Below are 126,874 nucleotides of genomic sequence, written 5' to 3'. Positions count from 1 at the left end.
GTGCAGCAGACCTCTCCTGTCTCTGCCTGCTGCTCCCCTCAGCAGTGCATTTTAGTCGATATGCCTGTTCTGTTCCCTGCTCTGTCTCTGGTGAATCCTTTCACCCCCCCACCCCACCCCCGCCCAGCACCTCTGGTCTGTGCTCCAGCTCTTGTATGCATAAAAATAAAATAAATCTTAAAAAAAAAAAAAAGCAACCTGAAAGAGCGTTTAGGGGATCTACAAGTACAAACTGATAAGAGGGAACACACCATTAGATGTCTATATGGCAGGGTCTCAGTCTCTTAAAAAAAATGACACTGGCAAGTGGATATCTATCTGCAAAAGAATAAAATTGGACCCCTTGTTTACACCATGTGCAAAAATTAATCCAAAATGGATCATAGACCTCATGAAGTGCAAGAACTGAAGCTACAAATCTCTAAGAAAACAGGGGTAAGTATTTAAGACTTTGGATTAGGCAAAAGTTTTCTTAGGTATGACACCAAAAGCATACAATTGATAAATTAGACTTAATTCAAACAAAACTTTGTTTTTCAAAGGACACATCAAAAAAGTAAATACTACCTACAGATTGAGAACAAATATTTGCAAATCATATGTTAGATAAGAAACTTGTATCTAGAATATATAGAGAACTCTTACACCTCAATAATAAAAAGACCTAACTCAATAGTTTACTTTTGCTACTTTATGTATATAGTCCTCCACAATTTACCATTTCTTCTGTCTTTGCTATTGCAAAGAATGCAGTGAGAAATGTTCTCTGGAATGTATAGGCAGTGAGAATATATATATATATTATATTATTTACATAGCACATGCTCATGGTTACTTTTTAAGAAAAGACAAAGAGTTATTTAAAGGTTGTACCCATTAGTTTTCCCATAGCATTGGATGAGTATTTCAGTTGTTTTATGTCTGTGCCAAAGCTTGGTATTGTTCAATCTCCAAATTTTTGCTTATTCAATGAGTGTGAACTAGTATTTCATTGTTTTAATTTGATTTCCCTGACTACTAATGAGGTGAACATCTAATCATATTTCCTTTAAAGTAAACTATCTGTTCTGGATAATAACTTTTTTGGTTATATGAGTTGCAACTTTTTTTTCCTAGAGGCTTGTTCTTTTACTTTTTTTTTTTTTGGATGGTGTATTTTGATTTACAGACTTTCTTAATAATAAAGTCAAGTTTATCAAATTTTCCTTCAGTGTTTGTGTTTTTTGTGTCTTATTTAAGAAATCCTTCTTACTTGAAGTTCATATTTTCTTCTCATAATTTTATAATTTTGTTTTTTACATTTAATTCTTTAATCCAATGGGATTGTTTGTGTAGTGTGTGAGTTCGGGGTATAATTTCATTTTTTTCCTATATATATATATTTAGCAATTGGCAGGATTTCATTTATTGAGCAATATGTCCTTTTCCCACTCATCTGCAATGACTACCATGCCAGAAATCAGCTTTCTACATATTTGGCCCTCTATTGATCAATTGGTTGTCTGTTCCAGTACTAATACCACATTATTTCATAAGTCTAGCTACAAAATATGTCTTCATATCCACTAAGCCAAGGTCCTCTATCTTGTTCGTTTAAAGGAAACCTCCCTTATTTTGGCTATTCCATATACACTTTAGAATTAGTTTATCAAGTTTCAAGATAAGCTCTTTTGGAAATTTGATTAAAGTTGCACTGGAATCGGGTACAATCATGTTGAGGAACATTACAACTTGAATCAATTGAAAAGAGACTTTAGCAAAAAGGAACAACTCTGTCGGGATCCTGAAAAAGTCTTAGGAAGAGTCCCACATATCCTGGGGAATTTTTGCTCATTTCTTGTAGCTGCACTTACTCTGTTCCAGGAAAGGGGAGAGGAGGGAGAATGAACCAAAGTATTAAAAAATATGATAAGGGCCTCCCCGGTGGCGCAGCGGTTGAGCGCTGGGTTGCGAAGCTGCCCGCGATCTCTGCGGTGCCGGTTCGATCCCCGGCTGCTCCCCAGCCACCGGAGGAGGGTCCCACATGGCGCGCAGACCTCTCCTGCCGCCCGCTGCTCCCCTCAGCAGTGTACTTTGGTCCTTCTGCCTGCTCTGCTCCCCGCTCTGGCTCTGGTGAATTCTCTCACCCTCCCGCGCTTCTGACTGTACCCAGTGCATGTATAAACAAACAAACAATCAAATAAATAAATAAAATGCCTCTATAAAAAAAAATATGATAAAGGGTGGGTCTGCAGTGATTTTATTATCCACTATTTTCTGGGGACTTACTGAAGTGGAATTCAAAGTAGGGATTGGGGGGAAAGGCGAGGAGAAGCATGAAGGGAGTATAAATGCTGGAAGAAAAGAACTTAACTTTGCTGAAGGCTGAAATTACTGTTCCTTATGCTTGTTGGATTCTGAAGTTTGAGGAGAAGAATCCTGAAAGCAGAGAGAAGGCAGCATTTGAGCTGCGGGAGACAGCGAGGAGCTCCACAGTGGGCGTGGAGGGGGTAAAGCTGTGGCGGGAGGTCTGCGAATATTCTAGGCAAATGGAACCATCTACAGGAAACGAGACAGGAGTGATGGGTTTATAGGAGAAATTCATTTGGAGCAAGAGATGTAGCTGGAAATAATGAGCCGTGGCATGATCGTACAAGGCCACGAATATCAGGCAGAGGACTTTGGACTTCAACCTGGCACGACAGGGAAGGTTCTTGGTAAAAAAGAGGAGCTGAATCTAAAGTTTGCTTCAGGAAGATATGAAGATAACTGCGGCTGCCCCGTCTTTGGGAACCCCGTAACTGCGACGAGTTCCGTGGGGAAAAGCCGAGGGCTGCACCCTGACCTGCAGGGGGCGCCCGGTTGGACCGTACGCCCGCCCCGCCCATCCCCTCCCCTCCCCTCGCTGCCCGCAGCTGAAGCGGCGCGCTCGGAGCTCGGCTGTCTCCCCTGGACGCGCCCTGGGGCCTCCACAGCTCCGTCTGGACGCGCCTCTGTGCGTCACTTCCGCTCTCGTCCAGGCCAGAGCCGAGGCGGGGCACGCTCGGAACTTCTGCGCATGCGCCCCTCGGTTACGCTCAGCCGTTAAAGCGGAAAGGCCCGGTGGGCTTGTGTGTCTCCTCTAACACGTTTCTGAGCCCCCTACGGTTATCATTTCACCTTGCACGCACAGGTATTATGATTTAGCCCAAGCGATACAGGCAAACGGCCCGGAGGAGCTCGATTGTTCCCTGAGCTTAGTGGCGCCGAGCCTAGCACCACCTCCCTCGAGGTCTCAGTTAAGACCCGAGTCTTGCAATTTCCCTCCAACTGCTTGCATCAGTCTGTGGTCAAAATACCCATTTGGAAGGCCTGCTAAGCGTCCCCAGCCCGGGCTGCGATTGATATTTCCAGGGCTTGTTTACTTCTGGTCAAAGCAGGCTCGATTTGAAGGGGACCGTGGAGGTCACCAAGTCTAAACTCTTAACCCTGAGGTCCCCATGTAAGCAATTTTACGATTTTTATTTACACACTTCCGAAGATCACCAGTCTGGGGACAACTCTGGATTCTGTAGCTTTTTGGACATTTCCTTCATTCAACTTTCATTCCTTTAAAAAAATATTTGAGCACCCACTGCATACCAGATCCTGTAGGTCCCCAAGATACAATGATGACCTACAGTGGACGCATAAGAATGTTGACTGTGTGGAGTTTACACGTGTAACAAAATTAATTGGAGCCATGAGTTGTGGTAGTAAGAAACAAGCCAAGGGGTATAATAGAAACTTACAGGTGAGAATCAGAGTGATTAAAGAAGGCCTGTTGGAGGTGGTAACGTTTCTAGCTAGCCAAATGACTAGTTAGGACCAGAGTGAGTTCCAGTCTGCGGGAAAGAGGTTAGTGTTTTCCAGGCATAGGCTGAAGATCCGTGTGACTGGATCGGGGTGAACCAAGGCTGAGGATGGTGAGAAAAGAATGAGAATGCAAACAGGGGCCAGAATGCAGGCTTTGTAAATCATAGCAAGAAGTTCGAAAAGTATTCCAAGAGAAATGGAAAGCTAAGGAAGAGTTTGGGGCAGAGGCTTGATCTCCGTTGAATCGTTTAGAAACACACAAACCAGCTAATGTATCATAGTTTTTACATATCACAATCCTTTAGATATTTGAAATTGGCTGACATGTTTTTGTGAGAACTCTTGCCCCCAATTTCTGAGCAATGGTTCCTAAACTCTGGTTCTTTCTCGGAGGATTTATGGTTTTTGGAATACCATTCTGAACACTTTAAACTGTGAAGAATATAAACATGTAAACCATGTATCGAAGATGAGAGTCTCAAAGAGAGGCACTATTTAAACATTTCTTATCTATGTGATCCTGGTTATTGTTCTGGAGAATAGCAGGGTGCAATGTCAACTTAAACCCAGGTTACTTCTCTAAGCTGTCTTCTTATCTGTGAAATGAAAACAATAGGATTGCTATGAAGATTAAATAAGATTACGGTCAGAAAGTGCTTAATGGTAAAACCATGAGGCGCCAGCCACACCAAGCCACTTTCGTAAAGAAACAACTATATCGTTGGGAAGGAGGGACAATTTATAGCTAGTGCTCTGTTAGCATTCCAGATACGTTCACTAAGTTGCCTAGTCTGTGTCGAGCCCCCGGTGAAAAAAATCTGCCTTCTAGTTTATTACCTAGTTGAAAGGGCCAGCAGAGGCAGAATACCCAAAGGGGCGCGAGTAAAGTGCCCGGGGAGCTTGAACATTACAGAAGAGGGCTCAATTAATGTTCACTGGAGGTAAGTGGTTACTGGAGTTCCCATTTGGAGTTTGAAACATGAACATATTGAATCTTAATACACAACAACCAACGCCGCACCTAACACATTTCTTGATGTGGAGGAAAGAGTTGCTGGGAACAGTGCGATGGTTTCTACTCTTCGACAAATACCCAGCAGTGCGTTTCGCCGAGAAAAGGCACCTCTCTTTTGTCCAGTGTGTTTACTATACACTGCGCGCTCTGGGCAGCCCTTATCAGCATGTTCGGGAACAAAGTACACACAACACACCCCTTTCGGAAAAGAAAGGCCCCGGACTGGAAGCGAGGGGTGCGATCTCGCAGCCCAACCACACAATAGGGGGCAGCGCCGTCGCCCGCACCCCGCCCCGCACCCCGCAGGCCGCGCTCAGCCCTGCGCTCGACCTCTCGGGGCCCGCTCGCCCCTCCCCTGCGGCTCCCGGGGGCGCCGCCACCGCCCGGCGGGGCGCCCGCGCGCCCGCGCCCCCTCCCGCGGGGAGCCGGAAAACCCGGAGCCAGCGGCCCGGCCCGCCGGCGCATGCTCAGTGCGAGCGGGTCCAGCTCGCTAGTAGGAAGCTCCGGGTTGCACCGGCGGCGGCGGCACCTCGGGGCGGCCAGACCCCCGCGACGACCTCGGGCCCGCCCCTCCCCCGCTCGCCCCCGGCCCGGGCTCCGCTTCGCTCGGGGCCGCTCGCTTCCGGGGTCCTCGCCGCGCGGAGCGGGCGCCGCGGCCGGAGCGTCCCTCCCCAGCCCTCCCCCAGCCGCCGGCTCCGCCGCGGGGCCGGGCCGGGCCCCTGAGCGCAGCCCCGGCGGGCGGGCGGGCGGGCGGCGACCGCGGGCGGGGGCGGCCGGGGCGGCGCGGCGGGCCGGGGAGGGGGCCCGGCCCCGGGGCGGCGGTGCGGGATGCCGCCGCCTCCGGGCCGCGTCGGCTCTCCGCGGCGGGCGCCCGTGTCGGGTGGGTGGCCGGGCGCGGGCCTCGTCCCCCCGCCCCCCCTCCGGGGCTAGCCCGGCCGCGCGGCGCCCCGAGGGGGCCGGGCCGTCCGGCGGGGCCGCGGCCCCGATCCGCGCCGCGACTCGCCTTCCCGCGGCCCCCGGGCCCGGCCGCCGCCGCCCGCGCCGGGCCCCGAGGCGCCCGAGGGCACCATGCAGGCGCCGCCGCTGCCGTACGAGTTCTTCAGCGAGGAGAACGCGCCCAAGTGGCGGGGGCTGCTGGTGCCTGCCCTGAAAAAGGTGAGGAGCGCGCGGGACCCCGCTTTCCGGCGGTCACCCCGCGAGGGCGCCGCGCCGGGCCGGGCCGGGGAGGCGGGGCGCGCGCCGGGCGCTCTTTCTTCCCGGCCGCGCCGCGGCTCGGGAGGGCGCGGAGGGCTCCCCGCCGCGCGGCTCGGGGCCGACGTGCCCTCGGGGGGCGAGGCCGGGGGACCCCGGGGGGGCTTGTCGGGATCATCCACCCGCGGGGCGGCTCGTTCCTGCCCGGGGAGCCGGGGCGAGGTAGGAGGAGGCGCGCCCGGCGGAGGTCGGAGCAGGCCACGGCGCGCCGCCCTCGGGCGCCCCGGGGCTCGGCGGCCGCGGGTCCTCGGCGCCCGGGAGCTCGTGCAGGGGCCCGGGCGGGCTCCGGCCGCCGCGCGGGCTCGAGTGACCGCAGGGCGCGCTCGCCGCGGGAGCCCGGCCTGCTCTGTCCTCCTCGGGGATCGCTCTTTATTCCCGCGGATTCCCCCCATCCCCCGGGTGACTGGGGTGGAGGCACGTACCCCCGGGGGGGTTCAGATTTTTAGAGAGTCTGAGGATCCGGGTGCTGTCATTCTTTTTATTGATTTAGCATTTTTGACCTTTCTGTGTTTCTCGAATTTTGTCACATCGTTACGGACTGCACAAGCGCTGCTTGTAAGTGTTTTGGTGTCATTAGGGAATGTTGCTACTTTTAATGCAGAAGATACATTGTGACGTAATAAGTAACCAGTACTTTGGAAACTGGTGTGGTGGACTGCACCCTGAGAATTTTTTGTTTTCTTTTTACTTTTCAATATAGAGATTGTGTTCCTTAACAGGATTTCTACATCCCAGTTGCTTGGTGCGCCAAGAATTGCACGCTATCTGGTTAAAATATATTTTAACTCCTCCTGAGAGTTAAGATTATGGTGTACCTTTTGTTCCAAACGTTCATACTTTAAAAAATTATGTTATAAAGGTGTCTGATATTTCTCAGAGACCTGCAACTTTTACTTTCCCTTTTTGCCCTGGTCTTTTCCTCCCTCACTTAGCATCTTCCAGTAGAAACTGTTTGGTTAGAATTTATTTCTATATTTCAGATATGTTACTTTGCCCATCAAGTGTCTGACTAGTCACAAACATCTTTGTGATACTGTTTTCTAAGAAAATTGAAGAGATCCCATATACCTTATATACTTTGTTCATTAGAAATCCTGTCAGACTCTCATTCTTTTTACTTTTACTTTACCTGCAAACTTGACAGTTTGTAATAAAAAGGGGGAGTAGGAGAGCTCAGTTATGCTAGAAGCAGGTATCCTGACCTAGTGGGTGTGGGGTGGAAAGGCAACAAAAAGCACGTTGAAAACACATACAGATGAACTTGTAAAACTATCACTTTTGGATTGTATTACTTAGGGTTATTGTTTACTTTAGGGTTATCTCCCCTAACCCCAGGGATAACCTATTAATTGAAGATCCTATGAAGTAAAGGAAAGAAGATGGTAGAGTTGGCAAACCAAGTATAACCCCTCTTTGAAATCTGTCCATAGAAGCTTATTGTTGGGCTGTGACAGTGTTGTTTCATTTTTAATGTAACTAATTGCTGAATTTTCAGTTTAAGAGATAGGAAGGTTTCTCAATATTAGGGCTGGTAAGTTAAGTAAGGTAGTGAATTGCTAGAGCTGAATAAATGGCTGCCTTCTTTAGGCATGGTATGTATCTCTGATTTACCAGTCTCCACCAGTTCTCTTTGCTTATTTACATAAACCAACTTTGACTTTAAGCAGAGACACTCTTACATGACAGTAGAAATGATGGGAGGAGGTAGATGTATATACAATCTAGTCTATATGTAAAGTTCTTACAGTTCTCATTTAAAGTGCCCACTAATGATGATTCCAAGTTACTCAAGCAGGACTGAAAATGTGTTTCATATCTGTGTGTATCCTTAGTAGCTCAAACCCTACATTTTCACATGCCTGCTAGACATTTTATGTGGATACGTCCATATCTTGAACTCTTCCTTTAGGCTTACCGCATTATTTGCAGATGTGCCCAACTGCAGATGTCTTATCTTGTGTGATGCTCTTTGGACATGCTCTTCTCTTATGGGTTATCCTTTGTCTGGCCTTGTACCACTCATCCTTCTCAACCTCAGCTCTTTTCTCAAATCCTCAGGACTGTGTTGGATAATTTTTGTTTTCTTTTAGCAACTTACCCTAGCACTTAACAGTGAAGATACCATTTATTTGAGTATCAGCCCTCGCCCCACCTCTCCATTAGACTGTCTGATTCTTGAAAACAGGAATAATATTTTACTCTCGTTTTAGTCTACAAAATACATTTTGAATGAGTGGGTGAAGAATACCCAAATTAAAACCATCATCTCTTGGAGCCTCTCTGGTGGTGCAAGGAGTTAAATCTTAGCACTGTGAAGCTATCGCCAGTCACTGCAGCATGAGTTCAGTCCCAATCAGGGAGTTAACCTACATGGTGCAGCAGCTCTCTCCTGCTCTCCTGCTGCTCCCCTTAGCAGTGTATTTCAGCCTGTTCTGCTCCCCTCTTTGTTGCTGGTGAATCCTCTCACCTCTGGCACCTCTGGTCTACACCCCAGTTCTCATATGCATAAATATACAAATCTTTAAAACAAATCAATCATCATCTCCTCCTCCACCTACCATTGGAAAAAAAAATCCTCTTGATTAATGGTTTTATTATTTTATTGACTGATTCAAAGCTCTGGAGTCATTTCTGATTTCTGCCTGTATTACTGCCCATTCCTGGGCAGTCTGTAGTTTCATGACCCTTTGGCATGTTCTTTTAATCTGTCCTTGTCTATTTCAACTCAGAGTACTTTTTCCCAGGCTACTGTGATAACCTGAGTGTCACTGTCCCTCCCCTTTCCTTTATCTTTCACATTTCAGAAGTTAATCATGTTTTTCTGAATGTGTCATCCTCTTCTTGTTCAGAACTGTTGAGCTCTTTTGAGGACATAGGAGGAAGTGAGCAGTTTTAGCATGAATTATGGTGGTCAGTGATCAGGCTTCAACCTCCTTTTCTGACTGGATTGCCTACCATAATTTTCATATTCTTTATGCTTCAGCTAGACTGAACTGCTGCTTTTCCTGAACATGCCCAGATTGTCTCGCTGCATTTATCAGTCTAAGTCTTATCTTATTTATTGCGCAAACATATTATGCCTACTACAGACCATTGCCCTCAGCATCAAGGATGAAAAAGTAAATGACATCATATAGAAATAATGAAGTTAGAACATGATGGGAAGTATCAGGATGAGTATGGTGAAGTAATTGTTATAATAGAGAACTTTTTTATATGTTAAACTAAGGAGTTTCAATTTTATCTTGAGGGGATAGAAGTCATTGAGGAATTTTAAATAGGGGCGTAACATTAGGATTTAATTTTAGAAAATTCAAAGAGAATGGAAAGGAATGAGATGCTAGGAAAGGAGAAAAGTTTTAAAGTTAATTTAGTAGTTCAGCTAGGAGATGGTATGTATTTGAATTAAAGGTGCATTTGAACTGGGATGGAAAATGTGAGAATGAATTTTGAGAGCTGTTTAAAAGGCAGAATTGATAAAATGTAGGAATTTCCTGAGTGAAGAAAGTGGTAAGAGTTGGAAGAGTCTTAAATTTTATTCAAATGGGGCCTCCCTGGTGGCGCAGGCGGTTGAGCCCTGCACTGTGAAGCTGTCCACAGCCTCTGCAGTGTGGGTTCTATCCTGGCCTGCTGGCGAATCTCACATGGCGCAGCAGACCTCTCCTGTCTTGCCTGCTGTTCCCCTCAGCAGTGTATTTCGTCAGTCTGCCTGTTCTGTTCTTTACTCTGTCTCTGGTGGATCCTCTCACCCTCCCGTGCATCTGGCCAGTACCCCGGTTCTTGTATAAGTAAATCTTTAAAAAAATTTTTTTATTCAACTGCCTGTAATCAGGATGATGGAGGATGTAAGAGGAGAAGCCATATAAAATGAATTTTGGACATGTTGATTTAAAAGTTATTTTGGATTATCTAGGTGGACTTGTTGAACTGGCATTTGTTTGTTGGAATCTGGCAAAGCCGATTTGGGATTTCTAGGTGGGTAAGTAAAGCTGTAAGAGTAGATGAAGTCTATGTACATTATACATGAATGCTCATGGCAGCTCTGTTCAGCAAAATTTGGGAACAGCTCAAATGTCCATCAACAAGTGAATGAATAAACAAAATTGTGATATTGTGATGAAAAACTATTTAGTAGTAAAAAGAAATGAAGTATCATTGATATGCATGACAATATGACTGAATCACAAAATTAAGCTGAATGAAAAAAGCCAGATCTGAAAAAGAACATATACTGAAAAATTCTATTTATTTAAAATTTTAGAAAACGCAGCTAATCTACAGTGACAAAAAGCAGGTCAGTAGTTGGAGTTATTTGGGTTGGGGGTGGAGAGAGGGGTTATGCTCATTTGTCTTGATTGTGCTAATAGTTTCAGGAATAGATACATATGTCAAAATTTGTTAGGTTACACAGCTCATGTACAATTCATTTTATGTCAGTTGTACCTCAATGAAGGCGTGAAAAAAGGTAGATAAAGTCACCCACTGAAAATGATGAAGTAAGACTGAAATAGGGCTGGCATCAGAACTGGGGGAAGAGAGTGGGCAAAAGTATGAAGGGGGAGAACATGGGAAACAAATAATTAAAGGTGATTAAGAAGGAGTCAAGTAGAAAGAATAAGACCCTAGTGTCTGAGAAGCAGAGAAAGGAAGGCATTTCAAGAAAATTCATTAACTGTGCTAAACTACAGAAAAGTCAAAGAAGGTGTTTGAAAAGTGTTAGATTTGACAGCTAAAGGGTCACTTACGTCCAAGCAATTTCAATGTGAGGGTTGAAGATGGAAGAATATGGGAAAAGAATAGCAAGAGCTGGTGACTTCTTCAGATTTTTTCTAGAAGCTTGGAAATCAAGGGGGAAATGATAACTGCTGTGATAAGGAGGGGTTGGTAGGTTGCAGAAGATACTTTTGTTTTTTATTTGAAGGTGATAGAAACTTGTATATGTTAGGAGCCTTTTGACAAGATCTTGCAGAGAATGCTGGTGAAGATACTCAAGGAGGAGTTTAGTTTAGAAACACAAGCAATGGGATTTGCCTTTAACTGTTTGCAAGGTACTGTTTTAAATACCTCACTGTATTCTCTAATTTTCACAGAATGCTATTATTGCCTCCATTTTACAAGAGCAAGAGCTTAGATTTGGAAGGGTAATTTGGTTACAGAGTGCATTTTTAAATACTATGTTATGCTACCTCTGCAGGGGTGATGACATCCTTTCTTCTGAGATTGGAGGGAAAGAGATAAAGATGGGCTTGTAGTTTGGGGAGCAGAAGTGCATGCTGGGTAGCCTGTATTCGTGACGAAGTGAAGGGCAAGATCCTTTGTATAGGAGAGGAAAGAGAAAGAAAGAGTTTAAAGGAAAATAATGAAGTTTAGGAATTGCTGCTACAGAGTGGAGAAGAAACCAACCAGAAAGAAATTGCTGTGCCATGTTGAGCGTGGAGAACTTAAAATTGGAGTAGCATGCATTGGTCTGGCAGTTGTGATATTTTCATTTCCGGTAAATAGGCAAGATAGTTGGTTGCTGCTCGTTGTAGTAGAGACTAAGGGTAGGGATATTTCAGATGCTAGAGAGATTGTAAAGTTTTAAGAGAAGTCATGGGGATCTAAAGGAAGGCTGTGGAAGAGAAGGATGATGGGAACAGATAGGGGATTATGAGTAGTGATAATGGTAATTACATTTTGAAGCTTTAAGATTCCAGAGATGAAGAAAATGACAAAATTAGAAGCTCTGAAGTTGGTGTATTGAAAGATGGGTTGCATTTACGAATGATGATGAAGTTCTTAGGATTATGGTGTATACAATAGTGGAGAGAACTACTAATCCAGGAAAGGTGAGGAGGACCAGAAGTAACACCTGTAAATTGTTTTAATGAATTAATAATAAATGTGGAAGTCTCCATAATAATATGTAATAACAGCTATAGATGAAATAGGAAAAGCTTGCACTTCATTTTAGAATTTTCCTCTTGATGTTTTTTATCCACTATTCATCATGAAAATTTTTGAATATACAGAAAAATTGAAAGGATTTCACAGTAAATACTCATATACCCATCACCTACATTCAATAGTTGACTGAATACTCTGCTGAGGGGAGCAGTGGGTGAGACAGGAGAGGTCTGCTGCACCATGTGGGTTTCTCTCTGGTTGGCTGGGGATCGAACTCACGCTGCAGAGGCTGAGGATTGCGTCATAGTGTGTTGCTTAACCCCTTGCACCACCAGGAAGGCCCTACATTTCCTTTTTTTTTTTTTTTTTAGGTAAAATTTTTGCATAACACAAATATTAATTGTACCATTTAATGAGCCTTGACAAATTAATACAATCCAAGCCTCTACTGAAAAATGTAGAACTTAACCATCGCTCCTAAATTTCACTTATGTGCCTTCTCCGTCAGTCTTTGCTACCACCTCCCAGAAATAACCACTGTTGTAATCTTTTGTTATTCTGCCATAATCTCACCTGTTCTAGAACATTATATCAATAGAATCATGTAGTACTTTTGAGATTGTGTTTATCAAGAATTTAGTCCTTTTTTCCATTATAGGAATATGTCAAGATTTGTTTATCAGATGGATGGATACCTGGGATGTTTCCAGTTTGGGGCTATTCTGATGAAAGTCCCCATAAATGATTTGATACAATTCTTTTCGTAGACATGTTTTCATTTCTCTTGAGTAAACCCAGGAGAAATGGCTCATAGAGTAAGTATCGGTTTAAGTTTATAAAAAACTGCTAAACCTTTTCCCAAAATGGCGGTGCCAGCTTATAGTTCTGCCAATATTATGTGAAAGTTCCAGTTGTTGCCCATCCTTGCCAAAATATGGTGTTATTAACCTTTAATTTTAGTCATTGTGCTGGATATATAGTATCTTGTTGTGGTTTTAATTTGCATTATTTGATTACTAATGATAATAAACACTTTTTAAAAAAAGATCTATTTATACATGCATGCAAGACCTGGGGTGTAGGCCAGAGATGCTGGAGGGGTGGGGTGGGGTTGTGTTGAGAGGATTCACCAAAGACAGAGAGGGCAGCAGAACTGGCGGATCTACTGAAATACACTGCTGAGGGGAGCAGCAGGTAAGACAGGAGAGGTCTGCTGCACCATATGTGGGTTAGCACCCTGACAGGGGATCGAACTTGTGCTGCAGTGGCTGGTAATAGCTTGGTAATGCTGAGACTTAACCCCTTGCACCACCAAGGAGGCCCAGAAGTGACATTTTAAATGGAAGTGGATGTTAACTGTGTGAGGATGAAGGGGGTGTTCCAAAAATTTGTGGTGGCTCAGCATACTAGGAGTAACTGGAATGTGGGGCCAGATCTTTCAGTCAAATTGCATTTTATCTTGTGAGCACCAGGGAACCACAGGAGGGTTTTGAGAAGGGTATTGGCAATTAAATGGGAGTTTTGAAGGAGTCATTGTGTGCTTTGTAGAAATTGGATTAAATGGCAGGCAAGCAAGTTAGGAGACTTCCTGCAATTCCCAGAGTGATGATGGTCCTCGCTCTAGTGCATTAACTTTGGGAATAGAGAAAGGTGGAGAGATTTGAGAGGTAGGTTGATGGGTTGTATAGTGAGAGAGAGGATTCAAAGCTGATTCTGAGTAAGGAGTAATGAAAAGAAATACTGGAAGAGGAGCCTGTTAGGAGGGGAACTTAGAAACCATCAGTACTCTGGGGATGAGAAGGTGTGAGAGATTGTAATAGGAGGAATTTATACTTTGGGAGTAGCCAAGTATGGCAAGAATGAAAGGCATCTTTGTAGGACTGTCCTCATTAATTATAGGTAGGTTCAACTGCAGACTCTGATGATGTTTTTCGAAGTATATTTCAAATGCTGTCTCTACAAGGCCTTTCTCCTTGTCTACAAAGCCATTAGGTGGAATAAATCTTTTAATTTTTTTAGTAATTTATGCCTCAATTTTAGCACTTAATGACAGTCTGCACTTTAAAGTTTGTGTCAGTGGCTTTTCCCCTCTATTGGTCGTTACTTGAGGACATGAATGAGGTCCCACTCTTCTTTGTATTTTCTATAATATGTAGTATATTTCTCATGTATAGCAGGTGCTCAGTGCTTTCTTGTTGACTTTCTTGTGATTATGAGTCTGTCCCCTCAAGAATATACTCCTAGGGGCCTCCCAGGTGGCGCAGCGGTTGAGCGCTGGGTTGCTGAAGCTGCCCACGGCCTCTGTGGCGCCGGTTCGATCCCCAGCTGCTCCCAGGTCACCGGAGGAGGGTCCCACATGGCGCGCAGACCTCTCCTGCCGCCCGCTGCTCCCCTCAGCAGTGTACCTCAGTCCTTCTGCCTGCTCTGCTCCCAGCTCTGGCTCTGGTGAATTCTCTCATCCTCCCGTGCTTCTGACTGTACCCAGTGCATGTATAAACAAAACAAACAAATAAATAAATAAAACATGCCTCTATTTAAAAAAAAAAAAAAAAAAAAAAAAAGAATATACTCCTAATTTGTTGGTGGTTTTGTTCAGGTCTTTACCAGTCAGAATGCTTTGGAGTTGTCCTGTTCAGTGTATTCCACTCTAGAAGATAAGAAAGCAAATACTGGTTTTAGAAATAGTTCTTTTAAAACAGCTAAAAATTTTGAAAAGGGGAGAAGTAAATGTCAAAATGGGATTAAATTTGCAAGAAATTTATTAGGAGAAAAGTGTGTGAGGGAAAATGAGGAAGGAGTCAGGGAGAGTGAGATTGTGATGCAAGTCTGACTCCAAGTGAAGGAGAGGGGCTGTGGAAGGAACTCTGGCTGAATGCTCCTTACATTTGCAGTGCGTTCCTGAGGAAAGTTCACCAAGATCTCTGGAGGTTCTTGAGTGAAAGTTGGCCTCTACAGTTATTCCCCATCTCCTCGAAATAGACCTGCCTTAGTTTGCCTGCCGTACTTAGTGATTGACTGGCAAGAGCAGGGAGAAGCCTGGCCTCTGCCTCTGCTTATACACTGGTGGGTGCCAGAGTGGAGCAGCTGGGGCCGCAATCCTTCATGTTCTCTACAGAGCTCTGAGAGGCTCTTTCTCATCGCCAGCCAGTGTCTTCTCTATGGCTATAAATTCCCTGAGTTGGAATAACTGAATTATAGTTTTCCTCTACTTAAAGCGGTTCATTTGGTTTCCCCAAACCCTTACACATTAAAAGCAGATCAGAGTAAGTTCTAAAAGTCAAAGACTTCTCATTGATATTAATAGCACTCAGTTTGCTTGCTTTAATAGTTATAAAATAAAAGTTTGCATTTTATATTCAAGTTTAATACAACAATTACACCTTAAATGTGCATAACCACAAACAGAAAAGACATAAGAAAAAAATGCAAATGATGCCCTTATTGTTACTGTGTGAACTAGTGAATCACAAACATTTCAGGCACTTCAGCAGTATCCTAAGTAGTCTAAGCATTCAGCCATGAAGATGAATACTTTTTTGCATTTCTTTCTTGCTGGACTACCTCAGAATCAAACACAAATCAGTAGAAGAAATTGCACATAAACAAATTCTGGTATCCTCTCATTGGAATTGGGGATACGGTATACACTGGAGAGAAGTAATTTATAGTACTGATTTTATGGGGGCCTGAATTATTCAGATAATATTTTTAAATTGTAATGGGAAGATGATTTTGAAAAATAGTTTTAATGCTATTTTCCTGTGATTTTTTACTTGTTTGGTTTTATTTACTAAATCTGTTGAGAACTTACTGTATTGCAAGCCATATGGATATATAATTAAAAAATAAAAACATAACTGTTGTTTTTATAAAGTATATTCAGTGATATGAAAAAACTTAATCCATCCTTTGCATTAGAGCATCCCAGCTGCAAGTGGGATCAATCCGAATATATAGGAAACAATTTGGTTCAGGATTAAAAATAAATAATGAAACAAATAAGTCTAGATATTAGGAAAAAACAAGTCGAGCTTTTAATCATCAAACTTTTTGTAATAAGCAAACTTAAATTGCAGTTATTCTTTCATAATTCCTGAAACAAACTTCTCCCTTTCTCTACAGAAAAGTTCCATTTTCTATTTTACTTATAAACTATGTGCAAATAAATTGATTTTTTTCATATAGCACAGTAATTTGTAATGGGGTGCACTTACTGACAATTATACTCATAATTGTTTTAAGGGTTATGATAGGATTCTGATTTCCATTCATATATCTAATATGCCTTTCTCTTAATTTTTTTTTATTGTGGTAAATATATATGACATAAAATTACCCAGTTTATGATTCGTTGCCCTTACCATATTCACAGTGTTGTGCAACCAATCACCACTATTTCCAAATGTTTTCATCACCCCAAACAGAAACTCTGTACATATTAAGCAATAACTCCCTACTTCCTGCATCTCAGCCCCTGATAACCTTTAATTTACTTTCTGTGTGTGTGACTTTGCCTATTCTAGATACTGTGCATAAGTGGCATCACAATATTTGTCCTTTTGTGTCTGACTTCTTTCATTTAGCATAATGTCTTCAAGGTTCATCAGTATTGAACCATGTATCAGAATTTTATTCCATTTTAATGCTGACTAATAGTCCACTGTGTGTATATACCATATTTTGTGGTACATATTCATCTGTTGATGGGCCCTTGGGTTGTTTTCCTTATAATTGAAAGTGTACCTTTTGGTGTATTATTAGCTATTTTTGTACACATTTTGTGGTACATATTTATCTGTTGATGGACCCTTGGGTTGTTTCTACCTTCTGGCTATTCTGAATGCTAAAGTGAACATTGATGTGTAAGTATCTATTTGAGGCTTGTTTTTAATTCTTTCAAGTGTAATTGCTGGGTCATTTGGTAATGCTTTTGTTTTTTAAGGAACGGTTACAGTGTTTTCCACAGCAGCCAAACCACTTTATATTCCACAGCAGCCAAATCAGAGATACAGAGATGCGCTAAGGTTCCAGCCTCTCTATATACTCATCGACACTTTTTTTTTAAAATTGCCATATTAACCGGTGTGAAATGATATATTAACTGGTGTGAAATGATATCTCAGTGGGCTTTAGTTGGTATTTCCCCAACAATTAATACCGTTGAACTTTTTTTTTAAAATGTGCTTCTTGACCATTTGTATATCTTCCTTGGAGAAATGTCTATTCAAATCCATTGCCCATTTTTAAATTAGGTTGTTTATATTTTTGTTGTTGAATGCTAGGAGTTCATTATATATACTCTTGATATTAAATTAAACCCTTATTGGATATACAATTTGTAAATATTTTCTCTCATTCTAACCCAGTCAAAAAGTTGTCTGAAAAAGAAAGTTTCTTGATAATGTCCTTTGCACAAAGGTTTTAGAGTTTGATGAAGTTCGATTTGTCACTTTTTCTTTCATTGTGCTTTTGGTATCATATCTAAGAATTCATTGCCAATTCAAAGTCATGAAGTGCCTTATTTCTTTCAGGGGAGTTTATGGCTTTAGCTCTTATATTTAGGTCACTGATCTATTTTGGATTAGATTTTGTTTGGTGTGAGATATTGTTTCATTTTTTGTCATGTGGAAATCCAGTTTTTCAGCACTATTTGTTGAAGAGGTTGATCTATTCCCATCTTTCCCCATTGGATATGTTTAACTCCTTTGGCAGAAACCCAAAGGAGTAGATTGTGTAGATTGTGTTTTGAGTAGGGTTGATAACTTACAATAAAGTCTTCCTACCTTTGAACACAGGATGTTTTCCATTTATTTAGATCTTTTACTTTCTTTAGCAATATTTTATAAGGTGACCAGTCTTTCACCTCCTTGGTTAAATTTATTCCTAAATATTTTATTCATTTAGATTTTATTATTTAGTTATTAAATGAAATTACATTTCTGATTTCCTTTCTAGTTTGTACATTCCAGGTGTATAAAACACAACTACTTTTTGTGTGCTGATTTTGTTCTGTACTTTGTTGAATTTATTAACTCTGGTTACTGTCTTGTGGATTCTTTGGGATTATGTCATCTATGAATGGAAAGTGTTTTACTTCTTTCATTTCCTTTTTCTTGTCTGATTGCTCTGGCTAGAACTTACAGTACATTTTTCAATAGCAGTAATAAAAGTGTGCATCCTTGTCTTGTTCCTGATCTTAGGGGGAAAGCTTACAGTTTTTCCACCATTAAATATGTTATTAACTGTGGGTTTTTCATAGATACTCTTTAATTTATTGTGGAAATGAGCTTCTATTCCTAGTTTTCCGAGTGTTTTCATAATAAAAGGGTGGTGGATTCATCAAATGCCTTTTCTGGTTAATTGGGTAGTCATGTGTGTTTTTTCCCTTCATTTGATTAATTTGGTACATTACATTGATTCATTTTATGTTGAACTTGTGTGTTCTTGGGAAAGATCCCACTTGGTCAAGGTATATAATCCTTTTAATATGCTATTGGATTCACTTTACCAGTTTTTGTTAAGGATTTTTGTATCTACTGAAGAGATAGTAATTTGAAATTTTATTTGTGATGTCTATCTGCCTTTGGTATCAGAGAAATTGCTGGCTTCACAAAATGAATTAGGAAGTATTCCTTCCTCTTCTGCTTTTTTGGAAGAATTTGAGGGGATTGGTGTCAGTTCTTTGTATGTTTAGTAAAATTCACCCATGAATTCATCTGACGCCAGACTTTATTGGCAAGTTTTTATTACTCACTCTCTCACTACTTTTGTAGGTCTATTGAGATTTTTAATTTTTTAATTTAGTTTGGGTAATATGTATGTTCCTAGGAACTTGCCCATTTATTCCAGGTTACCTAGTTTGTTGGTGTATTTGTTCATAATATTCTCTGATAATCTTTTTTATTTCTGTAAGGTCAATTATAATGTCCCCACTTTCATTCTGATTTTAGTTATTTATGTATCTTATATTTTATACATTATGGAAGGTTTGCCAATTTTGATTTTTTCCCAAATAAGCAACTTTTGTTTACCTTGATACCCTCTATTGTTTGTGCTGTATTTATCACTAATGTAATTTTTCCTAGCTCTGAGTTTCATTTATTCTTTTAAAATACCTTGGCATGTAAAGTTAGGCTGTGGATTTGAGACCTTGTGTTTAACATAGGCATTTATAGCTATATGTTTTCCTCTGAGCACTGCCTTTACTCTATCTTCCCTTATGGTAAGATTTTATTCTATTTATTTTGTGTAGAAGAACTGGGTTGTAGGCCAGAGGTGCGGGGGTGAGAGGATTCACCAGAGTGAGGAGCAGAACAGGCAGATCTACTGAAATACACTGCTGAGGGGAACAGCAGGCAAAACGGGAGAGGTCTGCTCTGCTGTGTGAGTTAGCTCCCTGGCTGGGGATTGAACTCAGGCCATTGAGATGATAGTGCTGAGACTTAACCCAAAGGCCACCAGGAAGGTGTCAATTTCCTCCTTTTATTGGAGAGTTTAATCCAGTTAATTTTAAAGTAATGACTGATGGAAGGATTTTTGATGCTTTCCTGTATGTTTTTTCTGTAAGTCTTTCCCCCTCTAAGTTGATTCATTGTCGTAAACCATTTTGATTCCCTTCTCATCTCCTTTTGTCTGTAATTTTTAGATACTTTCCTTGTAGTTATCATGGGGATTACATTTAATACCCTAAATTTATAACAATCTAGTTTGAATTGAAATCCACTTAATTTCAGTAGCATACAAAAGTTCCCTTCCTGTTGGACTTAGTATCCCTTTATGTTGTCCTCACAAATTACACCTTTATACATTTTGTATTCAGTACCATGGATTTGTAATTATTTTTTATGTACTTGTCTGTTAAATTCTATATATAAGATATGAGTTACAGAGCAATATACAATAATGATAGCTCTTATATTTGCCAATATATTTACCTTTACTGGAGAGCTTAATTTCTTCATATGACTTAGAAGTTGCTGCTTAGTATTCTTTCATTCCAACCTGAAGGCCTATCTTTGGCATTTCTTGTAGGACAGGTCTAATGGTAATGAACTCCCTAAGTTTTTGTTTACCTGGGAACATCTTAATTTGTATCTCATTTTGATTCTGAATTCTTGCCAGATAAATTCTTGGTTGACACTTTATTTCTTTCACCACTTAAATATGCCATTCTCCTGTGTTCTGCCTCCATGGTTTCTAATGATAAATGAACTGCTAATCTTGTACTTCAGGAGTTGCCTCTGTCTTAGCTTTCAAGATTCTCTCTGTCTTTTGATGAAGACAGTTTGGTTTTAAAGTGGTTTGATGTCAGTCTATTGGAATTTATTTATCCTACTTAGATTTTGTTGAACCTTTTTTACATGTAGGTTTGTATATTCCCTCAAGTTGGAGGATTTTTTTCAGCCATTCTTTTTTTAAACACTATTTTGGTTTCTTTTTCTCTTTCTGAGACTCCCACAATACATGTTTTGGTGTGCTTGCTCTTATCCCACAGATCCTTTAAGTTCTGTTCACTTCTGTTGTTTTTTTTACTTCTTTGAACATATTCAAGTCAGTTGTTTTAAAGTTTTTATCTAGTTAGTCTGGTGCCTGGACTTCTTCAGGGACAGTTTCTGTCAATTAATTTTGTTCCTTTGATTGGGCCATACTTTCCTAATTTTTTGGTATGCTTTGTGATTATTATTTTATTTTCAGAATTTCTTCTATTTATTTTTTATTATATATTTTTTTCATTTTTGCAAGGAGACTAATTATAATAAAGTAAAAATAAAAATCAACAAGCTTTGTGATTATTTTTATTAAACCAGACATTTGAATATTGTAATGTGGTCATTCTTTAAATCATATTTTAACAGAGATTCCTTGTGCTCCAGGGACTTAAAAGCCAACCAAACAACAGAAAACCTCTCCCAAGTCTACAGATTGGCTCTGTGCTGGGGCACTCCAAAACACTGAAAATTGCCAGTGGGACATAACATTAACAATTATTGTAAAATCATTTGCTTCTGAGATTTGTCTATTGTGTTATGTAACAAAGAAAGTAATTTGTGTTTGATTCAAATTAACTGTTGGGACTCCCTAGTGGCATGAGGGGTTTAAGTCTCAGCACTATCAAGCTATCCGCAGCCACTGCAGCTCGAGTTTGATCCCCAGCCAGGAAGCTAACCTACATGGCACAGCAGCCCTCTCCTATCTTGCCCGCTGCTTCCCTAAGCAGTGTATTTCAGTACATCAACCTGTTCAGCTCTCTACTCTGTCTTTGGTGAATCCTCTTACCCCCACACCTCTGGCCTATACCCCAGTTCTTATATGCATAAATAAATAAAAAATAAATCTTAAAAAAAAGATAAAATAAAATTCATTGTCTTAGTATTTGGTTTTAAAAGTTCTTTGATAACAAGTAGTCCTTAATGAGAATAGGTGCTTTCAGAATCTGTTTCCCAGATTTCATTGGCAAATCCAATTAAATTTAATAGATATTTGTTGAAGCACTTCTACATTCAAAATCTTGTAATTGGCTTCATAGAAGAGTGAAGGAATGACTGAGTCAAATTTTGAATTCAGATAATTACTTTATGGTAATGTAATACTATGAAAAGACAATTTCAAAAACAGATATGATTCAAAGAGCTTGCATATTAAATATCTTAAAAAATATAATGCAGGGCTTCCCCGGTGGCGCAGTGCTTGAGCGCTGGGCTGCGGAGCTGCCCGCAGCCTCTGCAGCACTGGTTCGATTCCCAGCCGCCGGGCCAGGGTCCCACATGGCGCACAGGCTTTTCCTGGCGCGCGCGCGCTGCTCCCCTCAGCAGTGTACTTCGTCAGTCTGCCTGTTTTGCTCCCTGCTCTGGCTCTGGTGAATTCTCTTACCCTTCCATGCTTCTGACTGTACCCAGTGTTTGTATAAATAAGTAAATAAAAAATATATATAATGCATACAAATGTGTAAAATTTTAAAATCACAGGGGGAATGATTGAATTAGCTATACTATAGATATATTTTCATATATAAAATAACTTTAGGGACCTAAGGCAAGGGTAAGAGGAAGTTCTAAGCATGTGTAGACACATCTCTTACATTTCTTAAACATTTTCATTTTTTAAAGTAAAATTCTCTGAACTTCTTCTGAAAATACTTTAAATTAGCAAATATTTGGGGTTTTTTTTTTAAAGATTTATTCATTTTTTTTTTAAAAAGAGTTATTTATTTATTTATAAATAACGGCACTGGGTATAGTCAGAAGTGCAGGAGGGTGAGAGAATTCGCCAGAGCCAGAGCGGGGAGCAGAACAGGCAGATGGACCGAAGTACACTGCTGAGGGGAGCAGTGGGCTGCAGGAGAGGTCTGTCATGCCATGTGGGATTCTAGCAGGCCAGCGGGGATCGAACCCGCACTGCAGAGGCTGCGGATAGCTTCATAGCGCGGCGCTTAACCCGCTGTGCCACCAGGGAGGCCCCAGCAAATATTTGTTTATAAAATCACAAATACCCCAGGACAATTTACAGGTTATTTTATATTAGTTTATTTAGAGTGCCTTTCTCATTATTTGTAAACAGGAATCGCATTTGGCCATGAGAGATTGAGAGACTTACTGGGTGGCAAGGGGTACAATGGATAATTTAATCCCATGTTGTGTTTGTTGCTGGGAGCAAGGCTTTGTGGAGGTGAGCCATTTAGGACTGTTTGACAAAAGTAAGAGAAGATAGAAAATAAGGAGGAAGATAAGATATTGGTATAAAAGATATTTACATAGGACCTGCCCTGGTGGCCCAGCGGTTGAGCACTGGGCTGCGAGTCTGCCCGCAGCCTCTGCAGCGCTGGTTCATTCCGCGGCTGCTTGTGAGGGTCCCACCAAAAAAAAAAAAAAAAAGATATTTACATAGAAATTTTACCTTATATGTTGGCAAGGGAACATAATGTCCTTACTATTTTCTTTTGTCTTTTTTTTTGAAGTAGTGTTTCCTACTTTCCAATACTAGAATTTAGGCTGCTACTTTAATAAAAGCATGTTTACAGTATAATTCATTGAAAAAGACTTTTCTGAGATCCTGAGGATTTAATCTCCATTTATGACATTACTTCAATGAGAAAATGTGTTCTTAGAATCAAATAAATAGTACTCTCTAGGTTTAGCAATCAGTTTATGAGTTTGAGGTAATTTGAAAAGATAACTTGTATTAAGTCTTAACAAATTCATCAATGTTTACTAAGCCATAGTATCAAGTTCTTGAACTCATTTCAGCTTTATTTTGGTTATTTTTTCAAATATCCATTATATTTAAATTTTTTTCATTTAATTAATGTACTTTTTCAAGCGTGAATAATGACAAATGTAAAAACTTCTATATTTATATTTAAATTTTTAACTATAAGTTATTTTGATTTAATTTAGATCACGTGTTCACAAAATTCAAATTTGGAAAAGATATATAATAGCCATCTTTCATCCCAATCCTTGGCCACACTCTTCTTACATTCTACCCAGGGCCAACTGATTAACTTGTTTCTGATGTAGAGATTTTTCTATGATAAACTTGTGTGTGTGTGTGTGTTCTTTGTACACCCTCATCCTTCTCCTCCCCCCCTTTATAATGCATTTTAGCAAGCATAGCAGTTCTATAGTTGTATGATATTGTTTCCTTGTACTGTAGTTTAACTAGTCTTCTCGTGAAAAACTTTGAGATTATTTTGTCTTTTAAGTATTATTGTATTGAAAACTTTGTGTGTATATATATGTCTTATCTCATATGTGTGAAATATTCATTTCTTTTGCCTATTTTCTAATTAGAATTGTTTGTACTTTGACTGTTGAGAGAGGTCTTCATATATTGTAGATACTACTCCTTGGTTGGGTATGTGGTTGGAAAATATTTTGTTTCACTCCTTAGAATCTTTACATCCACTTTAAAGGGTCTTTCTCGAAACAAAAGTTTTAAATTTTGATGAAGTCCAGTTAGTCTTTTCCTTTTATGGTTTGGTGTCAAGTCTAAGTAGTCTTTAATTTTTCATGGATCCTGAAAATGTCCTTCTATATTTTTTCCTGAAAGCTTTATATTTCTACATTTACATTTAAGTCCATGATACATTTTGAATCATTTTTAGTGTAAGTTGTGAGACTTATGTTAAAGTTCATTTTCTTGCCTATGAATAAATATCTGGTTGTTCCAGCACCATATTTCAAATTCGTAATAAAAATATCTTACCAAGATTTGAATTCAATGGAATTTTCTTATGGCTGTATTTTAAGTTATCAGTGCTAAGTTAGTATTTACCAATTTATTGGGTCAAATTAGCATTTTACCTGAGGCATTTTAAAACTTTACAAGGTGGGATAAGTATGAGTAACCAGAAGTACTTTAAAATCTATGAGTCAGTTTTGTTTAGCTTTGCTTTTTAAGGAGCTTTGTCTTTTTTGTTTGTTTTTAAAGATTTATTTTTGCATACAAGAGCTGGGATGTAGGCCACAGGTGCAGGGGTGAGGGATGCAACAGAGACAGAGTGGGGAGCAGAACAGATGGATTGACTGAAATACACTACTGAGGGGAGCAGTGGGCAAAATAAGAGAGATCTGCTATGGCTTGTGGGTTGGCTCCCTGGCCACGGATCTAATTTGTGCTGCAGATTGCTTCATAGTGCTGAGACTTAACCCCTTGGACCACCAGGGAGGCCTTAGGAGCTTTGTTTTCTTTTGAGAGTCCTCTTAAAATATTGAGGTTGAACAACTCTGAAGTTGGCAAAATATATACATTAAAGTTCTCTTATTTATACCTTATTAATAATTTACTGTTATGGGCCTCTCGGGTGGTGCAAGGGGTTAAGCACCACACTATGAAGCAATTCGCAGCCTCTGCAGCACGAGTTCGATTCCCGGCCAACCAGAAAGCAACCCACATGGCGCAGAGACCTCTCCTGACTCGCCCGCTGCTCCCCTCAGCAGTGTACTTCGGTCATTCTGCCTGTTCTATTCCCCACTCTGTCTCTGGTGAATTCTCTCACTTCTCCCTGCCCCGCCCCCCACACCTCTGGCCTGTACCCGAGCTCTTGTATACATAAATAAATAAATCTTTAAAAAAAATACTGTTATTTATACCTTACTCTAGTAGATTTAATGTATAGAGTGAATTCTACTTTTAGAATGATTAAAGTACCAATATATTACAGAATTTATTTTATTCTCCTACCATTAAGTAACTCCTAATTTCTTCATGTCGTCACCACTATGGAACAAAAAAAATCATGTATAAACCAAAACAAAACATTTCTTCTGTGGTTTCATCCTTAGAATTTCAGTATAAAATGCTTTTAAGCAATTAATAGTACTGATCTGTTTTAAGTGGATGCTTTGTTACGGCAAAAATACTGTATTAAAAAGCGTAAAAGTTTCCAATGGTCAACATTTAATAGCCAATATTCTGGTTACTGTAAGCGTGTTCATAATGGTTTTTTAGTTTTCCTAAGAAAAGAATTAAAAGATGGAGACCTTCCTTGTTGCTTACTTTGGGGTGACTCCTGTTTCTTTTTTAAGTAGTAACAAACATCCAGTATTCAAATAATTAAAATAATACAGGGGAATACAAAATAAAGGTGAAAATTTCATTCTTCCATCCCATCCCTAGAATCCACATAACCTGTTCTTTTAGATTTGAGAATCTTTGTCCTTGTCAGTAATAAATTCTTCTCCCTTTTTTTTTTTTTAAGATTTATTTATTTATGCATATAAGAACTGGGGTCCAGAGGTGTGGAGGGTGAGCGGATTCACCAAAGATAGAGCGGGGAGCAGAACAGGCAGATTGACTGAAAACACTGATGAGGGAAGAAGCGGGCGAGACAGGAGAGGTCTGCTGTGCCATGTGGGTATCTCCCTGGCGGCTGGGGATCAAACTTGTGCTGCAGAGGCTGCAATAGCTTCATAGTGCTGTGCTTAACCCCTTGCGCCACCAGGGAGGCCCTCTTCTCGCTTTCTAAGATAGTAGTTGTTCTTAAAAACAACCTCAATGACAACAAAAAAACCATATAGCCAAAATATTAGCAGATCACACAAAATATTTTTTTAATTTCCTTTTTTGGGCTGAGAGTAAAATTAGGCTGCCTACTGTGAGTATATCTGGGAAAGCCCTCAGTTATGTGCAGCAGGTAATTAAAGCAAGAAATTAGTTGAGCATTTTATGGAGACATAATTAACTGTTTTTTAAAAGTACATTTTAAAATACATCCTTATATTCCTAATGTACATGTTTCTTTGTCAGAAGTTTGACATTTGGAACATATTTTGGTAATTTCTAAGCAAATATAGTTCATAAAGATTTAGGATGAGTGCCCAAGATGCTGTCAAGATTCATATAATGCTATATATAATAAAGTTGTTTTCTATATTTGCTAATTGTTCGGCATACTAATGAAACCGCTCTTGCAGTTAATATAGAGATGTATTTTTCTTTATATTTTCATGGTCTTAGTATGCAGTAAGTCCTCACTTAACATTTTTTGCAGTATATTGGAAACTGCCACTTTAAGTGAAATGACATATAATGAAACCAATTTTATTGCAGGTTAGTTGATAGAAGCAAGATTTTAAGTTACTAAGGCATATTTCTGGCCACAAAAATATCACGAAATTCCTAAATGAAGACCCAAAGCATATCTAGCATTAAACAATAATTAGTAGTCAATCATCCAATCCTTTTCCAATATGCTTATTCCACCTCAGGTTTGCAGCCTATCTGGAGTTCTGGACACAAGGCAGAAAACAACCCTGGATAGTACACCATTCCACTGAGGGTGCACTCACACAAATGCCCACACTCAGTCACACTGGGACAGTTTTGACATGCCAGTGAACCTAGTGTTCACATCTTTGGGATGTGGGAGGAAACTAGAGTACCTGAAAAAAACCCATGAAGACGTGAAGAGAAGGTAAACTAGTTACCCTGGCTGGGGATTGATTTTTTTCTTTTTCTCATGCTAGTTGTAAGAAACATTAGTTGAGAGTCTCCTATATTCACAGGCTTGTGCAACCATCACTATAGTCAATTATCAATCATTTTCATTGCATCAAGAAGAAATCCCATCTCTTTCAGTTTTCACCCCAAGACTCCCAGCCTGGGACAACAATTAATCTACTTCTTGTCTTTATTGATTTGTTTTCTATTCTGTATATAAATGAAAAAGTATAATAGAGGGATTTCTTGTGTGACTGAATTCTTTCACTTAGCAAAATGTTTTTAAGGCTTATCTATATTGTGGCATATATTAGTACTTCATTCCTTTTTATAGTCAAATAATAGTCTATTACATGGGTTTTTTTATACTATGAGTATTTGGATTATTTCCACCTTTTACTGTTAAGAATAATGATGTTACAAACATTTGTTTACAAGCTTTTATGTGTACATAATATTTTCATTTCTCTTGGAATGGAATTGTTGGTGCATATTGTAACTGTATTCAAGTTTTTGAGAAATAGCCAGGCTATATGAAAGTTTCAATTTCTTCATGTCTTCACCAACACTTGTTATTATTATTTTGATTCTAGTCATCCTAATAGGTATGAAGTGATACATCTCATTGTGATTTTTATTTCCATTTCCCTTGTAAGAAATTGTGTTGACATGCAATTTGCAGCAACTTGGATGGAGCTGGAAGGGATCATGCTCAGCGAAATAAGCCAAAAAGAAAAAGAAAAACACTGGATGGTCTTCACTCATAGCAGGAATCTAGAAAATCTAAATAAGGGACCAGGAAAAAGAATAACTATAAGAAAGAAAAAATCAAAATCAACAAACTATGAACCAGAGACACACTGTGGGAGGGGCCAGGATAAGGAGGGATTGGGGTCAAAATAAGGGGGTTGCAATTGTATGGGGAATATAAAAATAATACTGTGTTTAATGAAGAATGGATAAATTAAAGCTTATAAAAACTTAATTTTTAGTAAGTAAAAATGTTCAGTCTTTAAATGTTGTCATCATGGGTTAATCATTAATGTTGCCTCAGTTAACTTGAAGCTATCATGCTTAATCAGTTGTTCTCAAATTTTATTAAGTATCAGAATCACCAGAGGGCTTGTTAAAACATACTTTGTTGGGCCCCAGAGTTTCTTAGAATTTCAGAAGGTCCTGGTTGGAGGCATAAGAACTTAAATTTCTAGCAAGTGATGCTGATGCTGCTGGTTCCTGAACCTCTGGTTTAATAATTCCTAGGAACTGTCATAAAGTACCAGAGAAATACTGATAAGTAGGAGCTTCTATCCAATAAAAATAAAATTCAGGTTTACACTCTGTATTTCATACCTAATTTGCAAATGTCTGCATGAAATTTCTTCTAATAGTTATGTTAAGTAGGTCAATTGGTTTCTTTCAAAACTCCTACATAAAGTATACTTTTTTCTATAGTATTGTCTCCTTTCAGAACTTCATCAATATCATAAAATTTTTAAAAATCCAATAATGAAAGGACGTTAGATATTATCTTTACAGATTTTCCATTTCATTCCTCCATCCCCTCCTCCAGACCAAGATTAGTCAAATAAGTCACTTAGTCCAAAATCATATAGCTGATTAGTGGTAGGTTTAGTTCTTATTTGGATTTATTTCTAGTAATTGTTTGACAAAAAGTAAAAATTTATTTCAGTTAATTTATATTGACTTTAAGATCTCCTTGGTAACTTAGAGAAAAAGCTTAATAATAACTAAAATAACTTTATATTTGTTTCTGTTCTAGCCTGTATTTTATATATGCCAAAAAATATAAGAACTTAGCCTGAAAGATAATTATGTTTAATATAGCTGTCTTGTTTTTGTTTAGATTTTTTCCTCTCTCCCTCCCCCCCAATTACTGAAGTTAAATTGGCAAAGTATATAGCATATATTTAAGGTATGTAACATGTTTACATAATAAATATATGTATATAGAAATGACTGCAGTCAAGTCAATCAGCATATGCATCACCTCACAAAGTTATTTTTTGATGTGGCATATGAATACTTTAGATCTTGTCTTAGCAAATTTCAAATATGTGTACAATACGGTATTGACTATAATTATGACATTGTACATTAGCTTTCCGGAATTTATTCACCCTGCATATTTGAAACCTTGTACACTTTGTCCAACATCTCCCCTTATAGATATCTCCTCTCTTCTTAAAGTGTATAAACAAGAAGATAGATGTTAAAAATGTGTGTTAATCAGATATGGGGCAGATTTCTAGGAATAAACTCTTGTAAAATGAAGTACAATGTGCAAGTTAATTATTTCTTGGAATCATCTTTTACCTTTTAGAAAACTAGAGGGAGTGATGAGGAAGAAGCATGTAATAGTGAAAGTGTAAGCCTGCCTACTCCCTCTCACTCCCCCACACATTTTAAACTCCTTAGCCAAGACTGCTTAAGGGGAAAAACAGCCTTACTTTCACCAGTTTATATTATAGGCTAGTAGATGTTCACTTTAATAATTACAGAAACATTGGAATTTTTTTATTTAGTCCTTCATTTTAATAATTAAGCGTGGTTTTTTAAAAAATCTAAGTGAGATGATCTGTGTGTGTGTTTGTGTAGCCAAATATATGTTGCTCTTCATGAACGTGTAACTTCTCAGGCTCTGACTGTAAATGCATAAAAAATATTATTACACACTAAAAAATAGATTGTGACTTATAAAATTATTTCATAATTGCCCTTGGTCATCTCATGCTTGCACTTATGTATAACCAATGGCCTATTCTGTAATAGTGCTAAAATATTTTTTCTGCTTCACTCTTAAAACTCCCAATGCTTCTCTGTCTTTAAGCAGTGGCACAGCTCTATTTATATATTTATATATTTATATATTTATATATTTATTATTTATTTATAAAAGATTTCTTTGTTTTTACACAATAACTGAGGTATACAGGTCAGAGGCACGGGAGGGTGAGAGGATTCACCAGAGACAGAGTGGGAAGTAGAACAGGCAGATGGACTAAAGTACACACTGCTGAGGGGAGCAGCGGGCGGCAGGAGAAGTCTGCTGTGCAATGTGGGAATCTCCATGGCTGGCCGGGAATCGAACCCCTGCAGCAGAGACTGCAGACAGCTTCACAGCTCAGCGCTCCACCTGCTGCGCCACTGGGGAGGCCTCCACAACTCTATTTTATATCAATCTCAAATTTTGTGAAACTGGAATAATTTTTGGGGGGGAAGTAAGTCTTACTATGAAGGTGTCAGGGTTTGTGTGCTTTCACTTTTATATTTTTGCCTAGAGTAGGAATACTGAAGTGTTCATCTCAAGTAAATAAGTAATCAGTTTTCTCACCAACAAAATAGGTTTATTCAGAAACAATAACAAAAGGCAATTTGGAAAGTGCTGTCTCATGGTGAAACAAGAGTATAATTCCCCAGAAGAAAGAAAAGTTCTTTTATAGACCTTAGTGGGTTTGTTATAAATGGAAAAGTCCACTGGAGAAAACTAGAACTTGGAAGTGTCATTGAGTCTTGAGCAACTTGAGGGTTAGGAGTGCAAACCCCCCCTCAGTTAAAAATCTGCAGGGCCTCCCCGGTGGCGCAGCGGTTGAGCGCTGGGTTGCGAGGCTGCCCGCAGCCTCTGCAGCGTCGGTTCTTTCCCCGGCTGCTTCCCGGCCACCGGAGGAGGGTCCCACATGGCGCGCAGACCTCTCCTGCCGCCCGCTGCTCCCCTCAGCAGTGTACTTCGGTCCTTCTGCCTGCTCTGCTCCCCGCTCTGGCTCTGGTGAATTCTCTCACCCTTCCGCGCTTCTGACTGTACCCAGTGCTTGTATAAATAAAATAAATAAATCTTTAAAAAAAAAAAAATCTGCATATGCCTTTTGATTCCCCCCCAATTTACAGATAACCTGCTGTTGACTGGAAACTTTACTGATAAATGTTAATTAACACATATTTTATATGTTACATGTATTACATACTGTGTTCTACAATAAAGCAAGCTAGAGAAAAGTAAATGTTAAAATCAAAAGGAAGGAAAATATATTTACAGTTCTGTCCTGTACAATACCGTAAGTTAATATCTATTTATGAGAAAATCTGTATATAAAGTTGTCCATGCAGTTCAAATAGTGACTTTTTATTTGTTGGAATATGGCATTCATTCACTGGCTGAGCTGTTATTGGACAATGAGTAGCTTCCCCTTCTACCAAGCAGGCAGCCAAAGTAGCATCAGTGCTGGTCAGAGATGCAAGGCATGTCTCTTCTGGTTGGATTCTGTAGTGTGCTCTGAGTGTGCCTGAGCTCACACTTTCTTCTAACTTCTTGAGGTTTCTATATATTAATTTTGACATTAGAAATTCACTTATACCCCAGACTTGGGAAGGGGGTGTTGCTTCACTAATTGAAATATAAACTTTTGAATGTACCCTCAAAACTTTGGCACCTGAGAGCCTCGGGAACTTGCCTCTTCCTAACTCAACCTCTCATCTCTGAGTTGAGGCTTTTCTACTTGCCTAATCAGTAGTGTGTCTTTTTCCAAGGACAACTTTTTAGCCTTTTCAACTCCACCCATATTCTAGCCTTCCTGTAGTTTCTCAAGATCTTTAGATATTTTCAGGTGTCTGAGGCAATGGCGGAAACTTTCTGAAACTTTTGTAAGCAGTGAATTTGAGCATCTGGTTTAAAATAAGGTTTTTTACATTGTATTCTGTGTAATTTATGGGACGTGACTTTGCTGGCCTTCATGGTGCCTGAGGGAATGGATGGATGGACAGGAGGCAGGAGATAGCCCCTCATTTAAATTTTAACTAGGATAGCTTCACTTTTATTTGTATTATATATTGTGGTTCGGTGAGGTTTTTCTTGGGAGCTCCCCCTGCCCCTTAAGATTTTGAAAACTACTGGACTAACACGTTTATGGTTGGGGTTTTGGTGGAGGGAACGATATATATGGCTGACTAAATTATTTGTTAATTTTTTTTTTTTGTAGTTAACCTGACAATGACTTCTCCAAAATTATTAATGGTGATTGGGGATGCTAGTCTGGAGCATCTTAGATTGGTAGATGTAAGTTTGGATTCTTTATACTCTTAAAAATTTGAGGTTCAGGAAGAGAACTATAACATAGGTTACACCCATGGATTTATATTTTTGAAAATAAAACATTATAATTTGTTTAAAAATAAATTTATTGTTAACAATAACATTTTTATTGAAATAACTATATTTCCTCTAAAATTGAACATGCCAGTGTTCTAAAGTTTCACAAATTTCTTTAATATCTTGCTTAATAGAACAAATATGGATTCTCAAATCTACTACATTTAATCAGTTGTGATATGCTGTTGGACTGTATGAGGGAAATCCATTCTTATGCCATATACATTGTTGGAAAGGGAAAAGGTATTTTCAGATATTATAAATACTTTATAATTATAAAAACAGATATTATAAAAACAACTTTTTCAGATATTATAAATACTTTTCTTTGCTATCAGTTTCCACAAGTACTAGTTTCTTATTTGCAGCAAGGAATCTGAAACCATGGCCATGAACTTTTTGTTTCCTGATTTAAAATTAGCACCCTTGGGCCTCCCTGGTGGCCTAGGGTTTAAGTCTCAGAGCTATCATGGTTTGAGCCTGAGTTCAATCTCGGCCAGGGAGCTAATCCACATATGGTGCAGCAGACCTCTCCTGTCTCACCTGCTGCCCCCCTCAGCAGTATAGATACGCCTTCTCCCCACTGTCTCTGGTGACTCCTCTCACTCCCCACACCGCTAGCTTACACCCCAGTTCTTCTATGCAAAAATAAATAAAATCTTAAAAAAAAAAAAAATAGAAGTAGCACCCTTGTAAAAGTGCTCTAAAGGTCTTCTTGGTTTTACATCATTGTTGCTCTGTTGCACTCAGAGTCCAAGTCCTTAAGTGATCTGTCCTCCCGTATCTCTGATCTCATCTCCAAACTCTCTGCTGAATCTGCTGTAGTCACACTGAACTCCCTGCTATTTGTTCCTCTAAAAATTATGCTTTGTTGGGCTACTGCTACTATTCCTTCTGATTTGGCAAATATTGTGTTAAATGGTCTTAATTTAGTAAAAAACTACACACCTACTTTAGAATGTGAAAACAGGAATCTCTGAGTAAAATTACTTATAGTCAGCATTGTAGTCAGAAACATTTATTCACCACCTTTATGTCTGACTGATGCTGCCCTGTATTGGTGGAAATATAAGTGACACAAAGTCATTTGGATATCCAACACTTTGCTATAGAATCCATAAATATGGTTTCCCTTTGTAATAATACTAAAAATTATTTACTACTGTAGTTTCTAGGATCAACTAAATAGTGATATCAATTAAATAATGTTCACTTATATCAGGAAAAAAATGATAGAACTATAAAATCATTTTTTGGTAAGGCAGATGTTATTTAAATCTTGGTGATTAAATAAGCACTTGTCAGGAACATTCAACATTTTTCTTCAAAAGTACATTTTTGTTGCTTGCTGTACTTAATATTTTTTACTTTAAAAAGTATTTAAAACTACATTTTCAGGAAGCTACCTTTTCTGATGATATTTGATTGAATTCATTAGTTTATTGAGTGGTAGGTAGGTTGGTCAAGGATATAAATGCATCTCCTGCTCTCAAGAGAAGTTACAGAATTGTTATACTATTATATATTGCTTGAGTAGGAGCATATTGTAGAATTAGAAGCTCAAATAAAACAAGGCAAATTCTTACTAAGTCTTTCAGGCTGTATTTTTTTATTTTTTAAAGGTTTATTTATCTATGCATACAAGACCTGGAGTGTAGGCCAGAGGTGCAGGGGGTGAGAGGATTCATCAGAGACAGAGTGGGGAGCTGAACAGATGGACTGACTGAAATACACTGCTGAGGGGAGCAGCAGGCATGATAGGAGAGGTCTGCTGCGCCATGTGGTTAGCTCCCTGGCTGCGGATCGAACTCGTGCTGCAGTGGCTGCAAATAGCTTCATAGTGCTATGTCTTAACCCCTTGTGCCACGAGGAAGGCCCTTCTTTCAGACCCTATTCTCATTTAGAATAGCCTGGATAGGCTGGTGAGAGCTGCCCAGTCACTGTCCTGCCTCTTCGTGTTGGCTGTCTGGAGCCAGTACTGCTGTGAGTGGCTGCCAGGCATGGCGTTGGGTGCCAGGCATGGTTCTTGGTTTAGAGTGCCGAGTGTAAAGACAGCAGTACTACTGAGACTCTCAAGCAAACTGAAGCATGATGATGATCTCAGAGGGTTTTAGATGTCAGCCACAGCCTCCACCTCTACTTGCAGTGTCTGAGAGACAGGTTGCTTCTTAAGGAGGTTGCAGAACTTGAAGCTAGTTTACCTTAAATATGTAAAGTGCATTTTTTCCTGATCCAAACAAGCTTCATTACTTTCACCTCACAGTGACCCTGGATAAGGGTTACTACCAGCATGGACAATTTCAACTTGAAACTAAAGTTCCTGATGTGCACAAAATGGTGCTTCTCAAAGTGAAATAAATGCTTCACTAGGATCTGGCACCCCAGTATAACAGAGATAGGTGAAATGTATCTAAGTGTACTGAGAAAACTTTTGATTAGTGGCCCTGACTGGGGCTCCCACAAGGACATAACGCGACATTGTTTGTGAATTAAATTCTTTGCTTATCAATCCTTTGAATTCTGATGATCAACTGAATATTTAGGCTGCAGAACATCAATTGTGAGGAGGACTTCCACAATAAAATGGAAGACTACATGAAGCACTATGCCAGTTGACAGGAGGAGGACATTGCAGGGCCATGGACTTGGAAAGAAACAAACCCTGGGACCTAGGAATGACCAGGTGGTGGGTCCTCATCCTCACTTTTACTACTACAGGACAGGACTCTAAGCAAACACTTGGTGAGAAACAACAGTAACAGGATTTATTTACAAAAGGAGTGAGAAAAAGGGAGTGCTGACAGAAAGAGAAAATTCACAGACTGGCAAGCAGCCCGAAGTCATACCAGATAGTGTCCTACCCCAGATAGTTCCCCTGAGCAGAGACAGATGTCTAAGCTGAAGCCAAATGAGGCAAGCCAGTGACTTCTTCACAGACAACCCTCCTCACCAGCAATTTTATTGCCAAAGCCCCGGTAGCTAAATTGCCAAAAAGCCTCCACTCTGCCCCTCTTTCCATAACCTCTGTTCAGGGGCTGCAGTCCAAAAAGCTCTACCTTCTACCATCAAGTTGGCCATGAGCACCACCCACTAGGATTGAAATTGTTGTTCTTGTTCCTCTTACAGATGTGTTTTCCAAGTTTGTCTTCACCTTAAAGCAAGGGGGACCCCCTCCTCCTTAGTCCTCAAACTCTCAGTCCCACCTGGTCTTCCAAGTCTTATGACCATATTTGAGGAAGAAGACTGCCTATAGTAGATAGAGATTCCACATAAATGCAGCAAGCAAATGTGTTTGGGCTTCTAAAGAGTTGTCTTCTTACCTTAACATGTCTACTTCTTGAAACTTTACTGTTTAGATTGTTAATGAGATTCCTGATGAACGCAGAAGTGAGGCTAGAGTTTGTTTCTTCCCTATGCACAGACAAAATCAGTTCCCTCCACAAGTGATTTCTAATGATGTATCCAGTGTGGCTTGCAGATGGGGGATAACTGTCCCCCCAAACTGATTGGATGCGGATTGCCTTAGCTTCTTCCAGGAATATTGACTCCTCCCAAGAATGCAGAGTCATTTACTGTAGATCTTTTACAGAAATGTGTATTTTATTTAATGTAAGTATATTTTGGGACAAATTTGTAACTTTTACAATTTAGTGGTTTAGTTTTTTTAAATTTTCATTTAATTTGTATTTTCATTGTCATAAACTGGAAAGAAAGATGTTGGGTCATGCAATTGTTGAAGAGAAATACAAAGCAAAAAATAGAATGACCTAGATAACCCTTTATTATCTGTATAGTGGGGAAAATATTGCCTATCTTGCAAGATTGTTTAAAGATTTGAGATAGTTATGAAAATTTTCCTGTTATTGTAAGAGTTAACAAACCTTTAATTAGTTTTTTAAATGTATTTGTTTAAAAAAATTAAAAGTATTTCTGTATTGATTTTTTGAGATCTTTATATAGGCTTAGAGCTACTTTTTTTAGAGTCAGTTTTGCAAAAGAAATAACACTGCTTCAGAAGAAAAGTTATGATAACATTTTGTTATTTGGAAGTAAATTGTTTTCATTTTAAAATTTAATCAGAGAATTTGGTATATATTTTTCTTCAATGCCTAGTTTTAAGAAACTATTTTTGCAACTAAGTAAGAACCTCTGTTACTAAGTTTGCCTTCCTTTTAAAGAGATTTTATTTGAAAATTTCAAAATCTTTTCTATTGAGGCATATTTTGTTTGATTTTTAAAATTTTTATTTCAAGATTTAAATATATTACCTCTCACCTCAAAAAGTGTGATTTCGGTCTCAGTAATTATATAAGGTATAAGTATATAAACCACTATTTTTAAAAGTTGAGATAGAACTATAATGTGTATGCATGTTGTGCAAACACAGGTAAGGGAATACTGTTAATGGAACTTATCAAGCAGTAAGGAAGAAGTCTTCTAGATTAGATTGAAAAGCTGTGAAGTGTTGGAGATTTTATTTTTATCCAGTCATTTTGTTGGACAGGGGATTACCTGCTTATGGTACTATGAAGAGGTAGGAAAAAATAGGTTTACCTTTTCTTCCTGTGGCTTCAACCAGGAGTGATTTTGCTTACCATGCTTCAGGATATTTGGATATGTTGAGTGACATTTTTGGTTGTTATAGTTGTGGGCAGGTGCTAATGGTATCTAATGGTTAGAGACCAGATATGCTGCTAAACATCTTAGGGTGCACAGGATAGTCTCCTACTCAAGGTGTCAGTAGTGCTGGCGTTGAACACTTCTGCTTTTGGTATAGGATAGGATAGTTAATCCAAAATGAAGGAGTAGAGTTGATAAAGTCATCTTAAACTAAAAATCTAGAAAAGGGCAGAGAAAGAATAGTCTTTGGTTTAAAAGATGGCTGATTAAATTCGTGTTTTTCCCCTTTATGTAGCTCATGTATGGTGACTCAAGGACTATATTCAAAATATCTAATGACTGGTATTGGCAGTATGACTGATCTAACAGGCACCCTGCACTGTCAGGTCTTAACCCTTAAGTTAGTAGTGAGTGGTGTGCTAACAGAGTTTCACTATAAGGACCTGGATGGCAGAGGGTTTATTTGGAGATAGGTTAAAAACCACTGATATGTGGGATTATGTAATATAAAGTGAGATAGCGTTGATTGTTGGTATATATAAAGGGAAATGTGTCAGATTGATGAGTTCAAGTATTTTCAATCTTCATTTATATTTTTTATATCTAGTTCAACTGTCATTTGTCCTGTCCCCTAATTTTTCAGTTTGCATTAAGCCACTTCACTTTTATAAAAATTCTACATTAGTACTTGTTTTCTCTAACTGAAATAAATTTGAAGAGAATTTTTTATTTTACAATAAAAGGTAAAAAAGCAAAAATAGCATTTAATATTTGTTTTGAAGCAGCCATTCTTAGGGGCAGCCTGCATGCTCAGTGGCAAGAATGGCTTCACCAATCTCCTTCCTCTGAACTACTTTATATTGTGTATTTATTATATCGTTCCTATTTTCACTATATGTTAGTCATGTTTCATGTGTTACTAGGGATAAATTGGTAGGTTATTTTTTGGGTCCGAGAATGCTCAAAAATTAATGACACTTGTTCTTTGCTTTATGTGATTTTGGTTTACAAAACATTTTGTAGGAATGCTCAACTTTCAGAAGGGGAAAACCTATAACTATTACCCATAATTACTTAGATTTCTGCAATTTAAAGTACTTTCAGATACATGATTTTATTTCATTTGATCACCATAGTACCCTCTGGAAATGGGCAATGACATTTCCATTGTTACATCGGTAATGACATTTCAAGTTTCTCAAGTGAGAAACTTGAGAGTTGGAAGATTTAGTGACTTGCAAATGTTCATGTAAAGTCAGACCTGTTAAACCTTTTGCTAATTTTATGACTTAAAGATGTCTCAATCATAATCTCTTAATCTCCTTGTTCACCTTCCCACTTACTAAAAAATCTGCTTATCCTGTAGTATTCTTTATCTCAGTAAAAGTATCTGCGTCTGGACAGTGATCTGACCCTACCTATCTAATTTCATCTCCTGTCTTCTCCCCTTCACATATGTACATGCTATCCCCTTTGCCTATACAGTTAATGAAAAGCAGTTCACTTTTCATCTAAATGCTACTCATCCGTCAGGTTTATTTTTGTTCTTTTTTTTATAGAACCACTAAGCTAACTTAGTTTCCCTTTTATAACTTTATATCATCCTGTACTTGTAACAAGAATAGCAATAATAACTACAACTAACATATAGTAAATATCACTGTGTACTGGTACATAATATTATCAAAAGGATTAAGTAATTTGCTTAGTGCCTCCTTGGTGGCATGGGAGTCAAGCCTCATCGTTATCACCGCTGTGCCCTGAGTTTGATCCCCGGCCAGGTAGCTAACCCACACACGGCACAGCAGACCTCTCCTGTCTCACTCTGCTCCCCTTAGCAGTGTATTCCAGTAAATCCATCTGTTCTGCTCCCCACTCTGTCTCTGGTGAATCCTCTCACTTCCCTCACCTCTGGCCTATACCCCAGTTCTTATATGCACAAAGAAATAAAAATCAATCTTAAAAAATATAAGTAATTTGCTTAATTTATTCTAAGATTTGAATTTAGATAAATTAATGCACACTTAACTAATTTTTTGCTACTCTGCCTCTTACTGTGTAGTTCCTTTTGTGATTATTTATTTAATATCTTGTTCCCTTCTCTACTTCCAAGTTCTGTGAGGTCAGGGACTATGTCTGTCTCATATTCCTAATATCTAATATATAAGCATCTGTTGAACACATGTATATCTACATGTATCCTGGTTTGTTTTTTTTTAAAAAGATTTATGTATGCACACAAGAGCTGAGATACAGGCCAGAGGTGTAGGGGGTGAGAGGACTCACCAGAGACAGAATGGAGGGCAGAGCAGGTGGATTGACGGAAATTCACTGCTGAGGGGAGCAGCAGGTGAAACAGGAGAGGTCTGCTGCACCATGTGGGTCACCTCCTTGGCTGGGGATCGAACCTCTGCTGCAGAGGCTGCAGATAGCTTCATAGTGCTACGTCTTAACCCCTTGCACCACCAGGGAGGCCCCTGGTGGATATAGTTTATTTTACTTAGAAATCCTGAATATGGATAATTTATAAGTGGTATGCATAGATGATATTGACCTTTTTATCTTCTAGAGATGAAAGTGTAAATGTGGCAAAATTTATTTAGTTCATCTAGTAACTCAACTTACTGTTAGTGATCATATGTCAAGGAAGCAGATCTATTAGGAAAAGTTTGAATTTGAAAATAATTTTTCCCTGCTTTTATACCTTTCATTCACTGATTTGATTCATTTTGATTTTAGAATCTAATGCTTAAAGTTTGCAGCCAGTCTACTGGTGGATCTTATTAGCAACATATTTAAATCATAAACTGCCATCTGTTGGTTATTTTTAGGAAAACTGCCAAAGAATATATTACAGATACACATGTATTATGAACTACTACTCCAACTTTAAAAATGCCTCCTAGGATGGGATTGAAACTTAAAAACAGGACAGATTGGACCATTAGGGAGAAAAAAATTGGAATTTTATGGAGCTCTTCCCTATCAGGACATCACCAATAAGGGGTTTCTGCCACATTTAGAAGACTCTTGAGTATGAAGATTAAGAAAATGCTTGAAAAAGAACTAAAAGCCTGATCAGTCTTTTCTTGAGTCAGTTCTTTGTTTTATTGGTGGGAACCTGGTTATCACAAAAAGTAGTAAAATTTTTGTTTGGTAAGATTTTACTGTTTTTAGAGCAAAACAAATGAAAGATAATATGAACTTGGCACTTAACACATGTTTGGAATTTGACGTGTGTAGTTATTTTCTGTGGGAAAAGACTGAGTAATGTTTTTCCCATGGTTAATGTATGCACACAGAAAAGCAATAATGTACCAATGAAAAAATTTAAATTTATATATACATACATACATAAAATATTACAAAAGTATGTAAATATGAAATTTTCAGTTCAGTTTTCTTTTCTTTCTTTTTTTTTAAGATTTATTTATTTATACAAGTAATGGGTACAGTCAGAAGCACGGGAGGGTGAGAGAATTCACCAGAGCCAGAGCGGGGAGCAGAGCAGGCAGAAGGACCAAAGTACACTGCTGAGGGGAGCAGCGGGTGGCAGGAGAGGTCTGTGCGCCATGTGGGACCCTCGCTGGCAGCCGGGGAACGAACTGGCGCTGCAGAGGCTGCGGACAGCTTTGCAGCCCAGCGCTCAACTGCTGCGCCACCAGGGAGGCCCCAGTCCAGTTTTCTTTTGGGGGGACAAAGGTGGTTGGTTTATTCTTTTTTCTTCCCTTTCACATCCCTGCCCTCCCAGGACCGACTTCTGTTCATGTTAATCATCTAGGATATTATTCCTTATTTTTCTCCTTATCATGTTTATTTACAAATATATAATTTATTCACACATGTGTATGTGTGTGTATGCATGTGTTCTTGAGTTTTTTCTATCTTAAGAATGTTTTGTGGAAATCTGAAAAATAGTGTAGCTATAATTTTTTAAATTGACTTTATAGTTGAATTAAAACAAAAGGCAAACTACTGAATGGGTAAAGATATCTGCAAACTATATATCAGACTAAGGGTTAATAGCCAAAATGTATAAACCATACAACTCAGCAAAAAAACATATACCCCAATTAGAAAATGGGAAGAGGGTTGCCTCCTTGGTAGCACAAGGGGTTATGTCTCAGCACTTTAAAGCTATCGATAGCTACTGCAGCATGATTTTTGTTTTATTATTCCTGATCCCTTATTTGGATCCTCTACATTCCTCCTATAAGTAAGACCATCCGGTATTATTCTTTTTCTTTCTGGCTTATTTCACTAAGCATGATCCCTTCCAGCTCCATCCACGATGCTGCAGATGGCATGAGTTTATCTTTTTTGATTGCTGAGTAATATTCCGTTGTGTATATATACCACATCTTCTTGATCCAGTCATCTATTTGGGGGCATTTGGGTTGTTTCCATAGCTTACCTATTGTAAATAGTGCTGCAGCAAACACACATGTGCAGGTGTCCTTTTGCATTAATGTATTTGTGTCCTTTGGGTAGATACCTAGGAGTGAAATTGGTGGATCACATGGAAACTCCATTTTTAGTAGGTTGAGGAACCTCCACACAGCTTTCCATAGTGGTTGCACCAGTTTGCACTCCCATCAGCAGTGTAGTGGAGTTCCTTTTTCTCCACATCCTCGCCAACATTTGTTGTTGCTAGGTTTTTTAATATGTGCCGTTCTCACTGGTGTAAGATGGTGTCTCATTGTGGTTTTGATTTGCGTTTCCCTGATTGCAAGTGATGTTGAACATTTTTTCATATGCCTGTTGGCCATTTGCATTTCCTCTTTGGAAAAGTTTCTTTTTAGCTCTTCTGCCCATTTTTTGATGGATTATTTACTTTGTTTTTGTTGAGTCTTGTCAGCTCTTCCTTAGATTTTTGTGATCAGTGCCTTACCATTTGTATTGTGTGCGATCTTTTATCTTTTTAAATCTCACCTTGTTTGTAGTTATGCTGTCCTTTTTGTATACAATAATATTTATTTTGCATTTTTTTCTTGATCATTCTTCTAGCAGTTTTTCTACTCAATATTTTTAAAGAAACAACTTTACATCTTTTAGGAAATGGTGTTTTGTTGGTCTTTCCCCCTTCCCAGATTTCTTAATTTGGATACTTAGCCAGTTAGTTTTCATTTTTTTACCCTCTTCTAATATAGACATTTAAAGCTTTAAGTTCCTTCTATTACTACTTCAGTTGCAATCCACAGTTTAAAAATATCTTAAATTAAAAAATTAGACTTTTAACGTTAGAGTAGTTTTTCATTTATCAAAAATGTTGCAAAAATAATGCAAAGAATTCCATATACCCCTTATTATTGCACACCTTATTATTAACTCCATATATCATTGTGGTACATTAGTCACAACCAAGAAATCAGCATTACTAGTACATTATTATTTACTTAATTTCACACCTCATTCACATTCACCAGTTTCCCCCAGTGACCTTTTTACTGCTTTTGAATCCCACCCAGCATACCACATTACACTTAGTCATCACCTTGTCTCTCGAACCTCCCTCGTCTGGTCTGTGACAGTTTCTCAGACTTTCCTTGTACTTGATAACCTTGAGAAGCACTAGTCATATGGTTTTTTTGTGTGTTATGTTTTTTCAGAATACTCCTCAATTTTGGTTAGCCGATTGCTTTCTCGTGGTTAGATTGAGGTGATGGGGTTTTGGCAATAAGACTACAAAGGTAAAGTGTTATTTTTCATTACAGCATATCAAGGGGACATGCCATCAGTGAAATATCACTGCTGATGTTAACCTTGATCACCTGGCCTAGAAGGTGTTTGTTTGTTCCGTCCACTATAAAATTACCCTCCCCCTTGCTCTAATCTTTTCCAAATTTTTGCTTTTTCATATTTTTGGAAATGGGCCATAACTGAAGGAGAGATCATATTAATACCCCTGCCCCAGCCCCTGCCCCAGTTTGCTTCTACAACGTTTGGAAAAGCTGATGGTGGGAAGTAACTTCATAGTTTGTGTGTGTGTGTGCGCTTATATTTTACAGATATGCAAAATGTCCCATTATTTAAGAAAATAAATATATGTTTATATTTCATATATTTCTCTGTATGGGCTCATGGATATTCGTTTAATACTTTGGCTGATAATCCAGTACTATAGTACTTACTTTCTACACAAATTGTTAAAACTGCTATCATTGGGAGCTCTTTAATCTTGGTTTCTGTGTCTTCCCTCTCCCCCTTTCTTTTGTTCCTTGTCCTCCCCTTACCCTCTCTCAGCCTTTTCAGCATATCCTTTCTTTTGCTTTTGAGCACTCTTTACTTTCTGGCACATTCTAGAATTATTTAGTAATATTTTCTACCCCAACCCTAGAATCAGCTGTCTTTTTTTTTTTGGAGAATGTGTTAGGAACTGAGATCTAGACTCTATTACTTGTTGGCTCTGTTCTTGTAGGCCCTCTCAGTGGACAAAATTAGGAAATTGTATGTACATAATAGTATGTAGGTAGTACATACTGCATGCACATAATGATAATGTTATTGTTAGATTTTTATTATTTCAGTTCATTTGATTTCAGTACTTTTTTTTTTAAGATTTATTTATTTATGCATACAAGAGCTGGGGTACAGGCCAGAGATGTGGGGGAGTTGGGGTGAGAGGATTCACCAGAGACAGTGGGGAACAGAACAGGCAGATTGACCGAAGTACATTGCTGAGGGGAGCAGCGGGTGAGTCAGAAGAGGTCTGCTGTGCCATGTGGGTTGCTCCCTGGCCGGCTGGGGATCACTTCTTAGTGCGGTGCCCAACCCCTTGACCAGGGAGGCCCTCAGTACGTATTTCTTAAGGTACCATTGTAGGTAGAGGACAGTGTAGGGAACCTAGTGAAGGTGTAGGGCAGAGAGGAAATCTCCCCCATTCCCTGAGTTCTTCTCAAGCTGGTTGAACATTCAAATTAGCATCAGATAGATGAGTAGTAGGAACGAAAAACTTACATAGGTATGGTGAACCTATATGAATGTGAATTCTGCGATAAATGAAATCAAAACAAGGATATTTGTCCTGAACTTGTTATAGGGCAGGGAGAGGGGCACCCCAGAGCCCCCAAACCTGCCTGCTCTAAATAGGTTCTGCCATCTGCCGCATCAACACAAAACATATAAGACTTTAATGAAAAGGAACTTTAATACAATTAATAAACAATACAGGAAAGGCAAAGAATATAGTTTCTAAATCAAGCACCCAAAGTTACCTGTCCCCTTGTGGGTAAAGTCCACCCAAACAGGATTGGCCCAGAGGAAGGCCTGAAAGCCTGGCACAAGTCCAAAGCACCTTCAGTGGGGACCCACAGAGAAGGATCAGAAACAACCAGACAAGTCTGGAAAGAAAAGAGCAAAATCAAAATCAAGATAAAAGCTGCCATTGTCATCCTTCCCACGGGTCTCTTACCCACATCTGTTTCACCCAGTCCACAACCAAAAGGCAAGTGCAGTTTCTTCACATGTCTCTCAGCTCCATGTGCCTCCTCCAGGTCTCCTTCTGGCTCTCCATCCGGCTTCCTTCCTTCCTCAGTTTCTGCTGCTTTCCTTTTCTCTTTAGCTCCATCCTCCTTTGGGTGGGGTAGGAAATAAGGAACTTCCCCTTTTCCTGGGGACCACCCTGTTACAAACTGAGGAATGGGATAGGGGCCTACAGCTTCAAGAAGAAAGGAAGGGGGACTCTGATGATTAAAGGGCCTTATCTCTGTAATTATATGTATCCCTGCTTCCAGTTCTCTCTGACAGAAAGGTGTTTTTCCTGGAGATAACCTTAAATCTGGGTGATACCCTGATTTTCATACTTAAGAAAGTAGTTAAAATTTCTCCTGAGCCTGCAGGGCCTCACTTGACCTTAGTTCAAAATAATCACATGCCAAAGGGATATTATCTTGGGGAGGCCTGTCCTGGACATGTTGGGGAAGCCTATCCTAAAAAGGTAATCTTTTGATATTGGTACCCTGCTTTTTTACCAAGACTCTTTTTAAGACAAAAGGTAATCCGCAAAGTGTGGATGATTTGTTTTTAAAGTGCCATAATTTAAAATGTTTAGTATACCAAGCTGCTTGGATTTGTTAAATTTCAGTGTGTACTTTCATATCTCTGTGCATTTACCTAAATTATTCCTTCTGGGTTGCCCTCCTGATTTGATTCACCCAGAAAATTTCCATTCATTTTTCAAAAATCAAGCTCAAGATAGAGATCTTCTATCAATCCTCCCATAATTTCTCCAGAAATATTTATTAATAGAACTGTAGGTGTGCCTTCTTCTATGTTATTTCTTTTTTTTTTTTAAAGATTTATTTATTTATGTATACAAGAGCTTAGATACAGGCCAGAGGTGTGGGGGTGGGAGGATTCACCAGAGACAGAGTGGGGAACAAAATAGGCAGACTGACTGAAATACACTGCTGAGGGGAGCAGCGGGCAAGACAGGCGAGGTCTGCTACACCATGTGGATTGCTCCCTGACCAGCCAGGGGATCGAACTCATGCTGCAGAAGCCGTGGACAGCTCATAGGTTTTGTCTTAACCTCCTGTGCCACAAGGGAGGCTGCCTTCTATGTTATTTCTCAAAGTATGATCTCAGGACTAGTAAGAATTCCCTAAGGTATTCATTTTTTTTTCTATAAAAATTTTTCAATTGAAAAAATGGAACCATGGTATGATCCAGCAATTCCACTTCTAGGAATCTACCCTAAAGACTCAAAACATTAATTCGAAAGGAAACCTGTACTCCTGTGTTTATTGCAGCACTATTTACAATAGCTAAGATAAGGAAACAACATAAATGCCAAAAAAACAGATGACTGGATCAAGAAGATGTGGTATATATACAAAATGGAATACTCTTCAGCAATCAAAAAATTCCATTTGCAGCAACATGGATGGAGCTGGAAGGGATTCTGCTCAGTAAAACACATCAGAAGGAAAAATAAAAAAGATCAGATGGTTTCACTTATAGGAGGAGTATAGGTGAACCAAATAAGGGATCAGGGGAAAAAAATGACAAAACTACGGGCAACTATAAATGGAGATATTCAGCAGGGGAGTGGGAGGGAGAGGGAATAAAACGGGCGGAATGAGGACAAGAGACTGTGGTCAGGATTCACTGGAACTTGGTGGTGGGAATTTTATAGGGACTACAACTGAGAGGAGAAAGCAAGCTGTACAAAAATGAATAATGATGTAAAATACATATATAGAGAAATAAAAAAATTTTAATTAACACTGGTTTACAACACTGTATGATTTAGGGGAATAGGTTCACCCCTCTTCATATGTATTTCATACCACACCCACCACCAAAGCACCCATAACCCTATAAAGCCATTATCAGAGCTATCACATTAACAGTTGTTTCTTGGGGTCATAATAATAATATTTACATTTGTCTATTTGTCTGAATAGACATTTGTTCTACTAGAATAAGGAGCCAAAGTTTGCATATAGCATGTATATTATGTCTCTTAAATTCCTTTAATTTACAGGCTCTCCTCCCCCAATTAACTTATTGTACAAACTTGGTCTGTTGTTCTGCGAGATGTTCAACATTCCGGATTTTTCTATTTTCTTGTGGTAATATCTAACTTACTCTTACTCCTATCATAGTTTCTATAAATGAAAATTATCTTTAGAAGCTTGATTTAAAGATTTATTTTCAGCTTTTTTGGGGAAGATTACTTCACAGGTGCTTCTGTGGCTTCACACTGTATCAAGTCTGGTCCCAATTTTAGTAATGCTAAACTAAGTTTGATCAAGAGGTGACAACCTGAGAAATCCTCTGTAAAGATTCTCTTCATGAACATAATGGTTTCATCTGTTGATGGTTAATGTTGAAATTTATGTCATTCAAGCCGCACATGGGTGGTTTTCTAACTGCATTCTAGTATTTTTAGGAAGAATTCTTCAGCTAGGGCATGTGATTATTCCAGAGTATAGTCCAGACAGGAAAAGAAAGATGTATGTTAATTCAAGATAAAGAATTGGTGGCACCCCAGTTATTCGAGTGCTTCATGTTATATCAATTTTTTAAAATTCATTTTGACCTCATGAGTTTTTCTAAATTCAGTGTATTTCAGTGTATTTACAGTTATTTGGGTTTTTTAATTAGTTTATCTTTTGCCATTAAGAAGCCCTTTCATACATTTCTGTGTTTTTTGTTATGCCTCATTCATCTTTGAGAGGTTCCTTACTTTTTGGTAGAATAAGATAGTCCATGCTTATGTTCATTTATTATTTAGTTTATGAATAAAAATTTAGATGTGTGTGTATTTTCTATAAGATTTACTATGCTTGAATGTCTCCATATTGCTGAAAATTTCTTCAGAGAGTTTGAGGTAGAATTTTCTAGTAATTATATTTCCTATAACTTAAAGGTCTATATATTATGTTAATTGCTTTTATTTAAAAAATTTAAATAAAATTTATCTTTATTTTCTTATGTGCACGCTTTTGGGGGCCATATGTATAGTCTAGGGTGTGTCTATAATGTGCATATGGTCTCAGATTTTCATATTTTTTGCTCATGGCCAATATGTGGTAAGTAGACAAAGTAATTTTTACTGATTTCAAACAATTTATAATAATCATTGACTTTTTAATACTAGTAAAAAAAATCTTGAAAATTGTGACTAACTTACATGTAAACTTTCATTAAATAAGCCCTCTTTACTACTTCTACAGTTGTAATGGCTAGTAACCTTTTTTTTTTTTTTTTAAAAGATTTATTTATTTATACAAACACTGGGTATAGTCAGAAGTGCGGGAGGGTGAGAGAATTCACCAGAGCCAGAGCAGGGAGCAGAGCAGGCAGAAGGACCGAAGTACACTGCTGAGGGGAGCAGCGGGCGGCAGAAGAGGTCTGTGCGTCATGTGGGACCCTCCTCTGGTGGCCGGGGAGCAGCCGGGGATCGAACCGGCGCTGCAGAGGCTGCGGGCAGCTTTGCAACCCAGCACTCAACCACTGCGCCACCGGGGAGGCCCTGGCTAGTAACTTAATAAGTAAATTTATCTCTGCCCATAACTACCCAGTAATTTGTTTTTGCTACTTGAGTATCTGAAACACTGCCAGGGCAAATAATTCTCCACAAACAAAAAGATAAAAATTTAAAAGTGACTTGATTAAAGACAATTTCAGTTCTGTTTCTTGAGATGTAGCGCAAGAACCTTAAGCTATAGTGGTAAACTTGCATTTTGAAAAAAATCTTTTTGACAAAATGTTACCCTGGTTAAGTTGGGGGTTCTCTCCTATTGCTGTCCTCATTGCCCACAGATTTAATTATCCAAATCTGCCTTCTTAGACCAGTCCCTTTTTTCCTGCCTTCACTGTTTTTGCCTTGATTCAATCCTTCGTTGTTTCTTCTATGGAGTCTGCAGCATTCTTCCAACTAGTTTTGTTCCTTCAACCTTATCTTTGCTTAACTCTTCCTTCATACTGACGCCAAAGAGATTTCTTCAGCAAACAGATCTAATATCATTGTCTTGTTTAAAATCCTTTATTTTTTGCTTCCCTGACCACTCCTTAGCATGAGATGAAAGACTGCCCTTTCCAGGTTTAGCCTTACCTACATGTACTTTTTGAATCAACTCTTATAGTTTCCCACACACATCATTTGGCTCTGGCCTTTGTTCCTTTTGATATGCTAGCTCTTTTTAGTAAACACCCTGCTTCCCTAGCTACTGTCTATCACACCTAATTCATCCTTTATGCCCCAGTTCAAGTGTGTTTTACTTGTAAATATACTCCTTATGCCCCATCCATAAGGTCACTTTTTTGGGTCATCATTGTACCTTAAATATAACTCCATTTTAGCTTCATCATACTCTGTTAAGTAAGCTGTTTACATGTCTAGCTCTTCTGGGAGGTGAACTCTTTGAGGGCAGAGGCCCCCTCATTCATTCATCTTTGTGTCCCTAGCAGTTAAACAGAACTCATGAGAAAAAGGTGGGATGGGGAGATAGTTACATCCACAGGTATAAAGGCAAATTAACAGGTTCCAAGAAATGAGAAAATTTAAGTTCTCTGATTTGTTTTATCCTTGTCTTTAAAAACATTTTTACAAGGGATTTTTTGCTTTTATTTTTCAATAAACCTCAGAATGAGGAGAAATAAAAACCTAAAACATCAAACATTGACTAAACAATTATTGTAACACTGAGAATAAGAGCTAATTATCCAAAACTTTATTATTTGCTATAGGGAAGATTTTGAAAATGTTTTATTTCAAGTTCTCCAGTTACATTTATAAGTAAAAGTAGCGTATCTGAGCTTAAGCTATGACAAAATACAAGTTAGAAGCCTTTCTAATTCTTCAGAGAGCCATTAGCTGGAAAAGACTATTAAAGATTCATCAGAACTCAGCGTAGTGTTTTCTGGCAGTTTACCCAAGGGATTCCTGAATACACTGAGAGGACTCATGTATCAAACAACTAGGAATTGATAAAGAACTAATCCCTTTCCTTTTCAGATTCCTCTGAATCTGCTAGAAATTAGCAGAGATAAAGTGAACTGTCAAGATAGAAGCTGGCAGGCCTTAAGAAAGGTTTAAAATTCAGTCTTTAATTGAATATAACTATACCTTAAAAGAAATACTGTTGTGCTCATATAAAATTTTCTTTTCATGGCTGTCATTAATTCTTTAGTGAAGCTTTTGTATTTACTTTACTTTAGATTACCTAAAGTAATTGCATTTAAGAAGTACACAGAGTTCTTTGTCAATACATGTAAGAATAAAATATGTTTTTGAAAACTGTATGTAAGGGAAAGCCCACATCTAGTTTAAACCCCATTCTTAGTGCTTATTATAATTATACTCACAGCCCCCCTAAGTGAATATCAGCTGTAGATGGCTTCTGAGGGCTGTCGTAAGATTTGGCTGGGTAGCCTATTCTGTATAGTCTAAGATAACTTGAACCATTTGATCTATTAAATACTTTTGAGTACCATTTATGATGGAATAGAACACTTTAGCTGTAACAGTATCTCATAGAAGTGCTTTTCATTCTATCTCTATAGGAAATGTAATACTATTTCTGTCTGCTCATTAAATAAATCCCTTAATACCATCTTCCTTGAAAGAATAAAGAATGAAGTCTATATTTTAGAAATTGGTGCTCTGTTTTACTTTAAACATATACCATTGGCCATGTTTTATAGTCAGAGTTTTTGAAGTGATTGTTTTAGATAAGTGAAATAATAGTGTTTCTTATATTGATGAACCTTGTGATTCTACTGTAACTGCCTGTATCCAGAAATTTTAGAACAGTTGTACTTTTATATATTGAATGGTTCTGCTTTAGGGATTAGTGCTTCTAAAATCAAACAGCTTCTTCTAACCCTTTCATGCTTAATTCCAAAAAAAAAAAAAAAAATTTCTTTATCCCTTTTGCTCCTATAACACAGAGGCTTTGAGTATACCCTGATTATCAGGGATTTGGACTGAAAAACAGATAGAAAATGATCCTATAAATGATTGCTGTTCAGTAGAATATAAACTAAGGAACATGAAAATATAATTCAGTGTGACAAACTAGTACAAAGTTTAGCTCAGAGCAGAGTATACGGTCCATATGAACTGTAACTATCTTTGACTCATCTATATGTGTATCAGTCGGTGTCATTCTACACACGTACGGGCGCGTGCACACACATGCACACACACACACACTTGTCACCTACCAGAGGGTCTGGTATTTAATAGACTAAATATTTCAGTTAAATGAATGAAATAATTGTCTTAGAAAGAGAAGAAATAAGGATGTCTTCCTAGATTATGCAAGATCTAGATATTGAAGTAAATTACATAAAAGGTGAGGAGAATGAACGAGACACAGGGAGACTAGAGTGACTGCAAATCATGTTCCTGCAAACTGCAAATAGTTTGATTTGCTTCAGCATAAAGTGTAAAATGAAGAGCAGCTGGAGATGGAGCTTTATTAGTGAAAAGTTACGTTGTTTCCATGGGTTTATTTGAACAACAAAGAACATTGTTTTTTAAAAACTGGATCAGCATACACTTCTGAACACTTTGTGAAATGTGTTTTGGGGTACTTAAGCCACTTCCTCAAAGGAAGTGGTTTGATGTTTTTAAAAGTTAGCTACAATTATTGATTAAATATTTTTTATTTATCTCTGGTATTTCAGCTTTTTATTGGATTTTTTGGTACATTTATAATTTTTTATAATACATTCATATTCTTTGTGTAATCAATGATCATTTTACCCAATTTGAATTTACCTTTCAGATTATACAGATTTATTATGTTACGTTTGCATTTGACATACTGTATTTGTTAAAGTATGACTACTTAAAACCAACTTTTATATAGAGCCCCTTATATAAATAATACATGGGCATTCCACTCTCTGTACTGTTGGAAGTGCTTGGATATCCCAGCTCCTTCAGGTTTGATAGTCAATGGTTTATTAGAAAGAACTCTGGTCTGGAAGTCAGGAGACCCAGGTTCAGTATGAATAGCATTACTAGTTATCTGCAAAACTGTGGGTGTCTCCTTTTTCTCATCAGCTGTGTGGAGGGACATAGGTAAATGACTTCTAAAGTCTGTTATAATTCTAAAATTCTGTGGTTTTGTATATCTATAACTATAGTTTATGTGATGTTGGACACTGATCTATTAACCTCCAATAATAGCTATATTTTTCAGGAGTATATCTTAGGGAAAGCACAGGCTCTCTATGCTGTGTTTATTTATATAATGTAAATTATATATATGCACCTATGAAATATAGTTCTACATGTCAGATACATCTTTTCCTGTTCAATTTTTGTAAAAAGTTTGGTTTTTTTCCATGTTAAATTTGAGATATTGATAGGATAAGTAGAGAGATCTGGCAAGTAAAATGATTTGAAGTATGGCCCTAAAACTCAGAACAGAGGTCAGGACGAAGGATAGATTTAGAGTCATCACCCAGGTGACAGTTCAAAATGTAAAAATAAATGGGAGTACCTGGGGGGAAGAATAGAAGAAAGAAGTAAATAGGCACGGTCAGAATCCACATTTGAGGGATGAAGATGGATAGGGAGTTCTACAAGCAAATGGAAAAGAAAGAAATAAGAGCAGTATAATAGATTGTGTTACTGGTGTGAAGAAAATAAAGCTTAAAATGAGTTGACTGAGAACCTGATAGAAATGACCTACTATATGATGTGGTTTTCAGGATTCACTGCTTAAATGAAGTTAAATTAGTCATGAAGGTGAAAAAGCAATTTAAGCTAATAGGGCATGCAAGTCAGATGAAAATGCAACTTTGGTCAAGTTCCACTTTTTATCTTCAAAAAAGTGGTTTAATTAAGCTAAGTGTTCAAAGGAATAAGTTTACTAGATTTGTTACCTGTATACATTAGTCAGTGTGATGACATGGTGAATGGAAAGCACTGAACTCAGAAACACAAATTCTAATCCAAACCATCTATTATTTTAATTGTATAACCACTCAGTCATCTAATAGGGTAGAGAGATTTGTAAACAGATAAATTACCAGAGTGTTGGTAATTGCTATACTGAATGTGATCAGAAGCGATTAGGCAAATAATTTGACCATTTGGGGGCTCATTTTCTTCACTGTAAAAAATGATTGTTTAAAACCTCAGACTTAATGTTGCCAACCCCTCATACAACCCTAAATCTTATTCATGTTATTGTAAATTGTTCATGTTATTGCCTTTAAAATATTTTTCTTTAAAAATTTCATTACAGGCGCGCAGACTTCTCCTGCCGCGCCCACTGCTCCCGTCAGCAGGGTACTTCGTCAGTCTGCCTGCTCTGTTCCCTGCTCTGGCTCTGGTGAATTCTCTCACCCTCCCACGCTTCTGACTATACCCAGTGCTTGTATAAATAAATAAATAAATCTTTAAAATTTTAATTACATAGTATACTATCTTTAAAAATGTCCCCATACTCTATCATGATGGTTCATGGGTGATGAGGTGGTGGAATATTTATGGAGATTTATTCATTTATTTTATAAAAATGAATAACAATGTATGAAAAATAAATAAAAATGTTCCCCATACACTGAGGCTGTCAATGAGTAGCGTGTATTTTCATCCATTGAGTGCTCTACACCCTTTGGAGAATATATTTTGAAATATGTATTAGTTTCCTGAACTGCTTTTTCTGCCATTTTTTTACATTATTACTACTTTAATATTCATAGCCATGTTCATAGTAGCACACAATGCACATTAACAGAAGGATGAATAGCAGTGTTTACACAATAGAATATTATGCAACAGTGAAAATCAACTGCAGCCTCTTGCAACAACCATGGCTTTTGTTGTGTTTTGGATTTTTTTCTTAAATGATACTTAATTTTTTTCAAATCAGAGCATATTAACTTATGCAGGGTATATATTTTATTTAAATGTAATGGATTTGATATAACTTAAAAGATAATTACTGTGTTGTAGAATTATTCCCAATCTCTTATGTATCATGAATGTGTTTAAGTAGGCAAATTTGGTTATGATTTGTCAGTTGTTTACATAACTATAATTTTGGGAGTAGAACTTCATATTTCTATATATATTCATGCTTCACTTACCATACACCAAAGCACCAGTGCCCTAGTACCTACCTTCCTTTTTTCCCGCCTCCATCTGCATAGTCCCCTCTGTGCATTGGTTTTCTTCCATTATTTATATTCTGAAAATGAGTGATGAAACAATCCAGTAATAGTCTTTTACTTTCTGACTCGTTTCACTTGGCATAATCATGTCCAGATCCATCTGCTTTCTCCCAGAAGGCACTATGTAATCTTTTTTTTTTGAATAGCTGGGTTGTATTTCAATGAGTATATATTCCATAATTTCTATATTCACTGTCAGTGATGGGCATTTCGGCTGGTTTTGTGATTGGCTATTGTGAATAATGCTGCTGTGAATGTAGTAGTGCATGAATATTTTTTTATTAGTATTTCATATTCTTGAGTAATTACCTAGCAGGGTATTACTGGATCGTGTGGTATTTCCTTTGTGTTTTTTTTTTTTGGTTTGTTTGTTTGTTTGTTTGTTTGGAGGAATCTATGCCATTTTCTATAGCAGCTGCACCAAATCACATCCCCACCAATGCTGGATGGGTGTTCCTTTTTCTCCAGATCCCTGTCAGCGTTTATTGTTTTGTCTTTTTGATACAGGCTATTCTCACAGGGGTGAGGTGATGTGTCTTTGTGGTTCCTTTATGTGATGTTGAGTGTATTTTCATGTGCATGTAACGCCATCTGAATGTTTTCTTTGGAGAAATGTCTATTTAGGTATTTAGTCCATTTTTCCATTGGGTTATTTGTTTCTTATTCTTGGTGAGTTGAATGAGTTCTTTATGTTTTGGAAATTTAGCCCTGGTCTGACATCTCATGTGTGAGTATCTTCTCTGAGTCTCTGTAGGTTGCCCTTTTGTTTTTTTGTTTTTAAGATTTATTTATTTATGCATTCAAGAGCTGGGGTACAGGCGAGAGGTGTGTGTGTTGGGGGGTGGTGAGAGGATTCACCAGAGACAGAGTGGGGAACAGAACAGGCAGATTGACTGAAGTACACAGCTGAAGAGAGCAGCGGGCAAGCCAGGAAACGTCTGCTGAGCCATATGGGTTGCTTCCTGGCCTCTGGGGAGGGAACTCGGGCTGCAGAGTTTGTGGATAGCTTCATAGGTTGCATCTTAACCCCTTGTGCCACCAGGGAGGCCCACCCTTTTGTTTTAATGGCACTTTAAATCATGGTATAAAAGTTTTTTAGTTTGACATAGTCCCATTTGTTTATTTTAGTTTTTATTTCCTTTGCCATTGAGTTGTATCCTCAAATATATTTCTGTGGTTAATGTCCAAGAGTGCATCACCTATGTTTTCTTTTATCTTTTATGGTTCCACATCCCACATCTGAATCTTCAATTTTTTTAATTAATTTTTGTATGTTGAGTTAAATAATGATCTTATTTCATTTTTTTGATTGTGACTGTCCAAGTTTCCCAATACCTTTTGTTAAATAGGCTTTCCTTCCTTCAGTGCATGGTCATAGCTCCTTTGTCAAGGATTAGTTGTCTTAGTAGTGTGAGTTTATTTCTAGGCTCTCTATTCTGTTTGTCTGTGTTTTCCTTTTGTTCCAATACCATGATGCTTTTATTACCATCACTGTGTGTTTTAGTTTGCAGTTAGGGAGTATGATACCTCCATTTTTCTTCTTTTATCTCAGGATTGCTTTGGCTATTTGAGTTTTTTGTGGTTCCATGAAAATTTTATAATTGCTCTATTTCCTTGAAAAATGTTATTGTGATTTTGGTGGATATTACATTAAACCTAAAAATTGCTTTATGTAATATGACCTTTTTAACAGTGTTTATTCTTGCAATCCATGAACATGAGATAGCTTTCATTTCTTTGTGTTTTTTATTTCCTTTGACAGTATCTTACAGTTTCCAGTATATAGGTTTGTCACCTCCTTTGTTAAATTTATTCCCAGGTATTTCATCCTTTTTATACCATTATAAATAGGATTATTTTCTTAATTTCTTTTTCTTCTAATTCTTTGTTTGCTTATATAAGCACAGCAGGTTTTTGTGTATTGATCGTAGATCCTGCCAGTTGACTGTGTTCATTCATTACTTCTAGTAGGGTTTTTTTTGGTAGAATCTTTCAGCTTTTCTATTACCATGTCATCTGTGAATAATGATAGTTTCATTTAGTTTCTGACTTGGATTCCTTTTATGTCTTTTTCTTGCCTGATTGTGCTGGCTAGGACTTCAGTACAGTGTTGAAGAGCAGTGGTGAGAGTGGACATCCTTATATGTACTGATCTTAGGGGAAATACTTTCAGTTTTTCACCATCAAGTATGATGTTGACTGTGGGCTTGTCATATATGGTGATTATTGTTATGTTGAGACAATTTCCTTTTATTCCAATTGTATTGACTTTTTAAAACTCATAAATGGGCACTGAATCTTGTTAAATGCTTTTCTTCAAAAGCATCTACTGAGATGATCATGTGTTATTATTTTTCATTTTGTTGACATGATGAATGACATTGATAGAATTGTGTGATAAATCATACTTGCATCTCTGGACTAAATCCCATTTGGTCATGATGAATTGATACTCTTACTTGATTACTAGGCTTAGTTTTCCAAGATTTCATTGAGACCTTTTACATCTATGTTCATCTGAGATAATTATTTATAGTTTTCTTTTTTTGAGCTGTTATTTAGTTTTGAGATCAAGTTAATGTTGGCCTCATAAAATGTGTCTGGGAGCTTTCTCTTTAGGTTTCTTTCTTTTTTTTTTTTTGAAGTTTGAGAAAGATAGGTATTAGATCCTCTTTAAAGGTGGTAGAGTTGACTAGTGAAGCCATCTGGTTCCGGGCTTTTGTTCTCAGAAAGACTTATACTTACTCTTTAGATTTTTGTACTTGTGATTGTTCTGCTCAAATTATATTTAATCTTGGCTTAATCTTGGTTGTATGATTCTAAAAATTTGTTCCTTTACCTAGATTGTCCAGTTTGCTTGCATATACACTATTATGATCCTTTATATTTCTGTAGTATCTTTTGTAATTTTACCTCTTTCATTTTCTGCCATTTTTCTTGAGGTAAAGACTCATTCACCTTTTACTAACATTATAGTAAACATTTAAATTTTATATATATATATATATATATATAGTGACAAAGGGATGCAAGTAAATTCTGTGAATCTGGTCATTAAAATGTAAATTTTACAGAGGCTAGTGGCTTCTTAGAAATGGTAAAGGAAAATGAAGGTAAAGATTATTAGACTTTCATGACCGAGTAACCAGTCATCTTCCTAAAGCATAGACAAAGACAGATTGTCAAAAGTGCTCATTATATCTGAATCTCTGGGAGCACGTTATAAGCATGTATGGTGCATGTGGCTAGGAAAAAGGTTGAGAACTTTGGTCATTACATTCACATCTGTATTCATAAGTCAGACTATACTCTTGAGTGCAAGCCATGTTTAAAAAATGTTTATTTGTTTAATTAGATGAAACAAACCTACATTTTAATTACCTTGCTTTTTGTTTATAGGTCCAAGGACAAGTTCATCCTACTCTTGAGTCTAGTGATGATGCTCTTCAGTATGTTGAAGAATTAATTTTGCAGTTATTAAATATGTTATGCCAAGCTCAGCCCCGGAGTGTTGCAGATGTAGAGGTATGATAAATTTTGCCTTTTGTTAACTTTATATACCTCTAATATGTATGCTTACTGTAATGTTAGTTAAGGGGGAAAGAATTTACTCTTCATATATATGTATTCATATATATGTATATGGTATTTAAAAAATGAAGACTCAATTTATTTTCACTTTGTATTGGTGTCTGAAGTTTGTGTATATTTTATCTGTGAAACTAGTCTATATAATTTGTTTTATCTAAAATTAACTTTTATTGGCCTCTAACTCTACACACTACTCTTTGATGCTAGAATTATAAATATATATGCTCAGACCTTTAAGGGTAAAATGTGTCCAGGTGTTTGTTTTTCAAAGCCAGATACTGTTTCAAAAATATTCCAGGTACTCTTTTTGATTTTCAATTGTTAATGTATTTTAGATAGTAAGTGAATCCTTCTCACTAATCGGAGGGAGAGAAACATCTAAAATCTAAGAAAAAAGTTCTATAATCTGTTATAAAGATGATATGGCCTCTGTCTTTTTAGGGCTTATAGTTTAGTGAGGAGATAGGTATATGAGCAATACATAATGTGATTTACTATCAGTAAAGTACATGGGAAACCGTATGAGGAGTAAAGTAACATAGGCTTGGGGTTTAGGGTTAGCTTTTCGGAAGAAGTAGCATCTAAATTTGCATTCTGAAGGAATCCAAAGTTTGAGAGGAGTAGAAAGTTTGCAGTACCAAATATAGAAAGTGGGCAATAGATCTGGAAAATATAACAGGAGTTTTCAGCAGAGATGAAGGATCATTTCACTTCAATAACTTGTATGAATAGCAATACAGACCTTTGGTTTCTGTGACATTTCTTTTGTAGTACTCAAGTGTGAGCACGAAAAAGATAGTTGACTTGAATGATATTTCACCATGGCTGTGCAGTGGCAGACTAGTAGGACAGGAATTGTGGAAATTGGAAATAATGGTACTTTACAAACCTTTTCAAGGCATGACACACATAAAATGTAATAATGATTTTATAGCACACAGTGACAAGGGGGGAGGAGCAGTATCTATGTACTCCAGGTCCTGCCCCTTTACTTGGAGAGCTAAGGAATTGATGTATAGCCGTCCAATGAGAAACTGCTGAAGAGATACCAGATAATCTACTTGGATAAGAAAAAAATAAAATATGATAATAGCTGCCATTTGAGAGCTTGCTATGATGATGGTGGTGGTGGTGGTGGTCTGGTCTAAATACTTTGGTGTTCTGTATTTCATGTATAGCTCGTAATAACCCTGTGACGATGGTTCCCCTTTCCCCCTTACTATAATATAAGCTCTAGTGGTTTTATTTTTCTTGTTCACTAATGAATCCCCAACAGCTAGAACAATGTCTGGCACTGAGAAGTCACTCAGGAAATATATGCTGAATGAATAAATGTGAAATCTGAAGCACCAGTAGGTTAACTACGTTGTTCAAGGTCACAGCTAACAAGTAGTGAAGGCAAGACTGTAACCCAGGAAGTCTAATAAGCTTTTTGGGCAAGCATTCCACTAAATTATACTGACAGGGAAGAGCAGGCGGGTAAATTTTTAGAAAATGGAGGGAACATGGTATTGGATTTCCCGGTAAGGTCAGAGAACTGATAACACGAGAATACCCAAGTGAAATAAAAGAGTAGATTGGGATTAGACAGAATTGTTGGAATTTAAGATTTATGCAGAATCATAGATACAAAGTAGAATGTGGTGGCTAGACTATAGGTAAAGGTCCCTGAGATGAGGTTTTCTGGGAATTAAGAGATCAGGGTATTTTATGTGTTCTTAATATAGACAATACAGTCATAAAGGATGGTGGCAGGACTTAAAGTCCTGCTGATTAGTGGAAAAGATGCTAAATCTACCCTCTTGTGGGTGTGGGACAAGGACAATCCTGCTCCAGCTTCTTTATGGGAGAGCCACATTTCAGTTGAGGCAAAGAGATATTAAGGAACATTGAATTACAGAGGTCACAGATGTAGAAAAAATTGTGTACTATGGAACAATAATTCGCTGTGATTTTTTAAAAAGTCAAAGTAGATTTCATACATTTTTTAAAAAGATTTATTTATTTATTTATACAAGTACTGGGTACAGTCAGAAGCGTGGGAGGGTGAAAGAATTCACCAGAGCCAGAGCGGGGAGCAGAGCAGGCAGAAGGACCGAAGTACACTGCTGAGGGGAGCAGCGGGCGGCAGGAGAGGTCTGCACGCCATGTGGGACCCTCCTCCGGTGGCCGGGGAGCAGCCAGGGATCGAACTGGGTTGGCGCAGATTTCATACATTTTTATCCCATTTTGCCACTGAAGTACAAATTCAGATATATTTTATTCATAATCTCCATTAAGCTCTTTTGGGCTGCACAGACTATATCTTAAATAGAACTGTTTGCTTGATTCTCTTCATTAACAATTCCAGTTATTCTTTTGGATCCTATTTAGGTTCTCCTATAGTGTTTATAAAATACAGAACCTAACCCTGTTTCTGCCCTATCTATATTATTAGAATGGGCTTACATTTCTCTTCTTGCTTACATCCTGATGTTAGTATATTCTAAACATTGACTAGATTGATACCATTACAAATTCAAATTCAGTAATTTCCAGATAGTTGTATTATATACCTATGTATTATATACCTATGTTTATCTAATCTCCTTTCAATTAGTAGAGGAACTAGTGAATAATTCTCCTATTTTTTTAAAGATTTATTTATTTATTTATCTATCTATCTATTTATTTATTTATTTATTTATGCAAGCACTGGGTATAGTCAGAAGCGCGGGAGGGTGAGAGAATTCACCAGAGCCAGAGCGGGGAGCAGAGCAGGCAGAAGGACTGAAGCACACTGCTGAGGGGAGCAGTGGGCGGCAGGAGAGGTCTGCGCGCCATGTGGGACCCTCCTCTGGTGGCGGGGGAGCAGCCGGGGATTGAACCGGTGCTGCAGAGGCTGTGGGCAGCTTTGCAACCCAGTCCTCAACCGCTGAGCCACCGGGGAGGCCCAATTCTCCTATTTTGAAGGGGATTTCCATGAATTCTCAAAAATCATTAGCCTCTCAGTAATCCACTTGCACAGGCCTAATGAGTATGGAGGAACTCAAGACTCTAAATAATATAAGATGTTTTTCTCAGCTTTTTAATACTCACTTGGGAAGAGAACGTCTGCAATATCAGAGATACTTACTCTCTGCCCTCTCTTGATATTTTTAAGCATCTAATCTTGGTCCTTAAATGGAATATAGCCATGTGATGTTTCAGTGAGTTGACTTTGGGTTTGGGAATCGACTTTTAGAAATAGAATATGTGACAATAATGGAAATAGCAATTGGTTGTATTATAGACTTTGTAATTTCAAAGTTATTTATGACTTTACAACTACCCTGTGTCATTATTATTCTACTTATTTATAAAGTAGTATAAATATTCTACTAATATTTATAAATATTAGAATGGTAGAACAGATGGAACACAATGAAACCTGAGTCTTTTCAAATCAGTAGTCAATACCCTTGTTCCTATATAGTTCCTGGAAAGATATTTAGATGAGAATATGGAGATGATTATAATGCTGAGATAGAACCATTCATTAGGAGATAACTCTTATTTTTTTCATTCACTAGAATTCTTTATTTCTTTGATACATTTCATTATTACACTTCATTGATTTCACACATATGAAGCTTTCTTTTAAATAATAAGGGTCATGAATTTAATAAGGTCTTCAAGGTATTTGAGGTAAGAGATAATTCATCAAAATTTTAAAAAATTGTTTTGAGGGCCACATATAATGTACTTAAAAAGTAGATCATTTGAATTATAACTTTTTAATCTTTCTAAAAATACATTTTGATTACTTTAAAGCAGAAGCATAATTCAAGGTTTGATGTCAATTTTGCTTAATATTTCGCATCTAGGGGAGTCATTTTAATGAGAAACTAAGAGTAATTTTAAATTGTCCTGTAGTTTTTGGAAAATATGTGCTTCAAAAGTACTTAAAAACTGATAAATTACATACATGACCCTAATCATGTGTATGCTAATTTTTAAGTTTAATAAATTACATTACAGTTCATCACACTATCATAGTCCAAATAATAAGGTTTTGGGGCCTCCCCGGTGGCGCAGCGGTTGAGCGCTGGGTTGCGAAGCTTCCCGCGGCCTCTGCAGTGCCGGTTCGATCCCCGGCTGCTCCCCGGCCACCGGAGGAGGGTCCCACATGGCGCGCAGACCTCTCCTGCCGCCCGCTGCTCCCCTCAGCAGTGTACTTCGGTCCTTCTGCCTGCTCTGCTCCCCGCTCTGGCTCTGGTGAATTCTCTCACCCTCCCGCGCTTCTGACTGTACCCAGTGCTTGTATAAATAAATAAATAAAAATAAATCTTTAAAAAAAATAATAATAATAAGGTTTTGTTTTATTGATGTAGCTAATACTTACTAGTCTATGCCACCAATATGATTGTCTGTTATTTGTTAGGCAGTTTTCCAAATGAATAAGGAGGTGTAAGTGTGTGTGTGTGTGTGTGTGTATAAATGTCCTGGGAATGCAGAGGCGTGAAGTATATTATTTGGCTCTGTCTTTTCAGAATAATTTAAGTTCTAAAGGATAGTATATAAAAATAACTACATATCCTTCTGACTTATTTCACTGAACATAATCCCCCAGCTCCATCCATGTTGCTGTGAATGACACAAGTTCATCATTTTTGATTGCGAGTAGTATTCCATTGTGTATATATACCACAGCTTCTTGATCCATTCTTCTGTTTTGGGGCATTTAAGTTGTTTCCATATCTTAGCTATTGTAAATAGTGCTGCAGTAAACGTGGGAGTGCAGGTTTCCTTTCAAATGAATGTTTTGTGTCCTTTGGGTAGATTCCTAGGAGTGGCATTGCTGGGTCATATGGTAGCTCCATTGCTAGTAATTTGAGGGTCCGTTTTCCACACAGCTTTCCATGTAATTGGAACAGTTTGAATTCCCACTAGCAGTTTAATAGGGTTCCTTTTTCTCTACATCCATAGGCAAATCTTAAACCTAGCTTTATATTTCAGTAATTTTTTTCCCTAAGTCTCTATATATTAATCACTATAGAAACTCTCTCATTTCAAACAAATGAAATTACTGATCTTTATTGAAAGTAGTAGAGTAATGGACTTCAAATATGTGACTCTTTCATTGTTATTTCTCTTTGGACTGCTTTACTTTTAAAATATTTATGAAATAATTGTAAAAAAGATCTAATTTTCCTATAAAATTATAATTAACATTGCTATTAAGAGATAGTTATTTCTTTCAACTTGACCTTTCCACCTTCAAATCACCTTTTGTGATTCTTCCAAACTTCTCCCATGCCTTAATGCTTTCTTGTTACCTCCTAAATACAGAGTTGGTAATTTGATTCCAGTAATACACTGGTAATAAGTAAGTTTAAAATGTGTTTATCGTTGTTATTTTTCCTTTCTGTTTCTCATTCCAGATTTTCTTTACCCTTTTTTGTCAAAACAATAGACAATTTTCAAATTGTGTGGATAAAAACTGAGATGGGAAGGGATTGGTGTTCCATTTTCTTTTTGTTCCACCTCAACCCATGCCTCCTGTTTACCTCTAATTTTGCTAGTGATTTTTTTTTTTTCAGTGACATATGTTAAATATATTTAGAATTGTCAGACTGAGTTCAGCTTCTGTTTTTTTAGACTTCAGGTCATCACCCATTAGTAAATCATAGAAGCACTTCAGTGTGTTGCCCAAATGAATAGAAAATATCAATGTGTGGTATATATTAAGGGCAGACTTTGTTTTATGAAATTTTGTTTCAGTTTGGTATGCATGTGCTATATAAGGGTGTAATACAAAAAGGTATTAAGAATTTACTATTTATTGCTGTTGAGTTGAGGTTAAAAAAAAAGTGGACAAGCCACAGGGCTATTCCATTACTGTTTGTACCATAGTTATACATATTCATTTGATCATGGGTTAATAATAAACCCATTGGGGGCCTCCCCTGGTGGCGCAGCGGTTGAGCGCTGGGCTGCGAAGCTGCGCCTCTGCAGCTCCCGTTCCATCCCCGGCCGGGTCCCACATGGTGCACGGACCTGCTTCCCTCAGCAGTGTATTTCATCAGTCTGTCTGTTCTGCTCCCTGGTGATTCTCTGGCTCTGGTGAATTCTCTCACCCTCCTGCGCTTCTGCCTGTACCCAGTGCTTGTATAAATAAATAAATCTTTTAAAGTTAATAATAATAAATCCATTGGTATAAAAATTTTAATTGTTAAAATTAATCATATCTTTTATTGCCACTTTGGATTAAAAAGAAAAGGAAAGAATTTTTGTTTCAGATGAAACAAAACCTTTCCTTTTCTTCCCTTCTTTCTTTTTTCATTGGCTAAATTCCCCCCATATTTTGCACCTTTGTATTGCCTATGTTATTATATGAAAGTATAGTATACTCAAAAATAGCTTTTATAATAGGCATTTGAAAAAGTTTGTAAACTCCATTTTTAACTACAGTTGTTTCTGTCACAACACTTCCAATATCCAGTAACTGGAATTAAATGATAGTGTCTTATATTAGCAGCTGGGTTAGCCTTGAACATAGATAAAAGTCTTTTTTAATGTATTAGCTTCAATGGATTAAACAATTCTCAGTTTCTAAGTTTGCTTTTAACATGTCTTGAATTAGTATATTACTTTTCTCCCAGAGTATCACAGAGCAATCTATTTTTTATTTTCCATTTTAATAGCATCTGACAAAACTTATAACTTAAATGTATAATCAGGAGTGATGCTTAATTTTAAATGTAGTTTTTACATTTCAGTTAAACACAAATTCAAAATACTTGTCAAAATTATGTAAGAGCGACATCTACTGGTTTTAATTATGGTAGCCTCCAAATGGATTTAAAGAAAAACAAGAGGATTAAAAGTTAATTTTCCTTAAAGTGAATTGCATTTGTTTATTTAAGTAGGAAATGTAGCTCTTTTGGTTAAGATGTGTTCTTTCCCTTTCAATGGAAATAAATTCTAATCGAATAATTATTGGAATTAAAGTGAAATACTATATTAAAAACCAGTGTTTGTAGAGAATTCAAGTTAATGATAAGCTACAGTCTATTAAAAATTGATGTTACCAATGTAAACTATTGATTTCCACGATTTGTAAATAGTTTTGAAGTCAGGTACCTTTGCATGATGTATAAAAAATAAAATCTTCAGAGGTTTTCAGTGCAAAATGCTACTTGAGCTTGTAATTGGTATTGAAAGTAAGGACAAATGAATAAGAATTGGATTTAGATTTCTGCTTCTTAAACTTAGGCCTTATTCTTTGAAATTTTATATAAATGGCATTTAAAGTGACTTGTACTCATTCTTGTTATTATCACAGTGAAGTTGAAATTCAGAATGTGATTTTCCCCCATAATACAAGGAATGTGTAATCTCTTAATTGCCTAATTAAGAAACTAATATACTAACAGGTATAGTTTTCTCTTAGCTTAAGTTTGTTTGTAGTATCAATTATACCACTTGTGGAAAGTCTGCTTTTGTATTCTTTGATTTTTAAAAGTAAATTGTAAGTGAAGAACACTAATATATTTGTTGCTTAGTTGTTATTTTCCTATTTTCCAAGGAACGTGTTCAAAAAAGTTTTCCTCATCCAATTGATAAGTGGGCAATAGCTGATGCCCAATCGGCTATTGAAAAGAGGAAGCGAAGAAACCCTTTATCTCTCCCAGTAGAAAAAATTCATCCTTTATTAAAGGTAAAGCTGTAATACTGCCTTCTTGCCTTTTAAAAATAAAATAAACCCATGGTTTTCAAACATTAAGAATTATTTTATGAATGACAGAACCAACTGCAGGGTGAAATTCTCTCATTTAAATTTTTCTAGGAATTAAGGGAGGGATATTATAGTAATAGGAAAGTAGTAAGTATAAATCTGGCTATCTGATTTAATGTAATTTCATATGGGTAGTACTAATCAAGTAAACCAAAAGAACTAAAGTTGTAATTATGTATTTTGTTTATATCAGGTATTCACTAGAACCTCCAAGAGAATTTAAGTTCTTTTCCCATTAGATCTAAGTGTCCCTCTATAAAGCACCCTGATGATAATTCTTCACATCATCAGATGTATGGGGGCCTCTCTGAGATTGTCACAGGACTAGGTGTAATCTTAGAACAAAAATTCCCTTACACTATCCAGTTCTTACTTGTCATTTAAATCAGTCAGTTGATAATCTCCATAACTAATAGAAGTAATAATTGCTAGAAACTCTAAAAATGCTTTTTCCATTTCATAATATAGTGGGCCAACTGTTGATTCTCATGTAAAAAATAGGTATTATAATAAAACCTTAATACTTTTGACATCATTAATTTTGTATATATGACAATGCAAGCAAAATGCTAATGCCTGCGCATATTATCTCTAAGATTATCTCTAAGATTATTTGTCAAAGTTATTATTCTGCCAGTTTGTAGATAAGGTAATTGAGGCAAACAATGATTAATATCTTTTAGTCCAAGTCACAGGACTTTGAGTGATAGTGTTGGGAAATCCAGGTCTTTTTGATCTGATCCATGATTTAAAACAAAACACTTAATGATGTTTAAGACTGTCAGAGGCTCATGATTTGTACTTAGGTTGTTTGAATAGCAATTTCTGCCCATTTTACTAACTGGTCTGAGAAAATAAGGACAAATTATAGGATATTACTAAACTATTAGTAGTTGTATACTTCTTTATAATTTTTTTGTGATTTTTTTTTTAACTAGCCATATATTATATTCTAAGAGAATTAACAAATTGAGGTATGTGTATGCTGAATTACTGAGCCTCAATTTTGTGTTTTATAATTGTGGACATCATTTCTATTTATTAATATATCCTTATCACTGTATGCACTTAATATCTTTTTTACATATCCTTAAAGGCAAATGCAACCTGTCTCCAATTTATCAATACATTTTTTTTATTTCAAAATTGTTTTTTTTCCTTAGTTGCATTGTTTAGAAAATAGAACTTGTTTTCCTATAGGAACTGGTCAGCTCCACAAAAATCCATACTCTGTTTAATGTGTTCTTTATAACTATTGATTAATAGTACATACCTTAATTTTTTTCCCCCGTAGAAACACTCCAGGTACCAGGAATATGCCACTAGGGTTTTCGGAAGCCCATGGTGCTTTGAAAGCAATAGTGGTATAAAACTAGTAGATATTCTAAGATACCAATAATATATTAATTCTTATTCTTTATCAAGGAATAAAAAAAATACTGTTTTATAATAGTTACTCCCAGGTATTTTGTGTTGATTAGCAATGAATACTTTTCCATTCTCAAACAGTGGCTTCCTTTCTTAAATGAGAAATTATATATTTAGTAATCTGTACTTCTTGAATATTTCATATGATCATAGGTAATTTTACCTTATTTTTCTCAGCTTATATTTTCTAATAACAATACATATATTATGCATTGATAAACCACTTGAATTGATTGCTTTTGATAATCACAAACCTCAGTGAAGATAAAAATGAATTGTATACATGCTTTTTATTTTTAATAAGTGTGTTAAATTTATAGTATACAATTTTAAACATGCCTTTCTTTTTTTAAATTTTGCAGGAGGTCCTAGGTTATAAAATTGACCACCAGGTTTCTGTTTACATAGTAGCAGTATTAGAATACATTTCTGCAGACATTTTAAAACTGGTGGGGAATTATGTACGAAATATACGGCATTATGAAATTACAAAGCAAGATATTAAAGTAGCAATGTGTGCTGATAAGGTAGGACACAGCCTTCTATGTTTTGTTCTTAAGTTTTATTCATGATTTATTTATTGGATATTAACATACTATTTAGACTGAATAAAGTTGTATATTATGTGTTAGGAGATATTTCCAGTGATCAGGTAGCAAATATTTAAGATCACTTTCCAAAAATAGAGTATTAGATAACTAGTACTAAAATGTGTTTAAACATGTTGTGTAGTTGTCCTTTTGTGTGTTGTTGCAAGTAGAGTTAGTAGCTACTGTTTTCTTATAAGTGATTTCCTAAAATTTTGTTTGGATTTGAAGACCTAGAAAGTTATTTGCCTGAAAGCAATTTTTGAAAATATAAAAATACTAAACTCTTGGTAATTTTATTTCAACATTTAAGTTTCCTTAGTTACTACTTATATGATTTTACCACAATAATATTAAGAGCTAACATTTATTGAAAGTTAAGCACATATGGAACTCAGTCTCATTTTTGTTCCTTAACATACTCCTTTGCAGTAGATGCTTTTATCTACATTTTATAAAAGGAAAACTGGAGTTCAAAGAGAGAAAGAAATTGGTTGAAAATTACTAATAAGTTTCAAAGTCTAGGCTTGAACTCTAGATCTGTAATCTAAAATTCTAAGTTTTTGCAGTATACTACCTCAATATATTCATTTTATAAAATGATTTTGCAAGGAAGAAAATATTTTCTGATGAAGCATTTCACTCCATTTTTTTTTTTCCACTACACTCTTACTCGGGTTTTTTTTTTTTGTTTACTCAATTATATTTCAGTGTTTATTCTTTCAGAATATGAACATAACGAATAAAAAAGTTACCTAATCTGAAGAAGGATGTTTAATGTTTTGGTGTATTTAAATGAAGAAGTATTTGATCTTCAAAATAATTATTTTTAAGTCAATAAAAATATTTTGTATCGTTAAGTGAATCAGATAAACAATTTTGAATACGTGCTATATGCTATCATGAGCCGATGCAAGAGAAGTATATAAAATAAGACTTCCAAGTTAATGAAGGGTTACTTACATTTGTGAAACAAGCAGGAAGTGATAAGATGAAATATTACTGTGTTATAGGGCTAATGCTGTAGAAATTCACAAAGGGGAGAGATGAAGTTCAGCAAGAGTAATAAAAGTAGACTTATTGGATAAACAGAAGTTGTTTTGACCATTCTCTATCAAATGTAGGAATAGAAGACTGTAAGAATTATTCAAATATGAAGTGGTGAGTCCATGAATAAGGTGGTGATGGTAAGGTTGTAAAACACAGGAAATTAAGTCAGAAAGAAACATGAAACAGGATTTGGGAACACATTAAAAGTAACAGGTTAACAAGAGAGACAGACAGATACTAACATTGATAGAGGCTTTTGAAGAGACAGTTTGAGATAACAGATGAAAATTTCTGTTTTAGAAAAACTGTGAAGTGGTGTTAGCATTATATCCAAAATGAATTAATTATGTGTCTTCTTTTTTATCACTTAAGAACTGAATTCTAAAACCACTTAGAATGGCTAACTTGAAATTTAACTTTAGATTTATATATTATTATATTTTTTATATCTCTGACTATGTGTAGGTATTGATGGACATGTTTCATCAAGATGTAGAAGATATAAATATATTATCTTTAACTGATGAAGAACCTTCCACCTCAGGAGAGCAAACTTACTATGATTTAGTGAAAGCATTTATGGCTGAAATTCGACAATATATAAGAGAACTAAATTTAATTATAAAAGTTTTTAGAGAGCCCTTTGTCTCCAATTCAAAATTGTTCTCAACTAATGTAAGTATCATTATGTGCATGTGTATGATTGCATCTGTTGTTAATTTTGCATGGCCACTCAAATTTTATTTTCTATTCATGGTTGATATTTTGCCAATTATTTTTTAAGTTGTAGATTTAAATCATAGTGACTTATCACAAATATAGTTGCTACAAGTTTCAATAAATGACACATCAGAAAGGAAGAGACAGGGTCCTCCCTAATGGCTCAGGGGTTTGTCACAGTGCTGTCAAGCTATTACCAGCCACTTCGGTCTGAGTTCAACAATCCTGGGCCAGGAGCTAACCCACATGGTGCAGCAGACCTCTCCTGTCTCACCTGCCACTCCCCTCATCAGTGTATTTCAGTAGATCTGCCTGTTCTGCTCCCCACTCTGTTTCTGGTGAATCCTCTCATGCCCCCTGCACCTCGGGCCTTGACCCCAGTTCTTGTATGCATAAATAAATAAAAATAAATCTTTTTAAAAAAAAAGAAATGAAAACACAATCTGAACTACACTAATTGTATAAGTGAAAATAAACTCACAGAATCTTCCCTGTAGTCCAAAGAATAAAGTCTCTCATTAGGTAGAAGATTTTTTTGTTTGTTTGTTTAATTTGAGTCATTCAGTAAGCTCTTTGATGCAGCCTATTTTGTTAGACACCATATTTGAATGAGAATTAAAAGATGAATAAGAAACAATTCCTTCCCTGAAGTTTAGTCTAGTTAAGGAAAAGCTGTAAACCTAAAATTAAACTGCAGTTCAAAGTGGTAATTATGATAATAGAAGTATTGACAATTGACAGTAGTGTCTGGGAGTATAAAGGAGTTGAGTCAATAATATTAACTGGAAGATGGCCTACTGATTTTACAATAATAATCAAACAAACCCTAATTGGGTCCTGGGGAAATGCTGAATGAGAATTGGTGAGATTGGGTAAGAGACTTGCATTCTGATAATTCCAAAGGTGGAATTATTATTATTATTACACAATCCTGGGTAATTGAGGAAGATGCAGTGCTCATTACAGAGGTTGAGATTGAGGCTCAGTATAGCAATGAGTGTACATTAAAAATAAATAGACTATGGTGATAATTATACAAATCTGTACATTTACTAAAAATCATTGACTTCACTTTAAATGTATGAATTCCATGATATGTAAGATATATTTCAGTAAAGTTTAAAAAGTAAAGGAGTAAAAGATTGGCAAAGTTCTTAAGCATAAAAATCAAGAACCATAAAATAAATTAATGAATTGGACTTCATTAAAATTAAAAGGTTTTGCTTTTCAAAAGACATTGTCAGAAAAATTTAAAAGTTCAGCCACAAATTGGTAGAACTTATTTGAAATACATATATTCAGGAAAGGACTTGTATCGGGAGTATATAAAGAGCTTTTTACAAATTAAGAATTAGAAAATAAGCTTGATATTTTTAAGTGGGCAAAAAGTGTACTCTAAAAGAAGATCACCAAAATGCAATGGGATTCTACTGCATACTCACTGGAAAGGCTAAAATGAAAAAGACTGACAATATCCAGTGTTGAAAACAATGTGGAACAACTGCTGGTGGGAATATGAAATTCCTACTTTGCTTGTGTGAATGTAATCTGATAAATACTTAAGAGTTTGGCAATTTTGTGTAACACTGAAAATAAGCCAGCCATACTGCCTAACAATTCCACTCCTAGGTTTTTATACATTCAATAAAATAGGCGTATCTTACTGGATATGAATCATAATTAACCAATCGATTTTAATGCAATGGTACAAAATTGATAGGATTGCAGATTCCACAATACTACTAGCTTTAAGAGATAAACATTTGTTGAATTTTGATGTGATAACATAAAAAGATACTCCCTTTATATAACATGTCCAGAATAGAAAAATACATAAGAGATAGAATGTAGGTTATTGGTTGCCAGGGACTAGATCTAAGCTACATATTAGATTTGCAAAAGCAAATGACATTCTTCTCATTTGTTTTTTTGGAAATATACAGTTCATAAAAGTGTTATTTATTGTTTTAAAATAAAGTGTTAAAAATTTTTTCTTGGCTTTAATTTCTAGTATAGTAAATATTAATAGATATAAACCAAAAACCTTTTGGATTCTTCAATAATTTGTAAAACTGTGAAAGGGTCTCATAGGAACAAACCATTTGAGAATCATGGACCTAGAGAAATATATTTGCAAATTGTGCATTATTTTAAGAAAAATAATGGAATTGTCTTTACTTATGTGTAAGTTGCTAAATTTTTCAATATATCTGCCACGTTAAATTTCATAATTACAGAATGACAGTGGCTTAAAATTTGTCTTTTATAACTATACAATCTAACTGAATTAATTTGTTTTTCCTTCCAACAGGATGTAGAAAATATATTTAGTCGTATAGTTGATATACATGAACTTAGTGTAAAGTTACTGGGCCATATAGAAGATACTGTGGAAATGACAGATGAGGGTAGTCCCCATCCATTAGTAGGAAGCTGCTTTGAAGATTTAGCAGAGGTAAGTCCTTTAATTATATAACCTACACTGGCATTAAAATTGGAATCTTAATTATTATCACCTGAAATCAATAAATAGTTAACGGTTGACTACTTAGCTGTATCGCCCCTTCATCGTAAGTCATTGTCATCATTTATATTTCAGTTGTTCCCTGAACAACACAGATTTGAACTGCAAGGGTCTACATATACATGATTTTCTTGTAAACAGTGTAAGCTTAGAGTTACTAGCACAGTATTAATGTACTGTGTATTTTCAAATACATTAATAGTGTATTTTCTCTTATGATTTTATAAATATTTTCTCTAGCTTATTTCATTGTAAGAATATAGTACATAAGAAGCAAATTATATGTTAGTGAACTATTTGTTATTAGTTAGGCCTCCAGTCAACAGTAGTCGATTAGTTAAGTTTTTGAGAAGTCAAGAGTTATATATGATTTTCAGCTATGCCAGGGTTGGCTTCCTTCTCAGGTCTTCTGTGTGTGGTTCTCTTTCATCTTATGAAAGAGAAAAAGTAGTCTCTCATTCACTATAAAAAAGCAGATCCACCAAGGGAAGGTATTTAAAAATGACACTTTGTGTTTCATAACAAGGCTAAGAAACATTGATGAAATGCCCTATCAATGAAGAAACTATACATCTTATTTCTGAGGTCAGACTAACTTGTGTCCATTCTAAACTCTACTATTTATTAGTTATGATGACTTTAGGCTATTTATTCACATCTGTATCTATATTTATAAAAGAAGGATAATGGTAAGTCTCAGGATCTTTATGATTTAAATAAAATAACCTACTTGAAGTATCTAGCTGACCATTTTCATACAGTAAGCTACTTAATATATGAGACAAAATTGTCCTCAGTGTAATTGTCTATATTTGACATAAGTATCTACATAGCAAATTAAAGAAAAATTATACAGTAGTAGAACTGCTAGGTAAGTCCAGTATAGTTGCCAGATAAAAGATAAGCACATAAAAAATTATAGCATTATTATGCTCAATTACAATCCATTAAATATTTAACACTATTTTATATTATATTTATTTCCTTGTGCTTTATCTTCTCTGCTGTTTACTTTCACAACATCGTATATGATTTAGTGGTGTAGGACCATACTACACCCACACCAAGGCACTGAAAATGCTCCACCATAGTCTATTGTGCTCCCTCCCCACTTTGCTCTACCCTCCCTGGTAGCCTCAATTCTGCAGCCATATTTCTAGCATTTATTGTTTGTTTGGCTTTATCTGCCCCTTTTGGTTTCTCTGTATGCCTCATATAATAATACCATCCAATACTTGTCTCTCTCCTTATGACTTATTTTGCTTAGTGTAATTCCCTCCATAACCATCATGTTGCAGCAGCAGAAGTTTATTTTTTGTTGTAACTGAGTGATATTCCACTGTGTGTATATATACCACATCTTCCCGATCTATTCATGTCTTGGGGCACTTAGGTTGTTTCCATAACTTGGCTATTATAAATAGTGCTGTTAGTGCACATATCCCTTCTTGTTAGCGTTTTTGCATTCTTCAGGTAGATACTTAGACATGGAATTGCTCCATCACATGGTAGATCTATTTTTTTTAATATTTTGAGAAACCTGTAAACTTTCCATAAGGACTGGACCAGCCTATAATCCCACCAATAGAGTATAAATGTTTCTTTTTCACCACATCCTTGTCAACACTTGTTTCTCATCTTTTTTATATAGGCTATTATTATAAGTGTGAGATGGTATCTCATTGTGAGCATTTTTTAATGTGCCTGTTCGCCATCTGTATGTCTTCTTTGGAGAGTATTTAGCTCTTCTGCCCATTTTTTGATTGGGTTATTTTTTTTTTCTTTTTATTGAGTTGTATGGGTTCTTTGTAGATCTTGGATATCAGCTACTTGTCAGAAGTATGGTGTGCAAATATTTACTACCTTTCAGTAGGGTGTCTTTGCTTTAGCTACAGTGTCGTTCATTGTGCAGAAGCTTTTTAGTGATGTAGTCCCATTTGTTTATATTCTCTCGTTTTTCTGTTTGGAGATGAAGCCACAAAGATATCACTGAAGCCTATGGTGTGGAGTATTTTGTCTATGCTTTCTACTGTTTATTTTATGGCTTCAGGTCTTATATCCATTTTACATTAATTTTTGTATATGGTACATGATACTTGTCTACTTTGTTTGCATGTGGCTATCCAGTTTTCTTAGCACTTTTTGTTTAAAAGGCTTCCTTTCTCTGCTATATACTTTTTTTTTAAGATTTATTTATTTATTTATACAAGCACTGGGTACAGTCAGAAGCACGGGAGGGTGAGAGAATTCACCAGAGCCAAAGCAGGGAACAGAACAGGCAGACCGACGAAACACACTGCTGAGAGGAACAGTGGGCGTGACAGGAGAGGTCTGTCGCGCCATGTGGGACCCGTGCCATGTGGGACCCTCGCCGGTGGCCAGGGATCGAACTGGCGCTGCAGAGGCTGTGGGCAGCTTCGCAGCCCAGCGCTCAACCGCTGCGCCACCAGGGGAGGCTCTCTGCTATATACTCTTGACTATTTTGTCTTAGATTAACTGTCTATATAGGTGTGGGTTTATTTTTTTTTTAATAAATTTTATTTTTATATTCCCCATACAATTGCAACCCCCTTATTTTGACCCCAATCCCTCCCCTCCCCGCCCCCCACCCCTCATAAAGTGTCACTGTTCATAGTTTTTTGTTGATTTTGATTTTCACTTTCTTATAGTTATTCATTTTCCTGGTCCCTTATTTAAGTTTTCTAGATTCCTGCTATGAGTGAGACCATCCGGTATTTTTCTTTTTCTTTCTGGCTTACTTCACTGAGCATGATCCCTTCCAGTGCCATCCATGTTGCTGCAAATTGCATGTGTTTATCTTTTTTGAATGCTGAGTAATATTCCATGGTGTATATGTACCACATCTTCTTGATCCAGTCATCTATTTTTGGGCATTTGGGCTGTTTCCAAAGCTTAGCTATTGTAAACAGTGCTGCTATAAATATAGGGGTGCAGGTGCTCTTTGGAATTGATGTTTCTGAGTCCTTTGGGTAAATACCTAGGAGTGGAATTGCTGGATCATATGGAAGCTCTATGTTTAGTAGGTCTAGAAATCTCCACTAGGTGTGGATTTATTTCTATGATTGCAAATTTATTCCATTGTCTTGTGTGTCTTTGTTTCAGTGTCATACTGGTTTTGATTATTATAAGTTTTGTAGTATAGTTTGAAGTCTGGTAGTGTGATACCATCATTCTGCCCTTTTTTGTCAGGATTGCTTTGGCTATGTTGACTCTCTTGTAGTTCCATAAGAATTTTAGTAATATTTGTTCTGTTTCTTTGAAGAATGCCATTGAAACTTTGATAGGAATTGCATTGAGTCTGTATCTTGCTTTGAGTAAAAGGGCCATTTTCACAATGTTAATTCTTCTAATCCATAAGCAGGGGATATCTTTCTATTTTTTTATGTTGTCTTCTGTTTCTCTTAACAGTATCTTACAGAATTTCATTGTTTAAGTATTCTACCATCTTAAGTTTATTTCTAGGTATTTAATTCTTTTTGATGCCATTGTAAATGGGATTGTTTTCTTGATTTCTTCCTCTTTCAGCTCATTGTTTATATAAAGGAATGCAACTAAATTTTATATTGATTTTGTAACCTCCTACTTTCTGAATGGATTTATTATTTTAATTAGTTTTTTGGTGGGATTTTTATGGTTTTTATGTATACTATCATGTCATCTGCAAATAATGATAGTTTTACTTCTTTCCCAATTTGTATTCTTTTTATATCATTCTCTTGCCTAATTGCTGTAGGTAGGACTTCCAATACTATGGTGAGTAGTGCTGGTGAGAGTAGATATCTTAGTCTTATTCCAGGTCTTAGTGGGAAAAGCTTTCAATTTTTCACCATTGAGAATGATGGTAGCTGTTCATTTATCACATATGGTCTTTATTATGTTGAGGTTATATTACATTTATCCCCTTTTTTTTGAGAATCTTTATCATAAATGGATGTTGAATCTTATCAAATGCTTTCTAAGCATCTATTGATATGTTCATAAGATTTTTGGCTTTCCTTTTGTTCATATGGTGAATTAAGATGATTGATTTTCAAATGTTGAACCGTCCTTCTGTCCTATAATAAATCCCACTTCATTGTGGTGTATGATCCTTTTAATGCATGTTGGATTGTTCTGCTAAGATTTTTTTTGAGGATTTTTGCATATGTGTTCATCAGGGAAATTGGTTTTTACTTTTCTTTTTCAGTATTTTCTTTGGTTTTGGGATCAGGGTAATGTTGGCCTCATTGTGTTTGTAAGTATTCCCTCTTTGTCAGTTTTTTGGAAGAGTTTGAGAAGGATATGTATTAGTTCTTCTTTGATTGTTTGGTCAAACTCACAAGTGAACAGTCTCATCCTGGACTTTTGTTTGTTTGTAGGTTATTCAGCTTCCTAGCACACAAATGTTCATAGTAATCTCTTAAGAGCCTCTGAATTTCTGATATGTCTGTCATAAATTCTCTTTCATTTCTGATTATTTATTTGCATTTACTCCTTTTCTTTTCCTTTGGGAGTCTAGCTTGAGGTTTATCTGCTTTGTTTTTTTTCTCCCAAAGTATCAACTTTTGGTTTCATTAATCTTTCAGTCTTTGTGATTTCTTAATTCATTCATTTCTGCTCTACATTCTATTATTTGCTCCCTTCTGTTGGTTTTCAGTTCTTTTTTATCTTTTTAGTTCCTCAATATGAAAGATGAGATTACTAGAGCTCTTTCTTGTTTCTTGATGTGGCCCAATATTGCCATACATTTCATTTTTAGTACTGGTTTTTGTTGTGTCCCATGAGTTCTGGTAGGTTGTATCCTCATTTTCATTTTTCTTAAGGTATTTTTAATTTTTTTATTTCCTTATTAATCCAATAGTCATTCAATAGTGTGTTTTTTAGTCTCTACATATTAGAGATTTTTCCTGCTCTCTTTTTGTGGTTGATTACTATTGGGTTGTCGGAAAAGTCATGATGCATTTTTGCTTGAAAAACATGGAAAAATACATAATGACAATCAAGTAGTTCGATACTATTGTGATCTGACAAGATACTTAATGTGATTTCCCAATTCATGAATTTATTGATACTTGTTTTGTGAGCCATTATATGATCTATCCTGGAGAATGTTCCATGTATACTTGAGAGGAATGTGTATTTGGTTTTTTGGGGGATGTAGTGGATTATATATATCTAGTAAGCCCGTATCATCTAATTCTTTCTTTAAGGGTATTGTATCCTTGTTTATTTTCTCTCTGGTTGATTTGTCCATTGGTGAAAGTAGGATATGGAAGTCCCCAGTTACTAATGTTGTTACCGATGTCTGTTTTCAGGTTTGACAATAATTGCCTTACATATTTTGATATTCCTTCATTCATGAATGTATATTGATAAGCATTGTAACCCTTAGTCATTGTATAGTGTACATCCCTGTTTTGGATCACCTTTATTTTAGCTGGAAATCTGTTTTACCTAAGTATGACTAGCCTCACTTTCTTTGAGTCCTATTTACTTGCAGGGTTTTTTTTCAAACACTTTACTCAAAGCCTGTGTTTATCTTTGAAGCTCAGGTGTCTTGTCTGGAGACAACAAAAAGTTGGATTTTGTTTTCTTATTATCCAGCCACTCTGTACCTTTTGATTGGTGAGTGTAGTTCACTTACATTTAGGGTGATTATTGATATATGAGTATCTGCTACTGCCATTTTGTCCTAGTTTTCTGGTTGTATCTATTTCCTTATTCAGTTTTTTTGTGACTGTTCTTTTCAATTTTGATATGAGAACTCCTTTCAACATTTCTTGTAGGGGAGGTCTAGTGCTGGCAAACTACTTTAACTGTTGTTTGTCTAGGAAGGTCTTCATTTCTCCCTCATGTGCTGCATAAAATATTATAAACTGGCAGTTTTTATCAGTAAGCATTTTGAATGCATCATGCCATTCTCTCCTTGTCCATAGTTATTTACTCAGAGAAGCCAGTGTAAGCCTGATGGGAATACCTTTATATTTTATCTGATTTTTTTTCCCCTTAGCCAGCTTCAGTATTCTTTGTCTTGAGTTCTTAGCAATTTTTAACATCTATGTGTCTTGGGATAGTGTTATTACATTTAGTTAACTAGGTGTTCTTTTATTTATTTATTTTAGCGCGTAAGAACTTTAATGGAACGGTGTGCATAGAGAGGAGAGGAAAGGATAATAGTTTCCTAATAAACTAGTTTCCCAAATTTACCCATCACCTCATGGGTAAATGTCCAGCCAGGCAAGGTTGAGCCACAGGTATTCTTTCAACTTAATGGAATTGTATGTTTAGTTTCTTTGTCTGGGATTGAGAAGTTTTCCTCTTTATTTCTTTGAATAAATTCTCTGGTCTCTTCTCTTCCTTTCCCTTTTAGAAATACCCATTATTATTATATTTCCTTCCCTTATGGGGTTGAATAATTCTAAGTGTTTCTTCTTCTTTTTTTCCTTCTTTATATCTCTCTTCTTCCTCCTGTATTCTTTGTGTATTATTGAGGTCATTGGTTCTGTCTTCCATTGTTCTATACTACTTTCACAGCTTTCTCTGAAAATTTTTTATCCACTTCTCTTTTTACTTCCTGCATCTCTGTTTTCTTAATTAAAGCTTCAGTTTCTATCTTCTGTTCATTGATTTTATTTCTCCAGACATTCCTTTGTTTTTCTGAGTTTCCTTAGCTGTGTCTTAGTCTTTGAATGTCTTTATCATGGCAAATTTGAACTCTGTATCTGATAGAAAGAAAAGATCTTTCATGTCTTTGTGTTTAGATTCTGGAGATTTCTTTTTCTGTGGTGAAATATTCACTTGAGTACTCAAGGTATCATGTGTTGTATATTTCATTCCCCTTTTTGTAGCTTTCTCTGTTGATGTTTGTGTCCTAAGGTACAGAACTTCCACTTTTCCAGCAAATGGCACTGTATAGGGAGAACTGATCTGCAGATGCTGACTTGAGGTGAGGGAATATCCTGGAGGAGTTCAGTTAATGGTCAAAGTGGTGTGTGCAGACAGCTCACATTTGAGGCATCACTGATAGCCCTTCTCTTTGGGTTTCCAGACCCATGTCTCTATAGTCTGCAGGCCAAGCTTTCTACATTACTTAATAGGATTAGCTCAACTCCTGAGGGGGTAGAGGAGTGCCTGTCTTCTTTACTGGGGACCCTGCCTGCCTGGCTCACCACAGCACCTCCACACATACCTCCCCACAGTTTCTGCACCGAACAGTTCCCTCTGGGGCCACCAGCCAAACACAGGAATGCAGTCTTGTGCCAACAGTTTCCCATGTGCCTCTTTCCACCCACCTTTTGTTGTATTTAGTTGAATTTCCTCAGTGTCCCTTTTGTCTTGGTCAGTTTTGTCTCTGATATCCAGGTGGTACTCCAGTTCCACCCCAATTCATGGGATCTTCCCAAGGCCAGTGCCCCTTAGGATCACTTAGATTATCCTCCAGGATACCTCCTTGGGCACCATTTTCTTCTTTAGCTTTGTCTTAGCCACATTTTTATTTTTCTCTCCTATTCACTGTACTTATACCTGGCTCCCTCTTGTTTTTGTTGAAACCTTACTACTATTCCTGTGACGTCTAATATAGGCTGTCATTTCTGGTGTTATATTATCATGGAAATTTTTAGCTAGGAAAATGGATGAAGGGATTGAAATTGGGAAAATGAATCAGGATTTAGTTCAAGGAATTTAGTTCAAGGAAGTACCATATTGCATTTCACAAAGAACAGAATTTAGATCTAAATTCTGGCCTTAGGTTACTACCTTTTAAAAATGTGAGAAACATAAGGGCAAAAAATACATAAATGTCATGTGTTCTGTCATTCCTTTTTACTGTCTTCTGTACTTCTCTGCTTTCTACTGTACTTCTCCACTAGATGTCCTCTTCTTTCTAGAATTATCCTTCAAAGAAATGAGCTGTTGCTAGAACCTAGGGCCCCATTTTCATGATAGTTTTATGTATGAAAGAGGGCACATAATGCAGAGATTCTTTCTCCTGCTAAAATTAAGACACTGCCTCTCTTTTCCCTCGGGAGTCAATAAAACCAGTAGATTGTCCTTTTTAGACCTAACCATTAGATTTCTCTATCTTATTAATGATTGATGATGGTTAAATTATTTGGCAGTTTGAATTAAGTTGTTTAATTGTTTTATGAAATTTCTTGCGATTAATTTTTAATGATATAAACTGTTACCTCTTACCTCAGAATTTGTAAGTAAAAGTCAACGGCTAGGAAATAACTATTAGAAAATAAAGGTCTGGTGCCAGCATTCTAAGCATTTAGAACTTATCTAATTGTAGGTACCTATATTCTTTGTTGTTCAGGCTAAGCTTTATTTTCCAGAATGAAAAGTTGCTCATTCTTATAGCCATGTTTTGTTGGTAATATTCTGCTAAAATCCTTTGATAAGAAATGTCATAACATATAAGGATCTCATTACTCATTAGAAAGAAATTATCATCTTACTTGAGAATATTAGATTTACTCTATTGCAATTAATGACCATGTAATTTTGTTTAGAAACTTTAAAAACATATATAATCCGTTGGCACAGGTGTGCCCATAATTTAATCTTTCTGTATTGACAGTAAGTTTTTTAACTTCTAGCTTGGAGAATAATCAGTTGTTTTTCCTTTCTTTTTTTCCTAAGGAACTGGCATTTGATCCATATGAATCATATGCTCGAGATATTTTACGACCTGGTTTTCATGATCGTTTCCTTAGTCAATTATCAAAGCCTGGGGCAGCACTCTATTTGCAGGTATAGTAATTTTTAAATCAAGATGTAAAATTTCTGAAAAGTGAACTAAAAAAAAATTAATCACTTTGTTTTCTAGTCAATAGGTGAAGGTTTCAAAGAAGCTGTTCAGTATGTATTACCCAGGCTGCTTCTAGCCCCTGTTTACCACTGTCTACATTACTTTGAACTTTTGAAGGTAAGAAACTCTTACTGATATTTATAAAATATTATAAGCCATTTATTTTTTGGTTATGTGGGCATTTGAATTTTCTTTTTCCAATTCAGAAGCAAATATATATGAATCTGCAAAAGAGCAGCATATTTTCTTCAGTTTTAATAGTGAATTTTAAAGCAATCATCAGATATATTTTGTCTTGTGTCCTTTTGTTTACATGACTGATTCTGCAGAAACAGTCCTAGATTTATGTATCCAACTCTTCATTTTGGGAACTCTACAGATTCGGGAACTTAGATTTCATGTGGGAATAAGACCAGTCTATGGGGAAGATTAATTTACTTACTTTTTATAACTTAGGTTTGCAAGTATTAAAGTCCTTATCATTACTTAGAAACCATGCACTCTGTATAATCCCAGTAAAAAACATCTCATTTGATCAAAGTTCAAATAACCTATTTTAGAAGCGGTGACTTAAAGACAAGGGTTTTAGATTCGTTTTTCCCTTTGCCTGTTATGCACTGACATTACTTAAGGTCAGAGGGAAACTAAGTCTGTATAATACAGTAGTGTAGCTCAAAGTGATTTTTTTTTTTAAGATTTATTTATTTTATATAAGAACTGGAGTATAGGCCAGATGCGCAGGAGGGTGAGAGGATTCACCAGAGACAGAGCGGGGAACAGAACAGGCAGACTGACAAAATACACTGCTGAGGGGAGCAGCGGGCAAGACAGGAGAGGTCTGCACCATGTGGGTTAGCTCAATCTCTTTCCTTTTTTTGGTCAAAATTATTTTGGTTATTCAAAAAGACCTAATTTTTTCAAACTACATGATTCCTACTAGTTACCAATTTTTTTCATTTGTATATTGCTGTTATTCTAGGTGCCAATGTGGAATTTGGTAATTCTAGATTCAGCAATGATTACATAAAATTGAGACAGTGGGAGGTAGTAAACTAAACCCTAATACATCAATGACAGTTGCGAACAAGCTGTAATTTATCTATTATATGGAATGGCTTTTGAAAGCTCACTAGACTACACATGACTCTGATTTTTCTTATCTGATTCTAGCACAGGAACCTACTAGTTGTGTGGCCAGGGACAAGACACTGCCTTTTGAACCCTGGTTTCCTTATCTGAGAAATGCTTATGTTACTGGCCTGTTTTATCAACCAATGTAATATATGTAAAAGTACTTTTTTTTTTTTAATACAAATAATGAGTGTTGTTACTACTGTTTTTTTTCTTGCCCTGCAGATATCTTACGCTAAAATTTTATTCCTTTCCTCCATCACCATTTCTCTCTTACCCAACTGCTTAATTGTGGGCTTTTTGCTATTTTCTATTTTTGCTTAAATGCTAAGGTTCCTTCACCATAATATCATCTTTGATTCTTCTCTCTCCCTTATTAGCAGATCCTCATCATTTGACTCCAGAAATTATTCTGGAATCCAGCCTGTTCTTTCTATTCCACGAACACTGTTTTAATCAAGCCTGCAGCACATCTCATCTAGACCACTGTAGTAGCTTCCTTTATGATCTTTTTACTTCATGGGACTCCAATTTGAAAAGTTCTGTTGTTTCCCTGTCAAAGAACAATTCTTTAGTGTCTAGCCTCATCTCTCAGTAATTAATCTTAACCCACATTTACTTTAGCCCTAAAACATTTCCTAGCAACCCCTGATAAGTCAAATCTGTTCAGGATCCCATTCATTTATATGTCCTTTTCATTTATCTGGAATTCCTCCCCTTTCATCTGAGAAATTCCTACTTCCTATTCAAATATTGGTTCCTCTGTCAAGTTTCCCTTCCTTTTATTGAACTCTCTTGCTCTCTTATAGAAACTTGTCCCATTTGTTTCCTACCTTTTAGACTGTCCCATGAAGAATTTAATTGGGCCATATGTATCTTTGAACTTAAACACTGAATAAATGCTTGTTAGAAAATGATTGGTAAAAATAAGACATGTCCTTTAGAATGCCTAATGTGTTATACTTTAAAAAAATTTAACTGTAAAGTGTGTATGATTATATTTATTTTAGAAGCTTAAAATATCATAAACTTTACAAATTCAGAAAATACTGTTCACTTATTAATAGTATAAGACTTTAATGCTACTGGGAAAAGAATACTATTTTCCCCCAGCAAGTTAAAGTTAACAGTCTAGTCTTTGTAAGCTTTGATTAATTTTTTCAAATTAAAATCCATTTTTATGCAGTAAAGAAACATCCTTTGTATCCTTTTGAGATCCACATTGTTCCAACAATGTTATTTTCTGTTTTCCATGTATTCTTGGGGCCATATAAACATGTTGACCAGTATTTTGAAGGTTAGTAGAATAGTGTAACGTGAAGGTAAACAAAATGTAAGCCCTTTTTCCTTACACATACGATTTTATCTCATTAAATATACTCAGATAAATATTTGGAAAAAATCATCCAGAATCACTTTGAACTAATCAATTCCCTAGAGAATCACCAGTTCTCTTTTCTGTATTCTGGGCATATATAACCAAGGGAAAAGTTAGTTTCCTTTGATTAAAAAAAAAAAAAAAAATCAGGTTCTTAGATAAAGGAGGGAAGGGCTTCTCACCCAGTAAAGTACTCCAGTGTTTGGTTTAAAGAGTCAGGAAAACTAAGTTAAAGTTTCTCCTAATTCTAACTATTTGTTAACATTCCAGGAAGAAATACTTAGGTGACTTGTGAATAATTTTAATAGTTATAACCAGTGTTGGAGAAATCTATTTTGCATGAAATTTAATTAAATGAAAATTAATTTTTGAGACACCAAAAATGAGGTTCAAATATATATTGTTACATGTACATTAGTGTATTAGTCTTCTGGGAATACGAAAACAAAGCACCACAGAAGGAGTGGCTTAAAACAACAGAAACTGGGGCGGGAATACAGTGGAGTGAGGTGGTGAACCAAGGTAATAACACTTGAAGGGAGTGGAAAGATCTGATATTCCCAAAAATACAAGCAACAATGTAAACCAACATTGCCTTAATAAATAAAAATAATTTTTAAAAAGATTTAATAAAATAAATAAAATAATAAAATAAATTAATAAAATAAATAAAAACAGTAGATATTTATTCTTGTGCAGTTCTGAAAACTAAAAGTCTAAAAAGGGTGTCAACAGGGCTTTAACAATCTCTAAAGTCTTTAGGAAAGAATCTTTCCTCCCTTTTCTTAGATCCTGATGGAGTCCAGCAATACTTCACGTTCTTGGCTGAGAGATACTATCGGTTTGGTATTTTCCTCCAGTTTCAATCACGTTCTTCATACATTTGCATTGTTCTCTGCGTCTCTGCATCTAAATCATTCTCTCCTTTCTCTTATGAAGAAGTTACTGAATTTAAGCCCCACCTTAATCCAATGTGACCGCATCTCAGCTTGATTATATCTTCAAAAACACAGTATTCAAGAAAGGTCACATTCATAGTATCAGGGGTTGGGACTTTTAACATATCTTTTGGGGAAAACACAGTTCAAACTATTATAATGTCTTGGATACTATAAAAATTCAGTTCATTTATGTTTTTCTGATTCTCTTCTGTATAGTGACTTTCTTAAGTCTCTATATATTTTTGTATTAGGCCAATTAAATGATCACTTCATTTTGATCTTAGATTTTAAAATTTAATTTTAGTCCCACAAAATCTAGTGAAAAGCTGAAAACTGCAGCAATGTTTTTTAAATTGATAGATCATAAGCTGGTTAAAAACTCAGAAATATAAAACTGATAATCATCTGAATAACACTAAATGTATTGGACTTGAGATTAGCATGTATACTTCCTCTTAAAAAAATAGAAAATTAGACTCTATCTCTATACCTTTCTTAGGTTTCATTGGTAACAAAAAGTATAAGATCAGCAAAATAATTGAGAAGAAACATGCCCAGTTTTGATTTTAATACATTATAACTATGTATTATTTTGTAAGATTAAGAACCAATGGAATAAAAAGTATGGTAGTTCATGTTAAATTATTATAAAAGAGCAGTGAATATCTTAAAACTCTAAAGAAATATGCTTTGCAAACATCTACTACAAGTGTCTTATATGCAGTTGTTAATGGGGCTTTGGTTTGCTGCTTTTACAATCTGGGAGCTGGACAGTATCAAACAAACTTCTATAGTAGACAATTTTTTCCCTACGTTGTTTTCATTTCATATCTGGCTAATTGCATTATGCTTTAGAACATTTTTTTATACTGTCCATGAACTCATGTTTTAATACCAGCAATAAGAAGAAATTTAGAAAACAGCTTCTGTCTGAGTATCATAAATAGAAGCCCAGTAGAGTTCTGTCTAGCTTCCATTCCCCTAACTAGCTTTCTAAATTTAGAAATTCTTATCCAAGAAATATGAGTTCAAAGCTCTGCGCTAAATGGTATCATATCTGACTATAAATATTGATTGCCTAAAATTAAACACAAGGCAGTCTACTTCAGGAACTATTACAAATAATGGTTATTACAAATAACTGTACTATTGCTAATTACTATTAGCAATTAGTACTAATTGTACTATTACTATTGCTAGTCTGCTAAATCCAACTTTTACTTTTAAATCAACTTAACTGTTATGAGTGACTTTTACTGTTTTATTAATTTTCTTTCTGATGAGAAGAGAAAGATGGTTTATAAAAGTATTGTATTTTCATAAATTAGTTATAATATTTTTAGGGTTGCTTTCAGACTCAGCTCCACTCTTCAGATTTTAACTTCTTCTTACTTTATTATTATTGTACTTTCTTCCATTTTTTCTCATTTTCTCATTCTAGAATTCCAATTACATGTCTGTTGAGCTAATTTTTGTTGTCCACAGATCTCTGAGACTTCACTTTTGTTAAATACTTCATTTTTGGTTCTTCTAATGGTAATTGATATATAAATCGAGCTCTTCATTTTTATATTACTCTACAATTTACATCTGTTTTTTTTTTTTAATAGTTCCAGAGACTCCCTGTCTATTTAATAAGATCATGTTTTCCAGACCTTACCCTGTTGTCATTTAGTCTTTATGCACCCCCTTCAGTGTATAACCTTGGTGATGAAAGTAATCAATTTTGCTATATTTTATGCCCAGTGCTGAGTGAAAATTTGTGAAGTGCTTATCAGAAATAGATGGCTTAGTTGGTCATTTAGCAATAAAGAATATAAACATAAAAAAAAAAGGATAATGTTTTCCTTTAATTCCTTGAACATAATCATAAAAGTCACTTTGAATACTTATCTAAATCTAACATTTGGGTCCACTTGGAGTTTAGTTTATATTAACTGACTTTTTCTCTGAATGCAAGTCACATTTTCCTGTTTCTGTTTTTTTGTTTGGTTTGGTTTGGTTTAACAACTCTGGATTCTGTTGTATTAAGGATTGAACTGAACTGGAAATTTGTCTCTTCTGTGTTGCAGAGCAGCTGATATTTTGTTGACTTTTTAGGACTTCAATCTTTTGGGGTTTCTTAGTCTAGACTCTCTGGTTTCCCCTACACATGTATGATTTGGCAGTCAGACAAGTATGTGGGCTCAGATGTGTAGACACAAGCCTCTGCTTCCCTGACACCTGGAGGTCCCCTTTAATGTCCAGCCTCTCTGCCAGCCTCAGACTCTATGCTCTGGTACCTAATGCTACACAGGCTTCAACTTTCTGAGCTGTGTACAATGGGGAATAAACTTAATTTTTAAAAAGCAGCAGAACTCATCCATTGTAGCTCTAACTTTCCTATTTAGTCTCTGCTTTTGTCGTATATTAGTCAACCAGGTTATTTGGGTAGAGTTTATTATCATATTTTTGGGTCTCATCTGCAGTTGATTCATTTCCAGATTTCTTCCTTATCTTCTCTTAAACTCTACTCATTTTCATCTGTAACCTGTAAAGCTACTCTTTTCCTCTTATTCTTCCCCACTATTGCCATGGGAGGTTAGGGAAAGCCTGTAGAGAAGAAAAACTCTAATCTCACAAGTATACACTGTAGTTGAAGTTTCTCAAGAGTAATTTTACTGTTTGCTTTCTTTTAGATGTTTTCTAGTGCCTATAGTAAATTTTATATTTGTCTAGATTATACAATTATTTTCTGCAGGAGGGTTATAAACATTTCTTTACTATTACTGTAAGTTCTTACATTTTTATAACTCTTCTTCAGAGTTATAGCTGTGATGTCAGCAGCTGTAGGAAGGCAAACAGTGAAAGTCTGCAACTCAGATTCCTCAAGTAGGCAAGAGAACTAGTATTAAGTATTATGCAAAGTTTTATAATAAAAAAAGTAAGCACCCATTTTGATTGAGAAACCCCAAATAACATATATAACTATAAATTTAACCGCTATAAAATTTTTTGAAATAATAAACTGAAAAATCAATTTTTGTGTGTGTTTCCCCTTCTCTTGGATGAACTAATATTAAAATTAACATTTGAATTCTGAATAATATATTGCTATATTTAAAGACTGCCATTTATTCATTCTAAAAATCTCCTAATTCCTAATTTTCTAAAATCTTGTTTTATGATTTCTTTGGTTATTGCACATTTCAGAAATTGAACTCATCCTGTGTGATTGCTGAAACTATTAACCCATTTTGAGAATGAAGATATTCTACTTTGATAGGTCTACAGAAAACTAAAGAGCACATCTTTAGCATCTGCTAAAAGTACTAAATTATTACTTTAAAAAATGTTCTATTGAGATATAATTTACATGCCAGTGTTCTTCATTAAATTGTTTTTTTTTTTTTTTTTTTTTTTAACATTTCAGCTCCCAAGCACCTATAGAAACCATTTTCTCTTCAACCTTCTTACAGTCTTTGGCTAGGTCTGAAAAGTAACTTATAAAATACAGATTAACAAAAGAAAAGCATACAGATTTACTTAATGTAAATTTTACATGGCACAGGAACCTTTGTATATTGAATATTTTAAACTGGTGGTGCTTGAGAAAATAGAAGCACCAGCTCGCCACCTCCTACCCCAGCCTGTCAAACTCCTGCAAATGTAAAATATTCAAGATGTCAATTTTAGAGGTAGCATATCCTAAACCTCAGCACACCTTCTCCCGCCACCAACCCCAAACCCATATTTTGCTCATGTAGTTGATCTAGCTAAAACAGTGACACACCCTCCCCCCTGCCAGCCCCTTTTACTGTATATTAACAACTGGTTGCACTAAAGTTGATTTTAGCAGGATGAAAAAATCAGGAACTCATGCTGGTCTAATTAAAGGTTAAGGAAATTTAATGAAAGGGGAATAAAAAGAAATATAGGTGTTTATATCCAATTATCTATTGAACAACTCTGCTTGATGATTCTATAAGCCCCTAAAATTCACTTTTTTCAAAACTCTGTATCTTTCTCAGCAGATTAGTCTTTCGATGCTCATTTGCTTAGTGAGTGGTCTCACTGTTCATCCTGTTACTCAAAATAGAAACTTGGGAGTCCTCAACTCTTCCTCTCATTCTCCATATCACATGTACCAAGTTACAAGTACATGAATTGATCTTTTCACTTCTTTCAATATTCTGCGAAGGCCATCGTCATGTGAATTATCACAAATCTCCGTTTAGTCTTTCCTGTCTCCCTCCTCACCCGCCACATGCTCTTGACAAGGTGATAAGCTGTCTTACTAAAATGCAAAGATTTAATCGTGTTAGTCACTAGCTTAAAGTCTTTAATGGCTCCCAGGTTAATGTCCAAGATTCTAGTAAATCTTACAGACTTGAATTGGTTGTTATTTACTTCTATAAATCTTGACTCATCATCTCTTCACAACCACTAGACTCTCAGTTATTCTCAGTCAGGTCCCAGCGTCACTGAATCATACAGTTTTTACTTTTGGAAGACTTCCCTGGCATCCTCTCTCCCTTCATTAGGTCAGAGACTCTTGCTATCTATTTCTAGAGTGCCCTGTATTTCCTTCCATCCTATAATCTATCATCCATTTTTTTCTCTTATCTTATACTCTGAGCTCTAACAGCAGGAACCATATTTGGCTTTTCACTATCATTTTTATTGATCACAAATAATGAATGGTTTATTAAATATTTGTTAAATACTTCTGATTGGGACTTAACTGGCTTCCCCTATAGATCTTTCTTTTTGAGTTTTCTTTTTCAATCAGTTACTATTCTAAGTAGTTTCTAAAAGTATGCAAAATATCACTTAATTATCCAAGTAAAATTTGTGCCTTACCCAAAAAACTGAAAATTTTGCTTTTATTTTCTAGTAACTATAATTCATGTTCCAATTTATATTTTAAGATTTTATTTTTTATAATTTCAACCTTTGTCTAATATAATAAAGATACTATTTTATTTAAATTGCAGTTATGGAAGAATATACTGTCTGTTCTGTGTAATATATATACTATAGCAATAATCATCTACTTGCTTATCTTGGGAGAATATGAGGGTTTAGGCTGGTAAAGTAAAAGATGATCAAATTTTGTTAATACCATTAACATAATGAATTCTTTGTATATGAGATTTATCTACATTATATATGAAATATTTTAACTCAAGAAATAACTTTTTTGAGGGGGGAGGAAGGAACTGGTTATGAAATTTATTTCCTGACTTAATACAGTTTGAGTACTAGGAATTTATAGATAATCTCTAAATCTCATTTAATTAAAATTTCATCTTCTACACTTAACCTTTTAGTTGTGCTTCCTAGCATAAAAGAATAAATTATTTGAGTGACATTGTCTTTGTTGCACTTAGCCTTTAAGGGAGTATTTGAGTTAGGAGTTTAATGTGGAAAACTTGGTTACATGTTGATATAGACAGCAATATACAAAGAAGAAAAAGATTTATAAAGAATAATTCATGGGCCTTCCTTGTGGTGCAGGGATTAAAAGTCTCAGTGCTATCAGCAACATGAGTTCACTCCCTGGCCAGGAGCTGTCCTCACATGGCGCAGACCTCGCCTGTCTCGCCCGCTGCTCCCCTCAGCAGTGTATTTCAGTAGATCTGCCTGTTCTGCTCCCCTCTGAATCCTCTCACCCCTCCACCCATACCTCTGGCCTACACCCCAGTTCTTATATAAAATAAATAAATCTTTAAAAAAAATTCATGACAAGTTAAATTTTTTTATTGTGGTATAAAGAGTGGAATTAATATTATCTTTTATCCTTTAAAAATGGACTTTTTTTTTTTTTTTCATCCAAAACTGTTCCATTGATTCAGATTTGTCATTTTGGCTTTGCAGCAGTTAGAAGAAAAGAGTGAAGATCAAGAAGACAAGGAATGTCTGAAACAAGCAATAACAGCTTTACTTAATGTTCAGAGTGGTATGGAAAAAATATGTTCTAAAAGCCTTGCAAAACGAAGACTGAGGTGAATATTTTCACTTTTTAAAATAATCCTCCTTTTTCACCCTGAATATCATGGTATAAATTCAGAGATCCCATTTCCCTCCTCAAGTAAACAATGAAGAAAATAGTTTTAGTGACAAGCTTGGTCTTTCAGAGGAAGTGACATCAAAGCCAAGAGAATTTGTTATTGTTTGAAAAACCTTTCATATTTGTGCATTTTCCTTGCATACTCCCAGACAAGACCTCCTGAGAGTCAACTGGTAAGCTCAAGAAGAGATAGAGCAAAATGTATTGGGTAGATTTATGTCAGCATCATTGTTCTGTCAAAGTAAAAGTAGTAGTGGCCTTTATTTTAGGGATTATATAACTTGAGGCATTAATTCAGATAACATTGCTTCCAGTTTCCTAATTATAATATGTGCATGTTTGTTTTTTTTGTTTTTTTTTTTTTTAGCTTTGGGTCTTTTTAAATCTCTTAAATTATCTTTTTCTACTGTATTGAGCTACTTTTTAATATTTGTCATTCTAAATATTTAATAGCCAGGGTAGAAATAATCATTCTGTAGCTGAATTTTTAAGGTAGAATATTGTCTATAATGATTGTTCTTTTAGAGCACTAAAAAAATGTCTCTACTGTGTTGCTTTAGTTTCACAGATTGTATAATTTTGTAACACTAATATATTTGGAGAATTAGTGATTTGTCTCAGTGCAACTTTCAAAATGTACTTTTACATTCTATTGATATAAATTCTAGATTTTTTGTCAATCTGTTTACTAATAATGTTTTTCTTTTATCCCAGTGAATCTGCATGTCGGTTTTATAGTCAGCAAATGAAGGGAAAACAACTAGCAATCAAGAAAATGAACGAGATTCAGAAGAATATTGATGGTTGGGAGGGAAAAGACATTGGACAGTGTTGCAATGAGTTTATAATGGAAGGAACTCTTACACGTGTGGGAGCCAAACATGAGAGACACATATTTCTCTTTGATGGCTTAATGATTTGCTGTAAATCAAATCATGGGCAGCCAAGACTTCCTGGTGCTAGCAATGCAGAATATCGTCTTAAAGAGAAATTTTTTATGAGAAAGGTACAAATTAATGACAAAGATGACACCAGTGAGTACAAGCATGCTTTTGAAATAATTTTAAAGGATGAAAATAGTGTTATATTTTCTGCCAAGTCAGCTGAAGAGAAAAACAACTGGATGGCAGCATTGATATCTTTACAGTACCGGAGTACACTGGAAAGGATGCTTGATGTGACAATGCTGCAGGAAGAGAAGGAGGAGCAGATGAGACTCCCTAGTGCTGATGTTTATAGATTTGCAGAGCCTGACTCTGAAGAGAATATAATATTTGAAGAAAACATGCAGCCCAAAGCTGGAATTCCAATTATCAAAGCAGGAACTGTTATTAAGCTTATAGAGAGGCTCACATATCATATGTATGCAGGTAAGAAATACGAAGTTGCCGGTTGCTTTTATTTTTCTGCTTCATACTGATTTTCTTTGCCATACAGGTCATTATGCCTAAAATAGAAAGCAAACTAACAAAAGACCTCTCTGTTATCAGAGTTCATTTTCCTTTAAATAAAATACTGCCGCTTTATATTTCTTTGAAATTTTTACTTTTTCTACCATATATACATATATTCTTTCTTTTTCACTTTACAATCAGAATTATGAATTTAAAAATGAAGTCACTTAGCTAAGTTTACCCAGGGGCAGAAACAAGATTAAAAGTAGTAGTAAGACATCATCATTGTAGCTTAAAAGCCTTTTTACCACTTTACCATTTCCATACTTTTCATTACTGAGATGATAAAAATCAGTAAAAAATTTTTAATATACATCCATCACCAAAATTATGCTGATAATACAAATATACAAAACTTTGCTTTTTCTTAATATTCATTCCTAAAGCTTATTAATGTAGCAATCCTGGAGGTCACTTGTTTTCACTTTTTTTTTTGCTTTTTTACAACTGATAGAAGAAAATAATTTCCCGTTAACATGGCAATTTTTAGAGACAAAAATAGCCAAACCACCTAGGAAAAATGCAATAGGCTGAATCACATATAATGGTTTGAGAGGTAAGGAATACATATACATATAACTCATTTTTTAAAGTAACTTTATTTCTTCTAATAAAGCTATAAGTGATAATCTAAAATTTTTTCACTTTCAACTTCCCTACATCGATGTTTGATAATTATAAAATAGTATTAGAGTTGTGATGTAGAGGAAAGAGCACTGAATTTGAATTTAAACCCTCACTTTATCACAGTTCCTTCAGGACTAAGAACTTTAATTTTCATCTCCAAAATCAACATCACAGACACTACCCTAGAATATTCTTGGGAATAATAAAGTAAGTACTAAATGCAAAAGCTCTTTGTAAATATAAATGTAAACTTATTTTCAAAGAATGTTTTTATTACAAAGACATAAAATCTAATGTAAACTCTTAAAAAAGGCTTTTAACAAATAGTTGAATGTGAAAGTTAACCTGCTTCTCCATACTTCTTGCTTATTTCTAGATTTGTGTTCCTACGGAAATTTTTCCTCTTAACTCCTAAAAAGTCTCATTCTCTCTGGAAAGCATTCTGGTACCACTTTAAACTTTTAAAAATTAATCAAAGTTAATAAAAAATGAATTGCATTCAATAATGTTAATCTGTTTGATTTATTAAATATGCATTCAGAACTATTTATATGACTTGGAAACAATCAGAGCCATCCTGCAAAAAAGTAAATTTAAATAGAATATTTTTATCAATGATATCAAACTACTTTAAAAATGTTTTGTTTCATTATCTATAGATATCTTTAAGACAAATAAGCCAGGGTGTTTTTTGCTTGTTTGTTTTTTTAGTTTTTATTTGGCCTCTAATCAGTGGTTCTTTTGCTAGTGTTTTCCACAGGTTAATTTTTAAAAGCAGTGAGTTCTCTAAGCACATACCATTCGGTAATAGCAGGCAGTAGCTGAAACATGCTGAGTATAGGAAAAGAGGACTGGTCTGAATTTCAATTTTATTATTGATTTTTCACCTAGAAACTTTTTTAGTCAAGGTACTCATTTAACTGACCCCAAAATCAGATAAATAAAGCACAGGAAATTTAAAGAACTGCTTAGGATTTTATATGAAAAAAAGATATTACTGTCCTCTCTTTTACATATAAAACTTCTTTGGAAAGGTATATTTTTCAATGATTATTATTACCTACCTACTTAGTTGATCTTATCAGTTTTATATACACATTAAACTCTAGCCTACAAATACAAAACTGTTTATATCCAAAATTTGTGGTTGCAAAATACTCATTTGTTACTTCTTCTGTTATTTTTAAGGATATGGAGGTCAAACTGCTCTTCTTGCCATATTATTGTGATTTTTAGGTATCTTAAAAAATTCACAAAAGTTTTTCGTGTAAACGCTAATCTTTATCACCTTACTTTAAATTATATCTTTGAGTCCTTAGGCTGTTTAGAGTAACCTTAATCCTTAGATTTTTATCTGGGTAAAACAGAAGTTTTACTGTTTTTTTCATGTAGAGTGGTAAGGGCTAAAGAAGACTTACTAATGTTTACTGTCACACATCAGTGGTATTTGAGTTGGAAAATATTTCCAAATTCCATTGTTTCTGTAAAACTTGATTGTTGATAAAACTTTTTTTTAAACTACTTGCTATATTTCACAGACCTAACTTGTGATTATTAATAAGTAGTTATAGAACTACAATTAAATACTTCTATGAGAATTGTACCTTTTGTTTATTTTTTGAATGAGGACACTTTAAAACTTGAAATAGCATCGCTAATAATGTTTCTATGGTCTTGGCAGTCTCTCCATTCTAAACAGGTCTGTAGACTCAGTACTTTGTAATGGTGTTTGTTTGTTGCTTTTGATGGTTGCTCTCATTCACATTAAAGTTTAGCTTTTGAGTAGAGTAATATTTTAAATGGTTTTACTTCTAGTTAATATGAAACACAAGTTTCTGGGTTTTACAAATTTTAATCTATAAGGTTGTTTTAATTTTTAAAAAATTAAATGTTTTATAAAATTCTTTTCATTAATTTCTTGAGGGATAAAATGCCAGCATTAGTTTTAGAAGTATTGTGGCAAAGTTCTATCTTCTTTTGAAGTTGAGTATTTTAGCATATGTCATAAATATGTTAGTAGTATAACTGGAATCCACAAGCAGTTTTCTTGTGTTGTGGTTTATAGTACACACAAATTAGTATTAATTATGAGCTTATTTTGACTCTTCTGTGAGATCTATTACCCTGTGACAGTAATACATTCTATATTACTGCCTATATAAAATGTGTTTTTAATAGACCATCTACAAACTTGTAAAACATGAAAGCAGTTATTTTTTAAGGTGTATTTCAGCTCTAATGAGCTCTGAGTCCTCACTACAATGATATTAAGTCAAGTTACCATTTGTTTTGAGAATATTGATCTACTTTGGGGGGGTATTTCAGTTGGTTAGTAGTTTTTTTAATTAGAGAACATGCAATGTATGTTGTGGCTTCCACTGAAACAAAAGCTAATATTTAACTTGCACATTTTTATTATATTGTGGAGAAGAATAATAAAAGACTGGCTTTTAACACATGAGAAAATTTAGTAACTAATAAGCACTATTACAGATCATTTTTAGATTATAACTTGGCCATACATTGTCCTAAGAAAGAGAAAACTGGTTTAACCTTACTTAATTTAGAGTTCAGAGTGGCTTTGCACAATTTGACCTCTCAAGTATTTTAGCAATAATTTATGACATTAGGTCTCTAGTGTTACACAAGATAAGCAATCTGTAACTGTGCAGACAAAAATCCAAGGCCCCTGAAAGCTATGTGATTTGCCAGAAATTGTCCGTTTATTGTAGAATGAGGACTTGGAATTAGGGTTCTTGACTCTAAATAGAATATACTTTCTACCATGTTACACTGACTCATATGATTTTTTTTTTCATTATTGGGATATAATTTTAATTCTGTGTACTAACTAATGAAAATATTGATTTGAATTAATAATATAAATGGTTTATTCATTTCTGGGCAAATGTAGATCTACTATGAAGATATAATCAGTAATTTTTTCTTTTGGAAATAGGTAATAAGTTCTAACTATAAATAAACTAATGCTTAGATTTAGTATTTAGTTAGCTGTTGGTCATCGTTTTACTTTTTAACAAGAACTAGTCACTAATCTTTTGAGGGGTGTTTGCTCTGTAAAGGAAAACTGGGGGAAATAAAATAAGGTGAATTAGAAAATGGGTGACTTGCTTAAAAGACTGCAACAGGGAGTTGATATGGAATCAATTTTAAAGCTGTTCTCTCAGGTCCAGTGTTTACGGAAAAATAGTTATTTGCTAACTACATCAGAATTTAGAATTCATCCCAAATGCTGGGGATATTAGAGCAGATCATTCTGAATTAGGGATGCATTTGAAGACACTGTCCTTACTTAAGGTAAGGAAACACAAAAAAAGAGATGAGTAGAAATTTTACTTCTGTTCAAGTTATAGGACATACAATAAAACAAATTATTGAAACTTGAAACAACATGGGTAAAAAAAAATGATGATTTATGTCTGGTCTGTTAGTCTATTTTAGAAAAATGAGGTGACGTTGAGATGGGTAAAATAATTCAAAACTGACATTATATGGAAATAAAAGCTTTTCATATATCAAGTATGGGGAGGGAGAAGTGTTTTCCAGGCATGGTGAACATCTCTTTTATATTTAGAAAATGGTATCAAAAAAACATAAACCAGTGTTATTTTTCTTGATTTACTGTTATTTTACATCTTCATATAGAAAATCTTCAAAAGCCTATATTTGATTTCTTCTGAGTTTGTGACCTATACAAGTTCAGCGTGGGTGTTTTAACTTTAAAAAAATCTTTTGAACAATTTTTGATCTATAGGGCAGTGCTGGTCTATTTTTAAACTCTCTGATTTCTTTTTAAGTGTTTGTGCGTCAGCATAGCGTCTGTTTCCTTTCTTAAGGAATTCAAGAGTGATTGTTTATAAATCCTTGTTGAGGAGCTTATTGTTTCTTGTAGCTTTTTAAATGGCTGTATTAAAGGAGCATTATCACATGAACAGACATCCTGATTAACAGTGTTTCACGGTGGTGGTTGGGGGAAGGGTATTCTTTAACTAAATAACTATAATATTTCATAAATTTCAAAATTTTGACCTTGCCAAATGTCAAATGTCAATTAAAATAAGCACATAAAGATAAAGAGGATTAAATTTATCACCTCACATCTAGTATGCTATATTCTGAACGTAAAGTATATTTTGAATTCCTAAGATTTCAAAGAATTGTACAAAAAATATTACCAAAGAATAGTTTTAGAATGAAAGAGACAGGTAGCTAGAAGAACAGTATAAAATAGTGACTACCAATCATATTTGATATATCCTGCGCCTAGACCCAGGGACTTACTGGTATAAATTGCAAGTATTTGTATAGAGGTTTAGCAGAGCAGCTACTGAATATGTTACAAATCTAAGGACAGATATTCGAGAGTCAAGTAGAAGAGAATGTTACCTGTGAGGAAGAAAAAAAATCACGAGAAAGTTTTTATTGTTATTTATACTGAAATCTGTTAGGGATTATGTTTGAGAAAGACAGGAATTTAAAATTCATAAGCAAGTAATAGAGAGGGAGAATATCAAAATAGCCTGTTTTCAGTTACCCCACAAATACTTGTTTGTGCTTATGTTTTAAAACCAAACCAACCTGGCTTTTGTATTTTTATGCATTTGCCATCCATCTGTCTCTGAAACATCATTTTATAATATAGGTAGATACCTGCTGCTCCACAACCAACAGAGGCAGTATGAAACTTAGCTTTTATCATTGCCTGATAAATGTAAGTAAGAACTTTGTTTTCTTACCAAATTATATGCCCTGTCCTTATTGATGGGTATTTAAAAATATCAAATTATCTTAGCCCTTTACATCATCAATAAAATAAAGATTTCCTGTAGTTATTGTGACATGGTATGTTATAATGATTGAAATGGGGAAATCAATGAAAATACAAACAACTTCTGGAATATGTATGCTATTTGTGTGTGAAATTTCAAATACAGATGTTATGTCTTCTCACTCTGCTTATCATTCACTAGTGATTTTTGTAGTGTTTTAGACTAAAAGATTCTAAATCAATGCAATCCTGAAAATAGATGCAGCCTTTAAGATATTTTTTGAAGTAGTTAAGTGTTGCCAAATTTTCTTTGTTTATTTTTAGCTTTTGCTCATTTTTTCTTTTTGGCAAGCTGGGTCTTGTTTCTAATTAAGCTAAAAAACACTTTAAGATTGAGTCACTTTAGAACTTAATACAACAGTGATGATAGGAGTACTTATTTCATCGCCAACTTCAGAAGCTTTTCTTCTGAATACAGGAAAGTTATAACTGCCACTTCCTAAAGTCTAGAAGATGGCTTAACAAGAATTACAGAATCACAATTAGACTGTTAAGTTTTTAATGACTTTCTAATACCATTAATCAAGATGATCAGTTTACAACTTCATTTTGAATTATTTATTTAAATTTCTGTAGTGATTATACAGATTCATTCTTTAGATCTCACAATGTTAATTAATGCAGGGAGGTAATATGATACCATAAAAAAAGAACATACATTATAGGTTATGGTTTCATTTCTGCCACTGTACGGTATGACCTTTGATGTATCTTAGTTACTTCTTGCATTTAGAAAGAAGAAAACATCACCAGGCTTACTTCATAGAAACGGTATATAATAAATTATGTAAAAGCTCTTTAAGAATGTTATGTAGCCAACATCAGGAATTGCTGTGATTCCCCTTTCATTGATGTGGCCCTAAAGTGCTGAAATGGCCAGATTTTTAAGATGAAAAGACCATTTTAAAATAGTTTGCCTTTAAAAATAACCACAGTTATCTAAAACATACTTGAATTTGCTTAGAACTTACTTTTATTCTATTTTTCAACTTAAATACCTTTGATATCCCACAACTTTTTAGCCTGAGTTAGGTGGCATTTGAGAAGTAGATCTGGATGTTGATTTTAGACTTTTAGATGGAAATAAATTTTTCTTGTAAAAAACAAGGGTGGGGGTGACTCTAAAGCTGGACGAAGCCAAATAGATAACTTGGTGCATTCTGCACTAGCAGTCTGGGCTCACAGTGACACTTCAACGTTTCTACAGTGGCCACTGCTTTATCTTCCTAATACACATGATGTTTTGAGTAGCCTCACCTTACAAATAGATTTGCAGAACTGGAAGAAGATTCTTGAAAGGGAGAATTGTGATGAAACCGATATAAATCTCTGTTTTAAAATCTTGTACAGGCTTCTGTTTTAAAATCTTTTCTTCTGGATGAGACATTAGTCTTTAACGTTTGAGGATCTCTGTAACTGAAGACAAACAATAAAATACCAACAGATAGGAAATTACTCAAGGATTATATGTATTTAAATTACTTGTATCAGTAACCCACTCTAGCCTCAGAAGATAATAAAACTAAAGGAGGAAGGGGCATTTAAAATCAGTATGTTTTTATTATGTAAGTTTCTCATTAACTTAAAAAACTTAAAAAATTTAAAACTATAATTTTAAATTCAAGGTTGTTTTGAGATTTAAAGCAGTCCATTATCTTGATAACCAGATAGGCCAATATTTTTATTTTATGAAAAATCCACAAATTTGCTTTTTTGTGGAAAAATTCAATATTTTAAGGCTGTGTGGTTCTTAGAATCAGTTTAAATAGAAAATTTTCAAAGATGAATTCTTGCTAAAGCCTATATTAATAAAAACCATCATACTTCTTACAAAGGACACAGTTTGTAGTCTAACAAAAATGAAGGTAGTTGCTATTCTCAGTGAGTTTCTCATTAAATTAGAGCTTACCAGTTCATAATACAAAAAAAGGAAAAGAAAGCTTTTCTTTTTAATGAGCTCTCCACTCCTTTTAAAAGACTTATAACTAAATGTGGATCTTAATGAAATTTGAGTTATAGAGGTAAGTGATTATTTTCTTTCCTTCGTGGGAAGATGTCTCTTCCCCTTTCATGTAGAAGATGGCAACCCATGTCTCTTGTGCTGATGACAGCAGCCTTTCTCCACCACTGGGAGAAAACTGTCAGGGAGATATTGGAGTAGGCCAGGCCTGGTGACATCACCATACTGTCTCCTGTTTTACTTCATGGAAATGTGAATGAAAAGTAGGTCCTCTTGTGGAGGGGCTAGAGACACCTGCTCTTCTGATGTGAATTCTGATTGTGACTGCTTGAAATAAAAGGAATAAAAATTGTGTCTAGAACCAAACTGATGTCTACCAGTTTAGAATCTGTATTTAATTTATGACATTATAAGATCCAATATCTCTGTTAACATGAGTAGAGAAATCTGGATAGCTGATTCTAAATAAACCCACCTGGATATCAGAAAAAGCAATGGATTATTGCTTTGACCTTACTCTTTGAGAGGGAAATAAACCAGCTGGTATTGCTGAGATCCAGATAACAGGGGAGTTTCCTCCCATGTCCTGCCTTTATCTGTCTTCCCTTCAAATTCCTGTGACTAATAAGTTTAAGTCAGCTGGTCAGAGTATACAGAGATCAAGAAATAAATTGATACAAAATTTTCATATCAGTGGTTTTTCCATTAACTTAGAAAACCTAAAGATAACAGTTCATTATAAAATCCAAAGCATTCTATATGGTCAAAATTTTGGGGGACTTTTAAAATTGACTATCTCTTTTGAAATGTAAATAATAGTTTTAATCATTCTGAATCAAGATTTTAATAAGATATTTTTTCTTTTCTTCTTAGATCCCAATTTTGTTCGGACATTTCTTACAACATACAGATCCTTTTGTAAACCTCAAGAACTACTGAGTCTTATAATAGAAAGGTCTGTCAATTTAAAATGTTTAAATTCCTCCCCCCTTTTTTTTCTTTTAAGAGATTGAGCTACGATCTTTTGTGTTTCTTAGAACTATTGGATGTGCTTTAAATTGTAGTTCATGAGTACTTTTTAAAGAAATCAAATCTCTCTTAGGGATTACCATTTATTTTGTAGCAATGTTAGCTCTGATTATATAAATACAAAATGTTGAGGAATATTGTTAGTGAACAAATACTATAACCAAGGGAAGTGTTTTTTCTACCTAAACAGAGCAATCAGCTTTTCAAGCATTTCCCTTAAAAACTGTTAGCTGATTTCAAGGAATTTATAAACCAAAATTGAACATCAGCCTCATAACTTTATAATCACATTTAGCTTTAGAATTTGCATATATTCATTATTTTTATATTTTTGGTTTTACCTATATTAGCAAGTATTAATTTCATTTAAAAAATAAGATCATTAACTTTTACATTATAGAAGCCTCAACTTGTTTTCACTGATGTATGTGGCCTTAGTAATATTTTATAGTAGTCTCTTAACTGTGCTAACTAGTGAATGGATTTGTGGTTTTCTACTTGTATAATTTTATAATTAGTAATTTCACTAGTCTGTTCTGTTTTGTTAGGTTTGAAATCCCAGAACCTGAGCCAACAGAAGCTGATCGCATAGCTATAGAGAATGGAGATCAACCTTTGAGTGCAGAGCTAAAAAGGTTTAGAAAAGAATATATACAGCCTGTACAACTAAGGTGAGCATAAAATAAATAACTGAATAAATGCATCTTTATTGACATTTTGTTTCAGGGTTGAATTATATAAGCATCTTTTCCAGGCAAAAGGAAGTAACAAAGTTAAAAAACAATTATCTGAAACTGTTATATGTCTTAAATTAATAGAATTTTGAAAGTGTTAAACCACTTATGAAATTGTTTAATTTGGTAAGTTACTCTGTTTTCATTTATATCATTCATTGTGATAAACATTTACGGTTCAGTTCCCATGTAACGCCATTATTCTTCTTTGTTAATGCCATAGAGTATTAAATGTATGCCGGCACTGGGTAGAGCACCACTTCTATGATTTTGAAAGAGATGCACATCTTTTGCAACGAATGGAAGAATTTATTGGAACAGTAAGAGGTATGGTTTTTTTAAGTGCCTATATTATATGAAATATAAGTACCAATATGGTTACTGTCAATGTCATCACTACTTAGTGTTGTTTATAATCATTTGAAAAAGGCAAAAATTATTATCAGTTTTAACCTATATACTGCTTGATAATTACTCTTTGACCCAATGTTTTTTCATTTAGTAAATCAATATACAGATAATTTTGGGATTGAATAGAAAAAGTCTCAACTTATGCTGTCTTTACACTTATCTAAAAGTATGTATACTAAAAGACAATTAGGAACTAATGTGCCAATTTAACACCACTGGTAGAGGTTGACTGGCCCATAATTAGGTGAATAATGTATATGTTGGAGAGGCAGAAGAACACATTTAACTGAGAACTGAGAAACGAGTTCTAATTCTGTTTCATACACTGCCTCTCACCAGATATGTGACTTCGGGCAAAATCATTTCAATTTTCTTATCAGTAACATGAGGAGCTAGGCTTGATGACCCCAGAGTTTTCTTTCTAGGGTTATAGGTCCTATAATTGTATAGATTTAAGAATATTCTAGACAAAATTGTTTCTATTTCCTTTGTACACTCTAAATGAGAATCAGAAAATAAAGGATTAAATAACAGTATTTTCATGCATAGTACAAAAGAAAGTCACATCAAAAACTTTCACTAAAATTAAGGAATTAGTTCTCTGGCACTGTCTGGTTTATAAAATGCATTGTTAATTTGATTAATAGTGAATGTCTGTAATCCTTATAAAACTCATTTTTGTAAAATACGTCTTTTTGGAGGACGATTATAAAATAATATTTTAAGCTCAAAAAAAAAAAGGTGAAAATTCTCTACAAATAAATGGCATTCTAATTTTATTCAGAAAGAATATGGAAAAATAAATGCCAACTGACAATGGTTACGCATGTGAAGTGAATGAGATTGGACTAGGGAAAAGAGAAACAATAAGATGGAGCTTCCATTTTTTATTTTGCTCATTCGAACCTTTTATAGAAGGAATATATTCAAGTATCACTATTATTTTAAGCTATTTTTTAAATATTCTGTAAAAAGTATTTAAATGTTATTTTAAATGTAATATATTTTAGGTAAAGCAATGAAAAAATGGGTTGAATCCATCACTAAAATAATCCAAAGGAAAAAAATTGCAAGAGACAATGGACCAGGTCATAATATTACATTTCAGAGTTCACCTCCCACAGTTGAGTGGCATATAAGCAGACCTGGGCACACAGAGACTTTTGACCTGCTCACCTTACACCCAATAGAAATTGCTCGACAACTTACTCTACTTGAATCAGATCTATATCGGTATGTAATTTGACATTCAAGCTAAAACATCTTTCAAAGAAATTTGTTTTTTAAATGGAATGCTAGTTTCTTCCTTAGGGGATTGTTGTAAGCCATAAATGAGTAACGCATGAAATGTGTAATAATAAGACCTGATACAGAAGACTCCTCTTCTTTGACTCTCTTGATCCCCCTTGCTCTGTCTGGAGTTAGAACTCTGTCGCTTTCTGAAGTCACTTCTGCTTAGTAAAGTTATGTTCATATCTTGGTTTTAACAATTGTTGACTTCGTATCAATACCTTGGGCAATTTTAACCTTCTTGTGTCAGTTTTATCTTTCTACCCCTTATATTCCTCAAGACTAAAATTGGCCTGATGATAGTACAGCAGGTCATTGAATAACATCAGTTTGTCAAATGCCATATCGTTAATGTGTTGATAAGAAATAATACCAGCCGATGTTGAAAGAAACATTATTGAAGACCTGCTTTCACTATACATCCTTTCATGGTTTCACTTGTATGTGGAATATAGAGAAACCAAACAAAGGGCTAGGAAAAAGACCAAACTTACAAGGTGACCACAGAGCTGAAACACAGAGGAGGGAAGAAGAGGGAGGAGGGGCAACATGGGAAAGAAGAGCACCAAGGACTATGGTGTGTATCACAGGGGGTGGGAGAACTAATTATGGGGACTAGATCTAAGGGGAGAAGTGGAATAATTCATCCAAATCCAAAAATTAACAATAATGTAAGAAAAAAATAATTTAAAAAACAAACAAATCCTTTCACTTAAAATCAGTTTCCAAGGACCTCTGTTAAGGAGGCTGTTAAGTGAGGACCACTCCTAGAGCTATTGTGAGGTTTAAAATAGTATCTATTTTAGTGCTTAACATATTGCCCAGTGCAAAGTAAGGGCTCAATATTTGTTAGCCCCTGCTGTTGTAGTTGCAAACTTAGGTGATAGCCAATTATAGCCTTCTTTTTTAGCTTTTCTACATTTATTTAACTACCTCAAAAAATGTGTTTCTATTTGGAATTTTAAGCTAAATTATTTATTTTTAATAAGTGAAAAACGGAGCTAAACTTAAAGATCTCTCCTCTCACCAAAAACTGCTGCTAGAACATACTTTACTTATTTCTCAAGACCCTTTTGTATTAGGTTTAGTCTTCTTCACTGAGAGGCAAATTAAACATTTTATGAATATTGAATTTTATGCAGTGATCACTATACCCTGATACTACTTTTTAAAAGTACTGGACTGATACTACTTTTTAAAAGTATTATCTCAAACTACTTTGTCAACCTGATTTGCTATATCTTATTTTTATAAGTGCCAAGAAAGATATTATGAAGAAATCCCAACCATATATACACAAAGCAAAATGCTACTATAAAGCGGTAATGAAAGTACACAGGTACTTGCATAAAAATATTTTTTTAATCTATAGAAAAAGATAACAATTGTAATTTTTTAATACTTTTTTCATAGACCTTTCTCTGGTGTAAGGGGAAGATTTATGTGAGGGTTTAATTTTTATTTATCTTATTAATAAAATAGCACAGTAGAGGGAAAAAAATCATGTAAAATTATGTCTTGATTTTAGAGCTGTCCAGCCATCAGAATTAGTTGGAAGTGTATGGACAAAAGAAGACAAAGAAATTAATTCTCCTAATCTTTTGAAAATGATCCGGCACACCACTAATCTCACTCTGTGGTTTGAAAAGTAAGTATCATTGATACTTTTATATTTCAAAGCAATCAGCTATGATATGAATTTCCAATGCAGTTCTATTTCTGTCTCCTATCTTTTTTGTTCCTGTATGCCTTTCTTTAGCATTGAATGAATATTTTTAATGTACCATTTTAATTTCATTAATTAGTTATTTTCATTACATTTTTTGAGATATTTTAGTGGTTGCTTTAGAGTTTACCATATTATATATCATATTAGAATCAGATTCAAATGTATAGTAGCTTAATTCCTGTAAATAGAGTTAATTCCAGTTAATTCCAATTAATAGATCTCTCATGTAGTTCTATTCCCTTTCCTTTTTGTGAAATTATGCATATTACATATAATTAATGATGTCAATCTAACAATACTTTGCTTTAATTGTTGCTTTACCATTTTCTTAACCCATCACAGCTTCACTCTCACCTGTCACCTTTATAGGGTTATTGGCAATATATTTACACATATATTACATTTCTGTATGTTAAAGCCCTTATATACCAAATATATAGGAAATATAGGAGGAAATATATATATTTATAAAATATATATAATATTATATAAATATATATTTATAAAATATATACCAAATATAGGAGGAAGATGATTGACGTGTTAACTACATCAGTCTGGAAAACAGTGAAGAACAGCATGCCTAACTGTGAAAGTATTGCCTTATCTTCAGTTTCCTATATCTACTTAATATTCTGAATGTATATTCTCTATCTCTATCTCTTTACCTTCCCTTTTTTCTTTCTTTCCCTCACTTTGTATTATCTTATTACTAAATTCCTTAGATCATAGCTATGTTGGGAAAACTCCAAATTTTTTCATTCATTTTTTTCTCTTTGATTCTCAGATGTATTGTAGAAACTGAAAACTTAGAAGAAAGAGTAGCTGTGGTGAGTCGAATAATTGAGATTCTGCAAGTTTTTCAAGAACTGAACAACTTCAATGGTGTCCTTGAAGTTGTCAGTGCTATGAACTCATCACCTGTTTACAGACTAGACCATACATTTGAGGTAGGTTTATATATGTGTTTTTAAAATGAACTTCTATTCCCTATTCTAAGAATCAGGATTTTAGCAATTATAAATGTTCCCTTTGCCTTTGTACTTTAAAAGTTGAAATTATCTAAATTTTATAATGAATTGGTTACTCTTTTCAGACCTCCTTATTAAAATGCGCTCACAGATCCTAACCTAAATAAAGGAAAAAGCTTTCAGAACTCAGTTTATACTATAATGTACAATTAAATGCTCACATTGTTGTTTGAGGAATGGTAAAATAAACAGATTTCTTACAAATACACCCATTCTTTAAGTTTCTATTAGGTCCATGAAGATAGTGTCTTTACGCAGTATTGTCATTCTTAAAATCAGTTTGATACTATTGTGATTGGGCTTCACTCATAGACTGACATTTTTTGATAAAACCTGTGATTCCTTTTATAAACTTATGCTTCCTAAATATTTTTTTTAGCAAATACCAAGTCGCCAAAAGAAAATTTTAGAAGAAGCTCATGAATTAAGTGAAGATCACTATAAGAAATATTTGGCAAAACTCAGGTCTATTAATCCACCATGTGTGCCTTTCTTTGGTGAGCATTTCCTTTTGAGTTTTTATTGTGATTCTGGATAAAAGACATTTATTTCATTAAATGACTAAGTTTATACCTGTATAATATACAAGCAGAAAGTGTTTAAAAATATTTAGCACCTGAATTCTCTTAGATTTTTTCTCTAATAGGACTTTTTAAGATTAATTCCAATATACATTCCATTTTTTTCCATTTTTGGTGATTAGATATTATATAATGTTTACTTATGCTTTTACATTCATAGAAATCTTTTTAATTGAATTTTAATAAACTAGACTCTTCACAGAACAGACATGGCCCAACTCCTCCATATTTATAATTGTTTCTTATATAAACAGTTTCACATGGCTAATAATCAAAGTGTATCTTTGAGCCCATACTTTTAGCGCATCAGAATTTTAATCTCTTTACCTTCCCTTTTTTCTTTCTGCACCAGAAAAAGTCTCTCTTCTTCCTTTTAAGATTGAAGTATCTGCCATCTGAATCTTCTCCCTCCCTGTAGGTTCCTCTAACTTACTTTTCGATTTCCTGAATCTCTTTCACACTGATTCATTTTCTTTGCCTGTATGTATGTTCTGGTGATTCTTCCTTGGGATACTTAGAAAAATTGTTCTCTCTCTTCCACACCTAGTGTTTAGTCTTTTTAGTATTGATATCTTTTCTTTTAGACTTTTCTCATCCATCTATAACTTTTCTGTATAACTTTGTTATACTGCACATAATAATGTTGATCCTCAGTTTTTTCAATTAAACATACCCTGTTTTTGCACATTTTTTTGTCCAAGTTTATAACCAACCACTTTAACATTTACTTCTAATATTTTTACTGTACACATTTTATATAGTTGTAAGTGTATGACATGTACACATTAATAATTTTTTATCATATCCTAAATATAGTCATGTTTTATTAGTCTTCATAATTTTCATTTGTAATAGCTGCATAATATTCCATGAAGTTTATATGACTATTTAACCATTACCCTGTAGTTGGGCAAATTTCCAGCTTTTTGCTTTCCTAAATTATGCTGTAATTAATATCTTCATATAAATGCCTTTTTCTGTGTTTGAGAATATTTTTTTGTGATAGCTAGCCAAAAGAGTAATTACGTAAGTTAAAAACTGTCATCTTTTTTTCAACTCTTGATACATATTGCCAAGTTGCTTTCTGAAAGACTTATTTATGCAGAAGTATATGACAAAGCAAATTTCATCCCATAATTTCTCTCTTTGGGTACTTTGTTTCAATTCTGCATTTTCACAGATGAAAACTACTACCTATTAGTTGAATTTAATGTTTTTAAATACTGTGGACATTTTTTCATTTAAATTTTGCTTTCTCTCTTGTCTATATTCTTTTTCATCTGTTACATATATTTTACCAATCTGTCTTTTAGTTTTTCTTCTTTTAAATACTTTAAAATTCTATAATCTGTCAGTTTTTCCTTCCCATTATGATTTCCATTGTTTCTAACCTTAGAAAGTTCTTTCAGCATAGTCAATTTAATATTCAATTATATTTCCTTCTCTATGATTTGACCTAAAATTATTTAAGTTTTTAATGAAATTGAAGTCTCTTTTAGATAGCATATGAAATATTCAAATTTATTTTTACAACAAATTGTTTATATTTTTTAATCCAAGTTTGGTTAGCAATTCCTTTTTCCCCCATTTATATATGGTATCTTCTTTGATAAATATTGTTTCCCAGTAGCCTCTTACACCTAATGTTCTAGTTCCTATGATAAGCACTTTATAATCTGTGATTCTCATCTGGGGTCAATTCCTTCCCTAACCCCCCTTAAGGCAGCCTTCCCCCAAAATTTAGCACTGTTTAGAGATTTTTGTTGTTATTCTAATTGAGAGGTACCAGAGGTATCTAGAGGGTAGAGAACAGGGATGTTGCTAACACCCTACAATGCACAGGATAGCCCTCACAACAAAGAATCATCCAGTCCAAAAGGTCAGTTATGCCAAGACTGAAACCCAGCTATTTATAGTGTTTTCATGTTATGATAAAGTTAGTTCTTCAGTGTTTCATAAGTACTTTCTTTGCCAGTTTGTCTCTATTTTTCCAAATGAACTGTTCAATTTGTAGGGGTTTTCATTATTTAAGAATCAGTTGTCATTAATTCCAAGAAATTTTAATTTTCTAAATATTCAATCACATCTGCTAATAATGTTAGTGTCCCTCTTCCTCTGGTCTTATATATCTGTGTTAGGCCTTACGGCATTGGTCATAATTTCCCAACGTATAAAGAATAATGATTAAAAATAAGCAGCTCTGTTTTCAGTTTCAGGAGGAATAGGTATAATTTTGCTGTTTGATTGATTAGATGCTTTTCATTCTGTTAAAAGTTGCTTTTCATAGTTTTTTCTTGTGTTTTTTGTTAGTAATACTCCATATACTCTTAATTCACCATCTCAGTGAGAGAAAAATGATTTTTCTTGTTTAGCAAATTAAAATTATAGATTTACTAATACTGAATCTTTTAGTCACTAATATAAAATCTCATTCATGGTAGATAATCTTTTAATATACAAGTGAATTCTATTCATTGTCACTTTAGGATTTTTGCATCTATCTTCATAAATGAGATTGGTCAGTGATTTTTCTTTTTATTCTGTATTTATTAGTTTTGTTTTTATGATTATATTTACTTTGTAACATGAGTTATGTAGCTCTCTACCTTATTCTGATCTATTCTGGAATATCATGAAATTAGCCTTTAAACGTTTAAATAGTCATTCCAATAGAAAAAACACCTAGATCTGGAACCTTCTAAGGATATAATTCTATAGTACTGTTTTCATTTCTTTCTTGTTTTCCTCTATCAGTTCTGCTACAGAGTTGTCTCATTATTTAATAATACTAGCATTCACCTATCTACAAAAATGTTGTTTTTAAATTGCTCCTTTTTGCAATGTTTTTCCCATTTCTGTATTTGTTTTACTTTATTTTTCTTCCAAAATATAAGATCTTAAACTTACTCTCTGCTGATTGTTTTTTGTCATATATTACTTTTTGTTCTTATTAATTTATTCTGTTTTCATGATGACATTTTCCCCCCTAAATTCTTGATAAAACTATTGAGTTCATTAAAGCATTAAAGTCTGTGCATTTACTTTTAAGTGTGGTGACTATGATGCCAGTTCATACAAGGGAGCCCGGGAAGGATCTGGGTAGGTCTGATGTTCATTCAATATCTTGATAAATATTTCTTAATCACCTAAGTATCAGGGACTGTGTCAGGTGCTTACAAAAAGTGACAAATACATAATCACTCTATGCTCACCGCACTTACTAGTTGTGCTACTCATGATGTCCTGTGGTGTGCTCATCACCCTAGTTGGGGGGCATTTATTTATATAAACTGAATTCTCTGAAGTACCCTCTCTCAGATCCTTGTGAACAAGCAATTTTGATAACATTTTGTTAAGGGAAAAAAGGAAGTTTTAGGCAAGTATTTGGAGTGTAATTCCATTCAAGTGTTTTAAGATAATCTATATGTTTTCCTGAATGAATAGAAGGGCTCAGGTAATTTAACAGGGACAGTCCACCTGTCAACCAGCCTATCCATTTATGCTCCTCTTCCTTGCTATTGAGCCTCTGTTGTCTTAAGGTAGTTTATCTGAACTGTCCATTGTCAGTTTTGCTGCTCTATTAAGATTTCTGCCTTTCTTAGCTAAAGATTATTAGTCCTTGGAGTAAGTTAGACAGCCTCTCGTGGTTCTGACACAGTATGTAGAGCCAGGTATTATTGCTGTTTCTTAAATCCATCTTGTCTGTTTTGGTAGTTTATTGAAACTCCTTCCAGATTCTTATCCTTGATTCTGAACACTGTTTCCCCCTCTGGGGATAGTTGCTGATACTTTTACTTCCTCTATCATTTTGCCAGAATTCTTATTTAGGTCTTTTGTGGCAATGTACCACTTATAAAAGTCAGGAAATGTCTCCTTCCACAGTTATGCCAGGTTACTCATCTACATTCCAGTTTTCTCCATACACTAATTATAATCATAGATAGAAAGGATATGTATACACACAAACTAACATTTCCTCTAAGGTAAAAGGATATAGATTCCTCCCTCACCTTTGAGCATAAAACTCACCTCTGTGCATGGACATCCAAGCCTGTAGCACTACCTTTGTTCTTTCCTTTTATACAGCTCTAATTTTGTGTCTTTGTTTTGGTTTTGTGGGTTGTTTTTTGTTGTTTTTTTTTTTTTTTTTTTTTTTTTCCGGTTTGCTTCATCTCCACTCTTGTTTTCCTGCAGTTTTAGAACTCACTATGTCATCTTCATCCTGCTCTGTTCTCTAAATGTGTTCTTTTCTGTTCTGAAATAATGTGTTTCCTTCATTCAGAAACATTTGTTAAATGCCTCCAGGTGCCAGTGCCCAGGGCTTAGGTGTTGAGAAGAGACATAAAAATAGGCCCACCCTCAAGCTCTCTTGAAGAGCAGAAAAAATAAATTGCATCACCATGTAGTAAATATAATACTGTATTGTAGAAATGTGTAAATCAAAGTGTGAACAGAGTGCTATGGGAACCAAGAATGCTTAGAACAGTATAGGGTGTGTAAAATGATCTATTGCAAAAAAAAAAAAAAAAATTAAACTGTAACTGTATATAATATTCAAGTCTCGGTATATATTTGTACTACATTTTTTATTTTAAAGTTATATACATTGAAAATGCATGCTTAAAAGATTTTTTACTGATGTAGAGCATCCAAAAATTTTGGACACTGCCTTTTTATCATCTATTCTTTTAACTTGCCATCAATTTTTCATAAAATAATTTACAAATTTTATCCTGAGCTCTTCTAAAATACTTGTAAACATTTTCATAACTGCATTCAAATGTACTTTGAACACCTACAACATTCCATAATTTTTTATCTCACAAGGTCTCAGTGTCAGTCAGTCATACCACCACCCAGTCACAAAACTGCCGAGCCCAAAATTGAGTGTTCTCTTCCCCCTGGCCCCACCCTCTGCCCAAATCAGTTAATCAGTTCTTGTGAAATCTAACTCTTAAATACTTATGCATGCCACTCTATCCCCACACATCTAAGATAGCCTTCATCATCTCAGGAGGTGTACTTTTTATCCCGGTAACTGCTCTTCCTGTTTCTAGTCTTAACTCCTTCCAGTCTATCTGGCTTCATAGCACAGAATAATCCTTTTGGAATGTAAAGATGCTAAGAATCTCGTAATTACCTACTCAATAAAAGTTAAGCTTTTTAACAAAAAAACTCCAGGTACTGCTACCCATAAACTCTTCATAGTTGAGTCATTTATTTGTGACCAATATAACCAGTTGATTTGCCATTAAATATGCAGATTGTTTTGGACTTGTCAAACTGAACTAAGCAGATCATGTAACTTAGTGACAACTAAATAGATCATGCAAACTTAGTGTAGAGGAAAACATTATTGGCTCAAGTAAGAGTCAAGTGACAGGCAGATATGGAAAATTAAAAAAAACTGCTTACTAGACCACAGGGTAAACTGTCTTTTGAATGTATAATCAAGAGTGGCCTCGGTACTCATAACAGGATCCTTTTAGAACTAAATGGGCATTGATGTCTATCACGTTTTATTATTTTTGACTGTGTTCACTATTTATCATGACTTAACGCAATCTTCTCAAGAATGTGGCCAAAAACCATAGTATTTGAAAGTATGCCTATACCACAAAAGCACTTAGAACAACTTAGAAATAAAGTGGTTATTATTTTATTCATTCTCATCCAGTGCACATCCTGCAGTGATGGGGAAGGGACTGGAACTACAAATCCATTGTCCTCATGTCCTGCCACTCTTGCTCCATCCTACACACTAACTTCTGTTGTCTAGCCGTATCAAACAACATGTTGTCTCTCAGTATACCTTCTAAACGTCATCGTAAACCAATGCCTTCATATAAACAGCTGCGTTGCTTAGACTGCCCTTCCATGTTACTCTACTTACTAAATTTTGATTCATTTTTGAGACTTATTTCAAGCATCACCTCATTTGTGATACTTTTTCTACTCCTACTAATTTAAGGCAGAGTTAAGCACACCTCCTCTATGCTTTCATAGCATTTTATTATACATTGCTACTAATATAACACTTACCAAAATGTACTGTGGTAGCCCACATTCAAAGCTCAGAACTTGAGGTCAAGGATTGTGAGTCTTGCTCATCTTTGTATCTGCAGTTCTTAATGCAGTGCTTGACATACAGCAGAGACTCAGTACCTGTGTATTGAGTGAATGAACTCAGATATTCACACATAAACCCCTTTTCCTCCAAAGCATCATAGTTAGTACTTTAGGGGAAAAGCAGAAACATAAGGGAATACAGCAAGATAGCAACAACAGGGTAACAATCACAGTTATAGCTAATCAAGCATTTACTTTTGACAGGCACTATTCTAAGCCTATACATAAATTCACACATTTACTCCTCACAGTAGCCCTGCTATCCTCACTTTACAAATGAGCAAATCAAGACACAGAAAGGCTAAAGAAACTTGTACAAGATCACACAAGTAGAAAGCAGCAGGGCTGGCTCATGAACATTTATGCTAGAGCAGAAAAGCGCTCAAGTGCTCCTGGCACCAAAGGCCTATGAAGAGCTAATGTTCCTCTCATTCTGCTCATTCTCCTCCTCATCTAGTGTATAATGTGCAAAAGGGGAGACGAGCTCGATACTAGGTTGTCATTAATTCTAGAAGTACTGATGACCAGAATATACATAAATTATATACAGTCCTGTGTTTGAAAGGCTTGCAAATCCTTCCACATTTCCATGAGTAAACCTACTAAAATAATATTATCTCTGAATTACTTCTTGCAGGGCTTCAAGAACTGAGTAAGCAAAAAAAATGTAATCCTCTGAATGTGACATTTTTCCCTTTTGCCAAAAATATATGTTATTACTCACAGGTTATTCTTACAGTTCCTTTAACAATTGTGACATATCAAATAACATGGTTTGATGAGCATGGAAAATTGATTATTCCCCTTGAAAAGTATTAATTTTGTTAAACTTGGACTTTTTCTTGGGCATTTATAAAACTTAAGTCTGTCACAGAAGAATCTGATACTTACAAGAAATCTTTCTCAGTATTTCCTTACTTGCTTTTCATAGAATGAAAATCTGTGCCCTAATTCTTTGGCTGTGGTGACTGAGATGAGACAACGTGATATGCTTATAATTACTGAAAGAAAAAAAAAACTTTTCTTTCTTTCTTCTTGAAATAATTTCATTATATCTTCTAGGAATTTATCTAACTAATATCTTGAAAACAGAAGAAGGCAACCCTGAGGTCCTAAAAAGGCATGGAAAAGAGCTTATAAACTTTAGTAAAAGGAGAAAAGTAGCAGAAATAACAGGAGAGATCCAGCAGTACCAAAATCAGCCTTATTGTTTACGAGTAGAATCAGATATCAAAGTAAGTTGAATTATTTGAGTATATAATTTATGATTAAGTTTATAAACCAACTGATGAAAAGTCATTTCATAGAGGAGAAAAAAGAAATCTTACAAGAAATAGTTTAAATTTTCTAAAGTTTAATGTTTTCTTAAATTCATGAATTTCAAATATTTAATATTAATAATTATTTATTTCTTTGCATTTATTTTAGAGATTCTTTGAAAACTTGAATCCAATGGGAAATAGCATGGAAAAAGAATTTACAGACTATCTTTTCAACAAATCCCTAGAAATAGAACCACGAAACTCTAAGCCTCCCCCAAGATTTGTAAGCATTCATGATTTATATTTCTTATACATTTATATATTATTTTTATATATTATTTGCAGCTGTCATCTATATTCTGTGATGTCATCACTACCACATGTGTTATTTAGACTAGTTTTTTATAAATGCCTTCAGAGAAAAAACACACTTATGATGGATGAAAGTAATGAAATATGTGCTTAGTAATATGTTCGGGGCAGCTCTCCTGTCTGCCTGAGACTATTCTCAGAGGTGCCTCTCTTTTTTCTTTTTCCTTTTCTAATAAGCCTGTCCTTTTAAAATGTAAATAGATAAATATGTTTAGGACTACCTCACCCAGTTTCATAAATAAATGAGCATTAATATAGTCTGAATAAATCCCAATATGATAAAGAAATTGGGTAGATACTAAAGGTTTTTTTTTTTTTTTTAACAAAAATGTTATTCAAGATTTAAGGGCAGGAAATTTTAATACCTTACACTAGTTCACTTAAAATATACATGTAACCTTTTTATAAAATAATGTCTTCTTAGAATTCTTAACCATGAGTATTAACCATATATCAGATTTGATTAAAGATATTTTCTTTTGAAAAATAAAGTTTTCATTGTTTTATATTACTTGTCAGTGCCTCACCAAATTTATGTACAAGTATCATCACCTTACTGATCTGAAAATAATCTCTCTTATTTGTAAAAATTCAAGAATCAAGAAGTAAATATAACTGGCTTCTGAGTAACAAGATAAATCTCACTATATCTGTGAACTAAAGATTATGCAGATTCCTCACAAGAAAACATCTCTTAGCCTAAAACAGTTGTTAAAGATGAATTATTAGCAGCAAACTGGGCTAGTTATATGGTCCACTCCATTGAAGTATGATGATATCAGAGAAATGATAATTCTTTAAGAAATTTCCAGAAAGCTTTACACACACAGATAAATCTCAAGCAATTTAATGCATTTGTAAATAGCTCAAATATCTTATCTTGTATTATAGCATAGTAAGGTGTTATAATTCATAATGATGACCCTGACTTTTTCGACATGATTATCAATTGAACAGTTCAACAGACTGTTTAAAAACCACAAGATGGAGCCAGAGAAATATATAACACATCTTAGAGTTCCATACAAAAATATTAAAATAACAAATACCCAGGCTATTAATAGGACTAAAACTCAGCTATTTAAAGAAATTCATCTCTAATAATTAGATAGCAAAGACTTTACAGAAATGGGATATTAGTGCTTTAATTTGAGCACTTTAAATAATTATGTAATTTCTTTATTAAAGGTTTATGGTTTACTAGATGTTAATATTAGTTGAATTTTACCAGGTATATAGAGAAAAATCTTCCTACTATACTCATATAAGAATTATATTTCTTTTAATATGTCTACAGCCAAAAAAATACAGCTATCCCCTAAAATCTCCTGGTGTTCGTCCATCAAACCCAAGACCAGGTACCATGAGACATCCCACACCTCTGCAGCAGGAGCCAAGAAAAATTAGTTATAGTAGGATTCCTGAGAATGAAACAGAAAGTACCGCATCTGCACCAAATTCTCCAAGAACACCGTTAACACCTCCTCCTGCTTCTGGTGCTTCTAGTACCACGGATGTTTGCAGCGTATTTGATTCTGATCATTCAAGCCCTTTTCACTCAAGTAGGTGTTAAAATTTTAAGTGCTCTAAGTAATTGTTAGTGTTATATGTGCTAGACGTAAAATGAATCTGTATAATTTTTTTTATTTTTTGTAAATTTGTAGACAAATACCATTTCAAAAGATATTATAAAACTCTTTTCAAATCTAAGCCACAGCAACTTATAATACTTTAAAAATCTGTTGGAACAGCCCTCTTTAAATTTATTATACTTTATTGAAAGATCTGGTGATGAAATTTGTAATTTTTACACTTTTGAGCATTGGTTTTCAAGTAGAGAATTTGAAATACTTCCCTCATATCCAGAGGAAACAAAGGTGATTCCTAAATTCCACAAGAAATGTCAAGTCAGTACTTTAAATTATTATATTTGAATACTACTTCAAATAAACCATTCTCTTGCCACCAACTATTGTAGGTAGTAATTTTGCAGTGCTTCAGATTCTTACTTAACCCTTTTTTAGTCTATAGCATTCCATCAGATTATTATCTAGTGCCTACTAACGTACTGCCTATTCTTTTAGGGCCAACCATGCAAGCCTCACAGGCTGTATACTTTTGCTCATCCCTTTCTTACGTCAAGATCAATGCTATCTAGTAGAAATATAGTGAGTCACATAAGAAACTTCAAATGTACTTTAGGCACATAAAAAAGCAAAAAGAATTAGGTGATATTAATTTTATGATATTTATTTAACCCAGCATATGCAAATTGATTTCAACATGAAATCAATATGAAAATTTATTAAGAGAATTTATTAAGATATTTTATTAAGATATTTTACATTCTCCGTTTGGTACTGAATCTTCAAAATCTGTTAGGCATTTTACACTTAAAGCATATCTCAGTTCAGAATTGCCACATTACAATACTTAATAACCACATTAGCTAGTGGCTACCAAACTATACATCGCAGCTCTAAGCTTTTGAAAAAGCTGCCTTTTATATCTAGGTGACCTGCTTTCATTAATTTTCCAATCATTTCATATGAAGCTTTAAAGTTCCAAGAACACACCTTTTTTCCTTTGTTAATTATCAAATCAAGACTTGAATCTAGTCACCTTTAACCTTCTCACAACCACTGCCACATGTTCTTCCCAATGGCTGTTCGATGCACAGATCAACTGTAACCCTAATATTTTACAGAACAGAATCCAATACTGAGAGGCGGAAGGACATAATAGTGCGAGGAGGGTGGGTGGGAAGCAGGACCTACAAGTTAGGAATCCTGGCTTGTCATTCCAGTCTGCTCGTGAGCTTTCTGAGTTTAGATAAAATATTTTTTCTGTGGCTCTGAGGATCAAATTAGACTTTTAAGATTCTGACCAACTCAGAGAATCTAACTTTTTCATTAAAATTGACTTAAAATTGGGCCTCCCCGCTGGCGCAGCGGTTGAGCGCTGGGTTGCGAAGCTGCCCGCAGCCTCTGCAGCGCCGGTTCGATCCCCGGCTGCTCCCCGGCCACCGGAGGAGGGTCCCACATGGCGCGCAGACCTCTCCTGCCGCCCGCTGCTCCCCTCAGCAGTGTACTTCGGTCCTTCTGCCTGCTCTGCTCCCCGCTCTGGCTCTGGTGAATTCTCTCACCCTCCCGCGCTTCTGACTGTACCCAGTGCTTGTATAAATCAATCAATAAATAAAAAAAATTAATCTTAAATATATATATAAAAAAAATTGACTTAAAATTATTTGTGGCTACCCAACAGATTGTCTTATCTTTTTACCACCTAAAGTGTATTTGTTTTGAAAATTACTACTTCTTGACTTTATTTGGCTCCTGAGAATTATGGAGTCATGATATGCATTTAGAAAGTTATCAGGATATTTTAGAAATCCAAATAAATACCAGGTTGAAAAATTTTTTTCCATTCTCTCCAACTTGCCAACCCCCTAAATTAAATAATAAAACCCTCATTTTTTGCAGTACACCTGATCTAAAATTTATTCTCGCCCATTTAACTGTTAGGGTGATAGATTTTGGTGGTGGTGGTGGTGGTGGTGGTGGTGGTGGTTTTTACCTAGAGCAGATATGACTGTATTATCAGGATTCCCATGTAAGTGAATTGTTGAAATCACATGAAAGCCACCAATTATAAATCCTACTTCTCTTACTTTCAGAAGTAGCAATAAATAGAAGAGGTGGAAAAATTGGAGATAAGGTCATTATGTTACCTACTGCTAAACCTTTATATTTAAATGATTAGTAAAACAGGGGGAAAGGAATCATTTTAGAATGCAGTGCTCTGTCTAAATCGGTACTTAGTCACTGGTAGTGACACAGTATTATCCTAAGCATCTGGACAAGTGAAAAACTATTGTTCCAGGAGCTAGACTTTATAATCTTAGCCTTGAGGGTTTTCCCAATTTCTTTTAGGATAAACAAAACCCTTATTACTACTCCCTTTACTCGTACTAAAAATCAAAACTGACTTTGGAAACAAATAAACCAGCATAATATAAAACCATCTATATGCTCAGTCAATCCCTTATTTATAACTTATCAGTGGTGTGTGTATGAAAGACCCCCATCTACCTTTGACCCCACTTCTGCATAACAGATCTGCTGGTGCTTGTGGGTGGGCTAGATGTTTACTAGCATGCACAACTTGTATAGCTCACCTAGCCCTTCATCTCCGTTTTTCTACCTTAATGCTCTTGTGGTTTTGACATTTTTAGTTTTTAGTTTTCTTGAAAGAATAACATTGTTGAAATCAGTCATATTAAATTTATCCGTGAGTTTCCTTTATAAAACATTTCTAAATATCAAATATTTATTTTTTAAAACGTGTTTAAGAATATAGAAGTAAAACTATTCACTTTAATTTATGCATGGGGCAGAAAAAAAATGTTTAAAAAGTAAATCGTGTGTGGTAATATCCAAAGCTTGTAGTTATTTTGTGATGAGAATATAAGCTCCAAGAATATTTTCAAGTGTATATAATAATAACAAAGAAATTCCCTTTTAATTTATGTAAAGTAAACTCATTATTTAGTACTTTTTTCACAAGTTTGAGTTTTCAGAAGAGTAAATGACATATTTCCATATGTCCAGCTAAATTCCTTGCTCAGATTGTGTTTATACATTTTTTTAAGTCTCAAAATAAATGGGACATTTTAGTTTTTTATGAATGCTTTTCAGTTAATTAGTATGACATCAGTGAATCTAAAAGGAATATTCAAAATTCCCAATATATTAACTCAGTTCTTTATTTATCTCAAAGTAAGTAGTGATGAGCTTTTACTAAATACTGTTATACCATTCTTTGGAACTAAAATGACAAAGATAACATTTTTATCATAAAACTTCACAGATGAGTTGAATATATCGATTTAAGAGGGAAAAATCTACTTTCTCTTGTTTCCTTTCACAGGCAGTGATACCGTCTTTATCCAAGTTACAGTGCCCCATGGCCCAAGTTAGTATATTTGGTTTAAGACTCATAGTTCTTGCTTTGGCTTTTAAAATTAAACCAAGTATAATTTTCCTGCTAAAATTCTTCTTGGGTCTGGTAGCATTGATATCTTGCTTGCAACATCTTAGAAGTGAGGCCTTCACTTGTGCTGTTTTTTTAGCATAAATGATTTGCTTAAACATACTTTTCATGCCTTCTGTAAAACATTCTCTTTTAAAAGGATATATTAAATGGGTGGCTTCACATTTAACCATTTCTCTTTTCTAACTATAGAGTTCTAAATATATCGTAGTGATCAACTTTTTAAAGCAAGAGCATGCATGTGCATATGGAATGCTGGCAGCTACATGCAATGTATGAGTCACAAAATACACTTAGCCTACCAATGGTACAGACTATAGGCAAATAACTTGACTTCAGAAGAAGTACCTCATAATTATAACGGCTTAAATTATAAGGCCTAAATATTCAGCACTGCTAAGCAAAATAAAGTTCCACTGTAGGTATTTGCTTTTAATTTTAAAGTAAACTAACAATTCACCAAATTATTTGAAAATTTTTATGCTTTAGATTATTGTCCATTCATAACAAATTATTTCAAAAGCATATAATATAAAATATTAATTATAAGCTACATTAATTTATATAATCTCTTAAGAAAAAGGTAGGTGATGGAAATGTTGATCGTTTGAATACTGTCAGTACACAAAGCACTCTTTAAGTTCTATGTTGTTGTACCTTACAATTGACAATATAGGGCTACCAATACTTAAAGGAAAAAAAATCTGCCAAATGTAATTTTGATTTTTTCCATCTATTTTTATAGTGCTCATAAACTAGTTAACAGCTTGCATAACTGTTTTCAAAATGTAATTATATTCCTGTATTATGCCCTTACCCCACTATAAGTGTCAGTAAGACAGGTTTCAATTAGAAGTTTTACTTACCTTTTTGTACCAGTTCATATTTTTAAATCATGTTCACTAGATCCTATTATAATTTTTGTTTTCATCATCAGGGCTGTCTCAGTCATGTTAAATAACTCCACCACAATTAAAATTTTTGGATTAGAGTATGATGAACCTGATTTTGCTTATCCCCCTCAAAGAGAAGCCTATACCTTAACAGTGGGAATGTTATTTTGTTCAAGAAGCAAAATAACAGAATACCTATAGCAGCTTTTTTTTTTTTTCCTGAAAATTCTGCTAAGAAATTTCTGCATGTTGTTTCTATAGCAGTTTGCTTTAACAAAGGAAATACTATTGGCTACTGGGTTTATTGAACTGCTTTTGATACTTCTGTATATTTCTTTTAATAAATATAAACAGTTTCCAGTTAAACCTTTTCAGGATTAATAGAGGAATTAAAATTATTGTCAACTTTTAAAAAAAATTTAACATCCTACAGGATCTGCTTCAGTATCATCTATTAGTTTAACCAAGGGCACTGATGAAGTGCCTGTCCCCCCTCCTGTTCCTCCACGAAGACGACCGGAATCTGCCCCGGCGGAATCTTCGCCATCTAAGGTAAAGTAGAAAATCTTGTTATCTGGAAACTGGAATTACAGTTACATTATAATCAATTGCTTGTGTCTAAGTTTAGTTCTCAGCGGGTTAGGTTAACACTTCAGAGTATTTGGGCTTAACATAGTTTAAACAAGGATTAAATACAGATTTAACATACAGTAAAGTTTCTTTTCTTTTGAAAGTAGTTTTCTGGTATGTTTTAAAACCCTTTGTAAATCTAAAGCTGTGGGTAGTGTCATGGAAAAAGCAAATTTCTAAAATAAGTAATACAGTCTCAAGCAGCTTTTTAAAGACACACAGAGAAGAGAGGTCTGAAGCTTTGTATGAAAGCACATTTTAAAGTGAAACTATATCATAACATTTATGTTACCTATGTGGGCCCTTAATAGTAAATCTGATAGGTTTTTAAGTGGGATTTTCATGAAAATTCTGGATTGGACAAGGCCTTAAAGGCTCATGATAGCTATTTCTTTTATACTTGTTCAATTTCTTTGCCAACTGTTAACTTGACTCAGTGGTTCCCAAAGTATCCAGAGGGCAAAATACGTGGACAAGTCAAGACATTCTTTGTAGAGTATCATGGAAATGTTAATATAGTGAATTTAAAGTTGTAACTTAACGGGTAATTTATGTTAAATCAGAAATAATCTTAGATTAAGTGATAGGTAAAATAATAGCAAGCAACAGTATTTTGAGAAAAATAAAAACATTGAGAAAAATAACTTTTTGATCAATTAGCAGCGCCTCTCATTTAAAACATAAGGCAGAGGACCCTGACCCACACTCAGAGTTCTTCTGATAGCATGTGTGAAAACCCCAACTTAATATATTAATATATTCTTGGTACTACATAAATTATTAATAAAGCTGTTTTATTCTTTTTTTTTTTTCATTTGTGTTAGATTATATCTAAGCATTTGGACAACCCCCCAGCAATTCCTCCTAGGCAACCCACATCAAAAGCCTATTCACCACGATATTCAGTGTCAGACCGGACCTCTATATCAGACCCTCCTGACAGCCCTAGCCCTCCCTTATTACCACCAAGAGAACCTGTGAGGACACCTGATGTTTTCTCAAGCTCACCACTACATCTCCAACCTCCCCCTTTGGGCAAAAAAAGTGACCATGGCAATGCCTTCTTCCCAAACAGCCCTTCCCCCTTTACACCACCTCCTCCTCAAACACCTTCTCCTCATGGCAGCAGAAGGCAGCTGCCATCACCACCAATGACACAAGAAGTGGACCTTCATCCCATTGCTGGGCCGCCTGTTCCTCCACGACAAAGCACTTCTCAACATATCCCTAAACTCCCTCCAAAAACTTACAAAAGGGAGCACACACATCCATCCATGCACAGAGATGGACCACCACTATTGGAGAACGCCCATTCCTCCTGAGTTCCTCTGTACCAGGATGTACATTGTCCTAGCCCCATATCCATTGCTGGCAATGGATGCACTGAACATGCCAGCACTGAGGAGTACAGCAAGAACTTCAAACACTAACGACTCTACTTCAAGATACAGTGTAAGACAATGAATTTTAACCTAGACATAATTATAAAGTGGAAATAGTATTTGTTTTAAATATGGAAGGACTGATTTAGAGGACTTGGACAACTGATTGCACCTGAAAATCAAGTAAAGGGACTTTTTCCAGCCGATAGGCAGGGGTCCTCTTTTTGTGAAGTGATCTTTTTTCATTAAAGGGATGGAAAACACAGTCTAGTTTCCTGCAGGCCCACATGATGACAGTTTTGTAATTCAAAATATTATGCACTTTTTAAAAAGAAATCTTAAACAGGGATCTTCACATTCTCCTTTGTTTTTCCTTTGCTTTTACTCATCCTACTTTAGAATATTTTCTTAAATCATTCAGAGGACTGTGAGGAAAGGCTGTGGTACCTGACCTTGTTGGAATCAAGGCCCAGCACTGTACTACAGTCCTGTTTACAGATTATTACAGTGAATCGAATGGGTACCGAGGCTTCACCAAAGAGGTACTTTTTTTTTTTTTTAATAATTATCCAATTTTAAGAGCAGTCCCCCTCACCCACTTCCCCCCTTACACAAACATGTGGTGTTGCCTTCAAATGAGAAGTTTTGTGTCATTAATGTGACAGAAGAACTTTATAAAAAATGTAACTGTCAAGCATACAATTTACATTTAGAAGACTGTTAATCTATGCTAGATTGTCATTTTCCCCCTTCTCCCACAAAAGTTTACTGGCAATCCTGTCATGGCTCATAGCTGTCCCTCTAACCATACTATGGAAGTGCAGTCACCCAGTGTAAAAAGAAGCACTTGCTGGGCATCACTGACACCATTCATGTTTTACTAATAGTTGAGTAATCAGTATATCTAGAATTACCTTGCATTGCCTAAATCATGTGTATATAGTGAATGTTATATAATATACTTGGCAGGTCTGTTTTAATTTAATTGAATAAAGATACAAATACTTTGTTTGGCTGGCATATATTAAATTATTATATGGAGAAAATGGTTGATTCTTATTTCTTTCAGTTGAAACACACACACGCAAACACTAAACATAAAAGCACGTATTCTGGTACGCCTTGATTTCTAGTTCTGGATGAATGTATTCATCTTAAGGAATGACCTAAGATTGCAGTTTGGCATGTAGAAAAATCTTTGGTTAGAATAGGATGGATATCTTTTAAGCAGAACTTCGTAAGTTTTTTAATTTCCTAGGTAACATGTATACAGTTTGTTAAAGTTTATATTAAACATTCTACCTTGCTTGAGGTCTTTGTGCTATCAGAACTATTCATAATTGAACACCTACCTACATCATTCATTAATTCTTCATTAAATCTATGTACTAATATTCTAAGTCTAACAAATACTGTGACTGAAATGCATGCAATTTGTTGAAGAGAAAAAAATTTATTAATCTCTACTATAATGTCTGTGAAGTGTGCAGTAGTCCATTCTTAGAGAGTCATCTATCCATCGAGTGTGTATGCTCTGTATGTGTCCTCTGAATAATGAAGGAACATTTCAGCAATTCTGTTAATCTTGCCATTAGAGACATTAGTAGGAGTGCGGCATCAGAGGGGAAATAGAAACCTAGTACTTTAATAATTTCCTGTGATATTTATTAGAGCATTAAATGTACATCACAATAGTACAGGATACAGTCCTACAAGATTAGAATGTTGATTGCATTATCATTATGCAGTCTATCCTATCATGTCCTTTCTTATTTGTTAAATTTGAATTTTTGTTTAATATCTGTACCATTCCTATTATGGTAGCCATTTTTCTCTTTGCTAAATATCTCCTCTTTTAAAAGTCTCCCAAAAAATTAATTTCAAATTACACAGTGTCCAGAAGACCATTCATTCAATGAGTCTTTAAGCCTGCTTACTAATGCTGCTACAATTAATCATAGTACACATTCCAAAATCTCCCATGCCTTTTTTATTAAGCCAGCCTTATTGTCCTTAGAATTTCCCTTTATATGTCTTATTGATCACTTCTTAATTATCCCATCCCCACTCCAAATGAGAACCTGAGAAAAGTCACACTGGAGGCCATCCAAATATCTCTCTGTTCAGTGTGTTAGCTTTCAGGAGGGTAATGATTTCTTTTCAATCTGCCTGATTGTATAAAGAAAAAACTCAGATTTGGAGTTCTATTCCTACTTCTCCCAAAGGGATCATTGGTGGTTCTAATAGACCACTTCACTGTGCATCAGCTTTATATGCATTGGGGATGGAGGATATTTTTATTATGAGTGTGACATGGGTACAGATATTTTCTGCAGTGATAACGGATTAGAAAAATTCCAGTTGGATGCCCCTAGGTGGAGATAAGAAAATTGTATCTTTCCTTCATCACCTGTGAAACATTAGCTGACAAATTTACTCTTTGTAGTAACTAAAACATGCTTAATCAGGAACAAGAAGTGACTGAGAAGATAAATACATCACCACTAAACCTCTGCTTTTGAATCCAGGACTTAACAAGACAGTTAATGTAACATAACTTCTAAACCACATTCCAGAATGTGGAACATTCCTTTTTGAAATGGAAATTTTCTTTGACATTTCAGTATTTTTGGATCATAAAATGAAAACATTTCAAGGACGAATTTACTTTAGTGGGCTAATAACCAAAATAATAGCAAGGGAGACTTTTCATATCTAAGCACTTTTAGAAACAGGAACAGATAGGTATGTTTCTAAATTGAAAGACAGGTTATTCACTGTTCCCAGTCCTCGAAATGTATTTTAAGACTATGAATTTTCAGGGGATATATAAACATTAAATGTTGCTTAATTAAAGGTGGCTGGGCATCAGATTGTTTTTAGTGGGTTATTATGAACTAACAAGGATGTTCTAATGGATCTGAATTTAGCAAGGAGCGTGCCACACTGATGATACTACAATCAGTAGGAACAATCTGGTGAGCAAGTACTCTATCAGTTGGAGGCTATATTATGGTTCTAAAGTCTTAATGAATTTTTCCATAAATCAAAAATTAGTTGGTGTCCATGATTATGATCTTAATTCACAAGTTCAACTTACTTTACTCATGTACTTCACCTTATGTCATTTAATGACAGCTTAGCTTGGAGTTTTAAGTGGCTCAGCAAAACACAATGTAAATGGAAGGAGCAGTATCCCAATTTATCAATGTTGTACATATTGAGGGAAACCAATTTTTGCTCCAGATTTAGAAAGAAACAAATTGAACCATTTATTTCTTGATAACTCTGCTGCTATGGATAGGTTTGCTTACTCTTTTAACCTCTATTATATAACTGTTAAGAGTAGATCCTGTTGTGTTGCACATTAATCTTTATCAGCAAAAGAAACATCACAAGGTTAATACTGGTTTGGCTGAAAAAGAATTAGGTAGTAAAATTGTTTATAAGGGAAAGTGATGATTTAGTTTATTCAGTATTTTTCCTTTTAAACATCTCATTGCTAACTTAAAATCATTTCATAACCCCTTACACACAAACCAATGAAATATCTTGAGCTCTAGTTAAGAAGCATGAAGTCTGTGATAAATCTAAACAAAAGCACTTGTAACTTGTTTTGTAAATTTCATGCCTTATTTTCCATTTTTGACACCGTAAAGTGCATTTTCTGTCAACTGTGAGCAAATTTCCCTTTGCCTTTAATGAAAATAGTGCATTAAGTAGCCAACTGCTGCAAAATTATAAGCAAGTTAGCAAAGGTGGATCACATCGGGCTACCACTCAAAGAAACAAGCTATGTAACAGATGGAAGTCACATGTAGTGTGGCTTTAGGGGGAGTGCCCCTGTGCCAGATGCATGCCACTTTCAGTAGCTGCCAAATGTGCCTTTAATTAAGAACATCTCTAATTTTTTCTTCAGATCAAGTCAGCATTTGGGGGCGGGATCAGGGCAGGGGACTTCGGGGTGCAACTATCTGGTGATACCCACCAGAGAAGAAGCCTTTGTCAAAGTGACATGTATAACTTTAGTTGAAGTGTGTTTGTGTGTGTATATATACGTGTGTGTGTGTGTGTGTGTGTGTGTGTGTATTTGCCTTTGTTCAGTAGCATGGTTATTTGCAAAAATAATTGTAAAAAAATTGCGCTGTCAGTCTTTGATGTAAAAAACAAAGTGCGGTCTATTAATCTAAATATGGACTTTGTACCGAAACATGTTCCTAGGTTACCTTTGTACTCTGTGTGCAGCAGTATTTGGTTTGCATTTAAGGTGAAAATAATTACTGTTATTTTTCTGGCATTACTAAGATCAACTGAAAAATAATAAAGAAAAATGCCTTATGTAGCCCACAAGTGTATTCTTTTTGAATATTTATTTTAAAGGGCAATTTTTTTTATTTAAATTTTATTTTTTATATTCCCCATACAATTACAACCCCCTTATTTTGACCCCAAGCCCTCCTTTCCCCGCCCCCCACCTGCAAAAGGCAATATTTTTAGCTTCATAAGTAATTTCCATTTTAGCTCATACTTTCCATATTAGAAATATTTTGCTCTTTATCATGGTTGTGTTTGGGAGGCACTTTTTCCTGCATCAGGTTACTATAACAAATTCAGGATTTCCTTCTTTATGAAGTCCTATGCTTATATTCTAGTAGGACACTCTTGGCACGCAAATTAGTATTCTAGTGACCTTTTCCTGGGTGAAGTTTCAGAGGGCTGAAGCTTTTGTATTCCATAAAGGAAATTTTAAGATATTTCCTTGACAGGCTGAGACCTGCTGAGATGTAGGACATAATTTAACAACCATAGGAAAGTAACTTTGTATCAAACCTGATTCTGAATCTGCCCTAAAAATGTCACTTCTTTTGAATTTAACCTGGTAGTTTGCTTTTTTACTTGTTTTAATCATACGAACTCATCACAGTTTCAGGCCACTTCAATCTCTATGTGACAGCCTACAGCCAAGCCTGACTCTCCATAAACAAGAAAGGCTTTTGATAGTTATGGTTATAAGGGGGGAGGGCACTTATGGCCACTCTAAAAGCTCAGGACTCTTGATTCTTAGGGAGGCAAGAAAAAAACTTCAGCTCTCTTTTAGAAGGTAGTTTCTCTATTTTCATGGCTCATCAAATAAAAGGGAGAATCAGTGGTAAAGGTCAAGCAGGGACTTTGGAATGAGACATATCTGTTCATGTTCTAGTCCCATTTCTTACTAAATGTGTAACTTTGCAGAAGTTATTTAAATAATCTAAGTCACTGTTCCTATGCGAAAACATCTATTTGCGACTTGTGAGTTCTTAAGCTAGTAACTGTAAATCACAATGCCTTCACAGAATAGATGCTTAGCAAATGGGATGTTTAAAAATTATGAGGGGTGTTTTTGAAGTTTGCCTCTTTTTAAACACCTTTTAGATACCTTTTTAAGAGAACAATGGTTCATGCTGATTCTTTACAAATAGAACTTTTCATGATCTTTTTGTCACTTAAGTTGATTTTCAGTGATCTTAGTTATAAGCATTTGATAAGGACTCATCTTCCTATTCGACATTCAAATATTTATTTTTCCAGGTACAGTAATGAACAGACAAAAATCCCTATCAGCATGGGATTAAGAATACAGTGAAGATGTGCAGACAACAAGTAATAAGAATAAATAGACATACATTAGAATATTATAACTAACTGCTATAACCAAAAATGTAGGACAAGGTCACTGGGAATGTAGGCTACAGAAGATGAAATTTAAATGAGAAAGAGTCAGCCTCATGAAGCAAGTGACATGGATTGAAACTTGAAGGGGGTGATGGAATGAGACATGCAAGTGTCTAGCAAAAGAATGCCACAGCACAGGGAACTCAATTCAAAAACCCAGGGGCAGGAGCATACTTCGAATATGCAAGGAACAGCAAGGCTACTTGTATCAGGAAAGGAATGACGATGAGTAGAACAGGAGATACCATTAGAGGTTTAATGGGATCCAGATCACTTGTAATGACTGGCTTCTGTGAGAGAAATAGAGGCCTTGGAGGGTTTGAGCAGGGGAGTAGCACACTCAGATTTACATTTTAACAGGATGCTCTGGCTGGCTGCTGTGTGGAAAATAATTAAGGGCTAAGAGTGAGAATGAAGGAGCCCAGTAGACTAAGGTGA

At 35.4% G+C, this 126,874-nt stretch overlaps 1 protein-coding gene across 2 annotated transcripts; it reads left to right on the top strand.

Annotated features, from left to right (window-relative positions):
• Nucleotides 1–5,896: 5,896 nt before the first annotated feature.
• On the top strand, nucleotides 5,897–120,664 carry SOS1 (SOS Ras/Rac guanine nucleotide exchange factor 1; the record flags this gene model as incomplete). 2 transcript variants are annotated; one of them, XM_084234668.1, is made up of 23 exons in its annotated part: nucleotides 5,897–5,983; nucleotides 56,733–56,858; nucleotides 64,474–64,605; nucleotides 66,474–66,638; nucleotides 68,214–68,423; nucleotides 70,780–70,923; nucleotides 79,639–79,749; nucleotides 79,826–79,924; nucleotides 89,117–89,244; nucleotides 90,024–90,679; nucleotides 99,073–99,154; nucleotides 99,777–99,899; nucleotides 100,186–100,289; nucleotides 101,384–101,606; nucleotides 103,192–103,311; nucleotides 104,180–104,342; nucleotides 104,803–104,920; nucleotides 112,196–112,368; nucleotides 112,562–112,678; nucleotides 114,065–114,333; nucleotides 117,701–117,741; nucleotides 119,146–119,264; nucleotides 120,167–120,664. In XM_084234668.1, 23 exons carry the CDS (start codon nucleotides 5,897–5,899, stop codon nucleotides 120,662–120,664), a joined length of 4,008 nt encoding a protein of 1,335 aa, XP_084090794.1. The 2 variants fall into 2 exon arrangements, with proteins under 2 accessions (XP_084090794.1, XP_084090795.1); XM_084234669.1 differs by lacking the exon at nucleotides 117,701–117,741 and having other exon boundaries at nucleotides 114,065–114,329.
• Nucleotides 120,665–126,874: the final 6,210 nt, after the last annotated feature.

The sequence above is a fragment of the Talpa europaea genome (assembly GCF_964194135.1).
Source record: "Talpa europaea genome assembly, chromosome: 6".
In the NCBI taxonomy this organism is placed as follows: domain Eukaryota; kingdom Metazoa; phylum Chordata; class Mammalia; order Eulipotyphla; family Talpidae; genus Talpa; species Talpa europaea.
Note: the sequence above shows the minus strand (reverse complement) of the source record. Positions and strands in the feature narration are given on the sequence as shown.